Source organism: Conger conger, chromosome 5 (assembly GCF_963514075.1).
Source record: "Conger conger chromosome 5, fConCon1.1, whole genome shotgun sequence".
Classification (NCBI taxonomy): Eukaryota; Metazoa; Chordata; class Actinopteri; order Anguilliformes; family Congridae; genus Conger; species Conger conger.
This window is the reverse complement of record NC_083764.1, coordinates 4,403,128-4,542,828: the sequence shown is the minus strand read 5'-3', so window position 1 is coordinate 4,542,828 and position 139,701 is coordinate 4,403,128. Positions and strand designations below refer to the sequence as shown.

Sequence of the window (139,701 nt, the reverse complement as noted above, 5' to 3'; positions counted from 1 at the left end):
GGCAGGAATACACCCTGGACCAGTCGCCAGTCCATCCCTGGCACAAACACCATTCACTCACACACTCATACCCACAAGCAACTTAGACTCTCCAATCAGCTTAACTTGCATGTCTTTGGGCTGTGGGAGGAAACCGGAGTACCCGGAGGAAGCCCACGCAAACTCCACAGAGAGAGGCCCCAGGCGACCAGGATTCGAACCCAGGACCTCCTTGCTGTGAGGTGGTAGTGCTACCCACTGCACCATCCGTGCCGCCCCTGCACTAAAAATCAGCAAATTAATTAATACAATCTTCATTAGGCTTCAGAGGTTTGTACACTAGACTAGAGCACAGAGCAGTGAATGTGTATGTTCAGTCTTTGTCAATTGTTGCTCAAAGCTAGAATAACTGTCAGCAGAGAGCAGGAAGTCTTTTAAAACGTTTTTTAAAAACCAGAACCATGCCTCCACCTCATGCAGAGCTCCTAGGGGAGCGGAACTAACTACAGTCTGAGGGGGAACGTTCAGACAGCTGTCTCCATTCAGCAACACAAAGGCAAGTCTTTGTTAAAATAAAAAGTCGATACCATAATTTTGGGAAAACAGGTGCCCTGTTTCTGACAGACAGGGTGCTTCGAATGGTTCATTTTGCTTCGATAGTGCAGAAAAATAATTTTTTTTGGTGGTATCACAGAAATCACTTTTATTTCACGTAGCTGTGTTTGGCACTTTTATTTTGAAAATGTTATACCTTCGCGAAAGTCATTGTTGTCGCTATTTCACATCGCAGTTATACAGAAGCCTTCCTATAATAGGAACTTGGGTAGACGGACGACTGTATTGTACAGCTTTCCCAGGCTGTTTTTTTCCCGTCAGGGAGCTCCAAAATTTTGTAAGAAGATGGAAACACTGAACATTGCCGAGGGAGAACTTGGAGGTGCGTATCACTGCTGGTAGCGTATTCGACGAATGATTCTGAACAACAAGCGGTGTTTGACTGCACACAGATTTCTGTAACATACCTAAGCAAGCTGAAACTGGTGCAGGGGATATACATTTTTATTCGGGGAATCATTAATGAAACGGTTGAATATTGAGCTAACAGTCAACCACAATTGGTTGGTAGCCTTGTATCGTAGTTAAGTATTTTCCAATAGGCGAATGAGCTTTTAAACCAGGTGAAATACCTACGAGATGCATTTAGATAGCTTGTGCCATTAACCATGACGAAAAGGTGTCTTAGTCTTCAAAATAAGCCCAAACGGTTAAAATATTTTGTATGATCTTGATTGCCTTTTAAAATATATATTTATATAACATAAATGTATCTCAAAATATTAAACCTATATGCTCTCAGCAGTCGTGCTCAAAAGATGAACTAACTCTTGAGGTTGTGTTGTGGCAGTTGTGCACAGGTGAAGCCAGCTGCTTACATTGACAAGGGCCCACTCATGCTTCAGGAATAAAAAAAAATACAGAATTTCTCCATAAAGAATCTCATGGAAGCAATTTCCTGATCTTGTATGATCCACTGGAGCATTGGTTTTCATAATCTCAGGAATTTTGTGTAAGCACTAATATGAACTAACATACAATACACAAACTGTTCTTTATAAACTAACTCCATAATACAAATCAGAATCCATCACTCACTGCATTCATATTTCAACCCGGCCTTGTTTGAGCTGCAACTGCACATTCATTTTTTTGGAAATTGTGAACCATCCAAATTTTTTACTTTGAGTGGAGTAATTACATGTGTACTATTAAATCTGTTCTTTCTTACAGCAACACTTCCCTCCATAGAGGAGTGCAAGCTGTCCTCCATGTCCCACTCTTCTGCTCAAAGAGTGGTGGATTCTACCAAACTGACAAACACCAACAGCCAAGCAGATTCCATGCCCAACTCGATTACATTTGTAAGCCCCGCCTATTCAGGTGAAGACATCAAGGCAGAATCTATGGTGGTCAGCTCAGATTACACATGGGTGGAGCCAGGGTCAAGTCTGAAACAAAGTGAAGATGTGGAAGAGAAGAAGACTGGATATCTGATGAGCCCAGACCAAACGGACATGCTAATCAATATGAAGGAGGAGGAGGAGGAAGAAGATTGGGAGAGGCAGAGTGTGAAAATGGAGAGGGAGGATGGTGTGAGAGATGAAGAGGGACCCAGGAGGGAGGAATATAAAGAGGATGATGGCCAGAAGGAGGGATATGTACCCAATCAAGTCATCGAAATTTACAAATGGGAGGTGAATGAAGTAAAATCGGAACAACAGGAAGGAGAGGAGCAGCCTACTCTGGTCACTTCCTGTCTGCTAAAACAGCCTCGAGTGCTGATTCACAGCCTAGAAATGGCAGATCATTTGGTCCCTGGGTCATCACCTCCCAGTCCCGTGGCCTGTAAAAGTGGTCAGGGAGTAACATTGCATGAGTCCTCACCACAGACGGAAAGTGAATCCCTGAGTCAGGCCGTCACCTGGAAGAGGAGTGGACACTTAGAAAGACCCCTGATCTGTGCTGAAGCATCGCTTATTTCTTCTGTCATCTCCAGGAACAAAAACACAGGTGTTAACATCACTGCTAATAATTTTCTCCAAGCCCTGGGTGAATGATCTAGCCTAGACATTGCTAGTTCCATGTAGGAGTTATGTTAGCTATTACAAATAAGCTACATGTATATAAGCTAACCTACAAACCTTCTCTCTCCTCAGGACAAACTGTTGAGGTGTCGTCTCAGATCTTTGCCTGCTCCCAGTGCCCATACGTTCACACAGAGGAAGTGAATCTTCACCAGCACATTGAGAACGTTCACCCAGAGGAGCCCAGCAGGACTGTGGGGTCCCAGCAACCTCCCAGCAGCACACATCAGCACCCCACTCGCCCTAAGACACTCCCAACCCCAACACAGTCCCACACAGGCACTCCAGGGGCCCACACATGCTTCCAGTGTGGGACAAGCTTCAAATCCAAATCACTGTTGACAACACACAAGAACATACATAAAAGAGAGGGGACATATCACTGCTCCCAGTGTGGGAAGAGTTTCACTCAGTTGGGTAATTTGAAGCAACACCAGCGAACTCATACAGGTGAACGGCCATACCAGTGCTCCCAGTGTGATAAGAGTTTTGCCCTGTTGGGTAATTTGAGGCAACACCAGCGAACTCATACAGGTGAACGGCCATACCAGTGCTCCCAGTGTGATAAGAGTTTCACTAAGGCAGATAAACTGAATGCACACCTGAGAATTCATACAGGGGAACGGCCATACTACTGCTCCCAGTGTGGGAAGAGTTTTGTTCGGGCAGATTTATTGAAGGTACATCAGCAAACTCATACGGGTGAACGGCCATACCATTGCTCTCAGTGTGAGAAGAGCTTTGCTCAGTTTAATAATTTGAAGCAACACCAGCAAACTCATACAGGTGAACGGCCATATCACTGCTCCCAGTGTGGGAAAAGCTTTACTCAGTTGGGTACTTTGAATCGACACCAGCAAACTCATATACGGCCCTACCAGTGCACCCAGTGTGGGAAGAGTTTCTGTCAGTCAAGTGACCTGAGAAAGCACCAGCCAACTCATACACGTGAAAGGCCATATCATTGCTTCCAGTGTGGAAACCATTTCGCTCAGTTGAGCAGTTTGAATCGACATCAGAGAACCTGTACAAAACCGTTACAAGTGTGGAAAAACAATCAAAATCAGTTTCAATCAGATAAGTCATCTGAATCTACACCAGTAAAGTTGACAACATAGTGAATCAACTTGTCAAATCAGAGATCAGAGTCAAAGTTAACACCCAAATTTCTTGCATAAGATTTAACTAGAGGGTTGAGTTGACCTAAATGTTCACAAAGGCTATTAATGGATTTAGATGGGCCAAGTTAAATTATATCTGTCATCAATTATTGGCCATCCAGCACATAATCTCTGTCAAGCAGTCATCCAAGTTCTGCAGGGAGAGCAGATAATTTGGTTTCAGGGGGAGTTAGAGCTGGGTAACATCCACATAGCAATGGAAATAGATATACTTGGATAAGAATGATATGTCCCAGAGGGAGCATATACTGTATACAGAGAAAAAGGATGGGCCCTAGAATGGACCCTTGAGGGATCCCACAGGTGATAGAGTTAGTGGAGGAGAAGTAATTACTCATGTTTATTGAACAAGTCATATGCTTGATGTAGGAGCTAAACCAATCTAATGCTGTACCCTGAAGGCTGATCATATGCTCAAGATGCTCAATTGGTATGTCATGGTCGACAAAGAAAAGCTAAAATTATTTAAATGGAACATTCACTGGCAGTGACCGCAAGGAGCAGGTCATTTGTTACCTTTAGGAAGTCAGACTGCTATGAAGAGCTCTGAAACCTGAGGAACCTTGAGGATGCCATTTTTGTTGAGGGCAGGGGACAACTGGGAAACAATGACTTTATCTGAAATTTTGGAGAGGAAATATGAAAGTTACTAAGTGTACTATTGTCAAGGTTGGCTTTTTAAGGTTTGAACTACTGTGTGTTTAACCCAATAAGTCAAGTGGGTTTATTTGCATTCGTTATCAATATGGTCACACAATATACCATTTGAAAGGGTTTGAAATGGTAAAAACTCATCTGTCTAAACTATACAATGTCAGTGTCCTGTTTTGTAATGTGGCGTGCCAAAAGCGAGGGGGGAACTGCACCACTGCATTCTAATAATCCACAGACGACACAAATCATGGTAAAATCAGTATTATTTTCACTACAAGGGTCCAGCAAACCAAATCCATTCCAAAAACATGCTAACAATGAGAAACATTGATAGAATGTCCATTGCTACTTCCAATAATTTTGGAGGGATTATCTTTTTTGTACAGAAGAACTTGTACATAGGAATGTATCTTGTATAGGCTCTCTGGAACACAATCAGCCCCTTAACAAGGTTACTTGACCCGTACCTGTGAAGCAGTCCCTTTGTATAGACAACAACCCTCTCTGTATGCAAGAAACTATGGTATAACCTCTGCTCAGCTTACAACAGACTCGGGGCATGGTATTGCAGCAATGAATGAGTAGCATTTAAACTATTGAATATTGACTATCAACTGTGCATAAATTGTTGGGCTTGCATAAAACAACACATAAAATTATTTATGACTATGACTATGCCTATGGCCCTTTTTTTGGTACCAGAGCTTATGCACTGGGTACCTAAATGTGATGAAATGAAAATAATGTTCTCCTGTGCTTTTTCTGGGCTTAGAAAAAAGACATCGGTCCCTGGAGAGTAATTCAGTGTGAAGAATTAAAAAAATTTTTAATTTCAAAGTACTGTCCAAGATAGTAAAAATTCACCTCGGTAAATTAAAATTTTGAATGGACTTAGATGAGGAAATTAGCTTTTTGGCACCACAGTCTTACGAAACTGCAATACCTCTGGTAACCACTCTGTGTGCTTTTTGGGGGATGTCAATCCCTGGTCCACAGGACACAACATATTGAGACAATTAAATGATGCCACAATATTATATTAATTTAGGAATATTATCCGAAAGTAAAGGTTTGTGCACAGTATGTGCGTACAGAATGATACAGTTTGATAAATTCATGTAAATAAGAGCCTTGCATTGCATGTCAGCGCAACTCGCCTGGCACTCCAAACTCGGATTAAACGTTCAAACTAGGCGTTGCAGATCAAATGTGAATCAAGATTCAGCAACTGCAGTGCTTATTTCTCTCCTCAAATGTTTTCAGAAATTTCAGTGGTAAACATCAGTTTTGTTCACCTTTTTAATGGAGACTGGGCTATTTCTTAGGATATTGGAATGCATAGATAATTAGAATTTAAGGATGATTAATAATGGAGTATTGGTCTTTTATTCATATGGCAAGTTAATGTTGTCTCTGATCCACACTCCGGAACAGAAGGTGGCGGTAATGCACTGTTGGATGAAGCCGCTGTAAAACAACAAAAGGAAGAAGATTAAGCTTTTCAATGCTGTGTTCGTCACAACAGTCCCAATATTTGCCCGATTATAGAAACACTGAGTATTGCAGAGAGAGAACTAGGAGGTGCGTATCTTTGCCTTTTCAAATTGAGTATTTGACGAAGGATACCAAGCATCTAACGGTGTTTATTTCTAGGAATTGCCAAGAACCGTTTTCATCAACCTTACAGTTGTAATCCCAAATGGGAAATATGGGAACTATCTGAAGGCTACGATATCTCCGACCTGTCGTTAAAACTAGTCACGCGAATGCAGCAAGATAAACGGCTTCTGTGACTAAGTTAGGAACCGTTCAAGTTAACAAAATCAAAATAATTGTATATTTGCACAAGTTCGCTTCCTTACACTTTATTATTAATTGTAGGATACAACCTATTACACTAGGTTTGATGTAGCTGTCAAGATGATGTTGTTAGCGAGTGATGGTGGCAGCTGCCGTAGTTACGGACTGCAGCAGATACAGTGCAGTCCGTAAGTATTTGGACAGTGATACAGTTTTCGGTCTTTTGGCTCTTTACATCCATATCAGGTGATCTGTGAAGGAATTGCATCCATATTTATACATAGTCCCCCCCCCCCCCCCCCCTTTTTTTTTCATTTTCGGGGACCACAAGTAATTGGACATTTGGCTTCTCAGCTGTTTCTAGTCTGATATATTCAATTACTTCCTGAGTGCAGTTATAAGAAAGCTAATGATTCTATATTAATATCATCATTCTGTCTTGCAGCAACACTTTCCTCCATACAGTAGTGAAAGCTGTCCTCAATGTCCTGCCCTGCCCTCAGTGGTGGATTCTACCAAGATGACCGACACCAACAGCCAATCAGATTCAATAACTGATTGCATCAAATGTTTAAGCCCCATATCTTCCGCTGAGGACATCAAGGTTGAATCTGTGACGGACAGCTCTGATTACACAGGTGTAGATCCAGTGTCACAAACTATGTATTTGCTGTGCAGAGAACAAATGGACATACTAGCCAACATGAAGGTGGATGAGGAAGATGGGGAGAGGCAGAGTGTGGAAATGGAGAGAAACCATGTTGTGAAAGATGAAGAGGGACTCTGGAAGGGGGAAGAAAAAGAGAGGGATGGACACGGGGAGGGACGTGTAACTGATCAAGTAGCCCAACCTCAGAATTCTGTGAAGAACGGAGTAAAACCAGAACACGGAAAACAAGAAGGGTGGGAGCTTTCTAATCTGGTCACTTCCTGTCTGCTAAAACAGCCTAGAGTGCTGATTCATCGACTTGAAATTGCCAATATTTCAGTTTCTGGGTCATCACCTCTTCGTTCCATGGCCTGCAAAAGAGATCGGCGAGCGGCATCTCCATGGAGACAGCATGAGCTCTCACCACTGAGAGGAAACGGATCACTGAGACAGAAGGGTCAGGTCGTGACCTGGAAGAGGAAGACCATTGGCCAGTTGGAGAGACCCCTGAAACTGCTTCCAACTTCATCAGAGAACGGGTAAGAATGACTGAAGAAGAATGAGTTGGACTGTGTGTCTCCTCTGATCACCATCAGTCTTGCAATAATAACGTGCCTTTATATGTCTTCTACAGGATCTGTGCTGAAACCTCCCTAATTACTCCTGTCATCTCCCCCAAGAATCATCAAAACACAGGTTGAGATCATACAGATAATTATTTTCCAAAAATCTGAGGGAGTCCGTCACAGAGGTTTAGATGGGGATCAACCCTCAGTCCCAGTCATGTACCTTAAGCGATACTTGATGCAATGCAGTGTTGGAGCAAGATGTCGGAAGAACCATCGTCAGGGATTGGTAGACTGCAGTGTAATCATAGATTCGGTAATAGTCAATTATGATTCAGAGTTAAGATTTAGAATGGAAGATTAAATCCATTATTACACTTTTTCAGTAATGTTTGTGTTTATCAGCATCTGCTTCCTTCTCTATTCTTCTCACCTCATGCACTCCTCTCTCCTCAGAGCAAGCTGCTGAGATGTCGTCTCAGGTCTTTGCCTGCACCCAGTGCCAATTCGTTCACACAGAAGAAGTGAATCTTCACCAGCATATTGGGAAGGTTCACCCAGAGGAGCTCAGCAAGACAGTGGGGTCCCAACAACCTTCCAGCAGCACACATCAGCACCCCACCCCCGCCAAGACACTCCCCACCCCAGCACAGTCCCACACAAGCACTCCATGGTCCCAGTGTGGGAAGAGTTTAATATACAAATCACAGCTGAGAACAGAGAAGAAAATGAAAAAAAAAGAGCGGACATTTCAGTGCTCCCAGTGTGAGAAGCGTTTTGCTTGGGCAAATAAACTGAGAGTACATCAGCGAACTCATTCTGGTGAACGGCCATACCACTGCTCCCATTGTGGGAGAACTTTTGCACAGTCAAGTACTTTGAAGCAACATCAGCGAACTCATACAGGGGAGCACCCATACCACTGCTCCCAGTGTGGGAAGAGTTTCACTCAGTTGGGTAATTTGAAGCAACACCAGCGAACTCATACAGGTGAACGGCCATACCAGTGCTCCCAGTGTGATAAGAGTTTTGCCCTGTTGGGTAATTTGAGGCAACACCAGCGAACTCATACAGGTGAACGGCCATACCAGTGCTCCCAGTGTGATAAGAGTTTCACTAAGGCAGATAAACTGAATGCACACCTGAGAATTCATACAGGGGAACGGCCATACTACTGCTCCCAGTGTGGGAAGAGTTTTGTTCGGGAAGATTTACTAAAGGTACATCAGCAAACTCATACGGGTGAAAGGCCATACCATTGCTCTCAGTGTGAGAAGAGTTTTGCTCAGTTTAATCATTTGAAGCAACACCAGCAAACTCATACAGGTGAACGGCCATACCACTGCTCCCAGTGTGGGAAAAGCTTTACTCAGTTGGGTACTTTGAATCGACACCAGCAAACTCATACACGGCACGTGCACCCAGTTTGGGAAGAGTTTCTGTCAGTCAAGTGACCTGAGAAAGCACCAGCCAACTCATACACGTGAAAGGCCATATCATTGCTTCTAGTGTGGAAACCTTTTCGCTCAGTTGAGCAGTTTGAATCGACATCAGAGAACCTGTATAAAACCTTTATCAGTATAAGTGTACTATTGTCAAGGTTGGCTTTTTAAGGGTTGAACTACTGTGTGTTTAACCCAATAAGTCAAGTGGGTTTATTTGCATTCGTTATCAATATGGTCACACAATATACCATTTGAAAGGGTTTGAAATGGTAAAAGCTCATCTGTCTAAACTATACGATTTCAGTGTCCTGTTTTGTAATGTGGTGTGCCAAAAGCGTGGGGGGGAACTGCACCACTGCATTTTAATAATCCACAGACGACACAAATCATGGTAAAAGCAATATTATTTTCACTAGGGTCCAGGGTCCAGCAGACCAAATCCATTCCAAAAACATGCTAACAATGAGAAACGTTGATAGAATGTCCATTGCTACTTACAATAACTTTGGAGGGATTATCATTTTTGTACAGAAGAACTTGTCACACGTCACCCCCCTGCTTACTTCCCTCCACTGGCTGCCTGTCATGGCTCGCATCAAATTCAAAACATTGGTGCTAGCCTTCCAAGCAGTTAAAGGGTCTTCCCCAGCTTATCTACAAAAAATCATCAGGCCCTACACCCCTGCCAGACCTCTTCGTTCAGCCTCCACAGGCCGCTTGGCACCTCCCCCTCTCCGAACCTCCACATCACGCTCACGACTACTGTCTGTTCTGGCTCCACGGTGGTGGAACGAACTCCCCGTTGAGGTCAGAACTGTAGAATCTCTCCCCACCTTCAAGTGCAAGCTGAAGACACACCTCTTCAAGCAGCACCTCTCCCCATCCCTCCCTACCTCCCTGTGAACCTTAATTGTTGTCTCTGTGACTTGCTTTGTGTATCGGTATTTTTAGTTGGCTAGGTAAGCAGTGTTTGGATAGTTAACTTTGGTCACTTTTGCTCTGTTTGTTTGTTTCTTTGTTCTCAAAAAAAAGAAAAAAGAAAAAAAAGGGCCCTCGTCCTTATCTTTGTTGTACAGGTAGCAGTTGAAATTGTACTTCCCTCTAGGGTCTTTCAGCGAACTTATCCCTGGTTATGGGTATGCACTTTGTTGTACGTCGCTCTGGATAAGAGCGTCTGCTAAGTGCCAATAATGTAATAATGTAATGTAATGTATCTTGTATAGGCTCTCTGGAACACAATCAGCCCCTCAACAAGGTTACTTGACCCGTACCTGTGAAGCAGTCCCTTTGTATAGACAACAACCCTCTCTGTATGCAAGAAACTATGGTATAACCTCAGCTTACAACAGACTCGGGGCATGGTATTGCAGCAATGAATGAGTAGCATTTAAACTATTGAATATTGACTATCAACTGTGCCTAATTTGTGGGCTTGCATAAAACAACACATAAACCTTTTTGCCTGCATAAGCAGAACTTGATCTTTTCTGTATGCACACTGAGGCCATTTCACACTGGTAAAAACAGTTCTTGAGACTATGCTTGAGGTTCATGTGGACAATAGTCGAATCCACAACTGCCCCCTGAAGAGTGTTTCTGGCAGATACCAAGATACCAGAAAAGTGCATTTGTGATCATAGTCCATACATTTTTTTTTCAACAGTGCAGAAAAATGAACTGCCTTTTTTACTGATTTTTTGGTGGTCTCAGAAAAGTAATCTTTTTATTTTACGTAGCTGGCACTTTTATTTTGAAAATGTTATACCTTGGCGGAAGTCATTATTGTCGCTTGGTTAACACTGCAGTTACACAGAAGCATGTCTTCCAACAAGTGGAATTTACGTAGATGGAGATCTGTACTTTAAAAGCTTTTCAAGGCTGTTTTTGTTTCATCACTGAGTTACAAAATCGTATACGTTGATGGAAACACTAAGCATTGCAGAGGGAGAATTTGGAGGTGCGTATCACTTGTAGCCAAATGAGTAGCCTATTCGACGAATGATTCTCAACAACGAACGGTGTTTGACAGCACAGATATTTCAATAACATTCATACGCAAGCTGAAACTGGTGCATGGCCTAGCCTATATATTTATCTTGGGAGAAACATTCATGAGATAATGAATTTTGAGCTAAAAGTCAACTACAATTGGTTACCTTGTATAGTAGTTTTCCAAAAAGGCGAATGAACCGCAGTTCCGATAGGTCAATGTGGCTTTAGTTGCGAATAAAGTTTTCTCCACTGAACTATATAAGAACAATTTATTACACAGTTATGTGTTTCCTGTAAATAGCGGACGTTTTTTTGTTTTTATTTTACATTTTCGCAAATAGCTTTTGTGCTGAGAATATAACTTTCAGAGATAACTTGCCATAACCAGCGAACCACTAACATTGGCAACATTGTTTGACATTAATTCACAAACAGAACAGGCTTTACTATATGATAGTATGTTTTATTTTAATGTCATGCAAGAACAAATACTTTGCGTTGCCGTTTAGTTCATGATTTTGCCTCCGTGGGTGCTGCCATTGTTGTGTGACGTCAGATAACTGCCTCTCGAAGTCGGGGTCGGAAAATGTCGAGTTCCGGAGATAACGCATCATTAACCTTACTTTTCAATCTTGATTGCCTTTTCCTCCTGAATTATCCCAGACACGATAATGTTCTCTTTTCTCTGTCTTTCTCCATAACGAAGCTGCCTTCTTGTTGGATATGTGAATGAAAGCAATTTTCTGATCCTGTATGAGTGATCCACTGGAGCAAAATAAGATGGTTTTCATAATTTCAGGATTTTTATGCATGTGTAAGCACTAATGTGTGCTAATATATTAAATATTTCAGCCCAGCCTTGTTTGAGCTGCCACTGTACATTTATTTTTTTAAATTGTGAACCATCAGAATGATGGATTTTGGGTGGAGTAATTACATGTGTACTGTTAAATCCGTTCTTTCTTACAGCAACACTTCCCTCCATAGAGGAGTGCAAGCTGTCCTCAGTGTCCTGCCCTCCCTCTCAAAGAGTGGTGGACTCTGCCAAGCTGACCGACACCAACAGCCAATCAGAATTCATAACCGACTGCATCAAACCCTTAAGCCCTACCTCTTCAGGTGAAGACATAGAGGCAGAATATCTGATGGACTGCACAGATTACACAGGTTTGAACATACGTGCAAACTTTGAGGAGACGACAGAGTGGAAGACTGGATATTCGTTGAGCAGAGTGCAAAAAGACATGCTAACCAACTTAAAGGAGGAGGAGGAGGAAGATGGGGAGAGGCAGAGTGTGAAAATAGAGATGGCGGTTGTGAAGGATGAAGAGGGATTGTGGAAGGAGGAAGTAAATGAAAGGGAAAAACATGGGGAGGGACGTGTAACTAATGAAGCTGCCCAAACTCACAAATTGGTGAAGAATGGGGTAAAGTCTGAACATGGACAACAGGAAGGGGAGGAGCTTGCTAACCTGGTCACTACCTGTCTGCTAAAACAGCCCAGAGTGCTGATTCACCGACTAGAAATTGGCAGAAATTCAGTTCCTGTGTCATCACCTGCTTGTCCCTTGGCCTGTAAAAGAGATCAGGCGGTGAGATCTACATGGAGACAGCATGAATTCTTTCCACTGAGAGGAAATGGATCAGCAGTCCGAAAGGGTCAGGTCGTGACCCAGAAGAGGAAGCTGATTGGCCAGTTTAGACCCCTGAAACTGCTGCCATCTTCACCAAGGAAAGGGTATGAATGAATGAGGAGCTGGAAGGTGTGTCATTTCTGATGACTGCCAGTCTTGTATTAAATAACGTGCCTCTATTTGCATTTTACAGGATCTGTGCTGATGCCTCCCCTATTTCCCCTGTCATCACACCCAGGAACCAAAACACAGGTTAAGATCACGGCTAATCATTTTCTCTAAAGCCCAGGGTGAACTCTCTTGCCTAGATATAGCTAGTTTTGTTTTCAGTTATGTCAGCCATTACAAAGCTCAAGTAATTTAACAAAAAGGGAAGTCATGCAAACAAATGTTTGAGTGGAGCCAAGGTAATTTGATCAAATCTTCTTTCTCCTCAGAGCAAGCTGCTGAGATGTCGTCTCAGGTCTTTGCCTGCTCCCAGTGCCCATTTGTTCACGCAGAGGAAGTGAATCTTCACCAGCACATTGCGAAGGTTCACCCAGAGGAGCTCAGCAGGACAGTGGGGTCCCAACAACCTTCCAGCAGCACACATCAGCACCCCACTCCCCCTAAGACACTCCCCACCCCAACACAGTCCCACCCACTCACTCCAGGGGCCCACACTTGTTCCCAGTGTGGGACAAGCTTCAAATCCAAATCACTGTTGACAACACACAAGAACGTACATAAAAGAGAGGGGACATATCAGTGCTCCCGGTGTGGGAAGAGTTTCATTCAGTTGGGAAATTTGAAGCAACACCAGCGAACTCATACAGGCGAACGGCCATACCAGTGCTCCCAGTGTGATAAGAGTTTCGCCCTGTTGGGTAATTTGAGGCAACACCAGCGAACTCATACAGGTGAACGGCCATACCAGTGCTCCCAGTGTGATAAGAGTTTCACTAAGGCAGATAAACTGAATGCACACCTGAGAATTCATACAGGGGAACGGCCATACTACTGCTCCCAGTGTGGGAAGAGTTTTGTTCGGGCAGATTTACTGAAGGTACATCAGCAAACTCATACGGGTGAACGGCCATACCATTGCTCTCAGTGTGGGAAGAGTTTTGCAAATTCAAGGAATTTGAAGGAGCATCAGCGAACTCATACAGGGGTACGGCCATACCACTGCTCCCAGTGTGGGAAGAGTTTCGCTCATTCAAGTACTTTGAAGCAGCATCAGCGAATTCATTCAAGGGAACGCCATATCACTTCACTCGCTTCAGTAACTCACTCTATTTCTCCATAAGGCAGTGAACCCACACAAGCGAGTGTCCATACCAGTGCTTGGAGTACAGGAAGAATTTCAGCCAGGAAGGGCCTTTTTCTGAACAACAGAAAATTTGCTGAGTGAGCAAAGGCTGTTTCGTCCTATAAGCAGATTCATGGCTGTGTCGGGACCCTACAACTCCAAAAAGCCCCTGTTGAACTGCTGTTCCCCCAAAGACTATCCGGACTCCCCAGGCATGGTTGCATTCCCCCCACCAGCTCCTGGATCGCAAACAGTACCCCTGAATTATAGGCTGAATTATAATAAAAACGTTCAAACATACACAATAATTGTGGTACCTGATTTTTGGGGACATAATAGTTTTATTTGAAAAATATAAGACTGTTTCATTCAAATGAATCATTAATAAAGTACGCTAGTTTACACATGTTGGAAAATAAAGCTAATTTCTACAGAAGTAACCTAAGCAGTATCCTCCACCTGCAGGGAGAAGAATCCTGGCGATAACGCCCCTGCGCAGGGTGCGTCGCTGTATCGCGTGCTACGTTAAAGAAGAAAGCTGCAAACGAGGACTGTTGCTTCCTTCAGTTATGTATTAAATACACAAAACTAGATAAAATAAATAGATTGTAGCGCTAGGTCTGAGTTTTGCCCCTTCCGGGTCACAAGGAAACGAGGGATCACGAAAATAATTATGTATTTTTCGCAGCCCCATCCGGTACTCGGGAGTAATTTTCGTTCGTACTTCTTCAGATAGCTTTACGTCTTAAACACACTCTTTTTTTAAAAGACACGTTTCATCAACATGCAGAGTCTCGTACATGCAGACACTCATGGCGACGGAAACAATACGCTATGCAGACATGAAAATCAGAGGTATGTCTGACCGTGTCTTTGTTTTTGGAGTGTTATGCTACGTGTTTGGCCTTTTGCGCTGATGTACACAATAATATGCGACGACCGTGTAATTAATTACCAGATATGTTTTTGTGGAAATAACATTTTAATAAGTACCTATCAGTGACAGTTTTCTTGCTGTTCTAAATTGTGACAATGTAGCCTAATTTATGAAAATGATGGCGTTGATATTCTGATTCGAATGACGCTGATATATTATGCATAGCTAACTACTTTCAAATACTGTAGCCTGCAGTGAACGGTACAGTGACAATTCAAAAAAAGGCAGCTAGAGAGAGAGAGGGAGTATTCAATGATTTTATAAAACTGTCCTGAACCAAATTAGATGTTAATTTACCGATCTGCCTTTTAAATTCACCCTTTCCAGTGGAGAATGTCTTCAGATTAAGTCTTAAATTATTTCAGATTGAATTAACTAAAATGTCAAAAAAAGAAAAAAAAAGAAATATAGAGGCCACGTACAATTGATAACACTTTACAATAACGTTTGGGATTGACAAATGTAGTTGTTAGCTAACTACGGAAAAGTGAATCTGTACAACGTTGTTAATGTATTTGTAAATCATTAATTAATGCCAACTACGGTAGTTCAACACTTAATGTATTTGTTCATGGTTATCTATAAGTTTAGCCTATGGTTTGCTCATGTATGAATATTCATTTAACTAAAACATTAGTTGGTAGTGAACCAACACATGCTTAATGTATTTGCAAGTAATTAATTCATGATTAACAACTAAATTAGTTGTTGTCAATTCATGTAATCTTAGTGTGACCCAATAATTTCATGTGTTGAGCAAATTCTCATCGACCACAAAACATTAATCTGTTAATACTCTCTCACAGCAACCTGTCCTTTTATGGATAAATGCAAATTGTTCTCTATGTCACACCAAAGAGTGGATTCTACCAAACTGACAAACACCAACAGCCAAGCAGATTCCATGCCCAACTCGATTACATTTGTAAGCCCCGCCTATTCAGGTGAAGACATCAAGGCAGAATCTATGGTGGTCAGCTCAGATTACACATGGGTGGGGCCAGGGTCAAGTCTGAAACAAAGTGAAGATGTGGAAGAGAAGAAGACTGGATATCTGATGAGCCGAGACCAAACTGACATACTAATCAATATGAAGGAGGAGGAGGAGGAAAAAGATTGGGAGAGGCAGAGTGTGAAAATGGAGAGGGAGGATGGTGTGGGAGATGAAGAGGGACCCAGGAGGGAGGAATATAAAGAGGATGATGGCCAGAAGGAGGGATATGTACCCAATCAAGTCATCGAAATTTACAAATGGGAGGTGAATGAAGTAAAATCGGAACAACAGGAAGGAGAGGAGCAGCCTACTCTGGTCACTTCCTGTCTGCTAAAACAGCCTCGAGTGCTGATTCACAGCCTAGAAATGGCAGATCATTTGGTCCCTGGGTCATCACCTCCCAGTCCCGTGGCCTGTAAAAGTGGTCAGGGAGTAACATTGCATGAGTCCTCACCACAGACGGAAAGTGAATCCCTGAGACAGAAGGGTCAGGCCATCACCCGGAAGAGGAGTGGACACTTAGAAAGACCCCTGGAACTGCTGCCGTCTTCATCAGAGAACAGGTGAGAATGAGTGAAGAGCTGGACTGTGTGTCTTCTCTGATCACTGCCGGTCATTAAATAACGTGCCTTTTATTTGTCTTGTGCAGGATCTGTGCTGAAGCATCGCTTATTTCTCCTGTCATCTCCTCCAGGAACAAAAACACAGGTGTTAACATCACTGCTAATAATTTTCTCCAAGCCCTGGGTGAATGATCTAACCTAGACATTGCTAGTTCCATTTTGAGCTATGTGAGCTATTACAAATAAGCTACATGTATATAAGCTAACCTACAAACCTTCTCTCTCCTCAGGACAAACTGTTGAGGGGTCATCTCAGGTCTTTGCCTGCTCCCAGTGCCCATACGTTCACACAGAGGAAGTGAATCTTCACCAGCACATTGAGAAGGTTCATCCAGAGGAGCTTGGCAGGACTGTGGGACCTTCCAGCAACACACATCAGCACCCCACGCCCCCTAAGACACTCCCCACCCAAACACAGGCCCACACCGGCTCTCCAGGGGCCCACACATGCTCTCAATGTGACAAGAGTTTCAGCCAGCCTAGTCACCTGAAGCTACACCAGCGAATTCATACAGGGGAATACCCATACCACTGTTCCCAGTGCGGAAAGAATTTCAGCTACTTAATTACTTTAAAGGTACATGAGCGAATTCACACAGGTGAGCACCTGTACCGTTGCTCCCAGTGTGGTAAGAGTTTCACTCAGTCAGACAAACTGAAGGTACACCAGCGAATTCATACAGGTGAGCGCCCATACCACTGTTCCCAGTGTGGAAGAAATTTCAGCCAGTCAAGTCATCTGAAGCTACACCAGCGAACTCATACAGGGGAACGCCCGTACCACTGCTCCCAGTGTGGGAAGAGTTTTAGCCAATCGGGTCATCTAAAGCTACACCAGCAAACTCATACAGGTGAGCGCCCATACCACTGCTCACAGTGTGGGAAGAGTTTTGCTCAGGCAGATAAAATGAAGGTACATCAGCGAACTCATACAGGTGAGCGTCCGTACCACTGCTCCCAGTGTGGGAAAAATTTCATTAACTTACAGAATCTGTCAGAACACCAGCGAACCCATACAGGGGAACGCCCATACCACTGCTCCCAGTGTGGGAAGCGTTTCGCACAGTCGTATCCTCTAAAGTTACACCAGCGAACCCATACAGGTGAGCGCCCGTACCACTGCTCCCAGTGTGGGAAGAGTTTTGCTCAGTCATATAATCTGAAGCTCCACCAGCGATCGCATACAGTTGCAAGTATATGTGAAGTAACACTATAGGAGAAAAGTTTTTGTTTTAATTAATATTAATCTACATTTTCGTTAATGCAGTCCTTTTTGTGAACTTTAATCCTTTTGTGTCTGCCACAGTATATTCTCTTTTGGCATGTAATGAGCAGTAGTGTTTATTTTTATTTGGTGGAAATGAATTGTGTGTGTGCGCGTATTATGAAGTATTATCTTGATATAGGACACACTGGTAGTTTATCCTCGTCTGGCTCAAGTAAATCACAAGCACAAACCTCTCCTTTACTGAAGTGTTAATGTTGCGCCAACACAATAAATAATTGTCATTGCGTTGACGTAGTTTTGTAGCTTGTAAATAAGTGCAGTAGTCCTCCTCAAAAGCTTTGTTGCTGTTGAACAATCGTGGTAGCCCATTGAGACCTACTATAACTGGTAAGAAATTTCCGTTAATTTATGGATATCAGTCATAATACAAATTAATACAATAAAAAGTATTCAGACAAATTATTTTGGAAATGTTGGTGCTGTAGAAAGCGTAACCGTACAGTCCTGAATAAGCTTTCTATGAGAACGTAATATCCTGTAATATATACTACATATTCACAGCTATGCATGTTTTTATAAAATTCAGTGTCTGAAAGCCACAAGTGAATTTGCCTGTATACTGTAAAGCATTGCAATATCTTCTTATGTCTCAATACCATCAGAGCAACCATCCCTGTTCCAGACAATTCAAGGTTTTTTTTTTTTGTTTTTTTTTTTTTAATGAGATTTAGTGATACATTGGAGCACTCTGGGGCCACAACAACATTCTGGTACAGGGCCACCAAAACCAAAGGGCCGACTCAGGATAACATTGCAGCGTATTCGATTTGCGCAAGAGAAGTGCAATCCCCTGTTTAAAAAAGAAAAAGAAAAAAGTTTTGCACCAGGGAATTCAGAGAAGGCATTTTTGAGTCACGTTGAGAAGGCATTTTGAGTCATGTTGAGCAGCCATTTCCTCAGTCCAGTGGGTAAGCAGATAAACTGACTTTACACAAAAAATACACTGGTAGGAATAAAATCAGTAATGCACCTGGTACGGGTGGGTGACAAGGTGTGCACACCCCACCTTTACTGGATACAAGAGGCCCGCAATGCTGATAATATGTGTTCATAACATATCACCCATGATCCTACCAGGGCATTTCAGGACACATATAATAGTGATAATAACAGGCTTATAAAAATTGATTAATAATATAAATAATGGAAAAAAAACAAGTGATTGTACTACATCAGATTATTACGCACTTCAATCGTAGGAATACTACATGAATCACCAGGAGGGAAGTCCCTCTTTCACACTTTCCCCTTGAAATGTTTCAGTCAGGATTCAGAACTCACACATTTCCCCTTGAAATGTTTCATTCAGGATTCAGAACTCACACTTTCCCCTTGAAATGTTTCATTCAGGATTCAGAACTCACACTTTCCCCTTGAAATGTTTCATTCAGGATTCAGAACTCGCACGTTTCCCTTCATTCAGGAGCTCACACTGAATACATTCACATTTACAAACATACAAAAAGAAGATGAAATGGGAAAAAAAAAAAAAAAGTTCCTGTTTCTGGAAATGTACAATACCACGTCACAATTGCAGTCATGGTCAAGGCGACAACAGTCCATGTTATGGGCGCCTCTTGAAGCACCCAACCAGCGAACCAGGCGATGATTTTAGCCTTTTCCTCCATTACAAACCACCATTGACTTGGCTTGCATTTTAAGGAGGAAGAAAACATTCGACTTGAAAATAAAAAATGTTCTTCTCTCCATCACAAATACAATTCACCACAAAAACTAACCAAAGGTTTGTTTGAAAAGCCCAACCAGAATAAACAAAATACAAATTCATATTCACTTGCAAGTCAAAGGACACAGCTTGATGACATCCAAGCAAGGTGATCAAACCATGGACATCAATTTCCATGACAGTAGCTCAAAGGCTAATTCACTACTTTTGCACCAATGTTGCATACCTGCTGTGTATATCTGGGGAACCTGCAATTCATTTGAAATTCAGCGACACGGCTCAGCAATACAGTCAGCAAAGATAGAATCCCGAATATCAATTTGTACTCCAGGAAAATAAAAAATATAAATCAAGTCATGCAGCATCAACACGCAAATGGCTGTGCTGTGAAAAGACGTTAGATTTAGTAACAGTTGTAAAGACATTTTTTCAACGACGGTGCAAAAAAGAAATAAAGAAAAAAGAAATTCACCACTGACGTCCATAGTCCTGTCCCAGTTATGTGGCCGCATTATTGGTGTCCCCGTGCCAACATACCATGAGGTAGAACAGTTTATATATGACGTGCGGATCCGACAGAGCATCGCCTACGTAATACTACATTTCGCCGGCGCTGTACAACTGTCCCCTCGCATTTGCGTTCGCTCCAGCGCCAGATTGTAACGGTTCAATTTCAATGGGTGGCGGATGCAACGCCATGGAAGCTACTTGCTAGCCATCGAAAACAAGCAGTCCCATTTCTGCGTTAGGTGACTGTATACGCATTTAGTATAAGTGGGACTCTTGAGTGATGGATAATTTGCGCTGCAAAGAAAAACGTTCAACAGAACGCAGGAGCTCAGCGGTTTGAACGAGGATTAATTGCTCGACCAATGCACTGAAATCCCTGGCAGAAAACGTTGAATATCCCATGTATTTGCTTGTGCAGAAAGCCAATTAATGAAAATAAGATACGTTTTTATGAAGAACATTTGTCCCTGAACAAAACTACCGCTTGATAAATTAACGAGACAGATATTGAAAAAAGAAAAAAGAAAATAAAAAAGTAAACAAGACATTGTAATGTTATTAGACGACATTTACTGTGAGAGTGAAGTTTTCATAAGCTTGAGCGAAGGTTTTGACAATGCCCAAAAAGTTCAAATGTTTGGGTAGCATAGGATTCAGTTTGCAAATGACAGGCTAAATCCCAGCCCCACACACACACACACACACACACACACACACACACAAAGCAGGCGCAGAGGAAAGCAACCGAATGCATGACGTATAAACCGAGCGGCTTTATTCCAATTTAAAATCCTGTTGATTTTCTTGTGAAATGGTAAGAAACGCCCTTCTGAAACAGCAGAAGTAGTGGGGCGTGTTTCTATTCCTGCCCAACAGAAACAGCTTGGGCCTTCCTCCCCCTCCCGGGTACAGTTTCGACTGTAGTCTTTCACACTAAGTCACACAAAATGAGCATAAGCTCATTTTACAGGGCGTCCACAGGAAGACTCCCCCAAACCCTTACCCCCACAGTGGCACATCACGTAGCTAAGGTATGGTACTCGCCCAAGGTACTTCCTTCCCTCAGTGACGACTTGAAAGAAACGTCGTTTTTTTTTTTCGTTTTTGTTCCCGAGCTAATAAGTGACAGATTAGCAAACTAGCTAGCTTATAACATAGCTGGAGATAAATTTGATAAAAATACATTAAATAAAAACTGCTTGCAGAGAGGTATGTACACATCATCTGTGGTTGGCGGAGCTGAACCTGCGGGCGGACCTGCTGTTTGCAGTCTTGGAGGCAGCAGCTGCCCAGTCCTCACTGAGGGAAGGCAAAACAGTGCCCCCTTGTGGAGGAGAAAGAGTAAAGGCACAATTGTCATTAACTGTCAGGTGTCATGAAAGCGGTCATCTACACAACTGCTGCTTTTATGGTTATATATTAATTTGACTACTGAAATGTAATATACAGTACATTTATCAAGTGTACATTTCCATGGTACATAGGTTAAGGAATTAAAGTTAGATAAATGGTGACTAATCTAACGATCTTTACCATGAAAACATTGAGAATGCCAAATACTCCCAGCTGACATTAACCGCCCTTTCTATGCCGTTCCGGCAATTTGATGCCCTGTGCACCGTTAGTTTAACCCCGAAAGACCACGCAAATTGCCTTCAACCATCTGGCTACAATTTCCGTGAACAATTGAAACGAAATGACCCCCTTCACTTTGACAACACTGATGAGGTGATGTCTTGGACATTACCCTTAAACAAGTCACTGCTTCAAGTTTGAAAATACTTCTCAAAAATATTACCATGATATAGAATTTTTTAGGGAATTTTGTGATGAAATTTAAGTTGTTTTAATTGAAGTCATATCTATAAAAGAGAAAATGAAATGTATATACACAAGTGTTGATGTATTCCAGTTCACAGTAATGGAACTGAATCTATGGCAACATATCAACTTAACACCAACACATCTTTGACCAACTCTCACCCTCTTGACAAGAATAGTACACAACTAAGCAAAAATAATGACAGTATTAACTCAGACATGTACAGACATCAGACATGTTTACAAGCAGAACACCAGTGGTTTATCTTGTTTAAATAACGGTGCAAAACCGTGCTTGTTTCTTCAGAGTTAACCCTGTCCAGGATTGGGTTTGAGGTGAACTCTTCATTCAAGCACAAACTAAACTCAATAAAGCCGACTAGAGGTTTTTCCAAAAGGAAAATAAAATTAAAGGAATTAGGGTGTGTAAGAAAACCGGCAAGCAGACACACCACCACTGGACATTTTTGAAACTCGATTCAAGATTCAGTCTGTGATTTCAACTGAAATAAACGAACCTGTGCAATCTTTTGACTTCGGCTGATTTAAGCTTGAAGGTTGACTATGAACATGACCGTTCAACCGAGATATTCAGTTCCCACTGCAGTCCACTGGAGAAATAATATGACAAACTAAGTTGACAGAATCTGTCCAGATTTAAGGCAGAAATACTGCACTTAAAGTAAGCTTCGTCATCGGGTTCCCGGCTAATATAGAGGGAAAAAAAAACCAAACAGTTGCTGAAAGTTGTCTTCTTGCCTTCAACTCAAACTCCGCTTCTTTTGTTGAATCCAGTGACTTTTGTTGTTGCTGTTCAGCCCAGTCCTGCGTTGTGCTAACACGCGTTCAGTTTGCATTTGGTCTGAATGGAAACGAGGGAAAACCATGAAGACAAACGGATGTTCCGCCTGGCTTTAGAAACGCGGCCCAATCCAAACCAAAACCGTGACAACCAAGGACATTTCTCCAAGGCAAACACGCGTTACATTCACACGTCCTGTTGAAGAGGAGAGGTGCATTGTGGGATGACTGGGCTGACCAGGGTGTCGGAAACTAAAGCTGCAGAAATCCTCAGGAAACCAGCAAAACCTTCATATCTTTTATAACCGGGGGGGGGGGGTGGATTGAAAAAAAAAAAAAAAAAAAAAAATGAAAATAAATAAATAAATAAAATCTGAAACAACGGAAAGAGCCAGACCTCCCAATTGGCAGACAACTGTGGAGGAGGGCGGGGAGGACGCGGTGGCCGGGGATGGTGGGTCTCCTCGTGGGAATGTTCATCGGTGTCCGTGGTGATGGGTGTGGCGTGCGGAGGGCTGCTGGGACAGTCTAAACCTCCGCGGTCTGCAGGCCGATCTTCTCCTCCTCTAGTCAATCGGAGCGGGGCTTCCGCAGCGAGAAGGCGTAGATGTCAAAGTGGTCGCTGAGCTGGTGCACCTGTGAGCGAGAGGACAGGCGTGAGCACCAACAACCGTATTTATTTATTTTTTTTTTAAGATTTTTTTTAGGCCTTTTTCAGCTTTATTGGACAGTATACAGTATAGAGAGACAGGAAGAATGGGAGCGAGAGAGAGGGGAAGACATGCGGACAGTCGGATCCGAACCGCCGACGTCGCGGCTCGCAATGAGCATGCGGTCAGTGCTCTACAGGCTGCGCCACCGAGACACCCTAACAACAACCGTTTTTTATCAAAACTCAATTTTGTGGGTGTGATTTCTCTCCCTACTCCTCCTCCTCCTCCCCCCCACCCCCAGTTTAAATCAGGAAACACTGGTTTTCAAGACCCTACATTTCTCCACCAGGGTCTGAGAGCTCCCATAAGCACAAACAGCAAATATACATTAACGTCTCTGAATCCATGCCATGGAGTAATTAACTTAATTTTAACTATTAACCAAAGTGAAAAATTACACCACACGGAATTCACTAAAATATCTATCCTTCACAAAGCTGATTCTGGCAGACCTATACATCTATAAAGACTATACAACCAAAGTATCTATGTATTCTAAAAAGGAAATATATACTGTAAATAAATGAGGACAGGCACTTTGACTGCCATCTTGTGGTGAATGTACGTATTGCTGCCAATGCCGCGTTTCGTTAAAGTGCCTTCAGAAACAGCGTTCTGCACACAGATGTCATTTTTACAGCGGAAATGACTAGTGCACAGGGTCGGCTTTCCAACCTTCATCTCCCATATGTTTTTAACACGCATTTACTGCAGTGTTTTTCCGGCCCGGGGGCCGTACAGAAGGCAGGTGAAGTAGGTGATGTTTTATATATGAGGAAGCAGAATCATAAATCAGCTGTTAGAATGCAGACCCCGCATGTCTCTCTCCATCTGCTCCTCCAAACCGTACAAACCACAGAAGAACAAGTAAAGAAATAGCAAGGTGTCATGGCAATAGGACTACAATTCGCTACATTCCACAGGAAACCCATTTCAAGCAACCGCATTTCGAGTAATGCAAACACTTTTAGCTGCACTTTCCCCTCATTGTAACCCAATAGTGTGTGAAGGAAAGGCCTTATGTAGGGGAAACACCTCTACAAGGAGAATGGAGAGAGATTAAGATGGCAGCTTCGATGAGGTTGGTTGGGACACGCAAAGGGGACTTTACCTGGCGGTGTTAAATTTCTCACTCAAGCTGTTAGCGTTAGCTCTCATTTTTCTGACAATTGTGGGTCTCATTATAACAAGGGTTGTGTTCGCTAGGATGGTTTTATTGGCTATGTAAGCTGTTCATTGCTGTTTTAAAAGTGTATATTATTTTCCTGAAACGGTTCTAGAGATATAATCCTTTGTCGTCAGATAAATCTACACTGCCCAAGTCCTTATCTTTGTTGTACTCCTAGCACCTGAAACTGTACTTCCCTCCAGGGTCTTTCAGCACACTTGTCCCTGGTTATGGGTAAGCACTCCGTTGTATGTCGCTCTGGATAAGAGCGTCAGGCCGAATGCCAATAATGTAATGAAGGCAGCCTGTAGCCTAGTGGTTAGGCTACATGACTGGCACCTGGAATGTTTGTGGTTGAAGCCCCAGTGTAGCCACGATAAGATCTGCACAGCTGTTGGGCCCTTGGGCAAGGCCCTTAACCCCACATTGCTCCGGGGGGGGGGGGATTGTCCCCTGCTTAGTCTAATCAACTGTACGTTGCTCTGTATAAAACTGTCAGCTAAATAAGTGTATTGTAAGGTAATGCACTCACCACGGAGACGCCGTAGTGGATGTGCGCCAGCACCACGGCGGAGGTCCAGGCGTAGAGGAGCAGGGTCTCGGTGTGCGTGGCGAGGCCGGACGCCACCAGCAGCACCACCCCGCTCATGGGCAGCAGCAGCCAGCTCAGGGGCTGGCATCGCGTGTTGCTCATCTGGCACACTATCAGCTTACACTGCGGAGACACGGACACAGCAGGGACTCTAACACAGAAATACTCACTCACGAAAGTACTCACGAAAGTACTCACGAAAGTACTCACGAAAGTACTCACGAAAGTACTCACAGAAATACTCACAGAAATACTCACAGAAATACTCACAGAAATACTCACAGAAATACTCACAGAAATACTCACAGAAATACTCACAGAAATACTCACTCAATGTCTGGCATTCCTCAGACAGAACATTGGTTCCCACTCCCCCTTCAGAAGTTAGTCACACACCCCCCCCCCCCCCCCCCCGTGGCTGTAACTCAACCCTGCACTGCACTCCAGCTACGAAAACACAGCACCAACAATTTTCAAAAGTCTCAAAACAATTCCTCACTAAAATGCTGCACTCACTGTCTGGCTTTCCTCAGATAATTGGTTCCCAGCCCAGAAGTTAAGTCACCTCCCTGAGGGCAGAAAGAACCTCCTGTGTTTTTGACACAACCGCGCCCTGCACTCCAGCTGGGAAAACACCGCTTCCAGCAATAAGTCTCAGAACAATTCCTTTAAACAGGATTTATATTAACGTCAGAGACTGACTTCAGTGGCAGGGCTGAGCGACGGACACAAGATCTGTATATTGCAATGCTAAAATCCGGAAATGACTTGACTTTGTATTCTGACCGCAGTTGTACCACTGAATTTACATTGAAGAGTCTCACAGCACGATGAGGAAATGGGCTTCAGAAAAGGAAGGCCGGGTTCGGGGCGCGGGGCCGGGCGGGACTCACCGTGACGTTGGCGAAGGCTGTGCCCACCATGAGGTAGAAGATTCGGGGCTGGTGCTGGAGCACGTCGGTGGGGGACAGCAGCACCCAGAGCGTGGAGAGGAGGAAGAGGAGCACCGGCGAGAGGAAGGGCAGGAACGACTCGTACAGGGAGCTGTGCTTCAGCGTGTTACCCCGGTACGCCCTGGCAGGGAGACAGCGCACTGTGACTAACAGCACCTCTACCAAGACAGTCTGCACACTGTGACTAACAGTACCTACACCAGGACAGTCTGCACACTGTAACTAGCTAGACAGTCTGCACACTGTGACTAACAGTACCTACACCAGGACAGTCTGCACACTGTAACTAGCTAGACAGTCTGCACACTGTGACTAACAGCACCGCCACTGACACAGTCTGCACATTGGGGCAGGCGCAGTGCTGTTGGTTACATATTCCCAGCGTGACAGCTGCATATTAGCATTCCTGCTAACCCTATCGTTTACCACCCACACGTCTGCTAGTGAAGTCTGAATGATGCCACTCACTTGAGGACGTTGTAAAGGCTCATGGGAAGGGTCACGGCAAAGGAGCAACCTGCGGAGGGGAAAAAAAGAAAATCACACATCAAAAATAATAATAATAATAATAATAATAATAATAATCATAATAATCATAATAAGTGCACAGACAAAGTAAAAAGGAAAGTGCTGCATCTGGATTCTCACCCAGGATCATAATGGTGAACAGGTCCCTGTAGTGGAAGTTCCACACCAGAGGGATGTACCACGTCTCCACGCCCACGACGGCAGTTATGATGTACACAATGGAGATGGTCTGAGTGGAAAAAAACAATGCAGAGATTGCCGTGTTATTCAGGGACGGGGGGGGGTAAAAATGTGTTATTCTTACACTCAAACCTCTGCTTTCAAAAATGGGAAAGGCCCAGATTCTGGTCCTCTTGGTTGGTTCAATTGCACCAGGCAAGAACAATCGAGCACAGAAAAGCATTTGAATCCAGAACAATTAGGTCTGATTTACAAACACAGAAGGGTGGTTTTCAAGGACTACAAATGCCATCATGCTTATAAACACAGCCAAATGCATGCTATAGGAAGGTAATGCGGAGGTATCGGAAACGATACTTCCAGTATACTGCTCCCTAATTAAATAGAGCGGCGAAAGCTAAATATAAGCAAACTACGCAACGTTGAATTCTGGATTCAAAGTATGTAAAGTGCGCTGTGATTGGCTCACCACTTGGCTGACATCATAGCCCCAGGGCAGGAAGAGGATGCCGGTGTTGTACTTCTCCCAGTGGGAGAGGATGAAGGAGAACAGCACCACCCACAGGATGTAGTAGAGCTTGGACACGTCCACGCCCGTCACCCCCCTGCCGAAGATGGAGTAGACCGTGGCCACAAAGAAGATGCAGGCCCAGCTGTCCAGGCCGTGGTCAAACAGCTCCCCTAGTGGCGTGCTCGAGTTGGTCCTCCGAGCCTGTTTGCCATCCACGCCGTCTGGGACACACAGACAACCGTCCAATCAGGACGGGGCCGCAGCATGCAGTGTCAACCCAGCGAACGGCCAAAACGTTCTCTCCTCCTCTTGCCCTCATCTGGCTTCAGCACCCTTATCTAGCATTATAGAGCATCCTTATCTAGCATTAGAGAGTGCCCTTATCTAGCATTAGATAAGGGCGCTCATATAATACAAAGTCGAGAAAGGTGCGTGGGAAGATGAGCCACTTCCTGTTTTGTGCACAGTTAACCGTAGCCTATGCGTACAACAGCCCAAGTAAAAACGGTTGAGATTTTGTATTTTAACGACCAAGTTAACGTAACACGTAAAAAGCATGTCCTGTACGTTTCTGTTCGATAAGCACTTGAACTCAGTGTAACCCATCCCATGGAAATGCTACCTGGCACTGGGATTCTGGCCCTTGCTGAGTTAAACTCCTGACGCAAAGTCAAGGACAAAAGCGCAAAGAGGTCTGCAGCCCCAGGCTACAGGAAGCATCTGGGGGGAAAAAAATAAACCTGACGTTGCACAATTCCATCTTTTCTCTTCCTTCCTTCCTTCAGAATTTGGGACACCGAGACATTCTACTCTCCCCCCCCCATTGGTGGAAAGTGTCAGAGCAGCAGAACAGCATTGCCGGGGCAACACGTACCCAAGGTGTACGCCAGGAAGTTGAAGATGCCGGCCGCCACCCACACCCAGCTTGGCACGTGGATCTGACCTTCAGCTAAAAAAACAAAACAAAACGAGAAACATGGTTTGTGAAAGGAGGACCACTGCGAAACATGCGTATGAGCCGTGTTGATCCCAACTCAGGAACACCATTGAGGTTTTTTTATTTATTTATTTATTTTTCTTCATTTTTAGGCCTCAGAAGTCTCAAGCAGAGTCAGAGAATTGGGGTTATTTCAAAACTTCTGGAAATCTGAATTTAGGAATGATGTAAAGTAAGTAAATAAATAAAAAAATGTTCAAAGGGGGTCATGAAATCTACAGGAACTTGTACACCCTCCATAAATCAAATACAAGTGTGTATTTACAATGCTGAGCTGAGTTCCTCTCAACAGTACCGTCCAATCGATAAGGCTCTGTTGTGAATCAGGGCTGCCAGCTTCAACAAAAGCTCCCCACTCGGGGGTTTGACGGGTTGCCAGAGGAAACCATAAATCCCCATTCAGGGATGCGGGCCAATAAGTCAGGAGATCTGCCCTGTGATGTGGCAGCAAAACTTTGACCACTACAAAAGACAGCAAAATGTTCCAAACGTTTCCACAGAGAGAGGGAGACAGAGAGGGAGAGAGAGAGACAGTGAGTGTGAGAGAGAGCGAGAGAGAGCGAGAGAGAGAGAGTGAGAGTGAGAGTGAGAGTGAGAGTGAGAGTGAGAGTGAGAGTGAGAGTGAGAGTGAGAGTGAGGGAGAGGGAGAGGGAGAGAGAGGGAGAGAGAGAGTGAGTGAGAGAAAGAGTGAGTGAGGGAGAGGGAGAGAGAGAGGGAGAGGGAGAGAAAGAGTGGACAGGTGGAGGGAGGAGATAAGCGCTCGGAGGGGGTCATAAAAACGGAACGGGGCAGAGCGAGGGACTCACCTGAGGCGTAGAAGTGAAAGTCGTAAAACGCCAGCATGAGGAAGTTGAGGACAAGGAACATGAACCCGGTGAAGGTAATGAGGTTAGGAGCCAGCCAGGTGGGCAACACCTGAGAGAGAGAGAGAGAGAGAGAGAGCGAGAGAGCGAGAGAGAGAGGGGGGGGCAGACAGGGAGAGAGGGGGGGCAGAGAAGGAGAGAGAGAGACAGGGCGAGAGAGGGGGAGAGCGAGAGGGAGATGGAGAATAGCAGTTTAAAGTCATTTTAAAAAACCATATTCAATAAGAATAGCCTATATAACATTCACTATCAATTCAGACCCTGTGCAATCTAACATAATATTGACAATCAGGACTGCTTCATTCCATTATTTTAACTTTTAACTTAATGAGCTTTTAGCCAGAAAGTTAAAAAAGTAATACTGTCTTCTAAAGGTGGGGTTTGGTATTGGCCATTTGGAGTATACACATGTAAATATATTTTTTATCAAACATTGCAGCAACATTGTGAGAAGGTTAGCTGGGTTGTGGTTTATTGAGCACAGGTTCTCGCACAGGGTCGTAAACGTGCGTCTCACGGCCATGTCATTCGACCTTTGCCCTCTTACCTTGACGACAGAGTTCCAGAACGGGTGCATGACGTAGACGGACAGGGGGTTGGAGTCCACAGCGCTGTACTGGGGGGAGGAGACACAGAGGTCAAAAACAATGTTCTCTCGCCCAACAGGGTTACACTACATTACGTTACTGTCATCTGGCACACGCTCAATTCAATTCAATTTGATTCGGGTAGTGCTTTTCACAGCAGACTGTCCCAAAGACGCTTTACACAGTAACAGAAGGGAAGAGAAACGGAAAATATCAGCTCCAGATATCATATGAGGTAAACGGCTCCCGAGTAGGAGAAAAACCTAACAGTGATGAGAAAATCCAGAGAGACGAACAAAAAAAATGCAAGTCATAACCAGGGAAGTACAGTCCCAAGCGTTAGAGTGATCACAGATAAAAAACGTGAGCCCTAATAGAATATTCCAAGAAGTAGCAATACCATAGTTTTGCCAACTACAACACTAAGAATGGTAGAATGACTACCGCAAGTGTGATAACTCACCACCATGATTAGCCTTAGACTGTAATGGCACTTATGTACAGATTGTATAGATATTGTTACTTGTATAGATATTGTTGTTTTTTATTGGCTGTTGTATTGTTGTATTCAGGGTATTCTAGCTGCCAACTGTGGTATGCTAGTTTGGAAGTTGATTGTACTCTTCAAGGGTTCTGATTATCTGTATGTTTACACTAGGACTCGGAACTGTACTGTCCTCTCAGGTCCTCTTAGCACTCATACTTGTGTTTGATTTGCACTTCATTGTACGTCGCTCTGGATAAGAGCGTCTGCTAAATGCCATGTAATGTAATGTAATGATAATCACAGCAAAAGCGTAGGCGGCCAATCAGAGATTACAGGGAGGTAGGGAGGGGCGGAGAGAAATGCGGCCTGAAGAGGTGTGTCTTCAGTCTGCTCTAGAAGGTGGTCAGAGTGTCTGCTGTTCTGACGTCTACGGGAAGGTCATTCCACCACCGTGGGGCCAGAACAGACAGCAGTGGTGGCTGAGAAGTGCAGGTGTGACTGGGGGGGGGGTCACCAACCATCCAGATGCAGTAGAAGGCAGATTTCCTTACATAGAGATTTTTTTTCTGCCAAATAGATATGGCCTGTGGTTAACGTAAGCTTCACATTTCGTTCTACAACTTAAGTAACATCCATTAATCTCAATGTGTTTCTAAGCTGTTATGAGTTTCAAAAAAGAAAAAAGCAAGTTGCTAACAAATTCCTCCATTCCTGCATTCCATTACCGTTGTAGTTTCAATATAGCAACTTTTTAAAGAGAAAAAAAGCTTTTGAAATTCATGGTTAAGATTTTAGCGGATGTAACATAACTTTTGAAAACGTGAACCGTCTCTTACGTTCATGCTAACCACAGACCTTATTTCCGGCAGAAATAATTAAACCCCAATGGGGAAAAAAGCATTGGAAATCTGCCATGGGAACCAATGGCACAAAAATGCTGACAAGCAGGCGGGTTTAAGGACAACAAACTGTAACTCCATTTGGGCGAACACGGGATAATTTAGGCCCTGCCCACACAAACACCACCACCACTTCTCAAATGACAACATAGATCCGGCCCTCATGCTAGATCGACTGACAGAGAGATGCAAAAATCCACAGAGACCACTGACAGAGAGAGAGACAGATGGAGAGACAGACGGAAATGGACAGAGGGACAGAGAGACTGTGTGGATGGGAGAATCCACAGGCGACATTACACTGTCCCCCCCAAGGACATTCTTTACGCTTTTTTTTCTTGAAAAGCAGCACAGCTGTAGTGGCCCCGTAGAACCCGATAACTAGATAAACAACATTCAACAAAGTCTCAACCGGGAGCAGACTGACATTCCAGGCAGAAAAAAAACCCCTCAGGCTTAGCATATTTCCGTACCTAACATTTCCTTTTCTTTTGATCCCTTGAGGTGTAAGATCACAAAATATGCAATTAGAACATTCTTAACGTGCTTATGCTGATGCCACCCCTCACTACTGACAACGGAAAAACAATGGAGTTCTAGAACACAACTTTGAAATTTCATTCAATCCCCCCCCAAAAAAAAGGCATTCTCTTCAAAGGGTGAAATGCAATACCCTTGGGCTATAAGAAACTGAGAAAACTAAAAACACATTTCCTGTGTAAAGGTCTCTGCAGAGCACTGCTGGGGGTATTACTGGTGGTACTGAGGTACTGAAGTCCAGCGTGCCCTACTGTTTGGGGGGGGGGGGGGGGGGGGGGGGTAACATGACCTGAAACGTGGCCTGAAACTCACACCCCTGTCAGAGGTCAGGGAAGGCAGAGACCACACCCACACTGCCAGAGACAGACAGACAGACAGACAGACAGACACCAGCAGGGACACACACATATTCAATAAAATTTGTTTAGCACTTGTCATGGAAGACTGCCACAAAGATAATTTGCATAGTAACAGAACCCGAGAAAGGGGAACCACAAGGCCTGAACCATAAGACCACACACAAGCACGTAAATACCATCAGAACACACAATTATGCTAAATTCAGACAGAAGTGCAATTGCACATAGATGCCTGATGTGAACTCAGCATTATAAAGGACCCCATCATGTATGTATTATGAGGGGAACCTGGGGGGCAAGAAGCTCCTCGGCAAAATGGGGGAGAGGGGTAGTTTAAATATTTTTTTGTCTCATATTTTGTAAAATATGTCTGGTTTACATAGCCTTGGTGATCCTTGTAAATAGCTACACGTTTAGATGCGCAATTTAATTATACCGCAATTTAGAAATGATTTCACGTACAACTAGCTATTGGGCGCTGCAGGCCCCGAATACTATCGGTAACTGTAATCCCGTTTAGGAACCAAGCCGGTGGGCAGACGTGGGGGTATCTGGGGTACAGCGGAATGCCTGGCGCACATGCCCCCGCTCGCCCAGGCCAAGGCCAAGGCTATAAATTATAGAGATCCCCGACGGAGTCTCGCTCGCGCAGCGGAAATACAACACGCTTGCTCTCCGAAACTCTCGCATCCTGCACGGGCCACAACCCCGTCCTACACTGATTATGCGCCACGAAGAAACCCGACCTGCCCGGCAATGCATCACGACGTCCTCGTCTGGCCTCCACGAACCAACCGTCAACACTCCGGCTTGTTGATTCGTAAGTTCGCCTCTTTCAAATAACAGAACGAGGAACTGACGATGTAAATGTATTTTTGCGCAAAACTCGAAAAGTACATTCTTTCTCTCTGTTACGGAGAAAGAATCACCCCGAGATACTTGCAAAGCAAATGCACCTGGACTACTTGCAAAGCAAATGCACCCGTCGCAAATTGCGCAAACTTTTACATAGCCTATAGTCATGTAGTTATGCATATTCACTGAAGCAAGTCAGGTTAAGGAACTGGTTCAATGTTACACAACTGTAGCACCCCACCGGGTACCTAAATTACCCCCACACTGCCTTCGAGACCCAAATGGTCCGTTATGTACTATAGACTCATGCGAGTTTCACTCCCCCGTGACCGAGCCAAGTTAACTGTGATAAAGCAGCTTGGATTAAAGAAACACTGCCGTTAAGCTTGGGTTTCCCCCCTTGCTTTAGACAAGCCTTTGTGAAGGATGATGCGTGAGTAATTTGTGACAAATGTGTTAACGTTACACGCGGCCCTCCTTGTAAACACTGAAAGCAGGCAACAGTCCAAGTGACAATGTAACCTTGTCGTTTCGGTCAGTTGCGTGAAAAATGTACAAGTTAAAAAAACTGTTCAGCCGAGGAATTGAAACAAGCAATTTGCTACGCGACTTCTAAACGAACTGGCTCTCCTACACTAACCTTGCAGTCCTTTAAATATGGCAAACGTAGGGTGTTAGTTACTTTAGACTTGCAAATTTAACCACCGGGATTGCTACATATTCAGCAAGCTAAACTTGACCAACTACCGAATGTTCCGTCACAAACTCTGGTGCTGTACATCAATCAGTACCAAGCATTTAACGTGTTACTATCGTTTTACTTGACGGTCAGCAAGCTAGCCATTTAACCCTGGTCAGTGCGGATATGCATCCATGTCAGTAATCCAGCTATCCAACTGCCCAACGAAGAAGGCCCACCACCCACCATAACGTTATGTGGCACGCTAGCAAGCCCACTTTACCGTTGTATAACTACTCATATTAGAACAAATAACGTTACAGCTAGGTACCTGGTAACATGCGCAACGTGCTTGCCATCTTAGATCCGACACCGAATGGCGTTAGCGCCCCCGTGTAGGACATGCCCGGCGAGGAAGGGACCTTTCCTTAATCCAGCCTCAAATTCTCAAATCGAAAGACCAACAATAACTGTTAACTAGCATCCCTACAAAACGTCGCTGCTTTCAAATCAGACTGAGAGGCTAAAACACCTCTTTAGCCAGCGTGTGCTCTAAGGTGACAATCACCCGTTAAGTCATCATATTTCAGCTCATAATGCCGCTAACTAGCAGGACTGCTAGCTGCAATTTATGAGGCGGGCTTAATCATGAAGTGAACTTACCTTGTACTTGTCGAAGCCAGCCAGCTGTTCCTTGGTGACATACTCGTAAAACGCCATGATGCCGCCTTTCAGTGTTTATGTACATATATTAATTTCCCACGACAATAACTATACAATCTCCTCACAGCGCCTTTCCGTACGCTATCCGTCACGCCGACTTCGTCCAGCCCCCAAGCCGCTGCGGCTCTGACTTACTCCGACCACGCCTCTAGCAAGGGCACACATCCGGGACTTGGAATAAATACGCAGAAAAAAGGCTAAATCGCCCCCCAGCGGCTTGGAGGGGAATAGACGAGATTATAAAAATGACAGAGACTACTCGATTCCATGCAGCTAATTGTGTTAACATGCAGTGTTGGGGAGTAGTCTACAGTCCTCTGCTGTAGTAATCTAGATCAGTGGTTCCCAACCTTGTTCATGGGCCCCCCCTGTGTATGCTGGTTTTCATTCCATCCTAGGACCAAACTTCAGAACCACTGATCCAGATTGTCATCACATTCTGCCTTTTTTCTCTTTGGTGGCACAACAGAGCAAATGGCATCAGGAGGAAAAGCCAAAACTCCACGAAGGATGGCCACAGGGGGACAACAGCAATGACCTCCAGATGCGGGAATGAAACTGTTTGTTAAACCAAGAAGACTGCTGATCATCACACCCACACAAACTTTGTACTGACAGTTGATTAAACTCAACACTCACTGCCTATAAGAGAGAAACCCACAGAGCAGGCATCAGCAGGCAGAGTCTCTGGAGCACCGTGGCGCTGGCATAGCATAAGAATTGATGGTTCTGATTCCTGAGCCATTTCCACTACAGTGTCCATTACTTTTTAAATTGGCCTCATTTAATGGCCAGACTGTGGTCAGTGAGAATGTGCTTGAATTTCCCCATTTGTATCTCATTTTGTAAAAAAATAAAATAAAACATTAAACAAAAACCCACTGGGGGAGTACAGAGATTGATGATCGAAATCACTGGGAGATTAAAGAGATTATAGAGACCAATGCAGAACATTGATATGGACACTGAAGTTGACAGCAGACTCAGCAAATCACAACCGTTAACATTTAATTTGAGCGAAATCGCCACTGCATTGAGGATGTGATGTCATTTGGTTCAAAGGGACTTTACAGACTTTATTCAACTAAACACGAGAACAAATTCAGCAGCATCTTCGGATTCCCCAGAAGGTAACTAACAAAGACTCACCCTATAGCTACTTGTGTGAAATGGGGTTGTATGGCAAGCAAGTACATATTCAGTTAACAACCTGTTGCAACAATACCTGTAGTCTATTTACGTTCATTTGAGCCAGGTGATTATACACACACTTTCCATGTCTGACGCTAGGGGGAGACAGAATTCCGAGGGAGGAACAGAACTCAAGAATCAACGAAACTCCATAGGCTACACTAGGAAACACAGCAACGTGTGTATCTCCGCAGTCATGAATGGTTACATATATGTACATGCTTGACAACTATAGCTACCTACATGTCAAGCGTTTATGTACTGTTCCCTGTTTATATCCTCTGTAGCGATCAGTCCACTTTTGAAAATTGATTGCAGATAGGATATAAGTGCGGATCCGGATATACCGATATCTATGGTCCCTCCCTTTTCCATACGTGACGTGGCCAAGAAGTTAAACGCGAGTGTGAGGCGACGAGCTTTCTAACAAATTGAACACCCAGAAATCCAATTCCGCTGAAAGATCAAATAAACTACGAGCAATGTAAGTTTGCTAACAGACAATCACTGAACTGTGTGTTCGAATATAATGCATTTAGAAAATTACATTTGAAAGTCATAGATAAGCTAAGTCCACTGAAATTAGATATTTGATTAAACATATCCAGTTAGCCTGTGCTGGCTAGCTAGTGTCAATGCTGGAATTGTTTTCGCTTTTTAAGCTATCTAGCTAGTAAAGTCGTAGCCTGTCACCTAATAATAAAAATAAGATGGCGAGTTGTCTATCAATGTATAGTCAATGACATCGTTAATGTTATGTGTAAATTAGCTACGTTATCTAGTTGTGTGGCTAACAATATATCTTCTTGTTGGCAAGCTAACGAACCAATTTAGCTAGGTACATGCTAGTTAGCCTAACGTTATGCTGCTAGCAATCACAAGCGGTAACGTCAATCAGTAATAGATTGGCTAATCTGATTTTCTGATATTTATTTGTAACCGCGTTTTCTCCATATAGAATGGTGACGGACGTACAACTAGCGATTTTCGCCAATATGCTTGGCGTTTCGCTTTTCCTGCTGGTGGTACTTTACCATTACGTTGCTGTCAATAACCCAAAGAAACTGGAGTGAATTTGTTGTCCAACTAATTTGGAAGGTAAGATAATTTTCATGCGGTTTTTTGGTTACCTAGGTTATACGTTAAAATGAGGGGTGCTAGTCCTTGAGGGTTTTCTTGTGTGCGCTTGTTTTTGTTCCAATCAATTGCCTTAACTAGCATATTAGCCACCTTCGCTTTCTGACAGCTCTATAATCTACGATCACTTTTCTACTGTACTTGACTTTAGCACAATACAATCTTTTGATACATTCGTAGTCTGCGGCTGTAGCTGGTGCGTATGTGAGATCAATATATGATTAAACCAATTAATAATTGGAGCAGAAGTTGGCACAAAATCCTGAAATGTATCGGCACCCGCCACTAGTTAAGACGGACACGTCACTATTCATTTTGACAGTAACCTAGCTAGCAATTGCAATATTTACCAGGATCATAAAATGTGTAGCTAGCTAGCTGTTTTTCTTCTATTTCAACAAACATCTTTAATTTGTTTCATTGCCAGGGACCATTCCAAGTGTGATGAGGCTCCTCGTCTGCCATCATGGAACGATGCACTGTTTCAACCAGCCTGTAAATTACGATTTTTTTTTAGGATTATGTGAATAAAAATATTCATGGAGTTGCTTTCATTTGCTCATTAATTACCAGCCTAAAGTGTTTAACAATGCAGTATTTTACTAAATTGTTAATTTTGAGTGTTACAAAGCATAGTTTCTACAACTACATGTGTGTGGTGCAAGCAGTTTTACCACACGTGCACACACACACACACGCGCGCGCAGTCGACCAATACCTCGGCCTCCCTCTATTTATACGGGAGTATAACTCCATCCTTGTGGAAGATCCGCGGTGGTCGCAGGCTCTCCACGTCCTGAGACGTCTCCGCCGCCCTGCCACGCACACACGCACGCAATCAGACCTGTTCATGTACACAAATTAGCCCACACGTTACTTTTAATGGGCTTTGTGACAAGTCAGCAAAACCCTGCAAGAGACAAGAAGAGATGCGGTGACTGTGGGGGAAACCGCTCATGAGAACAAGCTTCTTCACTCCCAGAGTCATGCCCTCCACAAACTCCTCCGGACCTTGGATAGCACCCTGGGGAACACCACAGCACAACATCACTCAAACTCTCTCTCTCTTTCTCACACACACGCGCACACACACAGAAATCGCCATTAGAGGCCATGATCACTACCTGGTATGGTTCGTAGAAGAAGGCCTCCACCCCCTCAGAGATCCCCTGGATCAGGCCCGCAGAGGTTCCCCAAAACATCCAGAACCAGAATGTACATCTGATTTATGGCCTGAAACACGGAACCGGCACACACAAGGTCTTACATCTGTTTTGAGTGAGTTACGTGTTTGGAGTAGTGTATCACACAGGTGTGTTTCCTGCTTGGAGTCGTGAATCGTACAGGTGTGTTACCTGTTTGGAGTCGTGAATCACGCACACACACACAACACTTGATAAATCTGAGGCTGATTTATACGCGGTACAGTGTGAAATAGTTTGGTAATCACGGACTTGAAGATGATGTCCTGCGCGTCGGTTAGTTCATCGCCGATACCTCTTCAGCAGCAGGTTGAGGGTCTTAGGGCCTATAGCTTGCGTGATGGCGCCCTCTAGAGTAACTGAAAATGCCTATCAGAGCTACAGCAAGTCAACATGCATTCATATTTATTTTCCGATTATTACATTAGACTAGAAAATTGGTACTTCCAGCTAAAACATTGAAATGACAGCAAGCTTGCGTCAAGTTTTATGTTATCCCAATGCTACAATAAAGTTTGCAGGAGGTGCTCTAATGTTATCTGATGTGTAGCTGAAAACATGGGTTAAAATTTAAATATGAACACGATTCGGCCTAATAAAACATTAATTACTATAAGGCAGACAACCAACTTAACTTTAGTTCGTAAAAAAAAACAAAAAACGACTGTTGTCAGTCGCATAGACAATTAGTGCATACTGCCTCCTACTGTGGTTTTAGCGAACTACATGTTCTTCTGCCACCATAGTAACCGTGAGCATATACCGCCCCCTCCTGAGCTTTCTAGACAACTACGTTTTTGTAGTACTATTGTCCAGACAACAGGGACGCACCTGCTGCATGACATTTGACTACTCTCCCTTCAGTAATTAGACAACATAGAAATTGAATAACTGGTGTAACAGCTATTGAAAGTTTCATGTTACAGTAGGGGGCAGCCTTAAGCCAAGTGGTTAAGGTGCTTGACTGGGACCTGGAAGGTTTATGGTTTAAGCCCAGTGTAGCCACGATGAGATCTGCATAGCTGTTGAGCAAGTCCCCCCCCCCCCCCCCCACATTGCTCCAGGGGGGATTGTCCCCTCCTTAGTCTAATCTCCTGTAAATTGTCTTGGATAAAAGCTTCAGCTACATGTATGTAAGGTTAAGGCTTTCTGTTGTATTGTTGGCAACCAAGGCTGTTGTTTTAAGAGAAAGACAGAAAAAGTAAGATTCACATTTAAGTGAAACTGCCAGCGTGGCACATTTGCTGTGGAAGAGACTGAACCATGCACCCTCATAACTAGCACAATACAGGATGCCCATAAAAGTAGAATAAACCATGTCCAGGCAGGATACAACTACAACACAGATTCAGGCTCAACAGTTTTTATTTATAAACATCTTACATGTACAATGTCACAAATTGGCTCACCGTTCAGGCTGATCTTTAGAATTTTACTTTATTGGTTTTGACCAGAGCATCTTACACACTCAGCCTTCTCTCAACAGGGCTGAAACTTAAAAATAGTCTCTTGCACTGCTCTGGGTTCCACACACACCTCTCCTCTCCTCTCCTCTCCTCGGAAACTGCATGCCATAGCAGATCAGGGGAGGGGGGTCAAAGGTCAGGGGTCAGGTATGGTCAATGAACTTTATGCAGCGGACCTAGGAGAGGAGAATCAAGCCTAGATCTAATCCGCAAAGGAGGTAGGTCAATTCACCCCACATCAGAAAACGGCTGATGTTCAAGTAAAAATGGGTCTCTAATATTAAGCAGCAGTAGTAGTCCATAGTCCAGTGCTCTTTCACGACAGGCATACACAAACACATTATTTATAAATGTTATTATCATTTTCTAAAAGAAAGAAAAGTAAAAGAATTAAGGAAATTGGATTTGAAGCTAGGCACAAAGGAAGTGTCCACCTTCCGATTTTGCATGGCTCATATAGCTGAAGCGCGAGACTTGATCCAGGACGGCAAGCTTTAACAGTCTGCTAGAGCCTTCTAATTTCAGTCAGGCACAAACTAAGACACACCTGAACAGTCTGCTGCTAGAGCAGGGGTGTCAAACTGAATTCCCAGGTGGCCGCAGTGTCTGCGGGTCTTTGTGGTTGCCTTTCAATCAGCTGTCAATTAAGGCCTTGAGAACAAGGTGTGTGGATTCTTTAGCCAATTAAAGACTTAAATGAACCACAGGTGCCGGGAACAACCCGAAAACCAGCAGACACTGCGGCCCTCCAGGACTGGAGTTTGACACCTGTGTGCTAGAGCCTTAGCATTTCAGTCAGGCACAAACTCAGACACACCTACCAAAGTGATTGGCTTCAGTGAGCCTGGTTTGTTTTTTTTGTTTTTTTGCAGATTACACTTAAATATCTTCAGAACCACTGGAAGCTGTCCAAGTTTGTTCCCACATGACAATTAATTCTGAAATAACACTGGTTACCTGAATACCTCTGTAAAAAAAAGAAAAGAAAAAAGAAACAACAACAAAAACAGGAAAACACCTGTGCACCCATACATGATAGAATTTTTCTGTAGAAAAACAATTGTGATATAAAATGTCATGCAATTTGACAAAGAAAAAAAAAAAAAAAAAAAAGTCTTAAGTGTCTGTTCCATCTTTCAGAGAAAAAGTCCTTCTTGATGCGGATTAGACGGTTTAAAAAGCGCAGGTCCCTGGTTGGGGCGAACACAAGCAGTCTCTGAGCAACACCCTCCTCACGAGTTGGACACCAACTCCACGGCCCAGTTCTTAATGGCCATGGTGGTGTCCTGCATGTATATCCAGGTGGAGTTGGAGATGGATATCACGTGGTTCTGCACACAATGTAACGTCACTTCACCACTAAAAAACGGAGAGAGAGAGACAGGATGACTCATAAATGTCGACAAGGCAATTCACAGAGATATATCAAGATGTTACTTCGTCACAATTAAGCCACGACTAAGAATAGGGTAATATATAAACACTGAAAACACAAATCGACCTGTTATATCTGCTTTATAAAATGCACTTCGCTTCAAACTTCGCTAATCGATTTCAGCAAATCCATGACTTTAAAATACCGGTAACGTTTACACACCAACAAAACGCTACAAAGCGGGTTTTTTGCCACTTACTCGCAGGACTCTACAAACATGTGCCACACGTGTTCCAACGAAACTTTAACGTATGCCAGAGACGGCAGGAGATAGTTCTGATGGATGAAGAGCAGAAGCTCCTTCAGATACTCCAGGAACTGGAACACACTGTCTGGGATGTTGGCAACGACCTGAAAGAAGGAGAACGAAGAAAGAACGTGCCGGTATGAAATCCGTTCGGTCAGCGGCGCGACACGATTCCCACGGCTGGCGTCGTCTCCCCTTACCCATTCGATGAACCGCGGCACGTTCTCTCTAACCCACACGATCGTGTCGGAACACTGCTCTGTGACGAAGACTGCCGCGATCTTCGTCCGTTCCCAAGCGACGTCCAGCATGGGCCCGACGGTGGTCGCAGCCTCGGCGTAGTAATACGGAGCGTTCGTCTCCAGCCAGCTGTGTGAGGACAGACAGACGTGTGCCATTAGGAGACGAAAAAAAAAAAAAAAAAATCACCAGAAGAAGACGGTGTGGCTTCGACACCAACGTCCGGCGTTGTTCACTTAAGCCATTTACATGATCTGACATTTAAACTAAAGCTTCGCAAAGACGGCCAACTTCTGAGATTCAATTAAGTTCGACTGTCTTCCAAGTAAATGGAAACCTTTTCGCGGCTTCGCAAACCTTCGGTTTTAGTGATTGCTGAACTAGGTCAACAGTTTAACCGTTACAATACATTCTACACGTGAAACAGCACTGGCAAAAACCTGGCTGTGGACTACCTTTTAGGGCAGGGATCATCAAATCCAGCCCTTGAATTAAAAAATCCGGCCCTGGTTTTCATTTCTCCCGGGTTAGTGAACTGAAGAATTAGTGCTACCGATTGGCCGGACTGTCTTCCCTCCGGAGACAGCGGTGGCAGCAGGACTTGGTCCCTGGAGGACCGTGATTCGACGATCCCTGCTTTAGGGTGTGACGTGCACTTGTTGGGTGGCTGACCTGATTCCTTCCTGGGAGTAGTGGGAGACTTTGCTCCAGGCATGCTGGGATATGGACTCCAGCCCCGACTGCTCCAGGTACCTCGCTGTGGTGGAGGCTGAAAGCGAGTGCAAAGACAGAGTTCAGTCACCTCTCCGAAAAAACGGGGCAAGGCGTTAACCGGTCGCCCTGACACTCTGGCATAGCAGGCTTCTTAAACTCCAGCCCTCCAGCGTATGCTGGTTTCAGCTGCTTTAAAAAAAAACAAAAAAACTTTTCAGGCAAAAACCGGAACCAGCTGTCCCTGAAACTGTCCAGGACCCCCCCTGTGATACTAAGAGTGGTACAGTCCCTGTGACCCCAGGACCCCACCCCCCCTGTGTGACACCAAAAGTGGTACAGACCTTTGAATGAGCCGTTGGACCGGACATCGTGAACGAGAAAGCCGGTGGCAAAAACCAACATGGCCATCAGGAGGCGGGACCAGGGGAAGCCCCGCCCCTTCATCTTCTGCTGCAGGTTCTGAGAAAGAGAGAACGAAAATAAGATATTTTTCGAAAATGTACATGATGCAACATTTAAGCTACAAGTCATTGTGTCCTTATATAAAACACCTCGCTGTGACCCTAATCAACCAGTAAACGAGCCTTGGGTGTACCCCGGTGTAGCTGCCAGCGTAACGTGAGCCAAAGTGGCACTTTGTGGCCTTGCACAGGACCCTTACATTGCACAATTCATTGCACTCCAAAACCTCCGGAGAGCTGGCCGATGACATCATCTCCTCATTGGTGACTTTAAACGACTGGACCGTCTCCTGAAGATTTCTGCGCAGCTGAAAATACAAAAACAAAACCAAAAAAAGTGTAAGGACAATCTGATATCCCAGTCCCACCCCTTTGACCCCCTCTGGTGGTCAACAGCTGACAGTAACAAACACCAACTGCTGACAGTCACATAATACAGCGCTATTAGCAGTGAATGTAGAACAGCACTGTGAAAGAAACGCACAACACATACCTTTGGGGGTAAAGTGTTCCAGGACTTCAGTATATTATTTAGCAGCAGGCTGCAAAAAGCAACAGCAGGAAAATAAGTTGTAAAATTAAGTGCCCAATACAAAACAAGCCACTACTTGGTGTATTATTTTTACAAAGTATCACTACTTACAATATTTCAGAGTGCTACATTGAAGGACATTTAAGGTCAAAATTTCTAGTTTCCCAGGGCCTAGGTTTTAAAATGAACGACCCAATTCAGAATGACAATGTCCAAGAAATTAATACATTACTTTGATTAAAAAGTCCCTGCAGCAATAAATGACATTGTACAATTTGGAAAATGGGTCACAGAAACAGAACTAGGCCTTGTTCAATTGGACACAGAAGAAAAGAAAAATTAGTAAAAACATTCAGTGTTCACAAAACACTCAATTAAAACCCTGATTTTATGGCCTTGGAACAAAAACAACACTGTTTTTATTTTCCTGTGGCAGTGTGGAAATACTGAACTTTGACCCCTTTACGCCCCCTGGGTTTACAGTAGAAAGTGTAACAGAGCCGGCTGATCTGCCCACTGAGAGCAGGCCTGGTATGAACAGTCCCCAGTCATCACACAGTGTGTGTGCTTGTGTGAGTGTGTGTGTGTGTGAGAGCGTGTGTGTGTGAGTGGGGGGGTTATTTAGTTTGCAGAGGCTGCAAAGCCTCCCTGTTAGCAACAGAACAAAGCCTCTTTGAGTGGGACAGCCTGGCTTAGGAAACAGCCAACACAACAGGATCACACAGTGCGTGTGTGTGTGTGAGAGTGTGTGTGTGTGTGTGTGTGTGAGAGAGAGTGTGTGTGTGTGTGTGAGAGAGAGTGTGTGTGTGTGTGTGTGTGTGTGTGAGAGCGTGTGTGAGAGCGTGTGTGAGAGCGTGTGCGTGTGTACGTGTGTGTGTGCGTGTGTGTGTGCGTGTGTGTGTGCGTGTGTGTGAGAGAGAGTGTGTGTGTGTGTGAGAGAGAGTGTGTGTGTGTGTGAGAGTGTGTGTGTGAGAGAGAGAGTGTGTGTGTGTGTGTGTGTGTGTGTGTGTGTGAGAGCGTGTGTGTGCGCGTGTGTGTGCATGCGTGTGTGTGTGTGTGTGCGTGTGTGTGAGAAAGTGTGTGTGCATGCGTCTGGGTGTCTGTCTGTGTCCGTGCTTGTGCAGATGTGGGCGTACGTGCGTCTGCGTGTCTGGGAGTGGGTACCCGGGTCACTCAGGTAACAGGTGCGTCTCTCACCTGGACTGGGGCAGGTGTTTGGTATACAGCTGTCTCCACACTCCCAGGCTCTGAGGGTCCACTGAGAGGCACTCAGTCATGCTGTTCAGCAGCTGCAGGAAAAAACAGCGCTATGACCCCAAAGACCAGCGCACACCCGAGGAACCCCACCTCAACCCAAATGCACCATCCAGCAGACAGAGGGAAATCAAGCCTTTACCTGTACACACCTGTACGCAGCACACAGAGGGACATCATGTGATGCCAAGACTGTGGCAGTGAGACTGCGACAGTTTGACAGACCAGACAGTGAAAGTGTGCACTGAGTTTAAGTGTGACAGAATGACCGTGAGAGAGAGTGAACGTAACCGTGTGAGGGTTTAACAGAGAGAGAGAGAGAGAGAGAGAGAGAGCCACAGTAACTGAGTTTAACACAGAGCGAGAGAGAGCCACAGTAACTGAGTGTAACAGAGCGAGAGAGAGCCACAGTAACTGAGTTTAACAGACAGAGAGAGAGCCACAGTAACTGAGTGTAACAGAGCAAGAGAGAGCCACAGTAACCGAGTTTAACAGACAGAGAGAGAGCCACAGTAACTGAGTGTAACAGAGCGAGAGAGAGCCACAGTAACCGAGTTTAACAGACAGAGAGAGAGCCACAGTAACTGAGTTTAACAGAGCGAGAGAGAGCCACAGTAACTGAGTTTAACAGAGCGAGAGAGAGCCACAGTAACGGAGTTTAACAGAGAGAGGGGCAGAGTTTGGGCCCTGGACTCACCTCTCTCTTCATGTCGTCGGGGCAGTGGGGCGTGGCTCGGGACAGGAAAGAGGGGAAGTAGGTGTGGAGGGTGGCCTCGGGTTTGGCGCCGAACGCCAGAACCTTCAGCCTCGGGTAGAGCCGCCTGAGCTGGTCCTGCAGGCTAAACCGCCACAGGGATTACACTCACGGACCAAGGCCTAAACTAGCTCCTGATTGGCCGTCCTGGACTTGAGTGTGAGAACTGGACTGGGGGAAACTTTCATTTTGGGCCACACGGGGAAGAACGATCACGCTCAGAATATATTAACATGGAAAACATAGGAGTACAGCTGTATGTGGGAGCAGACTTCTTGGACTAAATAAAGCGAATATACTCCTCAGCAGCAATGGCTGAAAGCTGTATTTTAATAATTACCCATATTACTGCAAAGGGCGTTACCTGGGTGAAAGTGCATTTTTAGGCATGAAGGCGAAGTCCAGCAGCGGGAAAAACTCCTTTGGTCCCATGATACCGAAGCCTTTCGTCAAATTAGCGTGCAACCTAAAGACACAAACACAGTGGGTTAGCGTGTAACCTAAAGACACAAACACAGTGGGTTAGCGTGCAACCTAAAGACAAAAACGCAGTGGGTTAGCGTGCAACCTAAAGACACAAACACAGTGAGTTAGCGTGCAACCTAAAGACAAAAACTCAGCACAGCCATGCAATTAAAAACATCTCTGTGAATTACACACAAGCAATTTCAAAAGAGGAGAGGGAAAAAAAAAAAAAAAGGGGCCAAAGTGCACGATCACGTTCTGTACCCATTACACAACAGATGTGTAAATGAAAGCCAGCCGTTTCTTAATCGATTTCTCTGAGAGGCAGGCAGACAGAGACAGAGACAGAGACAGAGACAGAGACAGAGACAGAGACAGAGACAGAGACAGAGACAGAGAGAGAGAGAGAGAGAGAGAGAGAGAGACAGAGAGAGACAGAGACAGAGAGAGAGAGAGAGAGAGACAGAGAGAGACAGAGAGAGACAGAGAGAGACAGATTTGTCCCACACTCAGTGTTAAGACTCACATGAGCAGCCTCTCCAGGTAAGCGATGGCATAAGATGACAGAGACCTCATTCCCAGCACCGGCAGCATGATGCCAAGCCACACTGGAACCAGGAAGAAAAGAGCGTTAGTTACTCTAAAAACATCCTTCAGTCACCACAAACACTGTGTCCAAAACATCCGCCAGTCACCACAAACGCTGTGTCCAAAACATCCACCAGTCACCACAAACACTGTGTCCAAAGCATCCGCCAGTCACCACAAACAGTCACCATACATTAGAAAATGTCAGTCACCAGAATACGGTGTCCAAAAACCCGTCAGTCACTGTGACGAAAACAGCGTTCGAAACATCAGTGGCCTGTATCTTTCAGCTCCTCTCAGACAAACATCATTAAAACAGGCCCAAAACTCCTACGCAGAGATTAGGCTGCGCGCACTAGTGCAACGGCGAGTCCACTGACGCAATCCGTCTCCCGCTGCCGGCCGCCATTGTGAAAGTGACCCAAAGGTAGCGGTTGCAACGACCGCACATTTTGTCTCGCGTGCGGTTTCCAAACTGGCAGGGCGTCGGAGGGGTCATCGATCCTGCGCACGCTTTCTATCGGGGAAGGGCGAAACGGTATCGTCCCTTCCGAGCGAAGGCTATGGCACCGGGGCCGGTTTGGGAACCTGATGCAGCTGATTGGTGCAGTACCTCAGTGCGGCCAGGCGAGGGCGCCAGAAAGCTGAATAACACCTATTGACTTTGTATTTTGACCGTATTAGTACCATTGACTGACATTGAAAGGGGAGGCTGGAGCTAGTGCAGGCCCAGGAAACGAGCTTCAAAAATAAAAACAAAGCGCTTTTTTGGCTGCTAAAGAGGGCACAGCTCACTCACCTCTCAGGCCCTGGCTAAGGTCACAGAAGCCCACCTGGCCCAGAGCCCACATGATGGTCAGGCACTTCACCGGCCGGTTCTGATGGGACCGGAGCAGCTCCAGGTGCTGAGAGAGAGAGAGCGAGAGAGAGAGAGCGAGAGAGAGCGAGAGAGAGAGAGAGAGAGAGAGAGAGAGAGAGAGAGAGAGAGAGAGAGCAGTGTAAACTCCTCAGTAAGAGTAACTGGTGTCAGATTCCTGATTCACATTCAGGTCACAGGGGCTTATGGCAGTGTTCCAGCTCATAGTTCTAATGTACAGCTACACAAACTGCCTTAATGAAACAGACCTTACGATGACAGCCACGAAAGATGGGCATGCTTATGTACGTGTGTGTGTGTGTGTGTGTGTGTACTCCCAGTGTCACACTCACCTCTCCGAGGTTGAGGGTAGCTATTTTGGGCTTGTCCAGCATGACGGCCTGAATGCAGATCCTGTAGCCGTGCAGAGGCTCCCCTGTCAGAGAGAGGGAAGAGGTCACCTTATTCCAGAACAGGGGGAGGGGACAGCTGGAACCAATGGCAACAACATCCCTCCGAAGACCAAAATCAGGCTGGTGGGTTTTAAGAGGCTTTTGAAGTCACCCACCTTCTCTGGGTTACAGCATTGTTACAAGACCACTGTTGTCAACGTCAGCGCGTTCACAGAGAAGGGGGAGGGACAAACAGCGATGTGGTTTGAGGGTGTTTGTTGACCATTAGAAGTCTGAAATGACCTGTTGTGACTTTAATTTGAGGCAGGGGTCAGCAGCACCTGGCGGCTCTCCAGGACCAGCGTTTCTGACCCCTTGTATTAGGGTGATGTTCCATTTTAACAGTGTGTGACATTTTACACAAACACGCATTTCAACTATCCATTTGCAATATACTGCAGGTCATTTCAGTGCCCTAATGGAGGGGGGGTGGGGGGGTGGGGGTGAGGCAGGGTGGGGACGGGACAGGGTGGGTTGGGGCAGGACGGGGCAGGACGAGGCAGGACGGGGCGGGCTGGGGCAGGAGCAGAAGCTCACCAGACGCCTTGTCCAGCTCGCGCAGCATGGTGTAGATGCAGTGGTCAAAGAAGTCCTGCAGGGTGGCACTGCACTTCACCAGCAGGCCCTTAATGATGCCTCTCAGCTCCTTACTGGTCAGGCAGTATGGGTAATCTGCAGGGACAGTGCACAGAAACCACACACATTCAGCTAGACGGCACACAGAGACCCTGTGCTAATGAAGCCGCGAACGCTCCTCAAGGCTAACGGCATCAGCGTAGCCTGGACCCTGTGCTAATGAAGCCGCTAACGGCATCAGCGTAGCCTGGACCCTGTGCTAATGAAGGCGCTAACGGCATCAGCGTAGCCTGGACCCTGTGCTAATGAAGCCGCTAACGGCATCAGCGTAGCCTGGACCCTGTGCTAATGAAGGCGCTAACGGCATCAGCGTAACCTGGACCCTGTGCTAATGAAGCCGCTAACGGCATCAGCGTAGCCTGGACCCTGTGCTAATGAAGCCGCTAACGGCATCAGCGTAGCCTGGACCCTGTGCTAATGAAGCCGCTAACGGCATCAGCGTAGCCTGGACCCTGTGCTAATGAAGCCGCTAACGGCATCAGCGTAGCCTGGACCCTGTGCTAATGAAGCCGCTAACGGCATCAGCGTAACCTGGACCCTGTGCTAATGAAGGCGCTAACGGCATCAGCGTAGCCTGGACCCTGTGCTAATGAAGGCGCTAACGGCATCAGCGTAACCTGGACTCTGTGCTAATGAAGGCGCTAACGGCATCAGCGTAACCTGGACCCTGTGCTAATGAAGGCGCTAATGCTACAGCAGGGGCTCACTGATTTCTGCATAGAAGACCCAGATAGTGGCCGGAAAAGTTTACACCATCATACCCCCCTTAGCTCCACCCCTACGGACAGGAACAATACAACAATATCAAAAACTAAAGTAGCTTTAAAATAGACTGAACTTTAACACAGAAAAAAAAAAAAAAAAAAAAAGGAAGTGTAAAACCAAAGTACGTTAAATCAGGATAATTAAAATCTCTGTGGTATCCGGTCACTGCAACTTTAACCAGTTAAACCAACTGCTTCCATAGAACACCAGGCTGAGTAAACAGATATTGTGTACGTGGATAAAGTTGTAATCTCTAGCCAATGGCATCTACTAAGGAAAGAATTTAGTAATTAGTAGCTGTTTAATGCCTGGGCTTGACCTTGGATGTTTACTGGAAGTGTTAACATTCCCAACACAGAAGCAATTCAGTCTGGGAGGAAACAGGAATTCAAAGAACCAGTCATTCCTTTCATTATTTTTAACAAAACCTGCTGGCCTCAGTGAGCCAAGAGCACGTCGGTTTATCAGCGACACAGAGAGAGAGAGAACACAGAAAAAGAAATGACTAAAATAATTAAAACTAATTTAGCCAACGCTTTTATGCAAAGCGACAGTTGATTAGACTAAGCAGGGGGGGACAATCCCCCCTGGAGCAATGCAGCGTTAAGGGCCTTGCTCAAGGGGGCTGAATTGAGGCATGAACCACGAACCTTCCAGGTCCCAGTCATGTACCCTAGCCACTAGGTTAAAGGCTACAAGATATTTCGTCATCAGTAATTCCCTGAACTCCATGTGCACACGGACAGGTTGGGCGAGCTGCACGTAAGGCCCTGGAGAGGAAAGGACAAAGGCGCCGTCTGCCTGAGCTCAAAGACCAACCAAAACCCCCCGGGGCTGAAGGCCCAGAAACCACCCAAAATACGAGTTCCAGTTTCACTTCACTTATAATAGCAGCGAAATACTTCCCCATGTGTCACGATTCCAAACCACCAAAACCGCATCCCTGACAGATGTATCACCAATTCACCCACACACAGCTAAGAGGCACAAGCACGCACTCGCATGCCCATGCATGTGTCCGCCCACGCAGGCAAACGCATGCAAGCCACATTCACATTAGAAGGAGAGAAGGAGAGAGGGGAAGAGGGGAAGAGAGAGCGCGAGAGCAAGCACCTGGAGCTAGAGATACATTTAATCCTTTACCTGTCACTCATTGAAATTGGTGATGAAAATTATATACTTGCTAAATAAATACTTGTTAACACCAAACCAAAGTGAAGTAACGTAAAGTGATGTAACAATGTAGCCTCAGGGGTACTCAAGGAAGGCAATTTACTGGAATGTAATGTAGTGCAATAGAATGGAATGCACTGTCACTGAATGCAACAGACTGGAGCATAATGGGGTGGCATTGGCTCGGGCGGTAAGAGCAGTCGTCTCATTGGCTCAGGCGGTAAGAGCAGTCGTCTCATTGGCTCAGGCGGTAAGAGCAGTCGTCTGGCAGTGGGAAAGTTGCCGGATCGATCCCTGTGTCCCTGAGCAAGACACATGACGAGCTGGTTGGTGGGCTGACATGGCAGCCAACCATTGGCGTGCAAGTGTGTGTCTGACTGGGTGAATGAGAAGTTGTGAAGAAGGTTCGGGGACACTGACCGTAGCTGTGGCTGCTGAGTGTGGGGTCCCCCTCAGGGGCCTGCAGCTTGTAGTTGAGGTACCCGGCCAGGTCCTTCACCCACACAGAGGGGTTCTCCGGGAACAGGCTCTGGCTCATCTCCAGCTGCTCCTGCAGTTCTGAGATATCCAACTGCAGGACGATGAGAGAGACCCCCAGTCAATACAGAGACCCCCAGTCAATAAAGACCGCCAGTCAATACAGAGACCCCCAGTCAATACAGAGACCCCCAGTCAATACAGAGACCCCCAGTCAATACAGAGACCGGCAGTTCAGTTAAATACAGAGACCAGCAGTTCAGTTAAATACAGAGACCAGCAGTTCAGTTAAATACAGAGAAACCCAGTTCAGTTAAATACAGAGACACAGGAACACAGTGACCCAGTCAGCTAAATTATACTGAAAGTGACGCAGCCAGCTAAATTATACTGAAATACAGTGACCCCCCCCCCCCCCAGTTAAATACAAAGTTACTCATACATAGACCTCCCCAGCTGAATTACACTGAAATACCCACATCGCTGACACTCTACAGGGCTGAACAGGGACACTTGTTTTTTCCTCCATCTGCCCATTTTCCTACAGAGGACCAGCGGCAGTTGAACCCTGTGACAACAGGGGCAGTTTCTCAGAAAAGCTGCAGCTCCACCCTGAGCAAATTACCCATCACAACTGAAAACAAGAGATATTTTTCTGCACCTTTACAAAGCAAATATCCACAGGAAGGAATCCCTAAGTGTAAAAACAAAAACGTTTTTTTTTTGGTGGACTGAACAGCCTGTCCAGGTGTGCTGGCTTAACGTTCACTCTTTTTCACATTATTCGACGAGTTCTGGACAGCCAATGTGTTGGAATCACTTTAAAATTCATTCAAGGGGAATTAAAAATTTTGAATTCCCCTTGAATGAATTTTAAAGTGATTAAAGTTTACAGGGTGAGAGGTTATTTTGCGCTCGTTCTCCTGAAATGAGGGGGTGAGGAAACGGAACAGAAAAGGGAAGTGAGAACACTGCAAAAACCCAAAAATAAGTCTCTCAGCAAGTATTACTCTTATATTTAAACTTAAAATTCTTATTTCTAGTAGTCATTTCCTCAAAAAGACAAACAAGTTACCAACAAGTTTCTAATTTCAAGGTTTCCCAAAGGGGTGAAGAAAATGTCACTCGTCAAGCAAACAGTGATATAAATCAAGCTGATATTTTCTACTTGAGAAAATATCCTCATTACAAGTCTCAGTACAAGACTAAAATAGTCTTGAAATGAGACGGACCTTTTTTTTTTTTTTTTCAGGTCAGAGGTGCGAGTCAATGCTTTCACAGCCCCCTCCAGTGCTTTAGACTGCAAGTGAACAGCATGAGATGTTATTTCGCGCACATTCCCCTGAAATGAGGGGGTGGGGAACCACAGAAGAAGAGGGAGAAGGAAGCAGAAGAATGAAGAGAGACGGAGAGATAGAGACAGAGGTAGAGAGTGAGAGAGGAGCTGGAGGACTCACCGCCTTCACTGCTTCCTCCAGCGTTTTGAACTGGACGGGGCCCTGGGAGCCGGCGTTAGCGGGGGACTTCTTCTGCTGTTTTGCGGCATTGGCCTTTTTGACGGGAGGCTCCGGGCCTGTCGTCGGGGGAACCTGCTCCTTGTTCTGCTTCTTGGCAATCTTCTCGAAGCCCTCGTAGATAGTCTCCGACATCTTCAGTGGCGCTGTGTCGAATGTCGGAAAAAAGAGTGTTAGCGGCGGAGAAAGGTCCCGATTAAATTTTTTTTTTTTTTTTTTTTTTTTTAAGCCTAGTTCTGGAGTCCCCTCTAACCCAGAATTTAGCAAGCTCGTGTTGCTCTCTAACATACTATCATAACTCAGAATTGCACCACTTCCCTGCTCTCATTCGTCCAAGTAATTTCACCTCCAACTGTCACATCTGCCATAAATTACATCTTTTGGACTGGTAAGAGGCATCGCATTAAGTTTTGAAATCACCCTCTTGTTCCAGATGCTGTTATAGGCTACATGTTAAGTATTCACACTAGACGGCTGTAGCATTGCTGACTATTCTGGACATTCTAGCGCTTTGATATTTTATTACTCATTTGCACAGCCAGTTCTTGGCATTTTGCCTGTCTAAGTTGTTTTGGACAAAAGCGTCTTGCCAAACAAATAAATGCAAACAAACTCGGAAATGATAGAGGATTCTTGGCGAAAGGGCAGCACAGCTCGAAGGCCCCTGATGTAACCAGCGTGGGGAGTTACGTCGGTCACACTTTATTCGGAAAGACAAGAGCTGATTTTGTGATCTTATTTTGCTCCGAGAAATAACAGATCAAACGAAGCCATGCGCTCGGTAGGAACGCTTCAACTACGCAGGCCTGTTTGCATTATTTGTGTAGGCCTGGCTTCAGCCGTTTCCAAAGCGGAGATTCAAAATGTGTGTGAAAACGCATGCAACGTACAGGTGTGTTTCGTGATAAATCCGGTACGACCGACCTTCGGACCCTAAGGACACGGGTATGCCAAGCACACAAACAGAGGTTTCTGACAACACTCTTGACAGCGTAAAGCAGGAGAGAATGTTTGACAATAAATAGGCCTAACCGTTTAGGGTCTGAAAAAAGTTAATTAAATCAGTATTTTCTAATTTACCCGGAGAAGTCATGGGGGAAAAACTGAATGCGAATTCGCCCTACTTTTCTTTTCTTTTATTTTACTTGTTGATGGTTTACTTTTCAGTACAACATGCACACGCATGCGTGGTTATCACTGGTCTATACCTGAGGTCTGTATTTTATTTTCACTTATCGTTTTTTTTTTTTTAAATTATTGTAAAAGGTTTTCATACCTATGTTGATGACAACTACTTTTGACTTGAAGAACTGCCTGTCAACTTGGAATCCAGGGCATATTGGCCTTCCAAGATGACCGCCTCCGTGAACTGGAATGCCCTACTTACTCGCAAAAACGACGTTAGATCATTAAAAAACAACTTCAACGCCAAGTTCACAACAATAAAAGGAAGACAGGTCTTGCGTGCCATTGTCTCTCTTTCGATGAGGGAATGTGTATGTTGCTTATTTTTAGCAGGCAAACCTTGACCACAATAACTGCCTATGATCTGCGGAATCTCACATATTGTCGCTCAGAGCAGTGCATGCTGAAATGCAAAACGACCACGGCAGCATTTAAGGTGAAAGGAGCTCAAATTACTACTTACGAAAACAAGTTGTGGGAAACGCGGAGCCCTATAGATTACACATATACAGTTTATTTTTAGAAAAGCCAAAGTTAACTCTCCATTCAGATCGATATCATTTCTGTCGACGCAAATGGTATTTCTATAAACATGTCATTCGATCTTCAGAGGTTGAGGGTGAAATTTGCGCGTTTTGACTTCAGTGTTGTTCACTCAATCGGCAAACTGTTGTAAAGGCAAATGCCCGTAGCAACCTGAAGTCCTTAGGGGGAAGGGGTGGTTTAAAAAAAAATCTAACTAACACAATACATTTTCACACATGACATTTGCTGTACCGGTATTATGAGTAACAACGTTGCCATGGATAGTCAAACCTGCTAATGAATTATGCTCGCGGCAGACGAAGGGGAAATAAATTTTGATCTGCAAAACGCCTTTGGCGTGCGATGAGACTGTGCTTTGTAAATCTCGAAATGATTTATCCCCCTCAATGCAGTTCCTGTGAGGTCAACATTCACAGAAGTATGAAACTGCACAAGAGTATAGGCTTCCCGCGCTAAAGGCTACAGGATTTCTAAAACTAAATATCTAAGTTGATTAAGCACTTTCCTCCCTCAGTAACAGGTTGGTTATTTATAACTCAAGGGCAATTCTGCAAGATTGCTACCCTGTACACAGAGTGCCATGGTAACATTAAGGCAACATCGCCAAAAAAAAAAGATAAAGAAACTTTGAACTTCATACTTGTGATTACCCAACGATATCTGACTGCCAATCATAAAGCAAGCTTGTTAATCAAATAATTGGCAGCGTACACAAAGCAGATTCAAACGTTAAAAAAAGAAGAAAAAGACAAAACGGGTGGACTACGAACTACCAGGCCAGAGGAGTAAAGTTAGTACGTCTACTACGCCGAACTTAAAACGTAACAACGACAACCCTTTCACATTGTTGCCATAAAAGAACATTACACTTACAGAAAATTGTAGAACATGTTAACCACTTTAAAGTTATACACGGAGCAGTTAGGACAATCCTGTCTTTACTGCACACATTAGCCGTGTACACATACTACGCAAAAAGATGCCAGTGGTCGCCAGCTATTAGATTAGTCAGCCATTTCAAAGGGGAACATCGAAAGAAAAGAATACTTCTCGTTGCACGATCTGAAAAGGGAACTCGGGGTTACACTGACAGCCACGTAGTTATAGCTAGTACAGAAGCATGCTAACGAAGATACCATGCCACTGTAGTTAGCTACCCTCATGGCACAACTGACACTTGGACCGCTTGCAAATATACTTTCATTCAATCAACGCGGATACGTGTTTGTGCCAGTTTACACTAGATAGCTAGCCTAGCTAGTTACAATTGCCAATTAAAACAAATAAAAAAATATGATAACAACGTGCACGCAGCTTGTCAAATGTACAGCTAGCGAGCCATCTCTTAGCTTTAGCTAGCAAATATTAGCTAGGCTAGCATACTAATGTTATTTAGCGTACGTTAGCTTTCAAACCAACACGCAAGCTGATTTAACCAGTTTGACGGCTAACACATTAAATAAGTTATTTAAATCTAAGGTTAACCAGCAGTGTCAAAAAAACAACACTACGTCCCGAAAACAACAAGAACGTTGTCCAAGTCGGATAATTAAAATGGATAATTAAAATATCCATCAATGGTCTGTAGCCAAGACAGATTTTCTTTAGCTAAGGTCTAACGTTAGGCTAGCTATCATAGCGGCGTTGGCTAGTCGTTTGTCAACTCTTGTTGCTGTTTACCGCTAAACAGTTAGCCATCTGGCACTAGCCAAAAACACTGGGCAGCATTTCCAGCAAATAAATAATCAAGCTCTAGCTAAATCTGTATTGTTAATCAACGCTAATAAGCCAAGTAAATGTAATGTATGTTAATGCACGTTAATTGAGTTAAGAACAAAAATCAATTACCTACAATACAAGCTAGCTAGATGCTAAAGTTAATTCGGGAAGTAGCTAAGTTAGCTCTAATACAAATCCATTCAAAGTGATTTTACGAAGCAAAAATGAATGATAAAAATAGGATAATTCGGGGCTAGTTCTGTGACATGTTCCACTTACGAGCCGGGTCAATCCTGGGGAGGTTAGACTCGCTCAGAGCTTTCCTTCCACCCGATTTCTTGTCAGATGGATTCTTTCCACCGTTGGGTTTTTTGCTTTTCTTTACGACTTCCCACTTGCCAACGGAGCCATTATTCCCAGCCGAAGCCATTGCTTAAATCTAAATGTGTACTAATAATACGAAAAGTCCTTTTCGTGTCTGTTGGACTATATATATATTTTTTGCCCCTTCCTCCTCCGCTGTGCGGTTGCATGCGAGGAAACAATGGTCGCCTGGTTGACGGAGTCTGAGGATTTAAGCGTCTCTTTGCCACGTCTCCTTGCCATATGACGTCAGATATGAACGTTTATTCTTCTGAAAGTCTTCCTCAGACCAGATGGGTCCATACTCAGTGGCGTATGCAGCCACTATGGGGCTTTTTTTGGCACCAGAGCATTTGAGTACCTAAACGTGAAGGGATGAATAGGAATTTAAAAAATCTTTTATCTCCTTCTGTGCAGCTCAGGAAAAAAAATCGTTTCTGGTGAATAATTAGTTCAGTGTGAAGACATTTTATTACAATTATACAAAGTAGTATAATTTCGCCAGGGTAAATTAATAGTTTTGAATGGACTTAAATTGGAAAATGTGTTTTTTCGGGGCTCAATAAACTGCAATACCTCCAGTAACCGCAGGGGTTTGCAAGCTTCTGCGGGATGGTGGGGGGGAGGTGGAGTGTCCATCCCTCATCCTCTGGAAAGATCTGTCAAAATCTTAGCTTTTAAAGTGCAAGCAACACATGAATACACCATGAATACACCATGAATACATTTTCAATGTCTCATCTGACCATAACACTCTCTTTTAGTCATAATTCCAATGACATCCAACTCCAGATGCTTGGTTTTGTTTATTGTGCTCAGTGTCATTGTGCCACCCTTCCAAATAGTTTGTTGGTATGGAAGTGCCATTTTATGGTTCTTTTTGAGACCTGGTGAAACCTAGATGCAACTGGTAAAATGTATATAAAAATGTGCAAATGTTTAGCGTATGCAACTTAAACCCAGAATATGACCTATGCGCTCAGTCCAAATTTAGCTGAAAATGAGAGGCGAAAACAGTAAGCTATTACATCTTTTAGGGCTTATTTCTTGCCATTGTGTCAATAAAAGTATGCTTTTAAACGTTGCGATTCATAAATAGGACAACTTCCATTTGGCTGGTGCGCTTTCCCTTTAAGGCCACAAGTACTGTGTGGCCAAACATCGGAAGTGACAGACGGGAAATGTACGAGGAAGCGGAAATACATGAGTTAAACAGCGGAAGAGAATGTATACAATGGAAATCAATTAAATTTTGAAAAAAGCTCATTAATGGCCTGTCTTCTTTGTTGTGCGAAAACCGAGACTGAGGACCGAATGTTACTAGCGATTGTCCGCGAGAAAATGGATGTACGGAATATGAAGTAAATCTGTTTAAGTAACGTTACACCATCTAAAATACACAGCTAGCAAGCTATAGCTACATAGCTTGATAGTCAAGTATAACAAGCTTATAAGTTATGTTAAATACATATATATGGCTAGATCATTGAGTCTGGCCTGCTTACTGTTTTACCGTGTCATCGGGAAACTGCTGCTGTTATGACTGTCAAATGTGATATGGCCCTGACATCTCCGTTGATATAGCCAACTAGCTATAGGCTTGTGAACTAGCTAAGTTAGCTAGTGGTTTAATTTTTTGGTGAATGCTCTCTAGCTAGCTGGTGGATAGGCTAGCTAGTTAGCCATGTGTACAGAAAAAGGAGCAGGGGATGGCTAGCTAGCTAGCAATCGAAAACGATGAGCTGATAGTTTTGGCCAGTACTCTCCCGAAGAGCTTGCAAAACCGTAAAGCTCGCTGGAAAATGCCCAGAAGAAAACAGTTGAATCCGCAACCTGTAAAATGTGAGTATTGTCAATCTCGTTCAATTCTGCAATCTGGACACAGCACCTTAGAAAGCAAAAGTTCTTCGCTTCACAAGAAAACCAGGCCTGGTCTTCAAGGCAAATTATCGCCACAGATGCGATATTGTTTATGACTGCGTAACGTTAATGCACTTTAATGATAACGAATACAAGAGAAAGCACCAGAGGACATTTTCATTTATTGACAAAGATCAATACACGTAGACTACCGGTTTGCTGGTACGTGCATTGATTTCGACAAGCAACATTGGTATTTACTGGCTTGATGTCAGCGCCAGTAAAACGTAAACGTACGTACCCTTGTAACTTCTGTGGACCTTTTGTTTCTGATTCAGATTAAGTAAAACAACACAGGTTGCCATTTGATAAGACACTCAAAAATATCTGAGACACAAAAATGTCTTCTAAAGTGCATAGTCGCCCTTTCCCGACTAGTATCACAGTAACGCTAGTTAAAGAGGCCTGGGATTCCGTAGCAGCAGGTTTCACAACATTGCTGGGGCATCTTAAAATTACAAGAGCCCACTTTTGGTAGCTTATGCGGAGTTAGTGAAATAAATTGGACTCACGGAACATTAGATACGCGACATTAACCTATCCATCATATTTAAATCTTCTCTGAATTTCAAACGACGTCAAGGCCCAGTCCGTGAACTGAACTGATCAAGTATGGATAGGTGAAAGCAATGTGACAGAAATCGCACACGGACGATAAAAAGCTACTTAGTGTCGCTGAAATGACCGGACGAGGGAGCAACTTCATAATGTCCTGATGGATAGGTGTGTTGGGGGTTAAGTAGGCTCTGGATTCCAAATCCTTTCAGCGCCACCTGCTGGACAGCGTCTAATATGTATTGAACTGAATCAAATAGAGATTTCTGTACATCTTCTAAAGACGTGTTATTTCCGAGCTCTGTTCGAGCCTGGGTGCAATCGTAGAAAAGGCACGATCGCCTTTCCTTTTCAACTGAGACTCGCTTTAGACAGCCATGAGGGTGGCCGGTCTTGTAGAGTGACAGATGCTCACAAATACAATATTTTGAAGGTGATTAGCAACATCTTGAAATCACCCCTAAAAGCCGCTGTGAAGTGACCGGTGAAGCGAAGTTAAAATATATGTGCTCTTATATGTGTCCCTGTCCCTGTTAAAAGCCTGGCCGCCGAGTTCTGCTTCGTTTAGCACATTGCAGCCGTCTACACAGGCGTCACGAACGCATGCTCAATGTAATTCCTGTAATGTAAGTGAAAACATTTTAATTATCTGGATGAGGTTGAATTTGTATATGAAAAGCTGCTGTATAAATGGCACTCATCCCATTGTGGTTGGAGGTATAGCACATAATCCATTAAGAATTCCGTCACACACAATAAAGTACATCAATTGGCATGGACTAACGCAGTTATTAACACGAATTAATTGACGTACAAATGCATTAATTAAGCATGACATTAACTTTTCATTTGTTGATGAATTTGTTAACAACTAACTAATGTATTAGTTATATGAATATTTATACATTAGCAAACCATAGGATAAACTTAGTTCGTTAACCATTAACGAATATATGAACTGTTTTTTCATTCCGATATGAATTGGCATTCACTAATGTAGTTAACATGAATCAATGATGTACAAATACATAAATCTGTACAAGTTGACTTCTCAGTAGTTGGTTAACAACTACATTAATTAATGCCAATTCATGTACCCTTATTGTAAGGTGATACCAGAAATTCAGAGTCTTATTCACCAAACATTTGAAGCATCACCTGAGCTTTCATGAATGTTTGAACCAGAGTGAGGGTTCCATTTCACTACAGACAATTCAGGATCGAATTGGAAATTTCAAATGAATTGGGGGAAAAAACATTATTGGTCAATCGTTAAATTAGTCAAATTAATATCCATTTATTTCCAGAAATGACTGAACTGAAATGGAACAGAGCCCAATCTTGGTTTGGATCCATATTTCAGTTTGTCTTTTAACTTGAGGGGACAGTAGAGTGCATTTGAAGTCATACTGTCTATTGACTCCAAACATATTGCACAGCTTTCTCAGACCTGTTGAGTACACCAATATGCACAAAATTACAAAATAATTTCTGGAAAGATTTTGTCCCAAGCTCTGAGCTGTACTGACGGGATACCCTCATTAACGCATGAATACATGGAGTTTACAGGTGATCCTGTTCTGAAGAAAATAATATAAAATAATAAAGTAACACATTCATGCTGGTGTGTTTCTGAACAAAAATGAATGATATAAAAAATTAAATCACTAATAATAATAATAATAATAATCACCAACAGGGGTGACTGTAGAGAAGTATGAAGTCCAAAGGTAGATGGTGGTTAGGAGACTTTTAGCAGCTCATTTCTGCAGTTTTCCCAGTTTACAGAATTGAAAGCTGACAGTGCAGCACACAGAGGGGAGGCTCTTGTTTTAGACTAATGTACCCTCCTTCTCTACTTCAGAGCAACCCTTGTTGATGATGATGATGGTAATATAATAAATATTTTGTGTGTGTATGTGCACGTGTGCGTGTGTGTGCGTGTGTGCGTGTGTGCGTGTGTGTGGTCGTAATGTTTTCTGATTGCAGTGGATTCTGAAGATGGTGTAGCTGCTGCCGATCCAGCGAGCTTTGTCCTGGAAAGTGACTTCCTGTTGGGGCGACACCTGCAGTTTGACGAGAATGACACTGAGCCCCAAATCGTAGAGCCGGAGAGAGGAGCAGAAGGAGGTCAGTGAGAGGAGAGAGGAGGAGGCTAACGCAAGCCTATGGGGGAGCATGAGCAGGGTGGCTAAATCAGGGATATAGGGAACATTAGCAGGGTGGCTAAATCAGAGTTATAGGGAACATTAGCAGGGTGGCTAAACCAGAGCTATAGGGAAACATTAGCAGGGTGGGTAAAGCAGAGCTATTGGGGGACATTAGCATGCAGGCTGAAGCAGAACTATAGGGAACATTAGCAGGGTGGCTAAATCAGAGCTATAGGGGAACATTAGCAGGGTGGGTAAAGCAGAGCTATTGGGGAACATTAGCATGCAGGCTGAAGCAGAACTATAGGGGACATAAGCAGGGTGGCTAAATCAGAGCTATAGGGAACATAAGCAGGGTGGCTAAATCAGAGCTATAGGGAATATTAGCAGGGTGGCTAAATCAGAGCTATAGGGGAACATTAGCATGCTGGCTGAAGCAGAGCTATAGGGAATATTAGCAGGGTGGGTAAGGCCAAGCTATAGGTGAACATTAGCAGGGTGGGTAAAGCAGGGCTATAGGGGAACATAAGCAAGGTGGGTTAAGCAGGGCTATAGGGGAACATTAGCAGGGTGGGTTAAGCAGGGCTATAGGGGAACATTAGCAGGGTGGGTAAAGCAGGGCTATAGGGGAACATTAGCATGTTTGGTAAAGCAGAACTATAGGGGGATATTAGTAGGTTGGGTAAAGCAGGGCTATAGGGGAACATTAGCAGGGTGGGTAAAGCAGGGCTATAGGGGAACATTAGCAGGGTGGGTAAAGCAGAGATATAGGGGAACATTAGCAGGGTGGGTAAAGCAGGGCTATAGGTGAACATTAGCAGGGTGGGTAAAGCAGGGCTATAGGGGAACATTAGCAGGGTGGGTAAAGCAGGGCTATAGGTGAACATTAGCAGGGTGGGTAAAGCAGGGCTATAGGGGAACATTAGCAGGGTGGGTAAAGCAGGGCTATAGGTGAACATTAGCAGGGTGGGTAAAGCAGGGCTATAGGGGAACATTAGCAGGGTGGGTAAAGCAGGGCTATAGGGGAACATTAGCAGGGTGGGTAAAGCAGGGCTATAGGTGAACATTAGCAGGGTGGGTAAAGCAGGGCTATAGGGGAACATTAGCAGGGTGGGTAAAGCAGGGCTATAGGGGAACATTAGCAGGGTGGGGAAAGCTCCCTGACATTTTATCACCCAGCAAGAGCCGTTAGGTCCTGTGATGCTGGTCTTTTATGTAGCCATTGCATTACCCAAAAAAAGCGGAGAAGGAAGCTTTTACCCACTATGCCCTAAAACTGTGGACCACCCACATTTACCATTTTATTTAGCTGTTTTTTATGTATTTTTAATTTTATTTTCACATGCTACTTTTATTATTATTTTGTTATTTCCTATCCTTGTTATTATTCTTTTTTTATTCACTGCATTATGTGAAGCACTTTGAGCTCCATCTCTGTATGAAAGCTGGTATATAAATAAAGCTTATTATTATTATTATTATTATTATTATTATTATTATTATAGCACGGAGCTCATCATACCACTGACTACCAGCTGAAGGAGATGCATGGAAAGGTTTCCAGGATACATGCTGTTGCCAGGGAAACATTGTCACCCTGTCCATATGTCACTTCCTTCACATGCATGTCTGTGTGTGCATAGCCTCTAAAGACAGCAGGGAACGTGTCTCCAATGCTACACACATTAATTAAAGTGATAGGATTGAAGATTGAGAGACGAGCATTAATCAGTTAAGAAATTAAATGCTCTACTGGTCTGATAATATAAATTTTGAAAAAGCTGTTGCCAAAAAAAAGAAAAAGAAGAAATACACTATGACACTTATGTTGGCCACTGGGCAATCATTCAAATGAACAACACCTGAACAAAGGCCTACTCTGTAAGCTAGAAAGAGAGAGAACAGGCTGAGAAGGGTGGGGCCATCATAACACAATACTGATTTATTTATAAAATGCATAAGAGGATTTAATTTACTTTAATGGTAGCGCAAAGCATTTGACTGTGTTTTCCACACAGAGGGGCGCGGAGAACGCAGAGCTCTGGAATTAAATGTCCGTAGGAGCAGGCAGTTCATTGCGATCCATGTTATTTCAGTCCAAAGACATTTACCTTTTCATTTTAGTCATTGAGCACATGCTATAATCTTTAACGTAAGTTCCTGAAAAAGCATCAAATCCATAATAACATGGATAATATAATAATGGGCAGTCATAAACAAAAAATAGTCATAGTATGTGCAGATATTTTCCCCTATTTTTTCAAGACACTGAAGATAAGTATTACAGAAAGTCTCTGTGTGAACAGAGCAATATGTTTTTTAATATAATTTCTTGACCCAAGGGAAACAGCTTTTTATATAACACAAGCGCAGCATTTCAGTGCGTCATTGTACATTTCCCTGTGTTTGTTGTAAGACGTTTGATTGAGCTCGTATCTGTTGTTATTATTCTGGCAGTAAATGGGTGGGAATGTATCTGAGCCTGCACTCTGTCCTCTAGTGAAATCTCTGCTCAAAAGAATGGCCTCAAAGCAGAAAAAAAAGAAAGCCTTCATTATTATAGAAAGGTCATCAAGACATCATCAAGGACACCATTATAGCAAAGCGTTTATCATCATCATCATCATCATCATCATCATCATTTTCCTCCACATCATTATCATCATCATCATCATCATCATCATCATGTTCTGGGCCAGCGCAGTCATCATCATCATCATCAACATCATCATCATTATCATTAGGCTGGTAATCATCCAGGCAGGTTTCAGCAGCTCAATAAAAGGCCAGGTTCTGGCTGGGTCCTCCTCAGTCTCTCTCCTCTGCAGCTGGGAGCAGTTTACTCCACTCTGCCTTCTCTCCTCCATTCTCTCGTTCTCTCCCTCGGTTCCCCTCTACGGTCTTTGTCTCTTATCCCTTCATTTCCCCTCTTTCTCTGCCTGCTCTTATCCATACATTACTCTTTCTCTCTCTCTACTCTCCCTTTCTTATCCCTCCATTTCCCTCTTTGTCTGCTCTTCATTTCCCCCACTATAGCACGAGAGACTTCACAAAATAAGACGATAAACAACATTTTTACTTCAGTGGCAATACAATATTTAGTCTCCAGCTCATTGGTAAGTATAACCACAAACATATTTTTTATTATGATATAAATGTGAAATGTTTCTGTGCTCTGTGGGCTAAAGAAAGCCCATTGCTCTAGTTTGTAGTGCATGTTTGTACCGACTTGGATGTTGAGTAAATGTGTTAATAAGTTGGCAATTGACAGTGATTCAAATAAATGTCTGAATATCACGAAATATTTGACCGTTGTCTTATGATTTAGAATTGTCGAGGTTCTTTGTTAGGTATGAACATTTATGTATTTGTGTGTATGTAGATATGAATGTCTTTGTATTCTTGCAGGAGTATTATATATTCACACACTATTTAAAAAGTTTGGATTCAGAAGTAATTCTTTTTTTGAAAGAAATGGATACTTTTATTCACAAGGTAGCATGAAATCGATCAGAAAATACAGCAGAGACATTGATAATGTTCCAAATGAATAATACTGTTGTTTAATTGAATCGTTACCTGTGATGCCCCAGTGTACTAACGTACTGTGTTGCCTCATTAGCAGCCATGCTAATGTAGTAATTTAGTACCGAGAAACAACTCCCATTATGTTAAGCGCTGCTGAAAACAATTGTGCTGTTTAATGAAGCTAAAATATATATTTCTTTCAGTTGCTACACTGGCATTTCTAGTTCAGTTCCAGTTCATCAGAGTCTCTAGTTTGAGAAGTTATAACAACCGTTGTCCATTTTTTTCTCTCTGCGTTTTCCCCATCAGCAACCGTTTTTATCCTCGCGCACTAGCTACCTTTTCAAACTGTTAGCTACCGTTAGCTAACGTTCGTGGCGAACAGAGAAATGTTTCAGTATGTCGGTAAACGTTGGCTAACGTTCGCCGTTTTGAACGCAGGTCTGGTTAGAAATGAATGACTCTTTGTCCCCTCTAATTCATTAGCTTGTGATTGGGGGCGGGGGGGGGGGCGTTGTTGCTAACACAGCTACCTACTCACAGCTGATTAGATGCTTGCAATGGATTCCCAATACAAACACGGAAGAGCTGATTGGTTGCTTGTGATTGGTTCCCTGTTGCAAACACAGTCGAGCTGATTGGTTGCTTGTGATTGGTTCCCTGTTGCAGACACGGCCGACCTGATTGGTCTGGAGGACTTCCCCCTGTGCTTCACACCCCTCAGCATGGAGGCAGACCACACCCACGACCCCGAAAGTGACCCGGAGGAGGGGGGCGGAGCTTGCACGCACTGCGGCCAATTGCTGAGCCTCGCCGGGCCGTACTGCCCCCGCTGCGGGGGCCGAGGGAAAGGGTGGGGGGGGCGCTCTGACCCCGTCCCCCCGGTCAATGACGACGACGATGATGACGATGATGTTGAGGAGGAGGAGGAGGAGGAGGACTCCCTGCAGGAAGGTGCGGGCGGCCCTCCCAGAATGCACTGCTGCACACTGTGCGGCTTCTCCTCCCGCTACTCCAACCACCTGAAGCGGCACATGAAGACGCACAACGGCGAGAAGCCGTACCGCTGCCCGCTCTGCGCCTACGCCTCCGCGCAGCTGGTCAACCTGCAGCGCCACCTGCGCATCCACACGGGCGAGAAGCCCTACGGCTGCGCCCACTGCGCCTTCGCCTGCAGCTCCCTGGGCAACCTGAAGAGGCACCAGCGCATGCACTCGCAAGAGCCGCGCGCGCCGATGCCAGAACAGCGTGGTAGCGTGCAGGAACCGCGCATGCAGACGGCCGAACCGCGCATGCAGACGGCCGAGCCGCGCATGCAGACGGCCGAACCGCGCATGCAGACGGCCGAACCGCGCATGCAGACGGCCGAACCGCGCATGCAGACGGCCGAACCGCGCATGCAGATGCCAGAACCGCGGGTGTCAATGCCAGAACACCGCAGTAACGCGGCAGAACCACGCAGTAACGTGGCAGAACAGTGCCGTAACATGCAGGAACAGGGCAGTAACGCGGCAGAGCCACGCACTAATAGCAGTGTCCCGCGGAACAGGCACGCGAAGGGGCAGCCTGCAGCGGAAGGACCAGCGGAATCCTCTCAGCGTTCTTATCGCCACGGCGACCCCCCGAACCGAGGGACCGACCCGCCACGGGATGCTGGGGGCGTGGCCGGGGGCGTGGCCGACGCCCTCCCCGAGCTGCAGTTCTCCTTCACCTGCCGTCTGTGCGGGGCGGTCCTGGAGGACGAGGACGGCACGTCCGCGCAGATCTGCGGCGGCTGCACCCTGGAGCTGCTCTCCAAGCCGTCGCCCGGCGGCCTGGGGGAGAGGGGCGCGGGCGAGCGGGTCTTCACCTGCGCCCTCTGCCCCTTCTCCACCCAGTACCCCAACCACCTGGCGCGGCACATGAAGACGCACAGCGGCGAGAAGCCCTACAAGTGCCCGCAGTGCGACTACGCCTCGGCCCACTTCGACAACCTGAAGCGGCACCACCGCGTGCACACGGGCGAGAAGCCCTACCAGTGCCACCTGTGCGACTACGCCTGCGGCAACCTGGCCAACCTGAAGAGGCACCAGCGCATCCACTCGGGGGCCAAGCCCTTCCAGTGCGCCGTCTGCAGCTACAGCTGCAACCAGAGCATGAACCTGAAGAGGCACATGCTCCGGCACACGGGCGAGAAGCCGTACGGCTGCCAGGAGTGCCCCTACACCACCGGCCACTGGGACAACTACAAGCGGCACCAGAGGAAGCACGGGCACGGTGCCGACGCGCGCGGCTGGGTCAAGGTGCAGCTGCCCGGCGACCACGAACAGGAGGAGGAGGAGGACGAGGAGGAGGAGGAGGAGGATGTGTAGCTGGGTATTGGGTGTGTGGGGTGGGGTGAAGGGTGTGTGTGTCTGTGTGACGAGGGGAGGAGTGGACATTGGCGTATGGGTGTTGTGATGTACTGGAAGGTGTGTTTGTGTGTGTGTGTGTAGGAGGGTGTAAGTGTATATCTGTGTTTGTGTGTGTGTGTGTGTGTGTGTGTTGGGGGGGTATTCATGCTCATGATTTGAGGGAGGATTATGAAGATGTTTTAACTCGGTTGATGTGACGTAAAAAATGTCTGTTTAAGCTACCAGCGTCTTTCGTGATGGTGCGTGTATTTACTGTGTTGGTCTGTGTAAAATATGCACATGTTTCAGAGCGAACGCTCTGCTCTGTCTGTTGCCTTTTGAGGGGGAGGGGAGAGGGTCCGTGTAGGTCTCCGTTACCCTAGTTACGGCCTCCTGCCTGCTCTGCAGCTCCGATGCGGCGCACTACTCCTACCAGCCCAGCAGAGGGCGCCAGTGTAGCCGTTCTGGAGTCATGTAGCTTCTGACTGCTGTGCGTTATTAAATGTGAACATTAGTCCGTTGTTTTATTTCCCATAAAGAAAAATTGACATTTCAAGCATGAAGTATACAAAAATAAAATAAAGCATTTATATTTTTTAAACATTGTAATTTCTTCATTAGAAATGCATATTTTTAATATATTGCCTTTTGTCTTTGTTGTTCCTTTTTTAAAGATATGTGATATGTAAGTGCTGTCAGTGCATCTGTTTTTCACAAGGCAAAATCAGGAGGGGGCATAACTACGTGGAATATTAGGTGAATTTGTTTATGCAGTGTATAGTACTCATTTCAGGTTGTGAAGAAGGAACTGAATGTTTTCATGGAAATGTTGGGACTTGAGACGTGTGTCCCTGTCGTCTGTATGCAGTCGGTGCATAATTGCCTTAATGCTGAGAAATAAAAAGTGGAATTTAATGTCGACAAGGCGACATTCGAGACTGGAGTGATATTGTGTTTTCAGGATTGTGCCTCTTGCTTTTGACATTTTCAGGAAAACGTCTGACAACTACAGCGAAACCAAAGACATGTTAGCAATGGCATGGTCGATCAGCTCTGAATCTTATAATAAGCGAATCTGTAGCGCTAGTACCAGAGGGGTACGGTGGTTTTCATTGTCCAATGTCTTTAAAGACAAACCCATAAGATGAAGTATGAAAAAATATATAATTTAAGTTCTTAAGATAAGATTAGAACATTTATCATTGCAAATATAAATTCAAATTTAAACGCATGCATACATCAGTACTATAATCCTTTGCTGGTACAATCTACAAATATGCTGTGTGCTATATATTAATCTTGCAGTCGTTTCCACCCATGACAGTACTTCCCTTCTGCTTCCATACTGAGTGCATGTCTCACACACAGACACACACAGAAACACACAGAAACACACAGAAACACACACACACCTCCATACAAAGTGCATGCCATGTCACACATCAGGCTCTGAAGTGCAAAACCATTAGGATGTAGAAGAATAAATAAAAAAATCACATCTTCAGGTCATTTATTTGGCACCCAAATTTATTTGAAATTCAGGACCTTTGCAATTCTCATTTATTTTTTGTTCTAACGGTTAATACAGTATTGAAAAAAATCGTGACATTTGCTCCTTTTTTTTAATGATTTGATCCATAAGCCCTCTTCTTTCCAGACACTTTTTGAGAACACATTCAAGTCGACCTTGTCATTAACTTAATACATTTTAACACAAGTCGACCACCGCAAAGGGACAAACCCCCTATAGGCCAACATCAGTACTACACATCTGAGAGAAAATGTCCGTTAGCACAGACAGGAATTGCCAGCGCCAGGAATGAGAGAAAGTGATGTTTGACAAAAAATCCATAAATCACAACAGTGAGAAACATGGAAATAAAGTTATAATTTGGCCATTTTCATCACAATTCTCACAATTGCTACATGTTTATGACATATGAGAAAATGAGATGGAATCACTTATATCAGCTTTTTAAAAATAAACTGTAACTAAGTAAGACAAGCAGTTTAAATTCAGATCAATAATTCTGTAAACATTTTTAACTAAATTTCTCTAAAATTCTGTAAACAATGATAGATATTAGTTTATTTTTATACATCTTAGATTATATTTGATCTATTTGATTACAATACATTTAGAGATACGGATATTAGTAACATCATTCGGAATACCTTTTATTTCAACATACATATATAAAAGTGACATTACCATGATTTATATGCTCCTTTTTGTGCAAAATGCTTTAGTAAACTATAATTTTGGCTTTTATGAGAAAACTTTAAAAAACATTTGTTGGAAAAGAATTATTCAATGTTGATGACTGAAAATTGTAAATGCTCCATGTAGTCTTTTTTTTTAGTGTTCAATTTTGTACTCTTTAGAAAATGCTTTTTATAAATATTTTGATCCAATTACACCCTTCTTGATACTGTGCAAAATGCAAGCGGTTCATTAGAACTATCCAATCAGACCAACGAATTCTGCAAGATCTGAGCCCCCAAGCTGAAATGCTGAAAGGCTGAAATGCAGGCCAATCAGGAGCGGAGACCCACACAGCTGCATAAGGCCTCAGGCTGTAAGGCAGTTTAGAGAGAAGACCTTCACTGACAGCGCCCTAAACTGAACATTTACCAGAGCTCAAAAACCACCAACTATTCATTCACTACCCTCTCGAAAAAACAAAGTGCACACCACTATTCTCAGCATAGTGTGCACTATAGTCTCAACTCAACATAGTGCCCACTAGACTCTCAACACAACATAGTGCACACTACAGTCTCAACTCAAATAGTGCCCACTAGACTCTCAACACAACATAGTGCACACTATAGTCTCAACTCAAATAGTGCCCACTAGACTCTCAATATAATGTCGTGCCCACTACACTCAACACAACATACTGTAGTGCACACTACACTCAACACAACATACTGTAGTGCACACTACACTCAACACAACATACTGTAGTGCACACTACACTCTCAACTCAACATAGAGCCCAATGCAGAACACTCCACAGTCCACAGAGCTGACCACTTCACCCCATTAAAAAAAGAGGATTCCCACTGGAGAGCCCCCCCACCTCCCCCCCAGCAAGATTTGGCACAATGAACATGGGAGACAGAAGTCAACTGAATAAATTAACACTTACATTCCACACTGTGACGCTCCACAGTCAACACTGCAGTCCGCTGTTCTAACACTACCTCCACTACCCCGGACACGCCCCTGCTCTGAACAGTAAGGTTATGTGCTGGTGTTGTAGCAGTAATAGATCAGTTATGTAAAGCCGCTGGTAATGTATCAGTAATTAAATGCGTCATAAGCGTTGGTAAAGCAATGCACTGGCAACGCATCAGCAACAGTGTTTGCGTTGTGTCCTTTAAGCACTGCGCTTTGATAGGACCGAAGTCCTCCTCATATTTCATCACAGGGTTGTACCTCGAGTTTGTAAACGGAATGACTGACTGCTGGAATCAGGGAGATTCACCTGTACATGTTGAAATGTTGCGTGTCGTAAGCGATCCCGGCCCTGCGAGACGTGCGCGCGTTTGCGTGTTCGATCTTTTGCTGCAGCGCTGAAAACCAGCAGGTCAGACAGCAGGACGGCGAAAGAGCCTGAGAATGAGCTGTGGTTAATCCAGGCCACACAGCAGCAGACACCGTGACACATTCAAAACAAAGGCATCGCGTTACGGCCCTCAGCCAAACCTGGGAACCGGGCGATACAGCGACACTCACAGGCCTGCACGTCTGAGATAGAGCACAAATAAATACTGCGTGTAAGAGGGAATTCACGTCAATCAGCTGGCCAAGTTTCCACAAGTTTAGTACAATCAACTGGCCACTTTCGCTTTTCTGTGTGTGTGTGTGTGTGTGCGCGTGTGCTTGTTCGTACTTGTATGTGACTACACCGTGTAACTGTGTGGTCTAGCGCAGGTGGGCTGTGATCTTGCAGAATTTCTCAGGTCAGTTTGAGCCTCCTGATTGGCTGTCCGTAAGAGGGCGGGGTTTACAGGTCATCGTCTCCAATCCCCTCAAAGGCATAGTTGCCATGGAAATTGTTACCACTGATGTCATTACTGGAGTTTGAAGTGCTGATCCCACGCAGAGTGACAGAGGTGAGCTTGGTCTGCAGGTAAGAAAGAAGCAGGAAAATACACACATGAACACTACCCAGGTAAACACACAAAACACACACACACACACACACACACACACACACACGAACACTACACAGGTAAACACATAGGAAAACTTCACCGTTAAGCACACACATGCACACTATACAGGTAAACACATACATGAACCACACAGGTAAACACACACACACACACACACACACAGGAACACTACACAGGTAAACACACAGAAACACTACACAGGTACACACACACACACACACACACAGAAACACAAAGCCTTCACATGAAGACTGAACTCACCGAGAGCTTGACCATCTGCTCCCGGTTTGTATCCGGGGAATCCTGAACGTGAGGGAAGAGAGCAGATGAAGTTTACCCGACACGTTACTCAATAAAACAAACTGGTCCAGTCTCTGCGGGGGTGTCTGATGTGTCTGCTAGCTGGGATGTTTTGCTGTCAGTGCTGCATGTCTGTTAAGTAAAATGTACGAGATCTTATATGCAACGTGCTCAGTTGTGCATGCTATGTGTGTTACTTGACGCTTGTGCTCTATGTGGTTGCTCTGTGTTGCTCTGTGTTGCTCTGTGTTGCTCTGTGTTGCTCTGTGTTCTTTACCTGCTCAATGTGTTGCTAGGTGCTTGCTGGTGATGTGATAATGCCTACTCGTTGGTATGTATGTGTTAATATGTCATAACTCAAAACTCATGTTCCTTTACGCTTTTCCATCGACCTGTCCAGGGGCTGCAGACGAAAATCAGCCCCAACGGCTAAATGTGGCGCATTAATGTGCACGGTTCCTTCTTTTAATAAATAAATACATAAAAATTCACAGGAGGGACTCACCAGGATGGGGGGGGACTTCACAGCGTGCTGACTGTCGGACCGATGAAGAGACCCATTGTGCCGCTTCTTCAGCATCTGGGACAAGCAAACAAGGCAACAATACAAACATTACATTACAGCCATTTAGCTGAGGCACGCTATACAGGTAAACACACATGAACACCCTAGGTAAACACACAAGAGCACTACACAGGTAAACACACGCACAGGAACAGAGGCAAACAAGGCAACGTTACAAAAGTTACATCACAGCCATTTAGCTGACGTTTTTATACAAAACGAGATGCAGTTGATTAGACTCAGCAGGGCTCAATGGGCTTCAACAGCTGCACTGGTCTTATTGTGACTACACTGGAGCTTGAACCAGCAACCTTCCAGGTCCCAGTCAAGCACCGTAAGCCACTCAGTTATAGAACCATTTAATTCACTGCAGAAAGTCAGGTGAAGTTAAATGAATATGGTAAAACGGAGAGCTCACTTCGCTCAATAAGATGAGTGCTGACTCCAATTTCTTTCCTGTTGCTATGCAACAAAGTCCCATCCCCTTAGGTAGCTATGAAGAGCACATTCCAGGTTGGGAAATGTATGAATGAACACACACACGCACACACACGCACAAGCACACGCACACGCACACGCACACGCACACGCACACGCACACGCACAGGCACAGGCACAGGCACAGGCACAGGCACACGCACAAGCACACACGCACAAGCACACACGCACAAGCACACACGCACGCGCGCGCACACGCGCGCACACACGCACGCATACGTGCACACACACGCGCACACACACATGCATGCACATATATACAGACACACACACACACACACACAAACGAATACGTGCACAGATGCACATATACAGGCACACACACACATGCACATACACACACATACCTTTTTGATGCTGCCTCCAGACTTCTTCACCATCAGCTCGTCCACCATGGACTGCAGACAGATGCTCATCATGATGGCCTGGAGAGCAGCAGAGAAAGCAGGTTACAAAAGAGCCGCAACCTCCCCTTTAAACCAGAGCAATCCGGCCCTCCCCTTTAAACCAGAGCCATCCGGCCTCCGCTGTGTGTGTGTGTGTGTGTGTGTGTGTGTGTACAGGTGAGTGGTTTATGCGCGCGTGTGTACAGGTGTGTGTGTGTGTGTGTGTGTGTGTCTGCGTACAGGTGTGACAGGTGAACTCACCTGAGGGCTGGTGATGGTGACCCACTGCAGGCGGTCCTTGCTCATCAGGTACTCGAAGGCCAGCTCCAGCTTCACCTCACACTTCCCCCCACAGGAGGGTGCCGCCGTCCCATTGGCCACTGGGACTTGCTGCAGGAGAGAACCAAGATACTAATGCCCACAGCAAGATCAGCAAAAAAATGGCAAGATCAGCTTAAAAAGAGTTTCAGTTCCCGACATAATAAAACCAGGCCTCACTACTCAGCCTGCAAAGATCAGGCTAGGAGAAAGGAGGAGAGGAAGAAGGAGTAGAGAGGAGAGGTGGGGAGAGGAGAGGAGGAGAGATGGGGAGAGGGAGGAGAGGAGTGGAGGTGAGATGGGGAGAGGGTAGAGAGGAGAGGGGCAATGTGGGGAGAGAGAGGAGAGGAGGAAGGAGAAGAGAGAAGAGAGGGAGTATACAGGAGAGTGGAGAGGTGGAGAAAGGGAGGAGAGAGAATAGCAGAGAGGTGGAGAGAGGGAGGAGAGGAGAGAGAAGAGAGAATAGCGGAGAGGTGGAGAGAGGGAGGAGAGGAGAGAGAAGAGAGAGAGAATAGCAGAGAGGTGGAGAGAGGGAGGAGAGGAGAGAGAAGAGAGAGAATAGCGGAGAGGTGGAGAGAGGGAGGAGAGAGAAGAGAGAGAGAATAGCAGAGAGGTGGAGAGAGGGAGGAGAGGAGAGAGAAGAGAGAGAATAGCGGAGAGGTGGAGAGAGGGAGGAGAGGAGAGAGAAGAGAGAGAATAGCAGAGAGGTGGAGAGAGAATAGCGGAGAGGTGTAGAGAGGGAGGAGAGGAGAGAGAGCATAGCGGAGAGGTGGAGAGTGGAGGAGGGATAAGAGAGGAGAGTGGGAGGCTTACAGACGAGGTGACACGCCAGCACCTCATGCGCGTGACCTTGAAGCTGCCCTCCTTCACGTGCTCGTTGGGAAGCCGCACGTGGAAGTTGAGCTCGTTGTTCCCGGCGCTGACGATCACGTGACACCCCTTCTCCGGGAAGTCCGTGATGCTGGGATCAAACTTAATGTAGCCAAAGTACTTCAGGGTCTGAGCCAGGCGGATGAACTACGGTTAAAACGCAAAACAAAGTACTTCAGGGTCTGAGCCAGGCAGATGAACTACGGTTAAAACGCAAAACAAAGTACTTCAGGGTCTGCGCCAGGCGGATGAACTACGGTTAAAACGCAAAACAAGACAAATACCACACATGATACGATCCATCATGTATAAATATCACTCGCAAATATAAAATAAATATGTCAAGAAAGATTCCAGGTGGAAATAAGCAGGTATGGAATCACTTAAGAGCAGGATTTACTTGCAAAACTGTAAATAAAAGGAACACATAAGACCACAGACAGCAAAAGAGGCATTTTCCACTTTCAGTTTTTTTTTTCAGATTTGGGGAGAAACAGGTCATAGCACACCTCTTTCTTTGAGCCTTTCTCCTGGAGAGACTTGAGCTGCCGGTGCTGCTCCTTATTCACCAGGATCCAGCCGCGCTCGATATCAGACACAGTCTGCAGAGAGACCACACAGCTCAGCACAAAACCTGCTCACTTTAACCTCATTTAATACAATATTACACACACCACACCACCAAACCTACTCACTTTAACCTCATTTAATACAATATTACACACACCACACACCACACCACTGAACCTACTCACTTCAACCTTATTTAATACAATATTACACACACCACACACCCATCCACACACACCACACACACCACACACACCACACACACACCACACACACACCACACACACACCACACACACACCACACACACACCACACACACACCACACACACACCACACACACACAACACACACACAACACACAGACACCACACACAGACACCACACACAGACACCACACACAGACACACAGTGTACAGGGAGAGTATAAGCTCTACCTGGGCATACAGCAAGTTGAGTCCCACTCTGTTGTCCATGACATCACTGTCGTACGCAGAGTCCCAGTAGCTGCAAAACACGGAACGGAAATTGGGGAGGGTTAGGGTCAGAATCAAGGTTAGGGATAGGAATACAGTAACGGTGTTATGGTTGAAAATAAAGTTAGGGTTGGGAATAAAATAATGGTCTGATGGTTGAGGCAAGATTAGAGTTATGTTTAAGAGCTAAGGAGAGAATTAATGCAAGCATCAGTCATTGATTTTTGGATGATACAATTCTTTTCCACTGTTGATATGCAAGGCTAACACAGCCTCATACATTTTTATTTATTTTTTCAGTGAAAAACACTTTCTATAATTAATGACGTCAAATACATTTCCTTGTATTTCTCTGGGGCCGTTGATGATATTTCGGGTTCAGTTCGCTCACCTCTTGCGCAGGACGATGTGGAACTCTGGATTCCTCAGACTGGTCACCGAGACGTACGGTAGCTCAAACTCCTGTAGCTTCCGTACAACTGGAGAAACACACACCAGCTCAACGCTCAACACACCAGCTCAACGCTCAACACACCAGCTCAACGCTCAACACACCAGCTCAACGCTCAACACACACGCTCAACGCTCAATACACACGCTCAACGCTCAACACACCAGCTCAACGCTCAACACACCAGCTCAACGCTCAACACACCAGCTCAATGCTCAACACTCAACACTCAACTGTGTGTGACACAGATGAAATGTGTGAACACAGGGCTCCATACAGTTAGTCTGCAGTTAGACAGCGGTCAGTAGACGGGCGGTCAGCAGTCGGGCGGTCAGCAGTCGGGCGGTCAGCAGTCGGGCGGTCAGCAGTCGGGTGGTCAGCAGTCGGGCGGTCAGTAGTTGGGCGGTCAGCAGTCGGGCGGTCAGCAGTCGGGCGGTCAGCAGTCAGGGTGGTCAGTAGGTACTCACAGCTGCAGCCACCATCTGCTCCTTCCCGAATGAGAAACAGGCTGAAGTACCCGACCAACTCGTCAGGAAGATCCAACTTTGTGGCCACAGCCTGTGGATTCACACACACAGGGGAAGAGTATGAACTGCAGAAAAACGGGACCAAAAATATTGTACAAATATTAACAAACCAAAGACGTACCTCTAAGACGTCCTCTGTCTGATCTGAAGTGAGAATGCTGATCCTGACTTTTTGACCATTGGACAGGTAGATATCCAGCTCAGCTTCTTCTGTTGGGATCTGTTGAGTCTCCTATTGGATAAATTGATTCAGTGATTCAGCATGACGGGTAGTGAGTGACTCCTGTAGTGGCCGGCCTGTAGCGTAGCGGTTAAGGCGAATGACTGGGACACGCAAGGTCAGTGGTTCTAATCCTGGTGCAGCCACAATAAGATCCGCACAGCCATTGGGCCCTTGAGCAAGGCCCTTAACCCTGCATTGCTCCAGGGGAGGATTGTCTCCTGCTTAGCCTAATCAACTGTACGTCGCTCTGGATAAGAGCGTCTGCTAAATGCCAGTAATGTAATGTAATGTAATGATTCAGTGATTCAGTATGGTGGGCGAGGAGTGATTCAGTGTCAGTGTGGTGTGTGAGGAGTAATTCAGTGTGGTGTGTGAGGAGTGATTTAGTGTGGTGTTTAATGAGTGATTCAGTGTGGTGTGTGAGGAGTGATTCAGTGTGGTGTGTTATGAGTGATTCAGTGTGGTGTGTGAGGAGTGATTTAGTGTGGTGTGTGAGGAGTGATTTAGTGTGGTGTTTAATGAGTGATTCAGTGTGGTGTGTGAGGAGTGATTCAGTGTGGTGTGTTATGAGTGATTCAGTGTGGTGTGTGAGGAGTGATTCAGTGTGGTGTGTGAGGAGTGATTCAGTGAACGCAATATACCTGCTGAGCTTTGCGCAGAAAGCTGTTGAACAACTCGCTGGCTCCAAGGAGGGGGTCCTGTCGCACTGAGGGAAGAGTGGGGGGGTTCACGTTAAAACAGAGCAAGCGCACTGCTGCTTAACCTCCACACATCTCACTCACCTGTACGCCCCTCCCTCCCCCCACTCACCTGTACATACCCCCCACCACTCACCTGTACATACCCCACACACTCACCTGTACGTACCCCCCTCACTTACCTGTACATACCCCACACACTCACCTGTACGCCCCCCCCCCTCCCCTCACTCACCTGTACGCCCCCCACTCACCTGTATGCCCCCCCTCCCCTCACTCACCTGTACGCCCCCCCCACTCACCTGTACGCCTCCACCTCCCCTCACTCACCTGTACGCCCCCCCCTCCCCTCACTCACCTGTACGCCCCCCCCCACTCACCTGTACGCCCCCCCTCCCCTCACTCACCTGTACGCCCCCCCTCCCCCCACTCACCTGTACGCCCCCCCTCCCCTCACTCACCTGTACGCCCCCCCCTCCCCCCAATCACCTGTACGCCCCCCCTCCCCTCACTCACCTGTACGCCCCCCCCCTCCCCCCACTCACCTGTACGCCCCCCCCCTCCCCCCACTCACCTGTACGCCCCCCCCCCCTCCCCCCACTCACCTGTACGCCCCCCCCCCCTCCCCCCACTCACCTGTACGCCCCCCCTCACTCACCTGCCTGCATGTACTTCTCCAGCTGTTCCCGGCGCTGCTCCAGCTCGGAGGGGGTGAGGGTGAAGATCTTCTTCGGGGGGAAGGTCGGGACCACACTGCTCCCGTACTCCCTCTTTATCTGCGGAGCGAAAAACACAGCAGTTCTTTCAGGGCGAGAAGACATGATACGACCTCTGGGCTCCCAGTTGTTGTTTTCAGATCGTTGGAGGTGGTTCCGTTCGTGACATTTTCCTGACTAGTCTACGCTGTCATCTGATTGCAAAGAGGGCATCCAAGCTGCCAATTTGGTAACCCGTGAGAAAATCACATTATGTACACTCCATTCAACCACAAAATGACCACAACATGACACTGGTTCCAAATAAGGGTTTGCACTTCCTTTCTGTACAGGAAGAGGAAAAGAGAGTGAAGCAAAAACAGAAACGGTAGAAATAGTCTGCGCATTTGCCTCCCAGATGAATAGGGACACATTGTACAAACATAATATTGACAATATTGCAATGAAGTCACACTGAAATTAATTCAGCGCTGTTATTGGCTGTTATGAAAGTTGAGGTTGGAGCGGCCATGTGCTATTGGCCGTTATGAAAGTGTCATTGGAGCGCTTTGTGCTATTGGCCGTTATGAAAGTGGAGGTTGGAGCGGCTAGGCCCTATTGGCCGTTATGAAAGTGTCGTTGGAGCGGCTAGGCCCTATTGGCCGTTATGAAAGTGTCGTTGGAGCGCTTACCTGCTCATGAAGCCCCAGCAGCTGGCTGTACCGGACCCGGCAGTGCAGAACTCCATTGACGTGGATGTTGTAGGCCTGAGAAATGGGGCGCGGAAATTAATTTCACACAGCACCCCAACTCAATATAAAAATTGCACTTACATTAACATTTTTGTCATTTAGGAGAATGTTCCTCAACAAGTGGAAAGCATCAAACCGATAAACCGCAAACACGCCTCATCCACTTATATAACAGAGCTGGACAGACATATATATATATACACACAGGGCGTCTTCACGCCATTAGCACACTGCACCACACCCTTGCGTTGCTCAACACGGCGCAGGCAGTTTCACAAACAAGGACCAGCACGTCTCCCTGCATCGCTCTGATCAGGCTGGCTGTGTTTTGGGCGTAGTGGTTAAGGTGCATGACTGGGACCCGCAAGGTCGCCGGTTCGATCCCCGGGGTGGCCACAATAAGATTGGACTGTCTCCTGCTTAGTCTAATCAACTGTACGTCGCTCTGGATAAGAGCGTCTGCCAAATGCCAATAATGTAATGTAATTTAATGTAATGTTTAGACAGTAGAGAGCAGGAACATGCGATAACCCCGTTTCTGAAATCCACTGCATTCCTGTCTGTGTGTGCTGAAAGGGAAGCTTCCCTGCTTGGCGGCATTTTTAAAACCCACATCGCGGGTTTTTACAAAGTAGCGACGGTGCTACTTTCACACAGATTTATTTAGAGGCTCTCAGGCCTTGAAACAAATCCTCAGTGCACGCCATTATCAATAATTCACTAAAACCGGGACTATGTCCAACCATAAATCCAACCAACACTGCTTAAATATAAACAGCTGATCAGGCAGTTAATGTTCTACGCTCAGTTTACCACAGCATGCATAGTTCAGTGCTGACACACACACAGACAGATATGAAAAGCTCACACACACACACACACACATATATATATATATATATATACACTAACCTACGTGTAGTGAGTACACCCCCCCCCCCCACTAAAAATCTGATTGGCTTTGATCACAAGCTCTGCATGCTTGCCCTTATACTGTGAGGTTGTTCCTGGCTGTACTACACACTAGAGGAAGAGCAGTTTCCCTTTTTACCCCCTGTTTACACCACATTAACATGAAACTGCACCACCTTCCACAATCAGTGTCTATTTTTACATCACATTAAATGAAACGGCACTACACTACACTGACTCCCCAAAAAGGACATTTCACAATCGTAGTGATGTCCCATTTTCCTTATTTTCTATTAGTAGTGATACATTTTCCGTTATGTCCAGGAGCGGAAGTAAATATCGCAACAGAACTTAATTTGAACTTGCATTTCACCACTTTAGAAACTAACTGCCCTAGTTTTAGTCACCTCGAGCGTTCGCCTCGCCGCGCCCCCCGCCCGCGACCGAAGCAAAATCCCCTGAAGCCCCGCGGCCGACACCGCGCGCGACGCCTCCTCGTCAGCTGACCTTGGAGGAAGCGCTGCCCGGCTGAAGTTCACTGGAGGAAAGGCGCTTCCTCCGCCGCGATCCGGAGGGTCTGCCGACTCCGCAAAAAAAACAAGGACAAAAACAGCCACAGCGTGGAGCGGAGCCAGCCAGGCTCAGGAAAAAGCGCACGCGGTGCAGTCCGTTAGTATTTGGACAGTGGCACAATTTCCGTTCCGCTTTTTAGGCTCTGTACTGCAGCACATTTGATTTGAAATTATGCGCGCGTGGATCTGGTTTTCTATTGCGAGTTTTGTCACCGATTTGCAGCCATAGATATTCGAAAAACAAGTGATATTGAAAAGGACAGAATATATCAATTTATATTCAGCGCCTTTTCAAAAGCATTTGCCCCCTTCTGGATTTCCTTGATTATGGCATACAGTGCAGACTAAGTATTTGGATACTGGTATAATTTCTGTTCATTTGGGTCTAGACATCCAACACATTGGATGATTTGAAATGAAACAGTGAATATGAGGTTAAAGTGCAGATTGTCGTCTTTAATTTGAGGGTATTTACATCCATATCAGGTGATCCGTGTAGAAATGATATCCCTTTTTATTCATAGTCCCTCCATTTTAGGGAACCAAATGTAATTGGACAGTTGGCATCTCATCAGTTTCTGATTAGTCCGGTGTATTCATCTGCTTCTTTAATACCTGTATAAGAGAGCTTTCAGCATCTAGTCTTGAATCAAGTCTATTATTGGTGTTTGTCAGCATGCGGGCCATAGTTGTGCTAGTGAAAGTCACGGAAGCCATTATTACAAAGCTATCATTGTGGAGTACAGAGGCGAATTAAGGAAAAAAAAGAAAAGAAAAAAGTATTTGTCCCAAGACTTATGGAGCTCATCGTACAGTAACACTGGCTAATTAAACATACAGATTTACCACATGAAATGCATGTCCTATGGGCATAATTAACATTGTATTACATACAAAAAAAAACGAATCAAATGAAAACGGCTATGAAGTAATTTCTTTGGAGGGCCCAGGACACCCCTCCATCACACACGTGGTCCTTTTTAATAACGGAAAAACAAATCTTCCCATTTTAATTCACCGTAAAAACCAAAAAGCAAACCTTCCCCTCCCCCCAGGGAGGAGAAGCACACAGAAACAGCCTTGTTCCAGCAGGCCTGGCAGAGAACAGGTTCATCAGAGGCCACCGGTGGGGCTCAGGCCTGGCTGCACACGCACGATCTACACGCTTCTGTCAGTGCACGACGAGCACACGTCTACGGTCTCGCTATCCCTTCATCCCTCACCTGGGAGCAAGCGGCCCTTTTTGAAAATGGTGTTTTTATTAAAATACCTCACCAAAAATTCCTAGCATTCCAGACTTTTTCAGTGTTTTTGTTTTGCAGGAAAAGCACCCCACAAGCAGCAACGTTACCACAGGTATGGTACTTATGAAAATATGTTTGAAAGAGTACTTTGGCCTGAATGGTTTTTCAGTTATTCTTACATTTCAAACACTTCAATGTTATGAGCAGTGTTTGTTTTCTTTATAGTCTCCATCGTCTTAAAATGGGGCAAATAGAGTTCTAGGCAATTGCCAGTTTGGTTGTCCAGTTCAACGTGCAAAATAGTCTTAGAGCAGCAACATGAAAGAAAATAAATTGTGATGCACATTGTGAATGGTGATGTGATATTTTGGCTATATCACCTACCCCTACGGCACAGGACATTCCGGCACAGCCTTGTTTATACTTAACAAACGCAGAAGACCACCAAAATCTGATTAAATAGACAACATCATTGGTCATGCTGACAAAGCAAGGAATTGGTTTCACAATTACTTACGCGAAAGCAAGTGACTCTTCAACTTTTTGAAGATAAACATAACTGTACCGCACAATCATATCATCAGCAAAATGAGTCATTGGAATATACATTTCCATGCTGGTGACACCTATAAGCCTTTGCACCCTGAATCAGTCTGGCTTTGGTATACATACAGGCTAGGCTACACTGGCAATCCTTAAACTAAATCCTTAAAAGCTGGGAAAACGAAATGCATACTTTCCTCTAAGGCACTGAACTTGCATATGCATACTTTCCTCTAAGGCACTGAAGGGACACGCATATTCACTTTAAACAGTGATCTAACTGAGCAAGTCTCGCACTATAAATATGTACCAATGCAGGTAGAATGCCACAACATTTATCTATTAAAAGGTGCATGGCCTCTATATGCATTCTGCCGTACTGAAATTGTAAATTATTTAACTAAAACCTGCATTGCCTTTTAGGTACTGGGACTTCCATGTTTCACAGACGTCATCATACGCCTGATTAACACACTCAAGTTGTCATTTTAAGTGGGTGTTTCAACATAATCTCAACACAAATTAGATATCAGGAAAGGCATACCCTATATGTAGCAGACATTATTCTGCAACAGAACATTCTGGGGAAATCAGAATTGCAATGTCTTAAATAACCTCTCAGATTCACCTTATCCTCTCTGTCTCAGTCAGCTGAAGAGCCAAAATATGATGCAGAGCACAGCACAGTGTCAATCAAATCAAAAGTTCAAAGCTCAATACAGAGAACAATATGTAGATAAAGGGAATACAAAGGGGAAACAGGACAACACTATGCAAGCATACAGGTACTCACAACTCAAAATGTATTCTGTTTAATTATATGCCATTGTTTATAGTAACATTGCTGATATTACCATGATGTCTGGATGGTGCTATTCCATTTATTACCAATACCAACAGTAAGTTGGACTTAGGCATTCAACAACAATATCAACAGTGGATATGTACAAACATTTAGGACCAAGCTGAAAAGTCGAAAGACTATAAAACGAATCGCACCATTTGTGAAAGACGGCGAGACACTGTGGTGTTCGCAATCGGAGGCCAGACTATTGAAAGAAAACCCATAAAAGAATTAATACACCGTAAGGGATTAATACACCGTCATCAATGTGCTTGTTTAGCAAATACCTGGACTTTATTGCCATGTTGAGATGAGCATAGATTACTAATTCCAAATCACTGCTCCCCATGATCGATTCCTGGAGCTAATGCGTTTAAATGATTAAATGAAACCTGCGTTTTTCGACTGGATCACTTCACTCGTATTAACTTTAGTGGGTGATATGGACGAACCACAGCCAGCACATAAATCAACTACTGATGCGGCAATATAATACCAAATGGTCCACTAATGCCATATGCAACGACGCATACCAGCTCTTGCAGACAGAATATTAATCGAGATATTGAGAGGAACAACTGCGCCACAGACGTTATTAAGTCGAAGTGTATGAAGCGATCACGATATATGAAAACAGTACATTACGCACGATATGCTACTATTGCTAAACAGGGTTTTTTTTCCACACGACCCACAGGCAAGACCTTTGTTCAATATGTATAGACTAGGCCAAAACATGAGACGCCACAGTAAACTTTTATTGTACGGTGATGTCTGCCTAAACGTCAGTTTCATAAACGCACATATTCATGTTTATGACAAAGAAAATAATCTGACAGTAATATGCATAGCCTATATATCTTGACTTAAGATTTATTTATTTTTATCCCCCCAAAACACAAGCCTAGAACTGCTTCTATCGGCAGCCGAAAATACAAGCTACACTATAGCTACTACTGCTCAAATACTTAAAATTCATAACCATGCAGCTACAAGGTTTGCCAATTCAACAAAATCTCTGGTGGGACACGAATGAAAACCAATTGGGCTAGCATACCTAGCTAAATGATAGCGCACTGCATTCGGATTTTACAAGCTAATCTTCTCCATCGCGCGCATGAAAATACACCAGAAATTATTTTAAAATAGACACCATGAAGATCAAAAGGAAGACGCCTTCAAGGGGGAAATGCGAGAAAAAAATGAAGCCACAACTCACCACGTATGTTGATCCGTTTTCACCTGAACGAACTTCCGTCTCGGGAATGGAAAAATGCATTTTACCATCCAAATATATGTCTGTAAGTCCTCACAAACAAAAGCTCGCAGGAGAAAGGCACACAAATCTTGTACCGAGGGTCCAGGGGAGCGATCGACAGCCAGACGGTTATTTTGAAAGCAAGCCGTCTCCTTGCACACCCTTTGTGGAGATAATCAACTGAGCTGTTCGGTCCACTGTGAGCGGCTGAGGCGTTTACCACTTCTCGTGTTGATCCCTTTCTAGGGAGATTTAAGAAGAACTTGGGTGAAGTCGGGAGCTAAACTTTCCCCAGTTTTCCTTCAGTAGCAGCCATGTTGTGACTCAAAGTATTTCCACATTAACTCTTGGTGCTCATTAGGCTGGTTTTAGTCGAGATCGTTCTTATTTATGCACCAAATAAAAAGGTTACACAACCTTTGGTTCCAGTGACGTTTTTACCAACATACAGTTAATCCCATTCAGGTGCACAGCGTGTCAATTTGTGCAGGACTTCTTCCGAAAAAGAGGAAACAAAAAAAGCCTTTAATGGTACATACGACTGAAGAGGGGAAAGAATCCAAGTACGCCAGTTCTTCTTTCTTCTCAAAAGTATTAATTGTGACGCAGATTATTCGAAACAAGATACTTTAACATGTGATTAAAACTGTGAACGTCTCCACGAAATACCCTACTATTAATGGTGCTGCTATTTCAATTTGTTCAAGGGCTCCCTTGCACCGCTCGCTCACGGGCCATTGCAATACGCCAGTGGATTAAACTATTCAAATAAAAGGGGTGACTTATGCTTTCTCAGCAATAGCAAAAACGCTATAACTAAACAATATAAACCTGTAAACAATTGCGGTTCATTTACTAGCGAAATATATTTTTATTATTTTCAATTTACATGATCCGTTTGCCACACACGAATAACACGAACCCTTCATGTTTTTATGGGACATTCCAAAGTGTAGCACGGTCAGATGACCTCAAAGAGATCCCAGAACTAGCAACAGTTTTTTTTTAACAAATTCCTATTGATGTATTGATTCATATTGAGGCTTACTAAAATATTTACACATTAGATAAAATTCAGTTCTTTGAACTACAGTGTATTTAACTATATCCGAAATATGTTGTAGTGTATAAGGTATGAGACGGTGGCCATGGATAAAATCAAATAAATGTAAGATACTTGGAAACCTACGATTATTCAATAAACGACGGAATATTAGTATTCAACTTTAATATATAAGTATGAGTTGGCTTAAACTATATAGGAAACAATCCTAGAAACATGACCCATACAACAGAGGGAGTTATTGGGAACGGATAAAGGGGACAGTGTCACTATATATGTAAGCCATTTGGATTTTAGATCAAAAGATGAATATGAAGCAGAAATATACAATTTTACAGAAACAGCTGTTTTTGTGTTGACTCCCCCAGTTTCAGCCATCCTCCAGTAAGTTAGCAGATGACTGACAGGTATTTCCTTTTGCCTGGAGTGTTCACACATTACGTCTCGTCAACCCATCAGCCTTTGCTGTCATGTGGAGATTGCATTTGGAGTCAGGCATACGCCATCATGACCAGACCAGAGAGCTACCAATGGCTGAAAAACTACTAAACCTGTAAGCTGAAATCATTAACCTCCTGAGACCCTGCTCCCTCAAATGAGGACACTACATTTTGGCTTCCCTGAGCTCAATACCGTATTTCTCTTAACATTCAACTAAAAATAAAATATGTTTTGAAAATTCCTGGGTTCGAATCCCGGTCGGCCGGGGCCTCTCTGTGTGGAGTTTGCATGTTCTCCCTGTGCTCGCGTGGGTTTCCTCCGGGTACTCCGGTTTCCTCCCACAGTCCAAAGACATGCAGGTCAGGCTGATTTGAGAGTCTAAATTGCCTGTGGGTATGAGTGTGTGAGTGAATGGTGTATGTGCCCTGTGATGGACTGGTGTATTCCTGCCTTTCACCCAATTTATGCTGGGATAGGCTCCAGCCCCCCTGCGACCCTGTTCAGGATAAGCAGGTTAAAATAATGGATAGATGGATATGTTTAGAAAATATTTTCCCTGCGTGCTTTTGTCAGCCAAGACATTTTTATATAAATATGGGCCTAAAGATAGCACAGACATTTGCAGTTTCGAAATAATTGATGAAAGAAGAAAGCATGTGTGGTCTCAGCAGTAAAAACCGCACGTGTCGGACAAGGGAAGTAAACTGCAATCGATGACAGATGCTTCCTAAAAAATAAAAACCTTAAAACAATGGTCAGTGACATCACCAGCAGTTTCCAGAGGAGAAGGGTGAAAATATCATGGCACCATACGCAGACCGTCAGAGCAGAATTGGGGAGGCTACACTGGGAGCCTCTGATTCGAAGAAAGAATTAAAAGGCTAGATTAGAATTTGCCCCCAAAAAATACAGAGACAAGTCAGAAGAGTTCTGGAACAAAGATTCTGGACCTACAGTATGATACCAAAATAAACCTAAAGTACCAAAGTGATGGAAAGCCACAAAAGTGTGGAGAAAGGAACAACCCAAGATCCAAAGCAGCCCCCCTTATCTGTGAAATGTGGAGAATGTAGTGTGAGTCATGCTTCTGGAACAGGCCGACTCATCTTTATTAATGATATAACGGAGGATGGCAACAGTGGGATGAACTGTATTCTGAGGTGTAGGCTAGAGCTAGAGTTTGGCTGGCTATGTACAAAGATATTCCTCCAGCCTCATTGGCTGCTGCATCATTCTACAGCAAGATGATGCTAAAATCCACTGCCTACTCAACGAAGGCTTTCATCACTGAGGATGAAACTGGAAAGTTTTGGACTGGCCAAGTAGTCAGTCACCTAACTGAAATCCAATCGAGCATGCATCACTTGCTGAAGAGGAGGCTGAAGACAGAAACCTCCCAAAACAAATGACTGGTGATGTCAGTGGGTCACAGACTTATTGCGTATAAGGGCTATGCAACCACATATTAGACTTTACTGCTTTCTTTTGAATTAGCCTATTAATTTGCTTTTGCGCTCAATACTAAAACAGCTGTTTCTGAAAAATATATATGAATGTAAATACCATGAAATTAAAGCTGATTGTGTGTACCTTTGTTTTATATTCACCTTTTGATCTCAAATCCATACAAAAATACATAGTAGTGAAACAAATTTCTCTCTACTGTTCTCATACTTTTGGTACATACAATCCACACATACTGTTTGGCGTACTAATTTAGCTCTTTTGAATATTATTCAGGACATGCGGGTGACATCATTGACTGTACAATTATTGGACAAATTACATTATATGGCTGACACATTATAACTCATTATAATGTATTTTATTCTGCATTTGGAGTACACACAGAGCCCTTAACAGCGAAATTGACGTTTATTTTCGCCGAGGTGCAGCTGATGTGTTGAAAGCAGTCAGAGCTGCAACAATGCGCAGACATTGAACTGTACGCGCTGTGAGCAAAGTGTTGCTAGTTGACACTGCTCACTGCGTCAGACGCTTTCTACAGTCTACGGTCGGACGTGTGCGATCACGTGATTGGTAGGGGAAAGTCACGTGACGCAAGCTGTATGTATCTCCAGTCTATGGGTCAGACCTGAAAATGACAGCTGGACCATGTCGTCCGTTCACTGTTGTTGTTGTCGTTGTAATGGTCATGCTAGTCTGTTTTGATGCGAGTTTCCAACGCACTACATTCCAGGTAGGAAAACGTTGTCTACAATTTGGATAAGCAGCGTCCGTGAAACGACTAGCGTACTTTCTATGAATGTCTGTTTCCAGCTAGCTGCCTCCAATTCTGGACCCTACAGCTGTAACCAGCGAGTATCTATTATGCGTGAATAAGTCATTATTCTTGTGTTTTTCAAATTCAATACTGTACCCCGTTTAATGTAATGCGTAGTGTCTAACCCGTTTTTCCCGTTATATCGCTGTATTTAAAGGCTCTAGACATTGTCATTCTGCAACACTATGTACTTTCACAGGTGTGTCATGTGTGTGAGGGCGCCTTACAGAACGGAACAGCGGTGGGAAATTTCTGCTCGGTATCGTCCGGTCAGGCCGACGGACGGTGTTGCATAGAGACCCGTGGTCTGGACGCGGACTCTATCATTGGGTATGAACCGGCACAAACGACTTGAGCTAATTGTTTTTCGGCAATAGGATAAATCCTACGAAACGGAAGGTGGACGTATGGCTTGTATTCAGCCGTGCTGAAAAATAAATAGAGCCCCTGCTGGAAAAACAAACAAACAGCTCAAGCTAGGTTTTGAAGCAGCTGGTAGCAGGTTGACCAGTTCAGACCAGCTCCCAGCTCGACATGGTTTAGCAGGTTGACCAGGTCAGACCAGCTCTCAGCCTGATTTTTTAAACAACTTATATTTTTGATAAGACACTGTAAAAAGTTCAGACTTTCAGCTTTAATTGTAGGGTATTTACATCCCCTTTCCACATATTATTATTATTATTATTATTATTATTATTATTATTATTATTATTATTATTATTGTTGTTATTGTTATCATTGTTGTTTTTCAGATTGGATCTCTCAAATTGTTCACTGAGAGAAGTAGAAGGCCTGAACGAAGCATCAGCAGCTAAAATAATGTAAGTAAAATGCAGCCATGATGCATTTAAATACATTTTTTAAAACAATGGCTTTTGTTTGTTATGTTCAGGAGTTGACTGTTTTGCCTTTTTACCTTTGCCCTTTCTGATCAATGAAGAGATCTGTCGGCCAACCGCCTTTTAAACTTTAACGACACAGTCTTCCAAGGCTTTACACAGCTGCAGCATTTGTAAGTACCTTTCTATGTTTCATTTCAGTGTGAAATATGTGAATATTGGAGGCAATGTAACATGCTTTGTGCTGATTGGTGCTATCTGTGATTGTATGGTAAATGGTTAATGGACAGCATTTATCCAAAGCGCTTTACAACGAATGCCTCTCATGCACTCACGCACGCACGCACGCACGCACGCACGCACGCACGCACGCACGCACGCACGCACGCACGCACGCACGCACGCACGCACGCACGCACGCACGCACGCACGCACGCACGCACGCACGCACGCACGCACGCACGCACGCACGCACGCACGCACGCACGCACGCACGCACGCACGCACGCACGCACGCACGCACGCACGCACGCACGCACGCACGCACGCACGCACGCACGCACGCACGCACGCACGCACGCACGCACGCACGCACGCACGCACGCACGCACGAGCTGCTACCTCCTGAGTTAATGTCGGCTAATGTTTTAGGATGTTGCCGCTTCATCTGACGTGTCCGGGGGGCAATGCATCCTGGGAGAAAGTGGAGGCGAGAGGGGAGATTCGCCTGTGTGACGGACAGCGGGACAGCTGCAATCAGACGGGACACATGAGTACGTCACTGACACACAAGCAAACGCGTCGCATCGCGTCGCCTGCTCGCTAAAAACCCTTCCGTCGTTCCTGCGGTCGGACACTGAATCCAGACCGGGCCGGGGCAGAAACTCAGGTTTAAATGGGGCTGAGGTGGCATGTCAATTGTTGAAGTCAGTCTTGCGCGCTTCCAGCTAACCGCTTGAAGGGCAGTGTGGTAATGAATAGTGGAAGTTAAATAGTGTAATTTCAGGCTTCAGTAACCCCCAAAAATCCAAGTACCCCTGGCAGCCGGGCCCACTGAAGTGCATGGCAACGCCACCCTCTCAGAAATAAAAGTACGAAAAGTGCCTAAAAAGGTACAAATGCTCGCTGGGGCAGTACCCGACAGGAACATAAAAGTTAACCCCTAGCCAGCAATATACAATTTACCATTTGGAAAACTTACTCATTTCTACCCAAAGAGAACATTACTGTATTTCAGGGTAAGTATGATCCGTGAAGAACAAAAACGTACCTCCACTGTCACTTTGAATAGCCTTCCTTCCACTCATGTCTGTGAGCACAGCTTGCAAACTGTGGTGTGCTAAGAAGCAGCTGGCGTCATGCACTACAGAGGATAACATTCACTTGTCTGCGCTCCATAGCGGGGGCTGTGGCCATTACAATATGCCCAAACTGGGGAGAAAACTGGGGTGAAAGCTTACAAACCCCAAACTCCTTAAGAAAGCCTGATGATGATCCCTTTCCCTGTTTTTGGAATTTCAGCCTGGGACTGCCCGGAAAACGGCCTCTGTGCTGCGGACGGGCCGGGCTTCTTTCAGTGCAGGTGCACACACCGTCACCACGGATACAAGTGCCTCAGAGAGGTCAGTGAGTTGAATGTGTTACAGTCAATTACGTCCCCCTTTCATCCGAGTCCCCAACCACGAGTGAGTGTGCCGTGTTCTGCCTCTGTCACAGGGCCAGTTCCCATTGGCTGAAGTGCTGGGGATTCTGGGCGGGGCCACAGTCCTGGTCGCCATCTTGCTATGGGTAACACAACGACGAAAGGCTAAGTCCGTCTGAGGCACGGTCAAAGCGGGAAGACTGAAACCTGACATCACTGAACCCCAAGACTCATCCCGCTGCTGGTGCAGTGGGGGACCCCTGCACATTTCAAAAAAAACATTTCAAAAGTATTTTAACTGACGGTTGTATTTGTGCTGCTTTAGCACACCCAGCTGCTTTCGCAGGATATTTTGAAGGCCGTACTTGACTTGGCGAGAATAACAAGATTGTTATTTATTCAGTTGACAAGTTGCAAATTTGCAGCAAATTCTCAACTTAACCCTCCTATTATGTTAAGATTTTATGACCGCTTTTATTTTTGGGGTCTAATTGAGCCCAACAGTTTAAATAGACACACAATTATTGTAATATAAATATTTTGACACTTTGGTTGTCGCCTTCTTATCGTTTCCAAAATAATTAGCCTTTTATCCATAAATGTGGAAAATCTGTGAGAAAGTTTGGGAAAGTGCCAGCATGATAATCCGCAAGAGATGTCAAAGAAGAGATTTTTTGAAGAGATCTCGGAACACTAAATCGGGTCAAGTTGACCCCAAACGTAATAGGAGGGTTAAAATCGTATGAAAGAGGAAAAAGGTTTAGCATGCGAAGATACTGTTTTTAATGATCCACACATCCATGAGTATATTTCAATACATTATGAGAATTCTTTGATCTGTGTTTAACTATAAGGGGCGAAACCTGCATTTATAGTCCAGTCTCTGTACTGATGTTCACTTTGTGTCCTCTGCACTCGAAGCTTCCTTTCCATAGAGGGCTGACTGTGCCAGAGGAGTCCTGGGACTCTTTCCAACCGCTCATCTTTCTCCTCCCGCCTCCTCGTTCTTTGCCCGACCCAGAAATCGACCGAGGTCTGCCATCCTTAAGGGAAATTCAAACCCGTTAAATGTTCCTTCTCAGAAGCTAGACGCCCGACTTAGGAAGATCCCAAAGTTGCCTTGAGCAAGAGAACATCAGCATCCTTTGTGGAATTTTTTTTTTTTTTTTTTCATTCTGCATTGCGTGATGAATAAACGGTCAACCTGTGGATCCACCTCTCCCCATCTGGTACGCATCTGGCACATCTGTAACTGACATGGCTTCAAACCGACGTTTGAAGGAGGAAGGGCATTCCATTCGCCTAATTCACGTTCTCTCGATTCCCCCGCCCCTTCAACTCGTTTTCTGCCTTTTATTTTTGCGTCGCCTGATGGGTGGAACTAGGAGCAAGGAAAGGGTGGAGGTGGAAAAATAAGCAATTGGAAAGAGCCCCAGGATAAGTATATCACTGAGCATGAAGGTCGTAATGACTGACAAAACATATGAGATTTACGCGGTCATCTCGTGTATATTGCATCAACCCGCCACATCTGGTAGCACTAGCTGTAATCACATTTTTGAAAACGACATGTCTGTAGACCGGAACTTGAAATGGTGCCTAGCGTGATGGTTGTGTGGCAAGTTAGGACACGCATGCCCTGTGTAATTGTTTTCTTTAAATTCCTTTTTTGGAATTATGAATGGAAGTAATGATTGAATTCATGCAACCACTGTAGTAATAAATGCACTGACTTTTAACCCAGGGGAGTCGGGGTCCTTTATGTACGCTGCAGCCTGTTTGTGACATGCCTACTCAGGACATACAGACTCGTATGCAGTATCATAAAGTGCTCATGTGACATATTCCTGCTCTAACATCATTGAGATGAGTAAAACCCAACCCTGCCCCTAACTACCCTCCTACCCAAACTACCCCCAACCCTACCCTCCTACCCCAAACTACCCCCAACCCTACCCTCCTACCCCAAACTACCCCCAACCCTACCTTCCTACCCCAAACTACCCCCAACCCAAGCCTCCTACCCCTAACTACCCCCAACCCTACCTTCCTACCCCAAACTACCCCCAACCCTACCTTCCTACCCCAAACTACCCCCAACCCTACTTTCCTACCCCAAACTACCCCCAACCCTACCCTCCTACCCCAAACTACCCCCAACCCTACCTTCCTACCCCAAACTACCCCCAACCCTACCTTCCTACCCCAAACTACCCCCAACCCTACCCTCCTACCCCTAACCCCTCACTCCCACCCTACACTCCAACCCCTCCTTATCCAGACCCCTTAATCCCTCTGACTGCCCGTCCCCGGCCCCCTTCAGCCCTCCTCCTCATCACTGACCCTCATACCAGCCCAGGAAAAATAAAGACCGCAGAGATTTATATAAAAACATTCCGTTTACATGTGTTTATTGCATGTCGGAGCACGCACGGTATACACAGACACGCATTGCATTCTGGGACTGGGCGTGGACCTCACTGGTCCACGTTTTTGACCCTCAGAACCACAGGCACGGAGGTGCAGGGGATCATGCCCAGATCTGTGATCACCAGGTCGACAAAGTCCGGTGGGGTGACGTCATACACCAGGTTCAGCAGCCCCAGCGACCTCACTTTCTGCCAGTGCTCCAGCTGGGTCTTCCCCTTCCGGGTCACGATGAGGTCATCCGGGTCATCTGGATGAGGGAGAGAGAGAGAGAGTTGTAGACGACTGGTCACCAACCCTGTACCTGGAGATCTACCGTCCTTGTAGGTTTTCACTCTAACCCTAACAAAGCATAGCCTTAGATAGAGCTGGGCTGCCCAACCCTGTACCTGGAGATACACCATCCTGTTGGTCTTCATTCCTACCCTAACAAAGCACACCTCATTCAACAGCCAGAGCAGGGCTGCTTCAGCACACCCGTACTTTAGCACACCGGCAATTAAACCTGGGGCAGACACAAGGTATGCAGGGTACGAGTGACTCCATACCGAGCTCGTTGGACACAAAGGAGTCGGTCTGCACCCTCTCGCAGAACTTGTACGTCTCGCAGCACACCAGCACGGGGACGTTGTAGGCCTTGGCCACCAGGGCGATCTGGGACGTGCCCACGCGTGACATCACGTAGCCGTTGGCCAGGAGAGCATGCGCCCCGAGGAACACCTTCGACACCTGAGGGGGGGGGGGGGGGGGGGGAGAGAGGGTCAGTGGGGTGAGGGTAGGAGAGGTGGGATGAGGCAGGGTGAGGGCGGATGGGGTAAGGGTTAGGGTGGGGCAGGGGTAGGGTAGGACAGGGTTTAGATTGGATGGGGTTAGGGTGGGGCAGGGGTAGGGTAGGGTAGGGCAGGGCTTGGGTGGATGGGGTTAGGGTGGGGCAGGGGTAGGATAGGGCAGAGTTTGGGTGGATGGGGTAAGGGTAAGGGCAGGGTTAGGGTAGGACAGGGTTAGGGTGGGGCAGGGTTTGGGTGGATGGGGTAAGGGTAAGGGCAGGGTTTGGGTGGGACAGGGTTAGGGTGGGGCAGGGTTTGGGTGGGGCAGGGTTTGGGTGGATGGGGTAAGGGTAAGGGCAGGGTTAGGGTAAGGGCAGGGTTAGGGTAGGACAGGGTTAGGGTGGGGCAGGGTTTGGGTGGATGGGGTAAGGGTAAGGGCAGGGTTAGGGTAGGACAGGGTTAGGGTGGGGCAGGGTTTGGGTGGGGCAGGGTTTGGGTGGATGGGGTAAGGGTAAGGGCAGGGTTAGGGTGGGGCAGGGTTTGGGTGGATGGGGTAAGGGTAAGGGCAGGGTTAGGGTAAGGGCAGGGTTATGGCAGGGTTAGGGCAGGACAGGGTTAGGGTGGGGCAGGGTTTCGGTGGGGCAGGGTTTGGGTGGATGGGGTAAGGGTAAGGGCAGGGTTAGGGTAAGGGCAGGGCTAGGGTAGGACAGGGTTAGGGTGGGGCAGGGTTTGGGTGGATGGGGTAAGGGTAAGGGCAGGGTTAGGGTAGGACAGGGTTAGGGTGGGGCAGGGTTTGGGTGGATGGGGTAAGGGTAAGGGCAGGGTTAGGGTAGGACAGGGTTAGGGTGGGGCAGGGTTAGGGTGGGGCAGGGTTAGGGTAAGGGCAGGGCTAGGGTAGGACAGGGTTAGGGTGGGGCAGGGTTTGGGTGGATGGGGTAAGGGTAAGGGCAGGGTTAGGGTAGGACAGGGTTAGGGTGGGGCAGGGTTAGGGTAGGACAGGGTTAGGGTGGGGCAGGGTTAGGGTAGGGCAGGGTTTGGGTGGATGGGGTAAGGGTAAGGGCAGGGTTAGGGTGGGGCAGGGTTTGGGTGGATGGGGTAAGGGCAGGGTTAGGGTAGGACAGGGTTAGGGTGGGGCAGGGTTTGGGTGGATGGGGTAAGGGTAAGGGTAAGGGTAAGGGCAGGGTTAGGGTAGGACAGGGTTAGGGTGGGGCAGGGTTTGGGTGGATGGGGTAAGGGTAAGGGCAGGGTTAGGGTGGGGCAGGGTTTGGGTGGATGGGGTAAGGGTAAGGGCAGGGTTAGGGTGGGGCAGGGTTTGGGTGGATGGGGTAAGGGTAAGGGCAGGGTTAGGGTGGGGCAGGGTTTGGGTGGATGGGGTTAGGGTAGGGCAGGGTTTGGGTGGATGGGGTAGGGGTTAGGGTAGGGGTAGGGGTTAGGGTAAGGGCAGGGTTAGAGCGCACCTCGGGCAGGATGTAGGACAGGGCGGAGATGAGCACGTAGGTGCAGTGGATCCCCTTCTTCACCAGCCGCCGCAGAGCCTCCCGTCCCTCCAGCCGCGGCCGGCTGTCCACCACGATCACCCGGAACTTTCTCTCCTTCTCAAACGCCTCCGACAGGATGTGGTTCACCAGCGAGGAGCTGGGGCGGGGCGGGGCGGGGCGAGACGGTCAGGTCAAATCCGATCGTGACAGACCCTAAGAGTGCACTACTGCTGACACAGAGCCCTAAGTGTGCACTACTCTTGATACTAAGTGTGCACTAAAGAGTGGACCATTTTATTACGTCTTCAATGTACAAATTAAAACCATTGGTCACATGGTTGACATCGTACCCGAGGCAGAGGACAGAAAACTTGTCCCAGAGTAGATGCATATAGCGTTACACGTACTGTAAAAAACACAACCCATTCCACACGATGCACGTTAGATAAAACAACGGTCAACAAAAGCGAGACGATACCCCACCCCGACAGTGGGAATAAGTGGGAACTCATGAACACCGCTTCCTTCAATGCGGAGTGAACTTACCACCCGTACACCAGGATGACGTCGCCGTCGCTGATCTTCTCGATGGCGTATTTGGAGATGGCCTCGGCGGCCAGCTGAATCTTCTCCGTGATGTATTTATCAATGCATGTCAGCAGCGTGGCCTTCGCCTGTAAACAGAGCAGAGACTTTAATCACACTGAGTATGATTCATATTGAATGTGATTCATACTGAATATGATTCATTCTGAATGTGATTCATACCGATTGAGTTTCATACAGAATGCGATTCATACCAAATATGATTCATTCTCAATGTGATTCATACTGGATATGATTCATACGGAAGCCTGTGACTAAAGCAGTGAGTAATAAATGAGATTCATGCTGAATTGCAATTGTCGCCCACCTCTTCCTCCTTACAGTGACTGGGGATGTTGGAGATCTCCTTCTTCATGTATTTAATTGCATTTCCCATACTGGCCGACAGAGGGCGACATTGGTTGAGAAAACTGAAAGAAAATTAAACACCAAACACTGGCGTTCACACGCAAGCAAATTTCATTTTCAATGTCCTGTTCATTTTGTCCCTCCCAAAACTATTGTTCCGTTTCTTCCCCTGTTCAATGACTGTATCTGTATCGGCTCATTAACCTGACTGACCTTTACCGGACTTTTTCAGTTACTGACATATTCCATGCAGATATCTGTGGAAGTGGACTACCCGTGTGAATCACGTGCCAGCAGAAGAGGTTTCACTCAGTTTAACTTGCCTACCTGATATAAGGTTTTAGTTTATTAACAAGGTCTCTGGATAGTTCCTCATTTGGAGGGGTGCTGTAGTCTCGAACGACCTGCAGAAAGAAAATCTATTTATACCCGGTGATAAATGCACCGATTACATCAGATGATAACCAAGTACAAAAGTGACCATGAATTTTGAACTGAACTGAAGCGGTGTGAATCTGATGCAGTGTGAATGTAAACTGAAGTGGAGTGAATCTGATGCAGTGTGAATGTAAACTGAAGTGGTGTGAATCTGGTGCAGTGTGAATGTAAACTGAAGCGGCGTGAATCTGGTGTGCAGTGTGAATGTAAACTGAAGCGGTGTGAATCTGGTGTGCAGTGTGAATGTAAACTGAAGCGGTGTGAATGTGACGTGGGGCGGCGCGAGGACTAGGTAAGCAGTGTTTGGATAGTTAAGTTTGGTCACTTTTGCCTTGTTGTTTGTTTGTTTGTTTATTTGTTTGTTAAAAAAAAAAAATTGTCCTTATCTTTGTTGTACAGGTAGCAGTTGAAATTGTACGTCTTTCAACGCACTTATCCCTGGTTATGGGTATGCACTTTGTTGTACGTCGCTCTGGATAAGAGTGTCTGCCAAATGGCATTAATGTAATGTAATGAAAGGATATGTGCTTATAAAAGATAAAGCTGTTGGTGATGCAGGGAGGTTAGCTCATGGAGGCAGTGATGTCAGTGCGGATTATTACGAATGTGAACTGAAATGGTCTGAATAGAATCAATGCTGTGAATCTGGTGCAGTGTGAATGTAAACTGAAGTAGTGTTAATCTGGTGTGCAGTGTGAATGTAAACTGAAGTGGTGTGAATCTGGTGTGCAGTTTGAATGTAAACTGAAGTAGTGTTAATCTGGTGTGCAGTGTGAATGTAAACTGAAGTGGTGTGAATCTGGTGTGCAGTTTGAATGTAAACTGAGGCGGTGTGAATCTGGTGTGCAGTTCGAATGTAAACTGAAGCGGTGTGAATCTGGTGTGCCGTGTGAATGTAAACTGAAGCGGTGTGAATCTGGATTAGTGTGAATGTGACGTGGGGCGGCGCGAGGAGCAGCCGCACCTGTTTGAAGGCGTGCAGCAGAGCGATGGAGCGGGAGTTGGATCCCGCCACGATGCCCTGCGAGTACTGCAGCCCCAGGCGGACGATGGCGGGGTGGATCACCGTGGAGGGAATGCTGCCAGACAGCATTTAAACGTATTTGAATTTGACAAAGTAAGAAAGATCAATCCACAAGGAGAAAATATTTGTGGCGTTGTTTCGCAACGTGAACGCAGTGTAGCGGATCGTTTTTTCTGCACCCACGTTACTAGCCTGTGGGCTCATTTGTTTGACTTTTATTTTTTCCACACCGAGAGACGTCACTGTGGAATAGCTTGCCAGGACGTAGTAGAGACAGAAACACTGGGAGTTTTCAAGACCAGGCTTGATACGGTGGCTCAATACCATTTCGCTTTTAGGCAAACTAAGCAGTCGGTGCACTTTAGTGGTAGGAAAAGGTGAGCATCGCTGGGCTGAATGGCCGGGTTCTCCTCATTATGCTATGTTGGGTTCTGTTTTTTTTGACAAGATGCCTTGAGGTTGAAGGGCTGCCTGTAGCCTGCTGGCTCAGGTACGTGACTGGAATCTGGACGGTTGGTGGTTCAAGCCCCGGTCTAGCCACGATAAGATCACAGCTATTGGGCCCTTGATCAAGGCCCTTCACCCTGCACTGCTTCAGGGGTGCTTGTCCACTGCTAATCAACTGTAAGTCACATTGGATAAAAGAGCTAAAAAGAGCTAAAACAGCCAAATAACAAATTAAGCATGTTCCCAGTGGTGGGCTGAGAGCGAATAAAACCAGTTACCGTAGTAAAACGGAGTCTACCTGATTTGTTGGGTGAGGGGTGCTTTGCGGCTGTACTGGTGGAGGTGGGAGAACAGGCTGACCTTGTAGCCGTAGTCTGGCCTCAGCGGGATCTGCAGGCAGCAACACACAGAGCGTCAGCATGGCAGCGTGCCAGAGTTCCCCACCTTCATCTCAAAGGGGTTTCCATAATGTCACAGAGAACCCCGCCCTCCCAACACACAGTGTATGACACCTTTAGCCACACACACACACCCTACAGGCTATAGTAGTGCTAATGCTCATGTTAACACACCAGCACATGAAAACGTACATGTGTAGATCTCACCTGCTGCCTTTCTAACTTCTTGGCCAGTTTCTTCACCACAGCAGGGTCATCAGCTTGGATGTGTTCTGGAAGTCTTTTCACCACTGCAGATAAATCACACATTCATTTATACAGTAGAACCTCATATTTTAATCGGAACATTTTTCTTCCGTTTTTTCCTTCGACGAAAGTAATCAACTAGCTGCCGTCATCAACGCACTGTGCTTAAAGTGGCGCGTTTCTACGATGACAGAGTATGTCTGAGCGTTTGTCGCCTTGTGTACCCTGAATGATAGCATACACACTTAGTGTGTAGTACATAGCGTGCAGTACATAGTGCATGATTTAGGATGCAGCCTCAGGTAGGGCCGGGAGGCAGGCCTACCTGGCTGTAGCTCGCTGGGCGGGGCTTTGGGCTTGGCGGTGGAGGCCGGTTGGCCGGGCTCTCCTTTCTTCCCCTGCCGATTGGCTCGCTCCGACTCCTGCCGGACCCGCCTCTCGGCGCGAAGCTCGGCCTTGGTCTTCGCCGGTTTGTCTCCAGGCGCAGGCGCAGGCGCATCGGACGGTGCCCCCGCTGCCGGGGCAGAGGGGAGAGGCAGCGATTAAGCGACACGGCACACGAGGTTGTGAATACAGTCCCGGTGGGTTTCGTGAATACAGTCAGGGTGGGGGTGGGGGTGTTCGAGCAGGGCCGGCAACCGAAAAAAGCACAGTCAGGAGCCACAAAAAGCCAAGTCCTGAACCTATGTGCAAATACGCTTCCCTGAAACAACAAACAAGTGGAGCGGTGGAGCTCCCGGTCATGCTGATGAAGAATGATTACAGCTTTTTATTCACGTAAATAAACAATTATTTAATAATAATAATTTACATTTTTTTTTATTCCTGAATGCTTCAAAATATGACATCTCTTGTAAATATTTAGATGGGAATTTAGACGGATTTGTAACGAAACCCCACCTTTCTGTGCCGATGGCTTCTTCTCTGTATCTGCCTCTGCAGGGTTCTTGTCCTTTTTCTTCTGCTGTTTCTTCTCCTTCCTCAGCTTTTGCTTTTCCTCTTTGGTCAGCTCTCTTCCCTCATTCTGCACAGAGGAGACAGTCATCATTCCTTATTATAATATTGAATACTATTTCATATATACAGCAACTAAATGAATAAAAGTATGCAGACATGGTCAAGAGGTTCAGCTGTTGTTCAGACTAAATGTCAGAATGGGGAAGAGATGTGATCTGAATGACTTTGACCATGGAATGATTATATGTAATGCTATGAGTATCTCAGAAACGGCTGGATCTCCTGTGATTTTTTACACACAGTCTATAGAATGGTGCAAAAAACAAAAAACATCCAGTGAGCAGCAGTTCTGCGGGCATAAATTTGTTGTTCATGAGAGAGGTTGGAGGAGAAGGGCCAGACTGGTCGAAGCTGACAGGAAGGTGACAGTTACGCAAATAAACATGCATTACAACAGTGGTATGCAGAAGAGCATCTCTGAACACACAACACATCAAACTTCTAAGTGGATAGGCTACAGCAGCAGAAGACCAATAATTCTAAGAATACCTAATAAAGAGCTCACTGGGTGTATAATAGTCCAATAAACAATGCAAAGCCGAATATGTGGCTATGAATGTTCACAGTTTGCTACTCTGCTGGGAAAAAAAACTGCTGGTAGCTGATTGACCAGTACAAACCACCTCGCAGCTCGACATGGTTTAGCTGGTTGACCAGTTCAGACCACCTCCCAGTTCGACATGGTTTAGCTGGTTGACCAGTTCATGCTATGTTTTGAAACAGCTGTTAGCTGATTGACCAGCAACCAACTCTAAGCTATCAGCACTCGCTGGTTGACCAGCTCATACCTAGCTAGACCAGCTTCTGACCCAGCTCAATTTTTAAGCTGGTCAAGCTGGCATAATGTTAGCTGAATTTTACACCAGGGTATTCTTGTTATTTTGGGAAATTTAATAATTAACAGAACATTCAAGCTAGTTCGTTAATAATGTATTCAACACGTGCAATTCCCGTATTTTAACACGGGACACGGTCTATAGAGTAGACTACAAGAAAACGTGCCGAATGCAATACTTACTTTAGCAAGTGAAATAGCCGTATTCTTTGACTCCGTTCCATCTGAAATTAAAGACACAAATGAACACTTTTTCAAGGAAAAACATCTCGCCACCGATCTGACAGGTAATTTACTAAGCAAGCAGACGTTAGTGTTAAACTGAAAATAGAGAGCGATATAATAAATTATAGCTGTGTTACGTAGCAAGCTAGGACCCATCCAGCGGATGTATATCACTGTAGTTCTAAGGTGGCAAAATGTGCTCATTTGATAGAAACGGTCACCAAACATGTGAAATCCAGAAATCCGATGTGTACAGGTTATCCTTTGAAAGCAAAGACATTTACCTTCAGTACGTGAAGCGCTGTCATTCTGTGTTGGTTCGCTACCTTCCATGTCGGCCATGTTTGTCTGTGGCGTAAAGCCCACTGAACTCTATGGTACAGCCTGACAACCCTCTATGGTCTGAGCTTGCAAACTCCAGTGGATGCTCGCGGTATTGCGGGTTTGTCAGCCCCCAATGCAAAAAAGCACATTTCCCATTTAAGTCCATTCAAAAGCGGTAAACATATCGTCCTCTACCCCCATGCACTGCCATTGGGTGAGGAACAATTGCTTGACGCCTTACGTCGTTAGTAACTATGAAGGTAACCTTTTGGTAAATGTACTGCATTTATATAGCGCTTCTATCCAAAGCGCTTTATAATGAATGCCTCTCATATAATTATGAATTTACAATGAATGCCTCTCATTCAGACATCAATGACCAGCTCGTCTGGCGCAATTGGGAGTTAGGTGTCACTGCTTTGACACACCCAGAGCGGGTGATCGAAACGGCAACCTTCCGACTGCAAGACAACCGCTCTTGCCTCCTGGGGATAACTGGCTTTATGGCACACGCGAATCAGGTGCTATCACGATGAGCATCGACGAATCAATCGAGGCATGAATCAGCTGTCCTGAGCTTGTGCGTGTGCCTGCGCACGCAACATTGAGTTGCGACGTATTTGTATCCTTATGAAACGGGAGCGCCGCTGCTGGAAAGGAAATCCTCGGGGAAACACTGTAGTTAAAAATACATGCTAGCTAACATTAGCTAACAAACAACTTGGCGTTGCCTACAAAGCAAATTTAATGGGTGTTTGACTTGGGTGCTATCCCCTGAAGAGCTCGGTAGTCCTCAGTAATACTCAGCAAAGCCAAGAAGCGGTGACTGCTTCATGACTGACGTTATGTGTAGGATTAGGAACATAATCAAAAGTGTTCAAATGTAATGCTGATGCGATTGATGTAGATGTCCTTACCGATAAGGCAACACAGTTGAACAACACATGAGGCAACACAATTAAAACAATAAGGTATACTTGCAAGGGAAAGCAATTACTGGTCAAAAAAAAAAGTTCCCACGGTGATCAGGTGATCAGATCATTCTGTTGTTTTTAATTGGTCGCAAAACATGCACTCATCATCTCAAACTTCAGCCGAGCATTAAGATTGATCTGTGTGTCCAATGAGGTGCCTAACTGATTTGGGAGTGGGGCTCCTATCTGAACACACAACAGAAAGACTTCCCAAACATTGTGGAGGGATTGGGAAATTTCCAAAAATGTCTTAGAGCCAACATACCTGATTAATAGGGGGAGGGGGCTGAACTGCACCCTTTGACGAAAGCATAACAGTTTATTTACGGCTCCTAGAGCTTTCTGTAACAACGTTAGATACGACGTAAATACAAAAAACCAAAACCTGGCACAATTACACGGTTTGTGATTTCAGAACTTAATTAAACCAGAAATCTGAACCTCAGATCCTGGAGCGGTGCTGTGTCTGCTGGTTTTTGGGGTGTTCCTGTTCTTTCATTTAAGTCATTGATTGGCTGACGAATCCGAAACACCTTGTTTCCATGGTCTACATTGTTTGTCCAACAAAAACCAGAGACCGTGGCCCTCCAGGACATAAACGCCTCATTCCACAATTGATCGGCACGTCACGTCTCTGTGGAGCAGGAGTATCCAGTCTTATACGAAAAAGGGCCGGTACGGGTGCAGGTGATTCAGCTAAATTAATCGTAAATTACTTAGTAAATTAATAGTACATTTAATCAAGTGGTCAGTTAATAACAGAACCAGGTGTGGTAGTGCTGGTCTAAAACTAAACTGTTTACCCACACCGGCCCTGTAATGTTGACTGAGGTATAATAAAACCATCATTCAAATGCAGCTAACTGGAAAACACATAGGCATTGTTTCAAATGGCTTACTTGTCTACTACTGAGTATAGAAGTCGTATTTGCATACTCAGTAGTAGGCAAGGAAGCTGATTAGAACGTGGCCGCAGAGTGGCTGTAGAACACCTAGGGGAGTCACAGTACCCGCAAAAAATGTATCCTCCTTTCCGGAACTATGGCAGAGGAAAGGAGGACACTTTTTTTCGGTACTGGGACACAGCCATAGAGTGGCAGTGAATAGCCGGCCGGTCAGCTGTGCGGCCTCTGTGCTCTGCTACTGCTGTAGCTCCAATGTCCTGCTAACAGGTTAGCACAGGGGTCGGAAAGCATGGTCCTGGAGAGTTGCAGGGTGTGCTGGGGTCCTCACTCCTGGTCCTGGAGAGCTGCAGGGTGTGCTGGGGTCCTCACTCCTGGTCCTGGAGAGCCACAGGGTGTGCTGGGGTCCTCACTCCTGGTCCTGGAGAGCCACAGGGTGTGCTGGGGTCCTCACTCCTGGTCCTGGAGAGCTGAAGGGTGTGCTGGCTTCCATTGTTGCTCAGCACTTAACTGATCAGAAAAATCAGTTGGTCACATTGCTAACTTACCTATCCCTGGATTCATTCCAATCACACACATCTGCCATGTCTGTAACTGGCATGACTTCAAACTAATTCACGTTTTCTCAACTTCCCCGTCTTCATTTATTTTTCTTGCTACTTTTCTCAGGCACTCCTGATGGGTGGAGCTAGGAGTAGATAAAGAGCAAGAAGAAGAAAAAAAATAGTTTGTTGGGAATCGGTTGCAGTTGATTTTTAATGTGAACACAACCACCAGCACACCCAGCGGGTCTCCAGGACCCAGGCTTGCGGGCCCCGGCAGGTCCAGGACCCAGGCTTGCGGGCCCCGGCAGGTCAGTCGGCCGGGTGGCGGTGGCACCTGTGGTGCCGGTACAGGTGGCTCTGGGTGCGGAAGGCCGAATCGCACTGCGCACACCTGTACGGCCTCTCGTCAGAGTGCACGCGCAGGTGCACCTTCAGGTTGTAGGCGTGCGGCGTGGAGTAGTGGCAGTCCGCGCACTCCAGGACCCTGGGCGCGGGCGCGGGCTTGGGCCGGGGAGCGGGCCGTCTGGCGCCCCCCGGTGGCTTGCCGCAGCACTGCGCCAGGGCGTGGCGGTTCAGGCCGCTGCGGGTCCGGAAGCGCAGGGCGCACTTGTCGCAGCCGTAGGGCCGCTCGCCCGTGTGCGTGCGGGCGTGGCACGCCAGGTTGTACGAGCTGTTGGTGGAATAGCGGCACTCCTCGCAGGCGTACTCCTGCCCCCCCGGGCCGTCCCGGCGACGCTCCGGTTTCACGGAGCGGTTTTCCAGCTTCACGGGCGAGCGCTTGGGGCCGGGGCTGAGCTTCGGACAGACTCCTCCCTCGTCTGCGGCGCGCGGCGACCGATTGCTAGGATACCGTCGCCGGCCGCGCCCGGGAGACGGCCGAGAGGACGCGGTCTTCCTGCGTGACTCATCGACGCCGCCGTTCAGCCAATGGTCTTTGACGTCTTCACACGTCGCCACGGCAACGCCGCCGCCGCCATCGCCAGGATCCTTCCTGTCCACTCTGGACCTCCGCCGCTTCTCTGTGCCGAGAGAGGGAGGGGGACTGTCGTGAAAAGGTAACCGCTCTGAATTTCGGTTGGTACTTCAAAAAAAGCGATGCCTTGTTTACAGACCTGTGTCATTGTTTTAGATTCAAGTGCCTTTCTACACTTTACTGAGCTTGTCTCTGTGATTCTCTGACTAAGGATTCTCAGCTGTTGGGCTCTTGAGTAACCCCACATTGGCCTAATCAACTGTAAGTCGCTTTGGATAAAAGCATCAGCTAAATAACAGCAATGTAATGAAAGGTCATTTGAGCCTGCAAGGAACCACCAACCTTCCAGGCCCCAGTCTAGCTTCTAAGCCAGTAGGCTATAAGCAGCCCCCAAATACAACAACAGGCAAGATCAGTGGAGCACATAAAACGATTTGAATCCAAAACAAATACTATAAGAACGCAAATCTAGCTAAACTGCATGGTCACTCCGTACCTCGTGGCTTTTGCGCTCTACCCCTTCCTTCCTTTTTGATAACGGGGAAGGTTTTATCTTCATCAGCATCATCATCATCATCACCACTTGCCAATATAAGAGTGACTGGGATAACAAAACGCACCCCTGGATGACGAAGGCAAAAAGGACATTGCTGAATCGCACAAACAGGTCCAGCCATAAAAGAAAACATCTAAGATATTGCAACTGGAATTGTGGGTCCTGTAAATAGACCGCTTACCATGAATTAACCAATCAGCTTCTTCTTCTGGCTTGGCGCTCATCTCTTCAGGCTGGTGTGATCTTACTTCTTATTTCAGGCAGATCAGACAGTCCAGACGGTCTTAGATGAGTTTTTTTTAATACCTTTCCAAAATGTGTTGAATATGTTTTAAGGAACCTGAAGGTGACGGCAGAAAAGCTTTTCACAGTAACAATAAAATTTACAGTAACAGTAAAAAACATTTACATTTACATTACAACACACAATGCCAAATGTAGGTAATACAATTATGATATGTCCACCCTATTAAAGACCCCATACAATTAAAACAATCGTTTAATAGTTAAATTATTAATATAACAGGTATATAACAGACACAGATTCATCAGCCAGTTGTATCACATTATTAGTATTTTCATAAGCAAAATTGTGCATATACTGTATATGTCCGTTTTTGTAAGGCACCAGTTATTTTCTTATGAGAAACGGGTAACGTTACCTTTTGATGGGATGTTGTCGTGAGTACCCCGCCAGTTATTGGCAGCCAGACGTTCAAATACATCGATACTGTTGCACCCAGTTGTAGCCACGCAGACCTGGCATTAGGTAAAAGATAAAGTCAGGCACGGTTTTATATTTGTCTTGATTTCCCAACTCGTTCCCTTGAAAATGACTTCTTTAAAAGAGATTCCAGACAGTTTCTAATCAGACTAACGTTACCAATTGGTTAGTTGGCTACATGTCCTGGATTCTTTGCAAGCCACTTAGCCTTGTTGTTATGGTTTTAAACAGAATATACGGGAAACAAGGACAACCCTCCAAAACACCATTGCACACGCAATTGCACAAGCTCCGAATACCGATTGTCTGTAGCTAAACACAAGTCAATCAACCAATCTGTGTTTGTATTCAATCCTACTACCCGGGAAAACCCGCAACGACGGAAACCGGAAGTTCTTTTGGTTATTCAGAACTTTTTCAAAATAAAAGTACGCGACGTGACTGGCAACGTAAATCATAGACAAGAAGGTAGATTCCAGAATTACAGTTTTTTACAATCGTTTTCACACTTGTCTCAATACCATGTCCACTTTTTCAAAACTCTTCACACAGTGTGCTTTTGAAACACACACCTGAGCAAATCAATTAACCTTTGGTGCAAAAGGCACTTCGACCACCAAAACACTTAATATTTCACCCAAAAGTGACTCATGCTGCCATAACTATAGCACATGCTTTCTCCCATAAGACTACTTTTTCACTCAATGTTCAATTAACTACAAAACACAAACAACTTGGAGCATTGCTAAATACATATATTATGTGTTTCCCTTTCCTCTATTTTTGCATCCACAAATATTTCAAGCCAAGCAGCTAAAGAAACTTCTGATCTGTTGGTTTGCCTCTCACAATAGATGTCATGACTGAGTGTGGTAAATTTACAGTAAACTGTAAATGAATGAATGTTTTACTATATTGGAAACCCAGAATAACAATTTTTACTGTGTAATGTAAAACAATATATGATAAAGAAACAAATCACAAAAGCAACAGTATTCTTCAGAGGGTTTACAGTATTTTGACATTTGTTCTCACAGTGCAATATACTGTAATTCAGAAAAGAAAAATACAATACAATCAATTACTCAAAATACATTACAATCAATAACAAATACATACCAAAAAGCAATATTTTCACTATATACAGTAATTTGCACATATATTGTCTGCCTATCAGTATCAGAAGTCTACTGTTGGCCTGGCCCATCCATCCTGTCCTCTGCATTTGGCCATAGATTTTCATCAACATCACTCCAAATGTTATCTCTTTCTATACACCGAGGAAAACATCTCTTTGTGTGGCTTTTCCAGCCCTGGATGTGTTCCACTGTTATGTCCATACACTCAGCCGGCATTGCATCTGGAAGTGACTTTTCATGTGGGTGGTGGTCCTACACCTTCACATATATTGGTATCTGAGTACCTTGACACCCTCAGAGTTCCTGTCAAAGGGGACAGTGTACAACCGTTTCATCCTGATCTGATGTTTCTGTAGCACTCTTGAAATGGTTGTAGTGCTTACACTGTCAGTGTTTGGAAATATGTTGTTGTCTGCGATTATGTTGTTGCATATTTCTCTTAGCCTGATGCTGTTGTTGACAATGACCATCCCGACTATTGTATCCTCCTGTTGAGGCATAAACATTCTTCCCCTTCCCCCTGTGTGACTGTGTGAGGTAACCGCTGGGTCCTGTAGTGTGTCACAGACAAATGTGCACTGATACATCTGCTTTTTCTGGAGACTTTTCAAATCACAGTACTGCTGTAATATACACATCAATTGAACTCCTTCAGTGAGAATGCTGCAAATACTGTATAGTACCTGTTGGTTTGCCTGAAAATCCTCACTATTGAAGCCACTGTGGATCTAGGCAAGTTTGGTTGAACCCTCAACCTGCTTCCCTCAGGGACAGACCATGATTTACCAATGACTGTGGCTCTGATTTCATCAGACACAACTGTTCTTGCTCTTCCGCAACGTCTTCTTCCTCTGCCTCTGGCTGCATCCATTTTCCCCACCAAGGCTAAAGAATTCAAATGCCAATCCAAAGATGGCCCCTTTTGGGCAGGTTGTTCACTGAAATGACAGCCAGGTGTTTCAGCAGTACATATACAGCAGTAATAGCGGAAAAATCTCTTCAGTAAAAACTACATCTATATTTACCCTATATACGTGCACATTTCAAGTATGATCACTTTTGCACAGATGGTAACAAGGCTGCAAACAAAAAAATTGAATAAACTGAATAAACTTTCTGCTCAAATCAGAATGATCTGTCTTACGTATTTCAAGCATATAGTTTCATTTTTCTGCCAAAATGCAGCATATTTCCTTCCACAATGATCAGAATTTTATTGGGTTTTGAACTGAAAGTTAACTGTTTTGAACAGAGTATATGTCTGCAAAATTTGCTGTATTTGGACAAACTTTTGCTGGTAGTGAACATTGACTGAGAGAGGTATTCATGAATTTTGGAAGAAGTGGTGATTGAATGCCTTTAGTATGAAAGCAATGCAAAAATATCCACAGTTTAGTTCACATAGTCTAATGATATGGTGAATGTGTTAAGTGTTTTGAAAAAGTGGACATGGTATTGAGACAAGTGTGAAAACGATTGTAAAAAACTGTAAAAGGAATTTACTTTTTTATGAGAAATTTGTCTGCTGGAATTATGGAGCACGCTAGTGAAATTGTGCGTTCAATGAGTGGTGAAGGGACCGCTCTAAATGAATAATCGATTTGCCATCTTCCCAATGCTATTTAAACTGCCAGAGAATGCTTGCGATCTGCAATCTATACGAAATTAATTGGCAATTGCATCTGTACATTAGAATGTATGACAGAGGTGTAAAGCAAGAAAACTGGCGTAAAGCATTAATGGATAGTAAGAGTTAATGTTCCACCGTACCAATGATCCGATATTGTAATGTTATAGGTAATAGTGTTCAGTGTCCTAATGTTGCAACACTTCTGCAATTCAATGTTCTGCTATAGTGCTCCTCTGTTTCAATTTTCGAATGTTCTGATTTTATTATACTTTTATTATAGATGTAATAGTATGTATGTGTTTGAATGTTATAATAATCCAGAACTGAGTATTCTCATTTACTGTACCCCATGGGGTGAAGATGCCCCTGATTTACTCTCGTGCTGTACTACTGAATTTCGCTCCGATCTCCAGCAGGGGGCAGCAGTGCTCCACATTTCAGAAACGGATGTCTGGGCCTGTACTGGGAGTCTGGAATAATCTCTGATTTTATATCAACTGAAAACGTGAGATTATGTCGCCTTGTGCAGATTTTTGGTACTTACAGTATTACCAAAAGCTTTAAAAATATCTTCACTAGCTGATGTCACTTACTCATAAATCGATCTGAATAACTGTATACTGAATGCTTTGAAAAGTACACATTCCAACCCAAGATTATGAAAAGATAAGACTCTGGTCACTCGCTAAACTAAACCAACAATTTAAAACAAAAAATCGCATTGCAGTTGGAGGCAATCTCCAATGATGATGGGTATCAGATTCAGAATCAGAGTTTATTGGCTGAGTATGTTTTTACGCTCACAAGGAATTTGACTTGGTTGACATTTGCTCTCTGTATAATACTGAAGACAACGACAAGACAAACTGACACAACAATTAAAATAAGTACATCTTATTGTGCTTGGTATAAGCCATGATAAAATCCACACAGCTCATGCTGCACTCCAGGGGGGGATTGTCCCTTGCTTAGTGTAATCAACATTAAGTTGCTTTGGATAAAAGTGTCAGCTAAAATAACAGTGTGAAGGGGGTGCCAGACATCTGTTAGTCCTCACACTGTTCCTGTCTGTGTGCAGGTGGGTGGTGTGGGGGGAAAAAAACCCCGCTGGCTGCTGCAGCCATCAGCTTTAACATTTTTGAAAGAAATGTTGGTGGAATGTTTAATCTCTGCTTTCAGTGCTGAAAAGTGTACCTTCACCCTCCTGACTCCAGACTAATTTTACGCTTCAGCTGTTCTCAAGTAGAGATTCAGTGTTTATTTTATGTGTGAAACATCAGAGTCTCTCTCCCCTGAACATATTGAATCGCAGGAGAGTGATATACTGTATGTGTAAATGTAGTTTCCACCAGAGAAGGCAAAAGCAGCTCTGATATATTAGCAGGGCTGAAAATACCACCCTCCACCAGATGGGTTCTCTGCCAGGTTTAGTTTTTTTGTCGTACATATGGCCAACGTTTCAGTTAATCAAGAAAAAAAACTTTTTGTTTGTTTAATGTTTTTTTTTTTGGATGAGAGAAGGCTGGGTGGCGACTTGGATGTAATTCACACACAGAGAGGATAGGTGGTAGTGGGGAGGGGGCGAAGGGGGCGCAGGATGTACAACACAGGCAATGTAACAAATGTTTTGAACACTGAGAGAAAGTGCCACTGTGTGGTACACCCCCTACAACATTCACACACACACACACACACACATACACACATGCACACATACGCACACACACACACACACACACGCACACGCACACATACGCACACACACACGCACACATACGCACACACACACATACACACATGCACACATACGCACACACACACACACACACATATGCATACACTCACACGTGCACATACACACATATATACACACACATATACATACGCACACACACACACACATACATACGCACACACATACACACACAGACACACATTTTTATGTGGATCTAGTTATAAAACTTGCTCTTGCAATTCTGGACTGACCAATAGGTGGCAGTCACTTGCCATTTCTGAGTGCACATTGGCCGGCCAACAAAAAACATACTCTCCCACTGAGCTAGCTGTTTTATTGCCATGGTAACTAGACTTTTCACATTTCAGTATTGAATATTAGATAGTTTGTGAATTCATTATTTAAACTTGCACAAAAACATGAGACATAAATTAAGACATAAAGTCCCATAATTAACCCTCAAATACAACTTAGGTACAACCATAAGATGAGGGGTACCTTCCACATCTCCATAAAATGAATAATAACGTCTTTAAAAAAAAAAGATTAAGGTCACGGATAAGCAGCTGTATAAACAAGCTGCATAATGTTAGCAGTTTGTACTGTAGGTGTGAGCAAACCCCATCTGTTATAGAAAAATTGCAGAGGGAACAAATTAATTATTGTGTGTGTTTGTTTAATTTTTTTATTGGAGGAGTCTGTTCCTTGTCTGGCAGTGACAGCTTTGATGAATCGAGGGCTGCCATGTAGGATTGCTCTGAATTTCCACAGAATGAGATCTGTGTGTAATTTGAATAATTAGTCTTGAACAATGGCAACTATGTTTCCTGCTATTTCAAACATGTCTGCAACAGTATATAGCAAAAGTGAAAGAAACAGCGTAACAAACAATTCTGAAATAAACAGTTTAACAAAGAATTCTGAAAGAAACAGTTTAACAAATCATTTCAAATGAAACATGTAAAAAAATAAAAAAATCAGAACGAAACAGCGGAACAAAGAATTCAGAAAGAAACAGTGTAACAAAGAATTCTGAGCCGAGTGTAATGAACAACACCATGTAACAAACAACACAGACTGAAACAATAACAGTCAGAGGGAAACAATGTAACGACCTCGCCTCTTCGTCGACTCATTCTGATGCAAGTCAGCCGTAAACCAGGCCTTGTTACTATTAAAGCTTTTAAATATGCCCAGCGTCCCAGTACCAGGGATGCCAAGAAGTAACCAGAGCTCTACATACACAGCGTTTAACTGCAGTTTTCCGAAACGCTCTGGAGCCTGTGGGCTGGGGGGCTTGGGTAGGCCTGCCGTTTGGGACACGCAGTATAAACAGCCTGTACGATATTAGGCGGATCGAATGCCGCAGGGCGAGCCTCTACTGCGCGTGTGAAAACACTACGGTTCTCATTACCGCTACTTACTCGCCGCTGATTTTCCCAAATTGCCATAAAATTGTCCCGGCTGCTGAGGTATGCCGGCGCTAGACACATACGTTAATTATATTTCCTGTTTTTCTTTTAGCGCTGACATACTGTACGTACAAAATAAAGAGAGAGAGAGAGAGAGAGAGAGAGAGAGAGAGAGAGAGAGAGAGAGAGAGAGAGAGAGAGAGAGAGAGAGACTGCGCTTAATGAGATGGCAGAACGGGAGGTAAAAGCTGTCGGCTGTACATATTTGACAAGTATTTGTGAAAAGGTACTGCTACTATATCCTTACCATATTGTAGACATTCACTGCAGTATAGCTGTTGAAACATAAAGAAACAGTGTTCACTGTGATGGTGTTTTCTGTGACAGCACACTGGCTGTGACAGTGATTTGTGTGACAGGGACCAAGCTCCACCCAGGGGTCAGCAATGACACACTCCGATTGTCTCTTTCTAAAGATCTCAAATCAAACTTTAACCCTTAATGGTGTCGCAAATATGCGATTAGAATGTTCTGCAACAGAAAATTCTAATGACCTAACAATCACTACTGGTAACCGAATGCACTGGAGTTCTGGAACACTGACTTGGAATTTATAAAAAATAAAAAATAAAAACACTCCAAAAAACCAACTCTTCAAAGGGGTTAAAAAGACATGAACTCTTACAAACCGAGCTGAGGTTCTACACTCTGTGAACCCCGATGGTTATTATTATATTTTTTTTACCTCAGAGAGCAAAATGAGTGCGTCGAAAGATCGAAAGATCCACACATGTTGTAAATAAACGCCGCGCGGAATAAACGCTTTTTGTGTCTCAGTCGCGATAATGAAAGCTGCGCGGCGAAGGGGGAGCAGCGAAAAACCGCCGCATGTGCACTCTGGATGGCAGCGATTTTTTTTTTTCCGCCGAAACGTTTCCTCTCGCATCGCGCGCAATAAAGGGAGAAGGTTCTGGAAGCCGGCCCGCGGGCGAGGCGCTTTTTGGCTGGCGCGCGGAAACTGCTGAGGTTTTCCAAATCGGCCGTTAGAAATTGTCACTTCGTTTTAAAGATGCTGTCAGGTTATGACGGCTCCAGGAAGCTGGGAAACCAATCAGGGCCTGCCATTTGCTTGGGGGGTATTGGAAGGGGTGCTGGTGGGGGGCTCAGGAGTGGAGGAGGAAGTCGTGATGAAGACCTTTATTTGGCTGTAGTGAGGCACATTAAACTCCCTTCCTCTCCAGCATCCACCCAGTAGTCAATACTGGTTTACATTTTAGTGGCAACCAAATGGATCCTGTTTGAGCGGTGTCACACGGTAAAATATCTGGTGTTAATTCAGCTCTCACAGAGGACATAGGAGCCCAAGTGGAACCATATGTACTCTGTAAGAGTTAATTTCACATTGAATACAGATTTTTTTTATTATTTTTAAACTCACATCTGATTAGTACACTCAGAAAAAAAGGTTCTTTGGGCTTTTCTTCATAGGGGAACCTTTTACTGTAGGTTCTTTATGGAACCGTCTATGGTAGGTGTGAAAAGTGTGATGGCCCCTAAATTCAGTAATTTTGCCTGACAAAGAACCCGTGAACAAGATGACATTCCTCCATGGGGACACAGGCGCCTTTTGGACCTGGAGGATCCCCACCTCACCCTTGTATAGGTACATAATCTTCACCAGCAAGACAAATATGTGATGTAGTGGTTTTACAGGCTCCACAGACCCCAACAAGACAGAACTATTTCTCATGCATGAACCCATGAAGTCGCACTCTCCACAGTGAACCAATCAAAAGCCATTATTTTTGCCACAGTGAACCAATCAAGAGGCTTTACTCTCTCCACAGTGAACCAAACAGGATTATTTACTCTCTCCACAGTGAACCACTCAAAAGGCTTTACTCTCTCCACAGTGAACCAATCAAAAGGCTTTGCTCTATCCACAATGAAACTGTGGTTGGGTCCAATCAGTTGCATTGACACCACTCCACCATTCTGTGGGTGTTAAATATTCTAAATATTCTATATAAATAATAACTGTGTAATTACACCTTTTCAGTCCACACTATATAGTTTTATGATGTGGAGTGTATGAGGGGCCTCCGGGTTCAAAGGAAAAGGAGAAGTTTGCTATTTTCTGGGCATATAAATGTAAATCTGAACAGACATTATAAACGCTGGTGTCAAAGTAAAGTGGGAATGTAAAGATATTATCTGGGTTCCACGCGTCAGACTCGTGCCTGGTCGTCTGTCGAGTGACTGATGGTTAAACACTGTAATTTTCTCATATTTATTTACGGTTTTTCAGCAAATTCACTGTGAAGTTTGGATATAATTTCATCCCCGTTCAAAGGTAAGAGTGTGAATAAAGTAGCGGCTTTGCCAGTAAAAGTCACGTTTCACCGTTAGCATAGCGCTAGCAGCTTCTGCTAACACATGTAAATAAAACTGTAGGCTGTTGGGAAAATAGCATGACATTTAACCACGGGGGAGCTTAGGCGTCGGAATAAGAGAAGACGGGTTCAGCGTCGATATCCAGCTCAAACATACAGGATTATCCAAACCAGCAGCATATCCCTTCTTTCAACACCCCACAACGACTAACAACAATAACAATAACAATAATAATAATAATAATAATAATAATAATTAATAAAAGTTGTGGATCCAGTCAAGGTAACAGCTCTGTCTCCGGACGGTGACCCACGAAACAGAACCAGGTGCAACAACCCCCCCACCCCACCCTGCCAGGAGCCCCGGCCTAGTAGTGCGTCTGCATCACACCTAAACACGTTTGACATTGAGCCCAGCCAGCTGCTACTCGCCTGCTGAGTCAGCAGGGAGCCTTTCTCTCGCCCTCGTTTACAACTGAAGAAAACCCAAATGTTTTCAGTTTTTTTTATTTTTTTTTATTTTTTATTTTTACGGTGCGAAAGTTCCCATTAAACCTCACATTCGCTGACGTTAAATTGGTCCTGTCGTGTAATTACATCGCATCGCACACGGGCTGGCGGCTCGGGAGGGCTTCCAGCAGTCGCACGGGGAGGACTGAGGCATGCTGGGTAGTTCAGAAAAACTCACACGGGCGAACTCGTAACCCGACGCAGCTCCTCATGCGAATAACCGCCAACGCCTCGCCTCCAGTGGAAGCTGAGCCCGCTGGAAGACGTTCTGACGGGGAACAATGGGGAAGACCCTCTTCATGAGAAACAGAAGGGACTCCGGAGGTCAGGCCGGGGAGAGAAATCCACAACAAAAACACGAAACCTTCCGCCGTTATTAACAGTGACACAGAAAGCAGTTCAGACAACAGTGAAAGCTGTTTTTTTTTTTTTATCTTGGTGTTTATCCAGAAATATGATCGTTATGCATGGTGTCATGCGATTATAGTTATAGCCCCATGCGTCTGTCTGCTGTGGACTACAACGGGGAGACCACAACAATGGGAATGTTTCCAGTGTTCCCATGAATGCTGTTGAGACTGCCCAAAACAGAATTTACACGAGAAATATGCCATGAAATGACTCAAATTAACATATTAATGGGAGTTGGGGGGGAAGAATATTTCACCGCAAAGACGTTTTATGGACACGCATTCATTTAGTGTTTAATTTTATTGTGCTTTCTGTTGCCTTTATTGGGGGGAAACCGCAGAGGTGAACCAGTGTGTTTTAAGAGAAAGTCTTTCCCAGACAGCTGCAGAGGTTTTTACCCACAGCGATGTGGTTTCAGGTTTGGATGCGCGTAGTGAGCGGGACTTCAACCTGCGAGACCGGACAGGCTCTGCCCGGCCAATCAGAGCCCTGCTTCCTGTGCACGCAAAAGCCCTCAGGCTTGACCAATCAAAACCCTGCACTCATCACACGTCTGTAAACATTGCTGTCCTTTTCCTTTCTTTGCAGAAACACTGCCCCGCATTTTGTTGATCTGTCATTTACTCCCACACTGTGTTTGTTTTGCTGACAAAAAGCAAACAATAAACAATAATGTTCCTTTTACTCGCCTCTATTGCTCTCTCAGGCTTCAGGGTGAATGTCGATTGGATGGGAGTACGTTTTGTGTCCCCCACAATTTTGGATTCCCAAAGCACTTGATGCTTCTCATTCACCAATTGGTAGCAATTGGGGGTGAGGTGTCTTGCTCAGGGAAACTTCTACACACCCTGGGCGGGATCAAACTGGCAACCCTCCAAATGCCAGATGACTGCTCTTACCTCCTGAGCCAATTTTGCCCTGAGCTTACCTTTCATTTGGCTAGCTACTGATAATAGACCCTAAATCTCATCCTGAAAGATGTTAGCTTGGCAAAATGAAATGTAATTGGACTACAGTTCCAGGCTGTTCCAATATAAAGACTTCAGTTTTTTAAATGTCAGTTGCTTCAGTATAACTGTATTCTTCATTTCAAATGTTCATCTTTCTTACGCTGGAAAAACATGCTCTGCTTCCACTGTAAAGTAAATGATGTGTTTATATGTAAATGCGCATATTAATGTGAACACTGTAAGGGAAAAAATGTGTCATTTAATGAAACCCATAAAATGTCACCCTGACTGACTGCTGTGGAATGCGTAAGATCCAGTCTTCAAAAGTTTCAAAGAGTCTACAGAGAGAGAGAGAGAAGGAGAGAGAGAGAGAGACGGGATGAACCTTTATGCATAAAATATAAATAATTATATATTCTAAAAAGAAAACTTCAAAGGATGGAATTAAAGGAGAGAGTACAAAGGGAAGAGAGCAGTGAATTTGCCGTGTTGCCAAAGCAATGGAGCTGTGGCTTTTTTTTTAATGACAGTTGACACGGAATTGGACTCCATTTTGTTTTATGTTTGAGGAGCTCTAACACAAGAAGGGTGAGACGGCGGACGGGTCGTCTGTCTTAATGGCGGAGACACACCGGGCTTCACACGCCAGGCTTCACACGCCAGGCTTCACACGCCAGGCTTCACACGCCGGTCGAACACCTGGCCGCAGGCCAGAGGTCAAACGAGTTCTCAAAACTTGGGTCCAAGAAAGAGAAACATGCAAAAGCAATGCGCCAATAACAGGTCAGCGGTAACGGCTAATGACGATTATGGATTGTAAGAAAATACTCTACACCCCCGCAGACAGTATTTGCCTCACAATGCTCTCCTTGTATTTTGAGAAACATTGGCTTTATTTGATCTGAATCCTCAGAACATATTCATTTTTATTTGAGTTAGAACCAAAGCAAGGAATCTGTTTGTTTAACATTTTTCTGCAGGGCTAATTTAGGGGTGAAAGTCAAAACCTCAGAAAGAAACAACGTCTGCACCATGTGCACTGCACTGTTAACATATTGCAGGATTACAAAAGACTGCTCTTTAGACACAAGGCCTGATTTCCAATTCTGATTTTTCTCCTCTTTTTTTTCTTCTTCTTCTAGCGCCAGCAATGTGGAAAAGTGGCAAGAAAAAGAAATGAAGACAGGGGAAATCGAGAAAACGTGAATTCGGAAAAAATGGAATATCCTTGCTCCTTCAAACGTCAGTTACCGACTAAAGAGTCTACTTCTAGCTCCTGGAAGGAACATTTAACATGTTGGAATGTTTTTGACCAATCCATGCACTAGAGCAGTGCTTTAACAGGATGACCCACCCAGTCGTCCTGAAATGTAGTTTGACTACATTCAGCACATTACCCTGGAATTAATAACACAATCGCCATCAGAGGCTTTCAGAATATGAAAATGCGTTTTCTTGGCAATAAAAAAATAAGTCAAAGAATTCTGTGTAAAATTGGCTTGTGATGCAAAGTCTGCAGTTGCTGCCTATAGTGGAATAATTGAAAGACGCGGTGACTGCAATGGTCGGTGCCGCAAACTGGGTTGTCATGGCAGAGAACAATTACACATCGCGATGAAAGCTAATATAATCACACTGCTACCGCGCTGTAGGAGTTTGAAATGCTTTGTAAATTCAAAAAGCTTCTCATAGAGCAAACGTAATTGTGTCCACACACAGAAAGGCATGCAAGGAAGCACTCATGCACACACATGCATGCACATACGCAGAATACAGTTTTGGCCTTCACAACATTCCTGCCCCCTGAACACAATTTCAACACCAGCAACGGTTCATGATTAATGTTAAAATAACGTCTCCTTCACCGTCTTTTCCCCACAGAGCGGGACGAGGGAACATGACGGATTTTAGCGTGAGCACTGAAGTCGCGTCGAACAGCCCCGGCTGGGCTGCGAGGCCGTGTGTGGAAACATTAATCTGAGCCTCGGTCATTACTCCTAAACGCGGAGAAATGGGCCATTTTACGGCTTTCCCGCGTAATTAGGAGCGCGTTCCCATCCTCGCTGGAGGCGGGACCGAGGATTCCCCGGATAATTCCGGAGCTGCTACACCGTGTCAGCGACGGGCTGGTTTCCAGACGAAAGAATCATGGGAGACGGCTCTCATGGCTCCTGTGGTTCCGCCGAGTGGCACAGGGCTCGCGCCTCCACCCCGTCCAACAACAATAACACAAACACGCTCGTTCTATTTCAAGGTATTTTTTTTCAAAAGACTAAAGGAAAACTAAATGAACTAATAAAGCATTCATGTAGCTAACCGTTTTCATCTCAGATTTCTAAGATATTTTTAAACCGTTACATTGTTATGGCTTGACAACAAAAATAAAATCCAACCTGGATTCAGGTGTAATTTGAGCCCCACACCCACTCCCCATATGAGTGTATCTATGCAGGGAGGTACTGATAGATTGTGTCCAGCAGGGGGGGATGTTGAGCCAGCCTCACAGAGGCAGAACTTCCTCAGCTTCTTCTGAAGGAGCCACAGGAAGCTCACAGGAGAGCTAATGACCCCCCTGGAGATGGCCTGGAGCGTTAAGATAAATGGTCTAAATTTGTATAGCGCCTTTACCCAAAGCACTGTACAATTATGGGGGTGCACCTCAAGAGGGAATCCATCTGCAGTCTGTGTGGACAATGTACAATTTCCAATGTACCAATGAGATAATTCAATAGCAGGGATGGAGAGGTGTCTCAGTCTTTCTCCCAGTTAAGCCTCCCTTGAGCCTCATTGCGTCGGTGGAATTTTCCTAATGGGGAACGCCCAAATTCGACTACTGATTCTCTCTGCGCTGAGAACCAAGGGCCTTTCCACACACACACGCGTAATCTCTTTGGAGAGATGCTGTTTGGAGATTAGCTGTTGTGTTTGGTGTTTATGTGCAGTGTTTGGTGTTTTTTTGTGGTAAATTGTGTGCCTTTATAGGTGCAGGGTTTAGCGTTAAGTGATATATTTGGTGTTCACAGAGGCTGGGGTTTGCTGCTGTGTTTGGTTGTTTGGCTATGTGTGGTACTCAGATTGCATGTTTGGAGTTTAGTTGCAGTCGGACAGCCTAAATCCTACTGGCCACAGTGCTTGACTGGGACCCGGATGGTTGGTGGTTCAAGCCCCAGTGTGGCCCCACTACGATCAGTGCCGCTTAAGCAAGGCCCCCACATTGCTCTAGGGGGGATTGGCCCCTGCTTGGTCTAATCAACAGTGAATCACTTTGGATATAAAGCATCAGCTAAATAACTGAAATGCAAAAAATAACAAATTTAGCTGTGGTTTTTTTTTGTTTTGTTGGTATTTCAAGTGCTGCGTGTGGGATTTGGGGATTTTGGTGCCGTGTTTGGCGTCTATGTTGTTTTGCTGGTGTGTGTACGCAGTTTGGTGGTCACAGAGAGCTGGGGTGGTGATGCTCTATGTCACAGACCTACATTATGTTCACGTCCCATCTATTCAGCAGGCAGCTACCCTGCCGCCCAGTAACTCAGAGAGGGGTCTGCGGGGGACATTGCTCTAGTCTCTGCCGATGTTACGGACATGTCGAGCAGCTGCTGAGTTGTGTTTTTACCCTCTGGAGGTCCAGAGCAGGAAGCAGGCTCCACCCTGTAGGCTGGGGAACAGGCCAGATTTATATATTTAACTCAAGAAAAGACCACACATCACTTTTTTTTCTGCTTGTGCATAACATCAATATTTAATTTCATAAAACGTTTCAGCTTTTGGTTTTTAAAAAATACTGTATGTATTTTACTCAAAACAGACTGTATCAAAGACAGACTCAGCAAAAGGACTACTCAAAGATTACATGCCATGTGTGAAATGTACAGTTTCCTGAGTTTTACTTTGTAAGAAAACAAAACTTAAAAAAAAAATTATTCTTATCCTTAGTTCAGTTTAATTTGTGTTTGTCTGACTTCGAGGTCACAGCCAAACACCCCAAATTTTCAGCCCTGCTGCATCAGAGGAGACCACACCATGCGCAGCTGAAACAGCAAGACTGCAGAAACCTGATTGGCCGGAGGAAATATGACATCCTGCCCACTGAAACCCTTCCTCCCTGACGGATGCCATAGTTACCAGACATCACATTATATTACAGTTATTTAGCTGACACGTTTATCCAAAGCAACTCACTGTTGATTAGACTAAGCAAGGGCCAATCCCCCCTGGAGCAATGTGAGGTTAAGGGCCTTGCTCAAGGCCAGTCATGTGCCTTAGCCACTAGGCGACATGCTACCTGCCCAGGGCTATACCTTGGGAGCCATCTGGCTACTCCAAGACAATTTCAAAATTGAAACCAAAGTATGTTTTTCTAACACACATGCAGCAGGTCGTTTTCTGTGATTATGTGCATACATTGTTCATCTTTTCCATATTGGTTTATGTTGTGTGACTGAGATTTGCACCAATAAGACTGCTTAGCTGTCCTGGGTGTCATGTCTAAAACGCCGAATGAGAATCAGGGCCGGGTGTTCACGTGTAAGTGTGCGCAAGTAAACTGTCTTTCAGTGGGTTCCAAGCGAGACCGTTTATGTTGAACCCCGCACGCGGTCACCATCTTGTCTGGGAGAATTAGCATTACCGCGTTCCACCGAAACGGGAGAAATGGGAACCTAAACAGGAAGTGGTGGGAGCCATACAGGAAGTGGCAGGGTTTTGCCATGTCGAATGGATATATTCACAGTGCGCAGAAATACAATCAGGGTCTCACCATGAAGCGCTGCCTGCCTGCCTCCTTTTAAATAAACAGAAGAATGGGCTCTGAGGCTGTTCCTCTGCATGTGAAGCACTTTTCTTCATTAAGCTGATGGTCACTTCTGTCTTACTTTGCAGTTATTAAACCTAATGAATGTAAAAACGAGACCTACATTAGGACACTGTTTGTGCTGGCTCCTTGCCAGCTGCTTGCTCCAAAAAATGTATAGATTTTTTTCCCCTCTCTTTCACATGAGGGGAATACTGAGGGGGTGAGTACAGACTCAGAACAGACCTCAGCACAGACCACAACAGGGCCAGAACACTGACCACCACACAGCCCAAAGTACAGACCATGACCGACCGCAGCACAGACCACGACGGACCACAGCCGACCACAGCAGAACCGCAGCAGAGTCCATAGCAGGACCAGAACACAGACCACAGCCGAGATAAGATCACAGACCACAGCACAGACCACAACTTCTGCTGTGAGCTGGGTCCTCTATTCATGTAGACATAAAAAAAAACCGGAATTGTTCTTCTGTTCTGTTGTGAATAATCTGATATGAATCTGAATTAAGACATACATAGACCTTCTCCCTGTAAAATAAAGCCCTGTAGAATGGAGCATCTATAACATTCACATTTTCTAATAGGGGCTGTTTTCCATCACTACAGTATGAATCATATACTAATAAAGGGTGTGTTTTCATGCCAGACACTTCCATTAGACCCCCCCCCCCCCCTGTGTGTGTGTGTGTGTGTGTGTGGGAGGGAGGAGTGGGGGGGGATAAAGGGGTACTCTGTGTAGAATTAGGGCCCCACTCCCCCCCCGGTCCTCCCTCAGTGTGAAGGCCAGGGGAATTCTGGACCCTTATCAGACGACAGATCCTGCCTGTCCGCCTCTTAAGAGCTGTTTGTGTATCTATGTCAGAGAGGGAAAGGGTGCGCTCCCGGAGATTTCCTCCAAAATTCGGGTTCTCGAGCAACATGGCGGGGGATAAGGTAAACACGGAACGATCACCGGTAATGTCCGGGGGGGGTTGGGGGGGGGTTGAGGGGCGATTTTGGGGTTAGAGCTCTCTCGCACAGGCCGAGACCCCGAACCTTCTCTCACCACTGCAGGTGCGAAAGTCAGACCTGTTTCCTGTCAGTTTGTGTGAAAAGTCAGACCTGTTTCCTGTCAGTTTGTGTGAAAAGTCAGATCTTTTTCCTGTCAGTTTGTGTGAAAAGTCAGACCTGTTTCCTGTCAGTTTGTGTGAAAAGTCAGATCTTTTTCCTGTCAGTTTGAGTGAAAAGTCAGATCTGCTTCCTGTCAGTTTGTGTGAACAGTCAGATCTGTTTCCTTGTCAGTTTGCGTGAAAAGTCAGATCTGTTTCCTGTCAGTTTGTGTGAAAAGTCAGATCTGTTTCCTGTCAGTACTTGAGAACAGCTAGACCTGTTTCCTGTCTGTATGTGTGAAAAGTTAGATCTGTTTCCTGTCTGTATGTGTGAAAAGTTAGATCTGTTTCCTGTCTGTATGTGTGTACATGTTGGAGCTGTTTCCTGTCAGTATGTGTGAAAGTTCAGAGCTGTTTCCTGTCAGCATGTGTGAAAGTTCAGAGCTGTTTCCTGTCTCTGTATTTCCCATTTCTCACTCAGCAGAACGACACTCAGGTGTTCTCAGTACTTATTTTTAAAAAAATCTGTGCCGTCACCAGACTTCACCTTCAAGAGGTGTCAAATATTGACAACTTCTCCCCGAAGCCGAGTTAAGCATACCAAAAAAAAAAAAAAACTTGTTGAAAGGAAAAACTTTTATTTAAAAATAGAAATAAAAAGTGAGACAGCAAGTGTTCCAATTCTGGCGGGAGTTCCGGAATGTAGCGGAATGTTCCGGAACACAGCAATGCAGCGACAGCGTTCTATTTTTAGAGCATTTATGGAGAGTGTTGATAACTCATGTTGATTAACTATCTTGATAACTCATTTCACCGAGTAATAATAATAATAATAATAAAAAGTTATAGGTCGAAAACAGGAGCAGCCTTCAACAAGAGGCACGCCCTTATCCTCCTTTCCTCTGGACCCTTCCCGAAAAATGAAAGGAGATGCGTGCCAGAGATATGAGCAAACGCGATTCAATAATACATATTTACACAGCCTGTGACATCTGTGGTCTCTAATCTGCTCAATTCAGATCTGCTGTCCGCGAAAGCCCTGCCTGATTCAATTACCGTCACAAACTCTCCTCTCTGTATCGGCACAATCTCGCTTCAGAAAGTATTTTAAAAGCCTCGTACGGACTGCGATGATTCCGTTTGGTTTTCTGTGACGTCGGATCCCGTTGACCTCAGACGGGGTTTGACTCTGGTCAGCGTGCACTTCAGACCGGTCCCGTGTCTGTCTGGCAGACATCTGAGCCAAACTGCGGTTTCCCCGCGGGCCAACGGGCCATAGCGCTGGCATCAGGCTCTTATCTCCGCGGCTGTCATGTACAACGTAAATCCTCCACGAAGAGGCCAGAGATGCCATCTGCGTTTTAAGGCACTCAGTATGCTGCAAGAAAGCCTGCTTCGCTAATTTCCCGGCAAACATTTTTTTTTACTTGTGAAGATTCAAGTAAAGGAAAGTCTTGTGAAAGGAAAAAAAACACGGAAATGAAAAGTCAAACAGCCCTATCGCGTGGTATGCACCTCTACGTGCTTTTCCTGGCCTTCTGATCCCAGAAGTATTCAGACAACAAGCTGAACATCAGGCCCTTGTAAATGAAGAATATTTTATTAATAAAACATCATAGCCTCCGTTATCGAGGCTGTGGGACACCTGAAGTTTAAAAGCAATAGTTCTAATAATTAATACACAAATAAAAAGGCATGTGGATTAATTAAATGGGGACAGCCTATGGCTTGGTGCTTAAGGTGCTGTAGCCTAGTGGCTAAGGTGCTTGACTCTCTCTCCCTCTCTCTCTCTCCTCTGTCCCTCTCTCTCTCCCTTTCTCTCTTTCCTCCCTCCCTCCCTTTATCTCTCCCTCTTTCTTCCCCTCCCTCTCTCTATCCCTCTCTCTTTCTCTCTATCTCTCTGTCCCCCCTCTCTCTCTCCCCCTCTCTCCATCCTTCTCCCCCCTCTCCCTCCCCTCTCTCTCTATCCCTCTCTCTCCTTCTCTCTCCTCTCTCTCTCTCCCTCCTTCTCCCCCTCTCTCCCCCCCCCTCTCTCTGTCTCTATCCCTCTCTCTCTCTCTCTCTCTCTCTCCCCCTCCAGGCTCTGTTTATTTTCGCTGGGTCCCGTGTGGTAATCGCACCCCGCGTTAGACCTCCCCCCCGCCGGTCGCGTGTCCGTCCCCCCACCCCCGCCAGACAGGAAAGGAGACGCGGAGACGCTGAAACGTCAGACAAAGACAATATTCTCAGAGAGACAAAGATCCGTCTGTGCCCAGCTCGGTCCCGGCCCGTGCCAGGAAACAAAGCCCGGGCCGAAACCCTCGCTGAAGCAGAACGATCCTCTCGTGAGCTGGCCGAGACGCGGATACTTTACATCACCGCTATTTAGCTGACGCTTTCACCCAAAACGACTTACAGTTGATTAGACTAAGCAGGGGCCAATCCCCCCTGGAGCAGTGTGGGGTTAAGGGGCGGGCTGAAGGGCCTGTATTGTGGCTACACAGTGGGGCTTGAACAGCCGACCCTCCGGGTCCCAGTCATGTACCTTAGCCACTAGGCTGCAGGCACTCCTCCCCCATTTCCCATGATGCACCAGTGTCCACATGTTCATGTATTCATATCCTAGTGCTGAGCCGTGAGTGGTTGAGAAAATGCCTTCGCGTTTCCTCCATGGCATTTCATCCTGCGTGCAGTTAAGCCACACTGAGGAGGAACACTGTGAATAAACTTTTGTTCACGTCCCAGGACTGATCACACGTACCCGCACTAAAGGTAAGCAATATTTCCCAAGTAGTGACCGATATTGCTGAAGCTTCTAGTGATGTGGTGATGTGGTACTGCTACAGTTCATCTGATTCTACAAGCGTTCAAGTCTTTAACAATGTGCAGCACTTCCAGCACTTAGAACCAAACTTCCCTCTATGGTTTTCAGCGCACTTACCCCTGGTTATGATTCACACTTTATTGTATGTCGCTCTGGATAAGAGCATGTGCCAAATGACTGTAATGTAATGTAATGTGATGTGATGTAATTTAATGTAATGTAATGATGCGCAGATGTCTCAGGTGTTGGAAGCTCGTGGTTGAATGATGTGAAAATGAAGACCTGGCTTGTTGAGTAATCAGATCATCCCAGTGCTGAACATATGTGGTGAAACAGTGGACCTGGCGGGTTTGGTATTCAGATTATCCTGGCAGTAAAAACGTGCCGTAAAACAGCGAGAGGGCCTGGGTCATGCTATGCGTGGGGGTGGGTACTTCCCCCTAAATCTGGAATGAGTATCAGTGGCAGTCCAATATGGCTGCCCTCCACCCCCCCATCGAGCTGTAACTCAGATCCATGACAGTCCCACAGAGCAGCCGTGCAACCAGGAAATTACCCCCCTGTGAATGTGTTATAACTCTCCTGTGCTTGTGTTATAACTCTCCTGTGCTTGTGTTATAACTCTCCTGTGAATGTGTTATAACTCTCCTGTGCTTGTGTTATAACTCCCCTATGAATGTATTATAACTCCCCTGTGCTTGTGTTTTAACTCTCCTGTGCTTATGTTATAATTCCCCTGTGAATGTATTATAACTCCCCGGTGCTTGTGTCATAACTCTCCTGTGCTTGTGTTATAACACCCCTGTGCTTATTTTATAACACCCCTGTGCATGTCTTATACCTCCCATGTGCATCTGTTATAATGCCCTTGCACTTGTGTTATAACTTTCCTGTACATGCGTTATAACTCCCCTGTGCATGTGTTATAACTCTCCTGCGCTCGTGTTATATAACTCCCCTGAACTAGTGTTATAACTCCCGTGTGTATGTGTTTGTAACAGGTGAAGAATTCGCCTGAGTCCGAGGTGGGATTTGAACCCCGGCCTTCTCACTTGTCCCAATTATTTGTTGAACGAACGCGTTACCAGTCAGCTAAAGACGAACTCGCCTCTAGCCAAGGGCAACAACGCTCTTTTGAATTTGAGGGTTACGTCATCAGGGAGTGTTGTCGCGATAGCCTGCTACCAGCCATGCTACATGTTATAATACCCCTGCACCTGTGTTATAACTCTCTTGTGCTTCTGTTATAACTCCCCTGTGCATGTGTTATAACTCTCCTGTGCATGTGTTATATAATTCCCCTGTGTTATATTCATGTCTCCTGGACGGTAGGTTTGGGGTTCAGTAGAACTTAAGCTTTGGGTTCAATGGAACTTGAGTTTGGGGATCAGAGGAACTACAGTTCTGGGTTCAGTTCCCTGGTCTGCAACAGCAGCCAAACTACATCTACAGCCACTTACCCCAAATAATGTGAGGGAATCACCTGGGACACGAGCCTCTGTAAGGGCTGACCCTAACTGCACTTTGTGAAATGAGAGTCTGCTTCATTGTCCCCAGCTTCCCCTTCAGGGGCACACTCAACCGCGATGTCACAGGCGTTTCCCCTCCTTTAATGATGTCACATCCTGTTTCCCTCCCCTCCCATAACGCACCTCTTCCCGCTCAGCGCATCGGACCGGCGCAAAACGAGTTACCAGACGCAGGTGAGCGAGCCAGTTCTCCCTCGAGACGGAAAGAAAAGAGATAAAAGATCAACCGCCAGCTCAATGTCACATCCATAAATCTGTCTGTCTCTTTGGAGAGGGGGGAGCGAGTGAGGGAGAGCGATGGAGGGAGAGAGGACGAGAGAGCGAGAGGCAGAGAGATATATGCCTCTCACGACAGAAAGCGGATTAAATCATTTTCTATTCAAAGAGCTTTTTTTCTGACTGTTGACGTGGCTCTGGATGGCGCCATTGTTGTGTCTGTCTAATTTACATGCCCGTGAATCATTCGACGGACAAGAAAAATAATCATAAAAACTGAGATTATGAAAGGACAGGGACCGTATCCCACACAGTTCACTCCAGAAGGTGAACACATCGACAGTTTTAAGAGTTCGTTTTGGATAATCGAAGCAGACCTGAGTCAAATACGTAATTGTTTCAGATCCAAATGCTTTTCTACGCTTTAATGAGCTCGTCTGGTGTATTGAAACCATTGGAAATCCTGCCTTCTGGTAATCTTTGTTGGCTCAATTGCTCCAGGCAAGATCAATCGAGCACAGAGACGTATTTGAAAACAAAACAATTACGTAATTGACCTTGGTCTGAATCTAAGTAGATTCATATACCTGGCATGAGAGGCAAGTATGCTAGAACAGCAGATAGAAAAGCCTCCTCCCGGCACCGGCTTACGACGTGATCGTGTTCTTCTGAAAGCTGGAAGCCGGAATGCGCGGAGACAGGCGGATGAGGTAGTGGGAGGAATTTTCACTGGATTCCTCTCAAAACGAAGGGCTTAGCACGTCAGACCTCGTCTGCCGGAGAATTCCGGAGGAATTCCTGGTGAATTCCAGATGCATTCTGGGTGTAGCACAGGTACAGCGTTCACACAGCGTGGTGTGGAGTTACAGGTAAGCGCAATAAGGAGATGATCCAAACATGAAAGCGACTCATGGAATTCAACAATAAATTAACTTGCGACTTTTTTTTCATAAAGAATGAGACAGTTGTTTATTGCACAGGTCTAGACAGGTACAGGTATCTAAAAGCATGCTGGTGTTTTGCAGGAAATAATAAAAGCATACATAACAAAACTATTGACATTGCAAAGTAAAATATTTATTTTAATTAATTTCAAGCTTATACTCATACGTGTGGGATTCATGTGTGACATGTGTGACACTCACACACGCACACACACACATATACACACAAACACTCTCTCTCTCCATCTCACACACACACACACACACACACACAAGCACACACACACACACTCACACACACGTACACACACAGACACACAAGCACACACACACTCACACACAAACACTCTCTCTCTCCATCTCACACACACACACACACACACACAAGCACACACACACACTCACACACACGTACACACACAGACACACAAGCACACACACACTCACACACAAACACTCTCTCTCTCCATCTCACACACACACACACACACACACAAGCACACACACACACTCACACACACGTACACACACAGACACACAAGCACACACACACTCACACACAAACACTCTCTCTCTCCATCTCACAAACACACACAGTCACAGTCACACACACATACACACAAACACTCTCTCTCTCCATCTCTCTCACACACACACACACACACAGTCACACTCACACACACACACACACACACACACACACACACACACATCACCACTGGAGCTTCTGCTGATGGCCATGACTGAACACAGGGGCGACAGGAACCCACATGTTCTCAGCGAACGCCTGTGCCAACTCCGCCATCTTCAAAAGCAGAGCGGCCGGTTTCAGCCGCCCCGTAACGCCGTGTCCACAGTTTCATTCGACACGCTCTGCTGCTCACAGACTCACGGCCCATTTCTGCATTCCGTTATTAAACCTCTGAAGTTTCCGTCTGCAGCAAATGCAAGGCAGCAGTGTGTCAAAATGCGAAACGTAACGCATCGTCTGAATCGTCCTGATGGAACTGCACGGAGATTTCGCTCACACTTCACACCAACCCTGTTTAGAGAGGTAGATCATTACACGTATAAAGAGCTTTTCTAGACACTGAAAGCACTTCACAGTGATGAGGGGGAAACTCGCCTCAACCACCACCAACCGGTATCCCCCACCTGGCATGCATGGCAGCCATTTTGGGCCAGAACGCTGAGGTGGAGAGGGAGAGAACAGTGGTGAATGAATTGGGGGGTGGGGGGGGGTTGAACCAGAATCAGCGCTGACAGGAAGGAGGAGGAGGAGGAAGAAAATCTGCAGTGAATTATCACTCAAACCCCTCAGAAGGGGCAGGGGGTGGCCATCCTGTTCTCTGCCCCTGCAGACCGTGCTTTGGTGGAGGGTCGGAGTTTTAGTGACTTTTTAATATGGGATCGGTGGCGGTGACCCACTCAATTTGATATACAGCGTGAGGGAGAGAGACTGTGTGTGTGTGTGTGTGTGTGTGTGTGCGTGTGTGAGAGAGACAGCGAGAGAGAGAGAGAGAGAGAGAGAGAGAGAGAGAGAGATACTCCACTTCAGTGTGGTTAGCTGAACCCCATTTATGGGCCTGTTTGATGAATACAGTGGTTGCATTGATGTCAGAGAGTTTGGAGTCTCTATTTAGAATGGCCCAGTGTATTTGGATGAGGCAAGAGTGGATTACATAGCTGGAGCACTAAAGAAGAGGTCATTTCAGGTCATTATTAAACACTGGCCTTTTGGGGTGCTGATGTACCCCTCAAGTCCATCATATGTATATGCTTCCCATATTTACAGTTTCAGCACAAAAACCATAGGCCAAGTACCTATACTTTTATATATGTTTGTCTGCAACTTATATGTACATACTCAACTTCTAAATCTGGGCATCAGTATATTTTAAATATACTATGCATCGTGCATATTTTAAAAGTCATACCGCCGTCTAAAATTAAATTCAAAACAAAAATGAAATTGATAAATTAATTAGTAACAACTTTCAAAACATACCAAAACCAAAATCCGAAAAACTAACATCCGGGGAAGAACATGTCGCCACATTTTTTCACCCGTCGTGGATTTTAATAGATTCATATTCTATAAATATCTTTTTTTAGAAGACCAAGAAAAATGTGAACCAAGAAAAACAAGCCCAGGTCAGGCCCAAACAGAGGCTGTTTGTTTTTTTATATTTTTAATTATTCAATCGCTACATCAATTAGTCAGAAGCTGACAGCAGCCTCAAAAGCGGGAGGTTATGGTAATCATGCGAAAACTCCCCTACCTCGCCAAGAGCTGACACTTACAAGGACGGTATGTGATTTATATAGCCTACTGAAAAATGTTACCAGGGGAGTATTCAGCTACGGAGTAAATATACCCTGAAGGGGAGAACTGTGTATAAAGCTCCAGTGTCAACTCACATAACTATAATCTTTAATTATAGCGAGGTTCGCTGACAAATGTTATCTTCTATTGCACCCGCGTTGAGCATAATATTCTTGAATCCAGCCTAAAACCTGAGGTTCCAGTGTTTAATTGCCAGCAAGCCGGGGGCCCAGATCCAAATTTCGCCTCAACACATTTAAAATATGATATGTTTTAATTTAGATCACGATCTAACCGTTATATCACTGTTTTATAACACCCTTGCAATCCCTTCCTCCCCGGCGTTAACTATTTATACTTCGTGAGTGGGACAGAGAAAAAACAAATTACTCTCATATGTGGTCCGCTGTCGTTCCTCAAATTCAGTGCAGTACCCCCTGGGGAATATCACACATCTGCTAATAAAGAAAGCGCTTTAAAGTGGCTGATTACAGTGGAGCATGAGCGCGCGGGAGCACCCTCAGTCCCGGAGCCACGAGATCAAGGGATTGCTCGAGAGCCGAAGCGCGGTCGCCAGTCATATCAAAGACGAACGCGAGCAGATGACGAGACGACTCCACGCCGTTCAAAACTATGAATTACGCAGTTTTCCGAATTCTTCATTCTCCGGCGAAACAACCCGATATGTAATCAACTGGTGGTATGCTGTGAAATGAATGTATAAATTATGAAGGGAAATTAAATGGAAATATACTAATAAAAAGCCGTGCGCCGCAGACTCCCCCGTGTAACGTTAGCGTGAGCGCATTAGCAGATGTGCTCGCCATGTGGCGCCTGACCGCACAGGATATGCGGGACGCTTTGCTGCCGACTGTCTCTGGGTGACGCAGTAATGAGTGATATGAATTATAGGCGCTTAAACTTTGCCTCATAGTGGGGCCTATGCACGGACATTTACAGGCATAATCCCCGGGGCGTTTTCACTGAAAAGACATCTGCGGTCAGGTCCTTTATTTATCTATTTATTTTTAAACGTAAGCACAACTAATAGTGGCGTGTTTCAAAGGTTTCAGATCACACACACACAGACACATCCTCTCTCTCCCTCGTGCACACACACACACACACACACACACATTCTCTCTCTCCCTCGTGCACACACACACACACACACACACTCTCATGCGCACTCTCTCTCTCTCTCTGTTTCTCTCTCTCTCTCTCACACACACACACACACACACACGCACACGCCATTCCCTGACCTTGGCAGTAAGCGGTGTCCGGTTCAGGACGGCTACTGTGCGTGAAATCCCAGAATAGCCAGCAGTAAATCTGCGGTGGTTGTGGGCCGGGTTTGGTGGGCTGGCCGAGCGTGTCGCAGCGGGGGGGGGGGGTGAGGGGGGGGACCCTGAGTTACTGCCCCGCTGACAGCGCCGGACAGAAGAGGTGGCGCGGTTATTCGGGGGAGGGCGGTCGAGGCCCCGCTGTGAAAGCCCTTTCACCGTAGCCGACCCTCCCTGCTTCCACAGGCCCGAACCCTGGTGCTGAAGACGCTCCGCTGGGATCCTGAGGAGAAGCGTCCCGACACTGTATTTACTAGGCTCTATGCGATAATGTTGTTGAATATTGCAATGACTGTATATATGACTTGCGATAAATTAACAAATATTGAAGCGTGCGTAGTTCTAATGTTCTGCTTTACGTACACTGCTAACATGGACCCCAGACAATGAATAGCCGATGTCCACTGAATAAAATAGTAAAATAGTCACTGACCCTCCTGTAGTACTGTGTGGGGCCTGTAGGGTGTTAAATAGTCACTGACTCTCCTGTAGTACTGTGTGGGGCCTGCAGGGTGTAAAATAGTCACTGACTCTCCTGTAGTACTGTGTCTGGCCTGCAGGGTGTAAAATAGTCACTGACTCTCCTGTAGTACTGTGTGGGGCCTGTAGGGTGTAAAATAGTCACTGACTCTCCTGTAGTACTGTGTGGGGCCTGCAGGGTGTAAAATAGTCACTGACTCTCCTGTAGTACTGTGTGGGGCCTGTAGGGTGTAAAATAGTCACTGACTCTCCTGTAGTACTGTGTGGGGCCTGTAGGGTGTAAAATAGTCACTGACTCTCCTGTAGTACTGTGTGGGGCCTGCAGGGTGTAAAATAGTCACTGACTCTCCTGTAGTACTGTGTGGGGCCTGTAGGGTGTAAAATAGTCACTGACTCTCCTGTAGTACTGTGTGGGGCCTGCAGGGTGTAAAATAGTCACTGACTCTCCTGTAGTACTGTGTGGGGCCTGTAGGGTGTAAAATAGTCACTGACTCTCCTGTAGTACTGTGTCTGGCCTGCAGGGTGTAAAACAGTCGTAGCTGCCTTGGACCAGCACACACACGTCGTGTGCAGTGTTCCTAGCGCTGGGTAAGGGAAGATGTGTTAATAAAGACGCAGTTGTGCCGCGGTCGGCACTGATGTGGAAGTGCCGCCGTGTTTAGTGGTGAACGCCACGCGGTTGACCGGCCTGGAAGCGCGCTGTGATTTACGCACTCGGGGGAAGTCTCCGGAGAGCTCTGTGGAAGGGATTAGAGATTCCCCCAACCCGGATTCCATCACGGAGCGGGACTCCGCGTTATGGTTAGTCCCAGCAAGGAGCCTCTCTCCGAGCGTTTTAGGGCCCCAGCCCCCCCCCACCCCCCCCCCCCCCCCCCCCGCCTGGCAGGCGACCAGCTGTTTTGGGGGTCCATATCCAGTGAGCCCCCCCCCACCCCATACACACAGGTCAGCGACTGCTGCATCTTCCAACCTGGAAAACTGAAAAATGTGGAGGCTAACCATTCAGAAGCAGTTAGGACCTATGGGACCTACGAGATACGGGATCCTGATAACATATGTCCCTATGCAGGCAAAAGTTAAATTGATAACAATACAATATAAACTTTATACCCCACTGCAATACAACTCACTGTAAACATCTGAAATACAATTTACAGTAAATCGCTGAAATATGATTTGCTGTACACCTCTGAACTATGATTTACTGTAAATCCCAGAAATATGTGTGTATTGTGTGCAGATATGAGAACCTTCCATAAAGACAGTAAAATTAGTTCCTGTGCCAATGAGAAATATTTACATGTATATTTCATGCATTTTTATCTCGGCTGATTCCAAGGTTGCCTCATTTTGATTCCTCATCTCTTTGAGAATGTTAATAACCGCACACAAAATCGTTATTAACATTATTACGGAGGTGCTGAAAGAGGAACTCGCACCGTGTATAATTATACAACTTGCACGCCACTTTACTGCATGGAAAAGGCTTTGAGAATAGCGCATGTAAGTGATATTCCAAAATTAATAAAACATATCATTATTATCTCATAATAAATGTTTTCCTTAGCGCATGTGTGGGCTTTAAGCACCCTTCTGTTTCGCATTAACAGTGCTGCTTTCCCCACTTCTGCCATGGCAGGACTGTGATATTCGCAGTTGACCCCACACTGGATGGCTCCCTGTTGAAATAGCGCTGTGTTGCGTCTCTGTCTCTCCGTGTTTTCCTTGGCCCGCCCCGAGACCCTACTGCTGGCAAAGCATTGTGGGCCGGAGAGACAGCACTCTGGAGGCTGAAGATTTTCCCTGCTGGAAATAGAATTCAGAATTTACAAAACTCCACACACACACACACACACACACACACACACAAAAGGTTCCAATTGCAATCCTGTGATTCCATAGCAGAACCCTATCTCATTAAAGAGTTCTTTGTTAGGCAAAAATGGTTCTTTCTCCAGGAGTTTTCACACTCCACACCTACGACAGGTAGGTTCCACAAAGAACGAAAAAGGGGTTCCTTTATGGAATCAAGCCAAAGAACCCTTTCAGAACCCCTTTTCTTATTCTGCCGCCAGACTAGCCAGAATAAGCTTTCAGCAGCTGTTGGGCCCTTGACCCTGCATAAAGCATCAGAAAAATAGCCTAGTATTATTAGTATTGATCATCTAAAAACACAAAGCCATACACCATTACACACCCCTGAAGCGTGCCGTTTCAGGGAGAGTCAGAGCCCCACGGAGAGCCTGGGACAGTCCGGTACCGCGTGTTTGAGATGCGAGATCTCTGCGGTGCTCTCAGTACCGAACGCAGGCCTTGGGCTAACGCAGGCCTCAGACAGAGACACGGCGCGGCGGCGGGAACCACACGCCCCGTCAGCAGCCCCCACGCAACCCGCCGTCGCCATGGAAACGCCGAGTCACGGCGGCGGCCGTGTCATCGACTCGCCCACCAACCCCCCCCCCCCCCCCCACACCGCCACCCCTCCCCTACGCCCCCACCCCTCCCCTGACCCCAACATGTTCTGTTACCCTATAATTATCATTCAATCCTGCTTATGTATTCAGAGCTTGAATTTAATCCAGTTTTTAAGGGGAACAAAAAAAAAACACACAAAACAATGAGTGCATACACTAACGTTCAATGGTTCAGTCTTTGAACATGGGTTGTGCAACTGCAGCTGAATGAGGAATGAGGCCTTTGCTTGGGTCAGTTTTCAGTGAAATAGTCTCTGCGGCCTGTTAACTGAAATGGAAGTTCAATCGTCCATCTTTTAATGCGTCCATTTCACTCTCAATGTCGGTTAGAGCAGGCAGCTGCCATTTCTGCAGTCCAGCTGTGTGTCCCAGAGCTGAACGCTCCTTAAAATCCTCAACAGATTCACACACACGCATACGCACAGACGCACACGCACACACGCACACGCCTACGCACAGACGCACACGCACACACGCACACACACACATACACACATACACGCACACACACACATACACACATACACGCACACACACACACACACGCAGACACACGCACACACACACGCACGCACGCACGCACACACACACTCACACACACACACACGCACACACACACACACACACGCAGACACTCGCACACACACACGCACACACACACACACACACCCACACTCACTCACACACACACACGCAGACACACGCACACACACGCATACGCACAGACGCACACACACACACACACACACGCACGCACACACACACACTCACACACACACGCACGCACGCACACACGCAGACACACGCACACACGCACACACACATACATACGCAAGCACACACGCGCGCGCAGGCACGCACACATGCAGACACACGCACCCACACACGCACACGCACGCATGCACACACACACACACGTTTGCATGCACACAAGAAAGATCATTTGTTTCTGTTAATATCATAAACTGACAGTTTATTTCCGTGACATGGCTGCACAACAAAATGACATCCTACAAAATGAATTGATTACTACATAATAAATATATTTGTCCAAAAATTTCCCAGTAGTGTTTGAAGAATGGTTTCAATACTGCAGCTTCCAACACAATCTGTCAGGCTCCGCATTTCACTCCCCTCAGCATGTCACATGAAATTTGACTGACATATTACACGCAATTAAGAGCATCAAATATGAAACAAGCTCAATGTAATTATTGTGTAATTACTGTGTCATTACTGTAGTTATTAATTAACTTCACATTAGTGTGACCAAAGAGTTTATTTAAACAACGTATTCAAGGGCTATGATACAGTACCTTCAATAACAACAAAAAGGGAAAATGATCAGAAAGAGTGTAAAATTGTTTGCATAACTAATATAATTTCCTGTTAAATGTCAAAATGATATATTGCTCTCATCTGAAATACGAATGAACTTAAAAAAAAAAAAACCTCTGTTGTCTTTCCAAAATTGACAAAAAAATATTCTGTTTAATTCCCCGACACAACTCTGCCAGTTTTGTGAAGAACATTACACCAACCGCAAAGTCCTTTCAGCAGTTCCAGGGCTTTGAGTTTGACCGCTATAAAGCAGGCTCACTCTCGGCTTATAAACACAGCGTCCTTTACAGCGCTGTTATTCCAAACTGTGAGAAGGTCAAGTGGGAGGGGCTTTGGGCTCTTACAGGGGAGGGGGAAGTGGGCGGAGCCTATATATCTGATTCTGATAGGGTAGGGGAGAGTGGGTGGAGCCTATATCTCCAATTCTGATAGGGTAGGGGTGAGTGGGTGATGCCTATGGCTATATAGTCTCTTTGACCTGAGGGCAAAGGACAAAACAACTGAGAATCTAAACCACAGGCTGTAGCAAAGACCAACAGAGTCCTAACTGTCACTCTCTCTCTCTCTCTCTCTCTCTCTCTCTCTCTCTCTCACACACACACACACACACACACACAGACAAACCTATGTGTGCTCACAAAAACATATACACATTTACATACATGTCCTTTGACTGGATTAAATGTACTCAATCAGTTTAAAATGTACACAGATTTTACATGCTGATACACTCAGATGTATATGTATCTAATAATAATAATAATAATAATAATAATAACTGACCCAACACTGTGCTAGCCTACGGTGTAGCTCTACTCTCTAGAAAGTACCCAATACTGTACCCAACACTATGCTGAAAATTAACTAATAATTTTATTTGTACAGCGCTTATTACAGAGGACTGTCACAAAGATGCTGTACAGTGTAGCAGAAGGGCAAACACCAGATCTGAACCCCCAAAATAGCAAATACATGAGGTATAAAACTCCCTAGTGGGGAGAAAAACCCTCAAACAGTAGCAAGAACAAATTACCCAATGGGAAGAAATCTGGGAAGGAACCCGGCTATAGAGGGGGAACCAGTCCTGTGCTGGCCAGCCAGCTTCATGATACCCCAGGACAATCACCGTGTTGTAGTCTGCAGCTCTTCGGAGGTTTTGGGAATAATCTGGAATAATTTCTGCGAGAGCAGTAGTCTGGGCCTTGGAGAGGCAGGGCGGGGCTGAGATTTTCAGGGTCGCGTGTCGTTTTTTTACCCAGCAGCACCTGGAATGGAAAACAGCAGACGGCCGACGCCACACAAGAACAGCGCAGTTTCAAACGCCAGAGCTGGCTCCCCGAAATAAAACAAGAGCTTGAGAATGTGCAGATGTCTGTGGTGTCTTTTACTGTACCCTAAATATTTTGAATATGTCGGTACTTATTTGGGATCAAACATCGCAGATTGGTGTTGGGAGTAATCCGAGAGCTGTGTGCTTGTTTTGGTTGTGTTTTTAGGGGACTGTAAGCCACTGGGTGGGGTGAGGTGTGTTTTTGGTTCATAGACCGTAGAAGAAATATGGACCAAGTGCCTGATACTGTACATCACCTACTGACTATCCATGGGCTCCTGAAAAGCTTTTTGAAACCACAGACATCAAGTTTACGGGCGCCACCATGTTGTGTCATTTGGAGCCAAAAATTACTGCATAGATTATCATTCATTTATCCATTATCCTAACCTGCTCATCCTAAAGGCTGGAGCCTATCCCAGCATATATTGGGCGAAAGGCAGGAATACACCCTGGACAGGTCGCCATTCCAGGACAGGGCACACACCCCATTCACTCACACATTCATATCTATGGGCAATTTAGACTCTCCAATCAGCCTAACCTGCATGTCTTTGGACTGTGGGAGGAAACTGGTGTACCCGGAGGAAACCCAAGCAAACTCCACAGAGAGAGTCTGAAAAACAACGGAACCTCTTGACCACATGACTGGCTGATTAAATAGTCGCATTAGCAAGATGGTGTACAGGCGTACCTAATACTGAGTGTATATTATTACTGTATTTCTATAATTGCCATTTAGATTCTGTACTGTACACCCTGGTGTTTACACCACTGAATATCTCTGCACGTGTCACGTGATGCTCATCCGTTGGCACGACAACGCCTGATGACAATCACATGACCCCCCTCTGATGTGCGAGCAGCTCGTTATTATTTAACTGATGCCCCAGGTCGTGACCTTCGACCCGCGGGGGTGACTCAGCGCGGGGGGCCCCGGGGCAGCTGCACTTTGGGGAGGGGCTGTTTTTGTTTTTCGGACGGTTCCAGTAAACGGCCGTTTTTGTGTGACGCCGTCACGGCGACAGGAATGCAGGCGTGTGCGTCTGAATAGAGCCCGAACCACTGAGCTCACACAGAGCTTTAATGAGCTCTCTCTGAGACGAGCTGATTCACTGCCTGCTCACACACACACACACGCACACGCCCACACACACACACACACACACACACGCACACGCCGACACACACGCACACGCCCACACACACACACGCACACGCACACACCCACACACATACACACAGTCATGTACACATGCTCACACACACCCACACTCACACACACACGCACACGCTCATTCACACCGACACGCATGCACACACGTAGACGCCCACACACATACACACACACGCACACATACACACACGCTCACACACACATACACACGCACGCACACATGCACATGGCCACACATACACACACACACACACTCACACACACGCACGCACGCACACATTTTCTGATGTGCTTTTGTAATAATGACCCTGAATGGGACAGTGTGGTTTTCGGTCCTTTACAAATTTCACTGTATTTACAGTTTTATTTTTAAAGAGTTTTCATTGTCATGGGTTGCATGAGACCTATTATTACCCTTTGTAGCTCACTGACTAAGCATGTTACAGTAAATGGACACTATTTTGGCTCAGCCTTCTGACCAACCCTTTGAAGAGCAGGGTTTTTGGAATGTTTCTACAGAATTTCAAGTCAGTGTTCTAGAACAGTAGTGCGAAATCCCGTCTCCACCAAACAGCCAACACAAGACGAGATACGACCAGGCGGTTTTAGAACGTCTTTAAAAGAAAGTTTTTATCAGCGTGAACTGTCCAGTTTTAGAACCTCGGCTCTCAACTAATCAAGCACTTCTTTGGTGCTTTGATTGATTCAGTCATGAAGACAAGTGTGCGAGTTCCTGATTACATCAAAACAAACAAAAGCCTTCTGGCAAGTTGAGAAACGCTGATTTAGTCCATTTTATGGGACCCGCCTCCCTTAATAAAAGAGTGAAACACAGCGGAGATAAACTGAAGGGAGCAGACTGTGATGGTGTTGAGTACTGGTCTATCTCCTGTAATGAAACATATCCCACTCCCCAGGCCTGATTTCAGTGTGTGCCTGTGTGTGTGTGTGTGTGTGTGTGTGTGTGTGAAAGAGAGTGTGTGTGTCTGTGTGTGTGTGAGAAAGAGACAGTGTGTGTGTGTGTGTGTGTGTGAGAGTGAGAGAGTGTGGAGTGTGTGTGTAAGAGAGTGAGAGAGAGTGTGTGTGTGTGTGTGTGAGAGAGAGAGTGAGTGTGTGTGTGTGAGAGTGAGAGAGTGAGAGAGAGAATGTGTTTGTGTGAGTGAGAGTGAGAGTGAGGGAGTGTGTGTATGAGAGAGAGCGTGTGTGTGTGAGAGTGTGTGTGTGTGTGTGAGAGAGAGAGAGAGAGCGTGTGTGTGTGAGAGTGTGTGTGTGTGTGTGTGTGAGAGAGAGAGAGTGTGTGTGTGAGAGAGAGAGAGAGAGAGAGTGAGTGTAAATGTGTTGAGTGAGTGATGCTGCCAAGTCTGGTCTGTCTACAGCCACACAGGTCCAGGGACGACAGACATACAGACAGAGATACAAATATACTGACAGACAGACAGATAGACTGTGGATGATCTTGGGGGGGGGGGGGGGGTTTGGGGCCGGAGATGTTATATTTGGTTAGCTGGCAGCCATTGGAAATTCTATCTTTTGAGACGATCCATTAATGACGCTGAAAAGCCAGAGCTCCTTCCCTCTCTCCCTCTCTCTATATCCTCCTCCCTCTTTCACTCCCTCTCTCCCTCCCTCTCGCTCCCTCTCTCCCTTTCTCTATCTCTTTCACTCCCTCTTTCCCACTCTCCCTATCTCCCTCCCTCTCTCTCCCTCCCTCTCCCTCTCTCCCTCTCTCCTCAGCGAGGCTGGGATTTGTATCACGGCCGTTAAGCGTGGCGGGGCGTGTGGAGTCTGGCTGGCGGGCGGGTGGGTGGTCGGTCTCGGTGTCTGGCAGAGTCCTGGGCCCTGAGAGGAACAGAGCTGGAACAGAGAGAGAGAGAGAGAGAGAGAGAGAGAGAGAGAGAGAGAGAGGGAGAGAAAGGGAGGGAGAGGGAGAGAGGAAGGAGAGAGAGAGGGAGAAGGAGGGAGGGAGAGAGTGTGAGAGAAAGAGAGATGGAGGGAGGGAGAGAGGGAGGGTGGGAGAGAGAGAGAAAGGAGAGAAGGAAGGAGAGAGAGAGGAAGTTGAGGGAGGGAGAGAAGGAAGGAGGGAGGGATAGAGGGAGGGAGAGAAAGAGAGACTACCACCACTGTGGCCTAATATCAAGGAAAACCCCGCTAAGACAGCAGAGAGAGACTACCACTAGGGTCTCATTTCAGAAAAGGCACTCACACACTTTTAACACTTATTTTCAAAATGAGCAACATGAGAGAGAGAGAGAGAGAGAGGGGGGCGGGCAGGAGGGTAGAGGAGAGGGGGAGAGTTGCTGTTTAAATATATTGTGCAGATTTGTTATTATTTTTCTCCTCCAACAAGCTTTGACAATACAATTGTTCAAATTCGTCATGCCAATAAAGCACATTGAATAGAATTTAATTGAAATGAACGGAGAAAGAAAAAGCGAGATTGTAAAGTTTAGAGTTTAGAGGCTATGAGGCTGGAGTGATGTGACATAATAATAATAATAATAATAATAATAATAATAATAATAATAATGTGTTATTTAGCTGACGCTTTTACCCAAAGCCACTTACAGTTGATGAGACTAAGCAGGGAATAAGCACCCCTGGAGCAATGTGGGGCTGAGCCTTACATCCAGAATGGCATGTGCTTCCTTTGATGTTCCTAATTCAAACAGGACATTGGAGTGTCATCGGCTCAGGAGGTAAGAGCAGTCATCTCATTGGCTTAGGAGGTAAGAGCAGTCATCTCATTGGCTTAGGAGGTAAGAGCCGTCGTCTCATTGGCTTAGGAGGTAAGAGCAGTCGTCTCATTGGCTCAGGAGGTAAGAGCAGTCACCTGGCAGTCGGCGGGTTACTGCTTCCTGCCCCTGGGTGGGTCGAAGTGTCCCTGAGCAAGACACCAAACCCCCAAATGCAGGTTGGTGCCTTGCATTGCCCACTCCAGTCCTTTAACTCCAGGTTCCTGACACCCAATTTTGACTCTGTGATGCAACTCCCAATTTTGACTCTGTGATTTAACTCCCAGTTTTCATTCTGTGATCTTGAATAAAGAGCACACTGACTTACAGATGCTTGCAATTTGTTTCATTTTTTAAATAAAAATCCAAAGTCATTGTATATTGGCTGCCACAATACCAACTGTACATTCACATTATAAAATGTTAACGTGTGACATTTCTAAACCCCGAGTGTAAAAAGATTTTATTGCTGGGCCTCTCAAT

At 45.3% G+C, this 139,701-nt stretch overlaps 12 protein-coding genes across 21 annotated transcripts; 7 read left to right on the top strand and 5 right to left on the bottom strand.

Moving 5' to 3' along the window:
- The first annotated feature begins 781 nt into the window (after positions 1-781).
- Positions 782-5,057, top strand: LOC133127903 (zinc finger protein 883-like). The gene is made up of 3 exons (XM_061241016.1): positions 782-916; positions 1,768-2,547; positions 2,694-5,057. Exons 1-3 carry the CDS (start codon positions 880-882, stop codon positions 3,737-3,739), a joined length of 1,863 nt encoding a protein of 620 aa, XP_061097000.1. The 5' UTR covers positions 782-879; the 3' UTR covers positions 3,740-5,057.
- Positions 5,058-5,928: 871 nt separating this feature from the next.
- On the top strand, positions 5,929-9,169 carry LOC133127906 (zinc finger protein ZFP2-like). The gene is made up of 4 exons (XM_061241023.1): positions 5,929-6,037; positions 6,702-7,444; positions 7,540-7,601; positions 7,928-9,169. Exons 2-4 carry the CDS (start codon positions 6,777-6,779, stop codon positions 8,923-8,925), a joined length of 1,728 nt encoding a protein of 575 aa, XP_061097007.1. The 5' UTR covers positions 5,929-6,037; positions 6,702-6,776; the 3' UTR covers positions 8,926-9,169.
- A 1,542-nt stretch (positions 9,170-10,711) lies between these two features.
- Positions 10,712-14,098, top strand: LOC133127907 (zinc finger protein 180-like). Its single transcript, XM_061241024.1, has 4 exons — positions 10,712-10,873; positions 11,878-12,646; positions 12,736-12,794; positions 12,980-14,098. Exons 1-4 carry the CDS (start codon positions 10,837-10,839, stop codon positions 13,828-13,830), a joined length of 1,716 nt encoding a protein of 571 aa, XP_061097008.1. The 5' UTR covers positions 10,712-10,836; the 3' UTR covers positions 13,831-14,098.
- Positions 14,099-14,369: 271 nt separating this feature from the next.
- Positions 14,370-18,209, top strand: LOC133127905 (zinc finger protein 436-like). The gene is made up of 4 exons (XM_061241022.1): positions 14,370-14,688; positions 15,577-16,327; positions 16,414-16,472; positions 16,618-18,209. The coding sequence occupies exons 1-4, from the start codon at positions 14,634-14,636 to the stop codon at positions 17,601-17,603; spliced, it is 1,851 nt and encodes a 616-aa protein (XP_061097006.1). The 5' UTR covers positions 14,370-14,633; the 3' UTR covers positions 17,604-18,209.
- Positions 18,210-20,621: 2,412 nt separating this feature from the next.
- On the bottom strand, positions 20,622-34,230 carry selenoi (selenoprotein I). The gene is made up of 10 exons (XM_061242405.1): positions 34,069-34,230; positions 29,547-29,615; positions 28,943-29,051; positions 28,014-28,088; positions 27,098-27,360; positions 26,569-26,677; positions 26,389-26,437; positions 25,861-26,041; positions 24,908-25,090; positions 20,622-23,130 (listed from the first exon to the last, which is right to left on the bottom strand). Exons 1-10 carry the CDS (start codon positions 34,123-34,125, stop codon positions 23,023-23,025), a joined length of 1,203 nt encoding a protein of 400 aa, XP_061098389.1. The 5' UTR covers positions 34,126-34,230; the 3' UTR covers positions 20,622-23,022.
- ost4 (oligosaccharyltransferase complex subunit 4 (non-catalytic)) lies at positions 32,524-37,000 on the top strand. 4 transcript variants are annotated; one of them, XR_009708776.1, is made up of 5 exons: positions 32,524-32,691; positions 34,598-35,258; positions 35,419-35,803; positions 36,278-36,417; positions 36,884-37,000. XR_009708776.1 is itself a non-coding variant. In XM_061242406.1 (2 exons), the coding sequence occupies exon 1, from the start codon at positions 36,279-36,281 to the stop codon at positions 36,390-36,392; it is 114 nt and encodes a 37-aa protein (XP_061098390.1). In that variant the 3' UTR covers positions 36,393-36,417; positions 36,884-37,000. The 4 variants fall into 4 exon arrangements, 1 of the variants encoding a protein (XP_061098390.1); XR_009708777.1 differs by having other exon boundaries at positions 32,529-32,691; positions 35,607-35,803; XR_009708778.1 differs by having other exon boundaries at positions 32,530-32,691; positions 35,638-35,803.
- A 2,005-nt stretch (positions 37,001-39,005) lies between these two features.
- tmem214 (transmembrane protein 214) lies at positions 39,006-55,726 on the bottom strand. Of its 2 annotated transcripts, XM_061242151.1 has the most exons (17): positions 55,417-55,726; positions 51,631-51,833; positions 50,117-50,267; positions 47,660-47,794; positions 47,024-47,106; positions 46,614-46,719; positions 45,753-45,834; positions 45,126-45,227; positions 44,705-44,846; positions 43,951-44,042; positions 42,715-42,763; positions 42,422-42,529; positions 42,102-42,219; positions 41,719-41,815; positions 41,007-41,175; positions 40,759-40,910; positions 39,006-40,483 (listed from the first exon to the last, which is right to left on the bottom strand). In XM_061242151.1, the coding sequence occupies exons 1-17, from the start codon at positions 55,565-55,567 to the stop codon at positions 40,357-40,359; spliced, it is 2,067 nt and encodes a 688-aa protein (XP_061098135.1). In that variant the 5' UTR covers positions 55,568-55,726; the 3' UTR covers positions 39,006-40,356. The 2 variants fall into 2 exon arrangements, with proteins under 2 accessions (XP_061098135.1, XP_061098134.1); XM_061242150.1 differs by having other exon boundaries at positions 40,759-41,175.
- znf513a (zinc finger protein 513a) lies at positions 54,180-66,004 on the top strand. Of its 4 annotated transcripts, none has more exons than XM_061242155.1 (3): positions 54,180-54,212; positions 59,965-60,105; positions 64,323-66,004. In XM_061242155.1, coding segments are annotated over exons 1-3 (1,824 nt in total). In that variant the 5' UTR covers positions 54,180-54,211. The 4 variants fall into 4 exon arrangements, with proteins under 4 accessions (XP_061098139.1, XP_061098137.1, XP_061098136.1 ...); XM_061242153.1 differs by lacking the exon at positions 54,180-54,212 and adding an exon at positions 56,716-56,861; XM_061242152.1 differs by lacking the exon at positions 54,180-54,212 and adding an exon at positions 56,716-57,342.
- Positions 66,005-67,534: 1,530 nt separating this feature from the next.
- snx17 (sorting nexin 17) lies at positions 67,535-83,652 on the bottom strand. Its single transcript, XM_061242389.1, has 15 exons — positions 82,876-83,652; positions 77,482-77,556; positions 76,753-76,870; positions 76,038-76,102; positions 75,295-75,405; positions 75,114-75,204; positions 74,587-74,674; positions 74,157-74,226; positions 73,660-73,752; positions 73,094-73,297; positions 72,224-72,352; positions 71,924-72,001; positions 71,019-71,093; positions 70,475-70,516; positions 67,535-70,161 (listed from the first exon to the last, which is right to left on the bottom strand). Exons 1-15 carry the CDS (start codon positions 82,933-82,935, stop codon positions 70,042-70,044), a joined length of 1,419 nt encoding a protein of 472 aa, XP_061098373.1. The 5' UTR covers positions 82,936-83,652; the 3' UTR covers positions 67,535-70,041.
- A 2,821-nt stretch (positions 83,653-86,473) lies between these two features.
- atraid (all-trans retinoic acid-induced differentiation factor) lies at positions 86,474-90,922 on the top strand. The gene is made up of 7 exons (XM_061242934.1): positions 86,474-86,618; positions 86,902-87,032; positions 87,455-87,523; positions 87,643-87,714; positions 88,193-88,314; positions 89,063-89,163; positions 89,258-90,922. The coding sequence occupies exons 1-7, from the start codon at positions 86,520-86,522 to the stop codon at positions 89,360-89,362; spliced, it is 699 nt and encodes a 232-aa protein (XP_061098918.1). The 5' UTR covers positions 86,474-86,519; the 3' UTR covers positions 89,363-90,922.
- A 655-nt stretch (positions 90,923-91,577) lies between these two features.
- eif2b4 (eukaryotic translation initiation factor 2B, subunit 4 delta) lies at positions 91,578-100,339 on the bottom strand. 2 transcript variants are annotated; one of them, XM_061240986.1, is made up of 13 exons: positions 99,724-100,339; positions 99,398-99,438; positions 98,263-98,386; positions 97,688-97,876; positions 97,309-97,406; positions 97,017-97,108; positions 96,212-96,326; positions 95,137-95,213; positions 94,769-94,871; positions 94,402-94,529; positions 93,835-94,012; positions 92,159-92,339; positions 91,578-91,860 (listed from the first exon to the last, which is right to left on the bottom strand). In XM_061240986.1, the coding sequence occupies exons 1-13, from the start codon at positions 99,779-99,781 to the stop codon at positions 91,661-91,663; spliced, it is 1,584 nt and encodes a 527-aa protein (XP_061096970.1). In that variant the 5' UTR covers positions 99,782-100,339; the 3' UTR covers positions 91,578-91,660. The 2 variants fall into 2 exon arrangements, with proteins under 2 accessions (XP_061096970.1, XP_061096971.1); XM_061240987.1 differs by having other exon boundaries at positions 97,324-97,406; positions 99,724-100,335.
- Positions 100,340-100,758: 419 nt separating this feature from the next.
- Positions 100,759-104,778, bottom strand: LOC133127886 (zinc finger and SCAN domain-containing protein 12-like). 2 transcript variants are annotated; one of them, XM_061240988.1, is made up of 5 exons: positions 104,597-104,778; positions 104,376-104,472; positions 103,895-104,053; positions 103,654-103,779; positions 100,760-103,203 (listed from the first exon to the last, which is right to left on the bottom strand). In XM_061240988.1, exons 3-5 carry the CDS (start codon positions 103,935-103,937, stop codon positions 102,494-102,496), a joined length of 879 nt encoding a protein of 292 aa, XP_061096972.1. In that variant the 5' UTR covers positions 103,938-104,053; positions 104,376-104,472; positions 104,597-104,778; the 3' UTR covers positions 100,760-102,493. The 2 variants fall into 2 exon arrangements, with proteins under 2 accessions (XP_061096973.1, XP_061096972.1); XM_061240989.1 differs by lacking the exon at positions 103,654-103,779 and having other exon boundaries at positions 100,759-103,203; positions 104,376-104,778.
- Positions 104,779-139,701: the final 34,923 nt, after the last annotated feature.

What these genes read in the sequence shown, in the direction of transcription:
- LOC133127903 (XM_061241016.1), top strand. Translation starts at nt 880, where the DNA reads ATGGAAACACTGAACATTGCCGAGGGAGAACTTGGAG. An exon ending in TGCCGAGGGAGAACTTGGAG is followed by an intron (nt 917 to 1,767) that starts GTGCGTATCACT and finishes TCTTTCTTACAG; the next exon opens with CAACACTTCCCTCCATAGAG. An exon ending in CTCCAGGAACAAAAACACAG is followed by an intron (nt 2,548 to 2,693) that starts GTGTTAACATCA and finishes CTCTCTCCTCAG; the next exon opens with GACAAACTGTTGAGGTGTCG.
- LOC133127886 (XM_061240988.1), bottom strand. Translation starts at nt 103,937, where the DNA reads ATGAGCGCCAAGCCAGAAGAAGAAGCTGATTGGTTAATTCATG. An exon ending in AGCTGATTGGTTAATTCATG is followed by an intron (nt 103,780 to 103,894) that starts GTAAGCGGTCTA and finishes TTCGTCATCCAG; the next exon opens with GGGTGCGTTTTGTTATCCCA. An exon ending in TAGAGCGCAAAAGCCACGAG is followed by an intron (nt 103,204 to 103,653) that starts GTACGGAGTGAC and finishes CTCTCGGCACAG; the next exon opens with AGAAGCGGCGGAGGTCCAGA.
- LOC133127905 (XM_061241022.1), top strand. Translation starts at nt 14,634, where the DNA reads ATGCAGACACTCATGGCGACGGAAACAATACGCTATGCAGACATGAAA. An exon ending in TGCAGACATGAAAATCAGAG is followed by an intron (nt 14,689 to 15,576) that starts GTATGTCTGACC and finishes ACTCTCTCACAG; the next exon opens with CAACCTGTCCTTTTATGGAT. An exon ending in CTCCAGGAACAAAAACACAG is followed by an intron (nt 16,473 to 16,617) that starts GTGTTAACATCA and finishes CTCTCTCCTCAG; the next exon opens with GACAAACTGTTGAGGGGTCA.
- atraid (XM_061242934.1), top strand. Translation starts at nt 86,520, where the DNA reads ATGACAGCTGGACCATGTCGTCCGTTCACTGTTGTTGTTGTCGTTGTA. An exon ending in GACGCGGACTCTATCATTGG is followed by an intron (nt 87,033 to 87,454) that starts GTATGAACCGGC and finishes GTTGTTTTTCAG; the next exon opens with ATTGGATCTCTCAAATTGTT. An exon ending in TTTACACAGCTGCAGCATTT is followed by an intron (nt 87,715 to 88,192) that starts GTAAGTACCTTT and finishes CTAATGTTTTAG; the next exon opens with GATGTTGCCGCTTCATCTGA.
- LOC133127906 (XM_061241023.1), top strand. Translation starts at nt 6,777, where the DNA reads ATGACCGACACCAACAGCCAATCAGATTCAATAACTGATTGCATCAAA. An exon ending in CCAACTTCATCAGAGAACGG is followed by an intron (nt 7,445 to 7,539) that starts GTAAGAATGACT and finishes TGTCTTCTACAG; the next exon opens with GATCTGTGCTGAAACCTCCC. An exon ending in CAAGAATCATCAAAACACAG is followed by an intron (nt 7,602 to 7,927) that starts GTTGAGATCATA and finishes CTCTCTCCTCAG; the next exon opens with AGCAAGCTGCTGAGATGTCG.
- eif2b4 (XM_061240986.1), bottom strand. Translation starts at nt 99,781, where the DNA reads ATGGCCGACATGGAAGGTAGCGAACCAACACAGAATGACAGCGCTTCA. An exon ending in CGGCTATTTCACTTGCTAAA is followed by an intron (nt 98,387 to 99,397) that starts GTAAGTATTGCA and finishes TCCTCTGTGCAG; the next exon opens with AATGAGGGAAGAGAGCTGAC. An exon ending in GTCATCCTGGTGTACGGGTG is followed by an intron (nt 94,013 to 94,401) that starts GTAAGTTCACTC and finishes GCCCCGCCCCAG; the next exon opens with CTCCTCGCTGGTGAACCACA.
- znf513a (XM_061242152.1), top strand. Translation starts at nt 57,303, where the DNA reads ATGCCCAGAAGAAAACAGTTGAATCCGCAACCTGTAAAAT. An exon ending in GAATCCGCAACCTGTAAAAT is followed by an intron (nt 57,343 to 59,964) that starts GTGAGTATTGTC and finishes TTCTGATTGCAG; the next exon opens with TGGATTCTGAAGATGGTGTA. An exon ending in GGAGAGAGGAGCAGAAGGAG is followed by an intron (nt 60,106 to 64,322) that starts GTCAGTGAGAGG and finishes TCCCTGTTGCAG; the next exon opens with ACACGGCCGACCTGATTGGT.
- tmem214 (XM_061242150.1), bottom strand. Translation starts at nt 55,567, where the DNA reads ATGGCTTCGGCTGGGAATAATGGCTCCGTTGGCAAGTGGGAAGTCGTA. An exon ending in CCCCAGGATTGACCCGGCTC is followed by an intron (nt 51,834 to 55,416) that starts GTAAGTGGAACA and finishes CATTCGACACAG; the next exon opens with CGCCACTGAAGATGTCGGAG. An exon ending in CTACCCTCAACCTCGGAGAG is followed by an intron (nt 46,720 to 47,023) that starts GTGAGTGTGACA and finishes TCTCTCTCTCAG; the next exon opens with CACCTGGAGCTGCTCCGGTC.
- ost4 (XM_061242406.1), top strand. Translation starts at nt 36,279, where the DNA reads ATGGTGACGGACGTACAACTAGCGATTTTCGCCAATATGCTTGGCGTT.
- snx17 (XM_061242389.1), bottom strand. Translation starts at nt 82,935, where the DNA reads ATGCATTTTTCCATTCCCGAGACGGAAGTTCGTTCAGGTGAAAACGGA. An exon ending in TGCTGGGGCTTCATGAGCAG is followed by an intron (nt 76,871 to 77,481) that starts GTAAGCGCTCCA and finishes TTCGCTCCGCAG; the next exon opens with ATAAAGAGGGAGTACGGGAG. An exon ending in TCACCATCACCAGCCCTCAG is followed by an intron (nt 72,002 to 72,223) that starts GTGAGTTCACCT and finishes GCTGCTCTCCAG; the next exon opens with GCCATCATGATGAGCATCTG.
- LOC133127907 (XM_061241024.1), top strand. Translation starts at nt 10,837, where the DNA reads ATGGAAACACTAAGCATTGCAGAGGGAGAATTTGGAG. An exon ending in CCATCTTCACCAAGGAAAGG is followed by an intron (nt 12,647 to 12,735) that starts GTATGAATGAAT and finishes TGCATTTTACAG; the next exon opens with GATCTGTGCTGATGCCTCCC. An exon ending in ACCCAGGAACCAAAACACAG is followed by an intron (nt 12,795 to 12,979) that starts GTTAAGATCACG and finishes CTTTCTCCTCAG; the next exon opens with AGCAAGCTGCTGAGATGTCG.